Below are 144,179 nucleotides of genomic sequence, written 5' to 3'. Positions count from 1 at the left end.
AAATGTAAATTTGTATGTGTAGTTCTCGAAACAAATCGAATAACGTTTCTTTTAACAAGAATAAAGTACCTACTAATGTTAATGAGATATAAAATAAAATTAGAATTAGTTCTTATATTTTAATTTTCGTTAATAAAATTAAAGGTATAAGTAAAATTTAGGTACAGGGTGTTACATAAATGTATCACAGTATTTTGGGAAGAGATTTCTCACATCAAAATAAGAAAAATAAACTTCATATGGACCTGCGCTTACAAGTAGATAGTTTCGGAGCTATGGGGTATGCCGTAAATGTGAAATTAGTGAACTTTAAAATTTCATAGTTCCTCTACTATAGAAGTTATCGTAGTCGGGTCAAGACATCACTGAGAAACTGGTATATGAACTATCCGAATATAAATGTTTAAGAAAGCTTCAGTGATTGCACACCAACTTTTTAGAGAGGTAGGTGGAGAGTGATCAAGTACTCCCAAACAGCCTCTCTAAAAATGATTGTGCAAGTACCGAAGGTTCTGAAAGATGGATATTTGGATAGCTCACATACTAAATCCTCAGTGATGTCTTTCCCATAGTTGTGGACCTATGAACTTTTAAATTTCACTTATGTTATGTTTTCGGCACCCTATAACTCCGAAACTATTCACTTTTGAGCACAGGTCCATATGAACTTTTTTCCTTCTTATTTGGATGTAAGGAATATGTTCCCCAAATATTGTAACATATTTATGTAACACACTGTATTATTGTATTATTTTGCTACACAATGCTTAGAATAATGAACTTTTTTCTTTCTTATTTGGATGTAAGGAATATGTTCCCAAAATATTGTAACATACTTATGTAACACACTGTATTATTGTATTATTTTGCTACACAATGCTTAGAATAATGAACTTTTTTCTTTCTTATTTGGATGTAAGGAATATGTTCCCAAAATATTGTAACATATTTATGTAACACACTGTATTATTGTATTATTTTGCTACACAATGCTTAGAATAATGAACTTTTTTCTGTCTTATTTGGATGTAAGGAATATGTTCCCAAAATATTGTAACATATTTATGTAACACACTGTATTATTGTATTATTTTGCTACACAGTGCTTAGAAGAATGAACTGTTTTCTTTCTTATTTGGATGTAAGGAATATGTTCCCGAAATATTGTAACATATTTATGTAACACACTGTATTATTGTATTATTTTGCTACACAATGCTTAGAATAATGAACTTTTTTCTTTCTTATTTGGATGTAAGGAATATGTTCCCAAAATATTGTAACATATTTATGTAACACACTGTATTATTGTATTATTTTGCTACACAATGCTTAGAATAATGAACTTTTTTCTTTCTTATTTGGATGTAAGGAATATGTTCCCAAAATATTGTAACATATTTATGTAACACACTGTATTATTGTATTATTTTGCTACACAATGCTTAGAATAATGAACTTTTTTCTTTCTTATTTGGATGTAAGGAATATGTTCCCAAAATATTGTAACATACTTATGTAACACACTGTATTATTGTATTATTTTGCTACACAATGCTTAGAATAATGAACTTTTTTCTTTCTTATTTGGATGTAAGGAATATGTTCCCAAAATATTGTAACATACTTATGTAACACACTGTATTATTGTATTATTTTGCTACACAATGCTTAGAATAATGAACTTTTTTCTTTCTTATTTGGATGTAAGGAATATGTTCCCAAAATATTGTAACATATTTATGTAACACACTGTATTATTGTATTATTTTGCTACACAATGCTTAGAATAATGAACTTTTTTCTGTCTTATTTGGATGTAAGGAATATGTTCCCAAAATATTGTAACATATTTATGTAACACACTGTATTATTGTATTATTTTGCTACACAGTGCTTAGAAGAATGAACTGTTTTCTTTCTTATTTGGATGTAAGGAATATGTTCCCGAAATATTGTAACATATTTATGTAACACACTGTATTATTGTATTATTTTGCTACACAGTGCTTAGAAGAATGAACTGTTTTCTTTGTGGTAAAACATTTTTAAGAACATTTTTGCATTATACTTGTAAATAATAAAAATAGCACAGTAATATCTGATTACAACATATCTATTGTTTAATGTAAGGATAGCTTCAGAGAAAATGGAATAGCATTTACCCGTCTTTTACTACTTCCTACATCAACATCAATCAACAATGTTTTCACTTTTCATATGACTCTCAATTAAATTGATAACACGTTATCAGATAACATTTTTCTCACATTTGTCTTTATTTTTTGGAAGCTTTCGAAAATTGGTAAAATGTTTTTGTACTCATATCACTACTCAGACTCTCATAACTTTAACCACAGAGTAAGAAGAAATTCTAGTTTCCTCTGATGTTGTTAGACAGGAGGATGAAAGCAATTTCTCTGAACTGACTGATACGCGTAGAGATTCATATATTTCCAGAAAAAGGTCAGGAAAAAACAATAAAGAAAAATCTATCCAGTTTTCTTCCATAATCCCTGCGAAATAAAAGATTTTCTTTTGAGTGTTTCAGATGGCTTGTTATGACATTTCCTTAAATTACCAGTAGCTCTAACACAGATACGAATATATATCATTTGGATGTGTTCATCGTCTCTTCTTGTTGAATTTATCGTAACTGACTGACAGGTGAATTTCAAACTTAAGATGTTTCGAATTGCCATCTTTACGTAGATATCTATATCTGTATCATATGTATCATATATATATATATATATATATATATATATATATATATATATATATATATATATATATATATATATATATATATATATATAATGAATTTGTTTTTGTTCATAAAAGTATTTCTAGACGTATCACGTTCAAAGGCTTCACTTGGTACTTCGAACATTCAAAGCAACACTTCATTCGATTACCTAGGTAGAAATACATTTACAAATAGTCATTTTATGTTTCATATTTTATATTTTATGATATATTGCATAAGAGTCTATGATAACAAATCTTATTTTGCCCACTTTTCTGCAAGTTCAATAAATTCATGTGACAATCTGTTAACCCTGTTGCTTTCGTGTGTGTCTTCCATTACAGTGTTATTTATTTCAAAGGAAAGAATTATCCACTCACGGATTACAATTAATAAGAAAATTGAAATTTATGAACAATTTGATTACGTATGAAGATATTACTGGTATAATCAGGGTTGGCATGTAGGATTCCAGATCAACGAAGGTAGTCCATCAGAACATAAGTCCAGGCGATGGGGACGTAAGCCAAGTTTCGTAAGTGACCGACTAAAAGGATAGCGTTTGGTGGAGAACAAACAAGAACCAAATACAATCAAGATGGTCATTCTAGTTTCCTACTTTTTTCTAACAACCACTGATACTTTTATTTCTTTTGAGCAAACACTTTAGCTTACTGAGAGGACACCATCTCCTCAAAGTCCCCTCTCACTTCTACTTCTGGGTATAATTGATTTTAAATTATGATTTCTGTTAATGGGATACATGTAATGCGATTACAGAATTGTTATATATTGATTTTTTTTAATTAAATGTATTAGGTTGGTGCGAACGAAGTGTTTGATCCGGTGCGTCATTTCTGAAGTCCTCTCCAAGTAGAACATTACATTACCTGGTTAACCAGAATAGTCGCCGTCTCCAATCATATATATTTGCCATCGCTCAGCTAACAATTGGGTCCTGGTCCTGACGAACGAACTACAGTTTTCGATGTGAAAAAGTTCTCAAACGCACATTGCACCGCTTAATGATCAGGGGAATCAGGGAACTACTAATTCCATTCCAAAAAAAAGTAATCCAAATGCCTAAAGACGTAGTAATTAGTGGGAGAGATATCGAGGGAACTCGATGAGTAGGAAGGGTTTCATACTGGAACAGGTGGAGAGCCTACAACGTCTTTTGTGTGACACTGTTCTTGTGCAGCATGAAGACGTTGACCATTCATGGATGTTTGCGGATAAGTTTTCAGGGTATTTCATGGAGCTCAGCACTATAACGATCTGCATTGTGGTTTAATTTGGTCTGATGTAGACCTGATTAATCATTCCTACCATAAACATCATAGGCAAAAATATCTTCTGAGAGTTTAGGAAATCTTTCTAGACCTTGATTAAGATCCAATCATTGTCCTTACCGTTTGCGATTGTCAAAGCAAATCCATTCTTCATCTTAAGTGACAATACGATGCAGAACATTTTTCTGGGTATTCTTTACATTCAGAGAACTTCGCATCTGCAGACGGCAATCCTTGTTGACTGGTCATTCTCACGTGGTATCCACGAGTCCAATGTTTTCACCTTACCGATTGTACGGAGCCGCCAATCGGCAGTGGTACGATATATGTCTAACTTGTCTCCAATGACATGAACATCTTTCCAAGAGTCAACTCCACGGTGTTTATGAGGGGCTCATTCGAATATGATTTGTTTGGTATGTACGAGGCTCATTTTACAGTGTTGTGTAAAGATTCCCGGAGCAAGATTTGACGAAGCAATGGCATATTTTCTATGGTGTGTTCCAGTAGAGTACGCAGGAATTTATTTCGGGGGCCCAAACTCAATATGAGGGTATTTTATATTAAAATTCCTAAAATTGTCTAAATTAGCTAAATTTAGACTAAATTAGTTAAAATTAGGCTAAATTTACATAGAAGTCAAAATTTCGGGGGTATCCGCCACCCCTGTGAACATCCCTGATGCGTTCATTCGCATTTCTGTTTCAAATGCACTACTAATGTTTTTTCTCTCTCTCTTTCTGTGCAGAATGTCCCAGTTTGATGTCGTAAAAAAAAAGTCACTCTTCACTCTGTGTTCTACATAGTTCACTTTCATACGACCCTTTTTAAAATCATTTCTTTTTTAGTGTCTGAGTACTTCAACCTCTTTGCTAAGTGTGTATGAATTTGTGACGTTAGACGCGTAGATTTACTTCATCTTTTTGTTGTGTTGCTAAGGCTAAGGTGAGGTTTCTACAGACATCAAAGCAAACATTTCATTCGTATCTACTAATGAAAAAAAGAGACAAAATGGAAATATGTATAATGAAAAAACTCATAGGATAAGAAAATTCATACTTTTTTAAAATTAAGTATGAACTCATGCAACTCATGATACATAAGTTACGAACTCATAGTGCATGATAAATGTACTCCTAAAAGCAATCTAAAACATATGAGGAGTTGCATTGTCAATGGTATTGAAAATTCTGACTTGCAGGTTGTTCATCTGCACAGATGTGCAATTTATCATAAAAATAGATCTATGGTCAAATATATGGTTGAAAAAAGCAAAGCAAGAGTTAGTGGATCTCTTTCTACTCATCACCTGCAAAATCGCCTATTCAAATTTCTATAACCTCGATCGCAAAAGAAGAAATATCCCTTTTTGTTCGAAAATGATTCCGGAAGTATTTTCAGGCAGTGTATAAAATTTCAACATATCTAAGTAACATATGTTAGTCAGTGCTGCTTCAGCGAAAAGGGATGGACCGATCACCGGGTGTTTTATTCATTCGTATCGTATGTTTGGTTTAAGATGGAAAACGATTTGGGAGCGAATTTCCCTACCTAATATATTTAGTAGAAACTCCCAGCCATTTATAACTTAGTAGGGATGATTAAAGTGACATTATTATGAGAAGTTTGTAAGTTAAATACAATCATTCATATGTACAGATACTGGAAACAGTTGGAAATAATGGAAATGATTGTCATAAATAGGAAGTGTTCTCACTGTAGCTGGCAACGCTGCTTCATCAAACGTCTCTTGTTTGCTCCAGGTACCATGAACTGTGCAGGACTAGTCAAGAGAGGCACTGTGGTTTTGCAGTCGTGACGAGTGATCAGTATATCAAACCTGGCGGAGTTTCAAAGAGGTTGTCATGGGATACTCCTATGAAGGCACATTAACGATTCGGTAGGTGCCTAAAAGCTGCAAAATCAACTCCGCACTTTATCAGCAACAATTCTTACACCAATATATACAGAATATCTGCCTCATTTGTATGGAAATGCTATGATTCAGGTCCAGGTATATATGAATAAGGCCTTATCACATACGTTCAGTTCTACACAGAGGCGTCTGCAACAGGTATCGACAGACACTAGCATCCAGAGTATTTCCTTCCAGAATATACCAGTGCAATCACTTAGTGTCAGTCCCACGAAGTTTTGAGAGTTTGCCATATTAGAAAGAGCTTTTGCATCTCGTCGTGTCACCATTGTCCATAATCTCTGGAAAGAATGCCAGGAGGAGTGGCTAAATTTTTCCATTCCTGTCCTTCAACGGACATACTTATAATGGAAGTTAAGGTGTAGGTTTATTACTAAGTCGCAATATGCTGACATCGAGGGCAAGTGATTGTGGTCTTGTGGTTTTCTCTAAGGTAGGTGAGATATCAAAATAGGACAAATACAGACAGATCAATCTTCTGTAGTTTCCCAAGTAAATTTCTGATTTTTTTTTTTTTTTAAGTGCTAAGGTTATGGGCGTCATAATTCTGGTGACTTTCTAATATTTTGTTTACCTTATTTGAAGTTGGATTTTTTAAACATCCAAACTAAATGCGACGTGAAAGCATAAGTAAACAGGAAATGTGGAATCCGAACGACGTGTGTCCCCACCGAGAACCAAGCCGGATTTCTCGTTCCAAAGACGAGAACGCCAATTCAAAGCCCAACAACGATGATGGTTCACTGTAAAGCTTATAGTACTTGAGATGAGAAAAAATGTCATTTAATTGAAATGTAAACAGCTGGTTAATTATAATTATTATTAATTCAGGTTCTTCCTTTGCTACCTTTAAATGCCATATTTTGTCATTGAAAAATATATTTTAGAAAAGAAATCAGTAACTACAGGCTAATACCCCTCGAAATATATGAAAAGAAATTGACTGTGGTCAGTAATGGAGTCATCAAATTCGTGACCCGTGACACAGAAGCATACAGATCCGGTGACGTGGACAGATCCATGACCCAGAGGCAATCAGATACATGACTCGGGGTCATCTAGACAGACCCGTGATCCGGTGTGACCCGGACACGACGAAATATAGTCACACAATGGGAAGTGTGTGTGAGCCTATTAATGCAATTCTCTTCTGTCTCTCTCCCTCTGTCTTATATATATATATATATATATATATATATATATATATATATATATATATATATATATATATATATATAGGGTGTTTCAAAACAACACCGACAACGTTTGGGAGGTAATTCCTGACACCAAGATAAGACAAAAAAGCATAGACCAACCTGGGTGCATAAATGCTTCCTTTCGGAGTTATAGGTTGTCGAAAATATGAAAAAATGAACTTTAAAGGTCCGTAGCTCCAAAACTACGGGACCTAGCGTAGTCGGTTTAAGATTTCAATTAGGAATTAACATGTGCCCTACCCAAATACCCATGTTTCAGAATCCTGCGGTACTTCCGCAACAATTTTTATAGAGGTAGTTGGTGAGTATTTTAAATTATATGCCTGTAGCCAAACTCCCTCTATAAAAATTGTTGTGTGAGTACCGCAGGGTATTCCACAATTTTTGTGTGTCAGAGCATTGCACTGAAAGATAACTACTAAGTTTAACACATCATAAAGTAGTCGGAATCATAGAGAAAATAAGCTACATGATTTGATTAAGAGGGATCGTCAAAGTTCTATCAAGTTAATCTCTGAAACTTATTGTATAGAATATATATATATATAATCCGTTGGGTATTTTGAAGAGTGGTTTCAAGAGCATGCTGATGAGGGTCAACATCTCCGCTGTTCAGCCTAGCCCGGCTCTGAATACCATCGAGCCTCTGTAGGTTGTTTGGGGAAACAGGATTGGTCATGGAGGAGGCTTACCACTATTAAAAACTTGAATCGATCTATTTCGCCCAGAATTCAAACTGGATTGCGTCTTAATAGAGCACCACACTATATTAATATAAGATGTTCCGACTTTCAGAGGTGTTTCCATTTTTTGTTAGTACCGTTGTGTTTCGTATGTAAGAAACTAATTAGTAGTTAGCTGTATCCCTAATGTTACATACTTTAATAACGAACTCTATATGTCGAAACATGCCAGTATGAAGAGTATTTTTGTTTTTTCCTTTTACACTTTGTCTCTTCTCCCTTCTTTAATCCGACTGTTATGATTTCGCACCCAGGTTTAATTCCGACGTCAAAAATATCATGTGGACCTTGACTTTCTCCAATGTGACGACTTCTGCTTGTTTACTGTCCAATTGACATGAAATAAAGATGCGTAGAAGCACAGTCTGTTAAGGAAATAATTATTTTCCTCAATTCTAGGTAACATACCTTCAGCAAATTTCAGCTGTTCATATTTGTTATATACCGGATAAATACGAGTATTTTTGCTGAATCAACTAAATCAAATAGGCTCTCACATGGATTTCTTTCATAAGTAATAGATTGAAGAATGCGGAATCCCATAACGCTACGAAGAACTTACTTTCTGGGACTTCTTTGGAATGTCATGTGAATCCTTTCAGTTACCTTCCCAAGTCTGTTCACATCACTGTCCGTTTCTTGTCGTTGTTTGTGTTACTGGAAAATAGTATAGCTGGAGGTTTACCTAAAACCATTATCGTGATGTCGTGGGTCAAACTCACATCAAAATGCTTGTTGTACAACTTATGCAGATTGTGTTCAGCAAATGCAAAGAGGAATGAATAATTGTGAGTTCCCTACTGGTTATGGATCTTTGGTGCAGGAGATCGTGGTTTGATTCCCAGTGGGACCTCATTTGGCCCGAATCCCATGTTAAGCTGTAGATCAACGTCTCATTTAGCCTTTGTACTGAATCAATCAACTTGCTGATGTGATATCTGTACCTCTATCTTCGTTCATTCTACGCATGCACATCCACCAGCGTCATTAACAGTACTAACACCAGGGGCGGCGGTAACTCAGTGGTAGAGCATTCACTTTTGTTGCGTGAGGTCTCTGGTTCGATCCCAGCTCGCACCAAGTGAACTTCATGGTGGACAAACACCGTGTGGATGGGAGTTATCCCGTTTCCTCCCACTTTCTTCATTTCACATTTTCATTTATTTCTCATCATCACCGTCAGTGTGCAGACGTTAAAATAAATATTTAATTACATTTTTTCAATACTAACACCACATTGTTATGGTTCCTTTAAATGGCTATAGTTGTCGCTACCATATACTGTATAACAGACAAATTTATAACCAGCACCGGAAACAAACGAGTTACATTTTATTTTATCATATTTGTCTTCTCAAAAATAGTCAGCGATTTAATGCTTGATTTTTTTTTTTTTTTTTTTTACGTATACTCTCAACCGTTTTAAAAGAAATGTGTTTACCCACCCCCAATATACGTTAGTTGTTTCGTAACATTAACATGAGTATACGTTGAACCATAAAAATGTTAAGTGGGTATATACCATATGCTAACATATACATTCCATTACATTCCTTGAAAATTATATAAAAGGTGGCCCAAAAATAGGTTATACACCCCTTCATTGATCAAGTATAACATTCTAGTTTATGGATTTATTTGCCTCGACTGTTCCGGGCTTAAGTTATAAGTAAAAAGATGTTAAGAACAAATAATAAAGACGCTAGGTCTACCTGTTTGGTGAGAATAAGAAATGATATAAAATACAGTGAGCTGATCAGTACTTGACTGTATACCTACTTTTTGGACTACCCTGTATATTTCACAGTGACACATTTTCATAATTCTTCATTGCTTTTGTTTACATTTATTTGCTCTTTCCAGCATAGAGACTACTTGTATATTAAACGTGAATCTAGGGCCTACGATAGCTTAGTGGTAGAGCGTTCACCTCTGGTGCATGGGGTCACTAGTTCGATGCACCGCGTGCGTGGGTTTCCTCGGGATTCTCTCGTTTCCTCCCACTTTCATCATTCCACCATTTCCTTCATTTCTCACCATCACCGTCCCCTATAGCCTACCCGGCATAACCATGAGACGTAAAACAGAAAGATTTTATTTTATTTTATTTTATTTCATTTCATAAACGTGAATCTACATTTTAAAGTGGAGCTCGAATCTCCTTAATGTGTTCAATTTTAAACCATCTCGCACCAGGAATCGAACCCGAACTACTTACACTAAAGAGGCGCGCTAGCCAGTTAGAATATCGTGAAGGAGATACAATCTCTATGTATTAAGTAATTGCTTGTTAGGTTCCTTTTGAAACATTCTTTACTTGTTCTTGCGATTATTCACACTAATGTGTTGTAAAGAAGGACATATTATGAATAGAATTAATGCTTATTTCTTAACAGATGAGTCTACCACTAACATCGTTACAATACTATAACGATATTAGAATATTGAGAATGTAGTATAGAGATTTGTATGATTGGTAGCATATGTTGATCTATATCTAAGAACTGGGTGATACGTGTTTTTGTGATAGGATTATACATATGTATGTTCCTTAAAATCGGATTCTGCTTCCTGAATACACAGAAAGTCGGCCCGTCTTTTTCTTCATACGCAAAGACACAAGCAACAACAGACAATACATTACATAAACCAATGAAAAGGAGTCAAACATACAGAATGAATACTAACGAAGGTGTGAGTGCATGTGATGAATTTCAATTGCATTCCCGTAGACTGTACGAAAATACTGAGTTAATCCAGCTTCCGGAATAATAATTACAAGGAATACAGAACACAATCACTGAAGTGAAATTAATCCCATTTTCTGCGGATGCCAGATGTAAACCATGGAAGGAAGACCTGGACGAGTCTTTGGGCAATACATCACTAACACTGAGAAGAGAAAACATAAATCCTTGAAACAGTACATAATGTTTTACGCTTATATACAACTCAATTATACGTATAAAACGCCGATAAAAAGCACTATTAAATCCCGGGAGGATAATCCTTCTACCAGGAAAAAGAATGTAATGCAGCACTTCTCAAATGTTTTTACGATTGGGGTCCACTTTTATTAATCAGGACATTCAACGAACCACCACACTCTTTTCCCTATTAAGGGCCACGGTGGCTCAGTGATGGAGCGTTCACTTCTGGTGCACGGGGTCCTTACTTCGGTCCCAGTTCACGCCAAGTGAGCCTTGTAGTGGACAAATAGCGTGTGCGTGGATTTTCTGGGGTTGTCCCGTTTCCTCCCACTTTGATCATTTTATTGATATCTCATTCTAATCGGCATAATCGTGGGACGGAAAACTTAAAGATTTCATTTTATTTTTGTCTTCTCCCTATTACTAACTACTGATACTATGCATTGTTGAAAAGAACCATCATCGTTCTTAGCAATTTATATCCCAAACTATGGTAGCAAGTCTCTAATCTCTGACAACATACAGACAATGTTCTATAAAAATCGGAGTGTTTTTAATAAATATTCAGGAAAGCCCTATCCTAATCCTAATCGTAAGTACAGTATATATAAAACTATATGAACTCATTCACTGACAGGGTCCCGGGTTCAATCCCAGCCCCCGCCAAGTGAACTTTGTGGTGGACAAACAGCGTGTGCATGGGTTTCCTCGGAGTTCTCCCGTTTCCTCCCACTTTCTTCATTTCATTCATTACTCACCATCACCGTCTCCTTTAGCCTAAGCGGCATAACCGTGGGACGGTTGTAGTGTAATTTCTATGGATGGCAACACTGAAAATACTTCCGATTCGTATTTTCGGGTGTAGAATAACATTATTATCTATTATTGTGGTAAGTTGCATTTCATTATCTGTTTTCACTTACGAAAAACGGGCAAATGAAAAATTGTTAGCTTTCGAAATATATTTAGTAGTCTACCCCATTAACGAATGATTGTTCTCCTATTCTGCAAAATCCCATGTTTTGTTGGTTATGTGCAAGGGGAAAATGTTCTAATGCCAATGCCAAAGAACTGTAATATAACGGGAGAACACAGTTTCAATTAAAACTTCGTAGATAAAACCCTTTGGAGATCCTATGGTACGTACAATTTGTACCATACGCATTTTTCACGGTACATTGCATTATTTCTCTTCCATTTGAGCTTTTTCGTCCGTTTTTTTTTTTCAAGTCCAGAGGCATTGTAGAAGACATTACGTATGGTCTCAGACCTTTCTGCGTCCAGACATAGGAGGTGATGACGTCATAAGTCTAAAATTTACTGTGGGCCGCGGTGGCCCAGTGGTAGAGTGTTCACCTCTGGTGCTTGGGGTCCCGGGTTCGATCCCAGCCCCCGCCAAGTGAACTTTGTGGTAGACAAACACCGTGTGGGTGGGTTTTCTCGAGGTTCTCCCGTTTCCTCCCACTTTCTTCATTCCACCATTTTCATTCATTACTCATCATCACCGTCTCCTTTAGCCTAGCCGGCATGACCGTGGGACGTAAAACTCAAAGATTTCATTTCATTTTTTCAAAAATTTATTTTTTCATTTACTAAGCCTATGTCCAATATTTTTTGGCGGGCTTATTTTTCCACGTACAAGATTGAAATTTTGCACAAACATTCAGTCCACCGAGTAGTATTTACCAGATTTTTTTTTTCAAATTTGTGAGTTGTAACAGGGGGGGGATCAGAGGGGCAAAGAGTTGAAAAAAGGGATATTTTTACTCCCAAAATCCCGTTTTTCAGGATTTTCCCGCCTCACATACATGATGGGGACACGTGAGTCATACCGTCTGAAAGGCAGTTCCATTCTGAAGAGAATGACGGTCGAATCATTATCCTAGGGTAATTAGGGATGTCTCAGGAAATTTTAAAAAATATACTTCTATATAGGGAAAAATGGGACATGGTCGGTATATTTTTTTTTTTTTTTTGGCGGGCTTACTTTTGCACCTAGAAGATTGAAATTGTGCACAGACATTCAGCCCACATAGTAGTATTTATCAGATTTTTTTCAGATTTCTGCATTAAAACAGGGGGGGTCCAGAGGGGGAAAAATTGAAAAAAGGGATTTTTAGACCAAAAAATACAGTTTTTCACGATTGTTCCCGCCTCACATACATGATGGAGACACGTGAGTCATACCGTCTGAAAGGCAGTTCCATTCTGAAGAGAATTAAGGTCGAATTATTACTCTAGGGTAATTAGGGACGTCTCAGTGATTTTTTTCACAATATACTTCTGTATAGGGTAATATGGGGCATTTTCTGATTTTTTTTTGACTGGCTTATTTTTCCACCTAGAAGATTGAAATTGTGCACAAACATTCAGTCCACCGAGTAGTATTTAACATATTTTTTTTCAGTTCTGCGTTAAAACAGGGGAGGTCCAGAGGGGCTAAAAGTTGAAAAAAGGGAAATTTAGACCCAAAAAATCCCTTTTTAGGGAATTTCGCGCCTTAGATACATGATGGAGACATGTGAATGGTACCGCCTGAAAGGCAGTTCTATTCAGAAGAGAATATGGGCGACACATGACCCTAGAGTAATTAGGGATGTCTCAGGATTTTTTTCCCTGAGGTCATAGTGTTTTGTGGTAATTTGGGGCATGGTGGGAATTCCTGATAAAATTTCTCCCGCCCATAGTATTCAAGATAGAAACTTGAAATTTGGCACACACATTCAGTATACCAAGTACTATTTATCAGATTTTTTTAGATGGTTACGTTCACACAGGGTGGGTCCACGGGGGGCCAAAGTGCGAGAAAAAAATTTTTCCTCCAAAATTTCCCCTTTGACATTATTTTTCCCGCTTCTGGTATACGGTATGAGCATGCAAGTGGTATCATTTGAAAGCCAGCTCTATTCTGAAGAGAATGAGGTATGAACCATGATTCTAGGATAAATAGTGACGATGCAGTAGCTGCTTGACTGAAAGTCTAAAAAAAATAGCCCAAAAAGCCGGGATCCGGAAAGTGTTTTAAAGAAGAGTATTATTAAGATAATGTTATCTAATGCGGTGTTCAAGAACTCAATTACTTTGTCAAAACGAGGCTAACTTGTCACTTAAGGAAAGAAGCCGCCTAAATAAATTTTTAGTCAAGTATTTCTTCAAAATGAAGTATTTCCTTAATGTTTGTTAGTTAAATTCTTAGACATGAGAGAGCTCAACATGTGTTCATGTACAAGTCATCATACTCTTTCGATAGATTCGAGTTCTGTCTGGCCTAAAGCCCTAAATATGAATTCTTTAAGAATTAGACACTATTAACAGTGTAGTTAAAAGACGTGAGGATAGAATAGGTAGGAGGATGTAGGAAAATTCCTCACATTAGAGAATTGGGTGCCTTAAATAGAAGCTAGGTTCTTTAGGTAAGATTATTCAAATTAAAACCTTCAAGTTCTCGAGCCCAATGATAATTTCACAGTAGGCTGTACATAGCCAGACTGCGGAAAAAATGAAACCTTATAGGTAAGGCTTTCAACCATAAAATCCCCGGAATTCAACTTGTTCCTCCATCCCAGAATCCATAATGCTAAAATTCTTGTTACAAATAAAAAAATTCACGAATATTCAAAAATGGACACGGTTTTCATTAAAAAAAATACTAATGCTCTCTACTAAATTCCATTAGTAAATGTGAAAAAAAAACACTCCCTTGTCAGGGAACTAATTCTCGTACCCTTAGCTAATTACATAATTTGTAATTAACAGATCATACACTTAGAAAGTATTTATTCTGATATGTCATGAATCAAAATTGTGCATACAATCCTACACTACAGCCATTATTGTAAGCCAAACTTAAAGTTCTCAATCACTGGGACACAGCTTGTACTTAAAACTGCATAATGTGTAGTTCCTGGAGAAACCGAGATCGGAATTAAGCCTTCGAGTATCCAGAAAAATTGCTCCGCTAAGCCCTCTTGGAGCGGCCTGTTATTGTATGATCTAAAGGATTCTCCCTCCATAACAAAGAGAAACGTTGAAACTTCAAAACCACATTTTAAAACTAAACCACAGAAAGTCTTGTTTTTAAGTGAAATCGGCTATCCAAAATCTCCATTCTCAATCGATCAGAGCTGCTAACTCAACCAGCTAAAAAGAAAAGAAAGAAGTATTTCACTGAATTAGAAATTTCTTATTGTAGAAAATTAGAAAAGATCCTCTAATTATCATGTACATAATTTATACAATAATGAATAACAACAAAGAAAATAAATGTACTTACATATTAAGTATAGTAACTGAATACAATTCAAACCAATAATAAAATATAGCTATAATCTATGAATAACTATAATCAGCTAACTATAAACAGTACTGGCCTACCCTAGTCTGTATACACATATACCATCGTATACCGCAGATACGTGCATGAAGATATTTGGAACTTCTCCAATGAAGTTATGATTAATAGTAACTCTAAATTTGCTGGGCCGTATTTTGGTTGTACTAGAGATAGGTTGCAAGATCCATAACCTACAACTGAGTCTGCCCTGATAATCTTTCTGACAGCAATGCTAAATCATATACAAAAAAGTAGAAATGCTCCCCTATCTGTGGTAGAAGAAGCTTGGGATCCTCAGTTAATGCTTTCTTTAGCTTATTCAAAGCATCTCCGTGTTTCTGAGTCTATACAAACGACCTTCCCTATTTAAAAGATCCCTAATTGGCGCTATAAATCCTGCCATTCTTTTAATCCGAAAATGAAAAAAAAAACTAAGAGAGAATGTAATTATTTAACATTCTTAGGCCTCTGAAACTGGTTAGCCATCTTAATTTTTTTCCTCGGTACAAGAAATATAAATCCGGTGTTATCCTGTGTTCACGAAATTCAATTTCTTGAGTAAAAATACAGCTTGTTTGGAATTTAACGTTAAACTCGCTTCCTTAACTCTCTTCAGAGTTTTGTTTGAAATAACTAAGAGTTACTCCTAAGTATTACTTCCAATAAAGAGATTGTCATAATATAAAATAAAATTAGTAGAATATAGTTCCTTATCTAGTAATTACATTAGCCCAGCCAGAGTAAATGGCAAATCACGCAAACCATAATATCCTGAGACAGACATATATAAACTTTCATGTTGTAAAAAAGTTGTAAGGCATTGGGACACGAAGTACTCATTGCATTTCTTATACTTATATGGATTGTAACCACAAAAGTTTCATTAAAACAGGATGAGTATTTACATTTTTTCAAAAACTTTTTTCAAGAATATGACCTTCCTTTACATCTCTGAGTTAAAGTGAGTAAACGACAAATTATCAAATATTAGGTACGTATACCCTACATTACACCAAGGTTTATAAATTATACTGCAACGTCCAAACAAGCAATAAAATTCTTAATAATTTTACATATTTCTACTGCTAATCATTTAACTTTTTCTCCAGCTATCTACACATGAGCATAAAAGAAGAATTAGCATTTAATACCTATGCTAAACATTTTACATCAATAGTTTATTAAAAATTACTGTATCTTGCTCCAATGCAAATACAGGACATGTTCAGAAATTTAGATATGTTAGAAATATGAAATGAAATGAAATTTTTGAGTTTTACGTCCCACGCATATGCCGTTTAGGCTAAAGGAGACGGTGATGATGAGCAATGAATGAAAATGGTGGAATGAAGAAAGTGGGAGGAAACGGGAGAACCCCGAGAAAACCCACGCACACGGTGTTTGTCCACCACAAAGTTAACTTGGCGGGGGCTGGGATCGAACCCGGGACCCCAAGCACCAGAGGTGAACGCTCTACCACTGAGCCACCGCAGCCCATGATAGAAATATGATCTAGTAGATGGCGCACGGGCTATACCGAGTGAAGGCACTAATAGAAGTTTCGGCATCAGCCAAACAAAGAACGCTACTCCTTGGACATTAAGTACTAGGACGTAATTTAAAGTCTCGCTTCCGTCTGTCCGTCAATCTGTTATTTCTTTCAGTTTTATGCCCCACTGTTATGCCGGGCAGGCTAAAGGAGACAACCTGTTCTACCATAATTTTCCTAAAACACAACTACTTCTGATGAAACTTGTTATGTGCTTTTCTTCCACTGGCAAAAATAACCCTGTTATTTGTGGTTGCAATCTATCAAGTATAAAGGGATAAAATGTAGTAAAATTCGCCCGTATGTAGCAAGTATGTTCATGTGCATGCACGAAAAATGTCCCCAATATAAACTACCTCAAAGTTCTTTGAATATTACAAAACTTAACATATATTTTATTCATGAAATTAGAAATATCTTCACAGGTTATGGTTAAAATCTGCCAAGAATGAAGGTGTGAATTGACCTACCCCTTCAAGTTCATAAATACTTTCCGCGATAATTTTCGTCTAAAATATTCGATTTTGATGTAATATGTTGTATACTTTCTTTCAGGTTTCCTAATCTTTCATTCTGCATGGAACTGAAATCAGCAGAAAATAAATAGTTGTATTACCCTTCTCTCATTGACTATTTTTTTTTTTAAATTGACGATGACTTATATATCGTAAAATTCATCTTATTTATATTTTCTTTGATTCTTTTCCGTAATCCTTTGTGCTTGGGGTTAACCCTTATCCGGGCAAGCTATTTTTGCAACATAGACTGCAACTGGGGCCTTACCAACTCTATTAGCCTTACCAACTCGATATGTTCATAACTTTAACTTCGACTAAAGATAGAAGAATTCAGAAGTTTATGTCATCGAAATATTTATGGTCATTAAGAAATTCGAAGAAAAATATGAAGCTACTGGGCCTGGGAGGCCCCGGTTGCCCGGATAAGGGTTAAAATAAGTCAAGAGAGAGTGATGAATTTACCTTCTCAATGAGGTATGGAATCCGATTGATAAATATGATCCAAGATATCTCCCTTAAAATAGGTTTTAATGGAATATGTCGTATGTATACGTTTTGAGATTTTACAATCATTCCTAGTCTTGGATTTAAAATTAATTGTGAAGGAGATTGAGGAAAACCTCCTCTCCTTACTTCATGTTAAATAATATATTCTATGATAACTTTCGAAAATATTCGATTTTGTATGATTTCTTTTTGAAATATTCAGCATTGTTATAAGCTCCACGTCATATCGAATAGATTACTGGAATTACAAATTATACTAGCAATAGACTCTAATATTTATTTATGCTTAGTTCTTCCCATATTTATCGAGGAAATAAATTTTGTGTTAGCCACAGAGACATTACAAACTTGATGGAAAGAGAAGCATGTGATAATATTACAAAATACGTTTTACTCTCTTTTTTCCAATTTTTCCCATGTATGAAAACGCCTTAATTTTCTTTCTTTCTTTCTTTTTTTTCTATAGAATGGATAAACATCTTCTGACGTCGTTATGAAAAGCAATTTGAAGTTTATTTCTTTTTTTCTTTTTTTTTTCATTTTTTGTTATTGCAGTAAACATTCATTTTAAATCGTATCACGAGTTGCCTTCAAACAACATCAAACGGATTACATTAGACTAAATTTATGAACCGGATATATTGAACAACACAACTACCAGCGAGAGATTAGGATTTGCAGACAATATTAATGGATCACAAAGCGTTGACCCCTCGAAACATAAATCTTATACAGAAGTCATTTCAACAATATGCGCTGCTTGCTAATACCTAATGAATGGTCGCAATCATTTCTGTTTCATTTTCTGTTATCTCAGTTTTGCAATTGCTATTTTATTCTTTTAAATATTTATTCCCTCTCTGTGTGTATATGTGTGTGTTTCTACCAAAACCTATCAACGTGCATTAGAACTCCTGTAAACGAGGGATCGAGTAGCTAAGGCGCGTGCCTTAAGTTTAAGATGTCCTGGGTTGATTCACAGTGTGACTTTGTTTCGGTGATGAACAGGGGCTTTAAATTATGAATCAACCATACAGCCATCCTATAACTTATATGGTTCTATAAATTTGGATTTTTGAGTTTAGCGTTCCTTTCAGCAGCGAGGCTATACGAAACGGGGACCTACTAATTAAAGTGGAATCCAAACCACATGAGTTCCCGACGGGAAACGCACCCGTGTCTTCCACGCCAAAAGCGTGTATACTAACCGCTTAGCCACGAGGGAGCTCTATGCTTCTATGGAACGTGCCCAATTTATATAAAAAGTCTAAGAAAAGGAAAATATTCATATAGATGTAGATAGATAGATAGATAGATAGAGATAGAGATAGATAGATAGATAGTAGGCCTACTATATTTATATTGTGTTTAAATGTATGGAAATTGAATTATTATACCCAGGTAAGTGATATATAAAAATGAAATGGAAAACATCATTACGTCATGTTATACAGTTTATTATGTTCGTGTTGCTGCTGTGGATTTCGAAATATTTAACAATAGGTCGACCGGTTAATTTTGTGCAAAATTTACACTTGGTAAGTCGATATCAATTATTACTTTTTTTCTACTGACGAGCCATACTTCTTTCTTTTATTGATCTTCGTAAGTTAGACAATAACAAACTAGGAACTGACTATACAACAAATACAATCATGCATAGGTTTCAACCTAAGGTGACCAGAATTTTAACTTGCAAAAACTGAACATTTAGAATCGCAGAGAGTCGGGTGGTAAGATATGTAAATTTCACAGATTCCATTTTGTGCACCAGCATTGTTTCGAACTTACAAAATACATAGGTAAGGATAATACTGCAGTTTTTCTTAAGCAATATCCAACAATTGTCAGTTCCAAGGACGGACTAAAAATTTCTAATGTATATTGATATCAAAAATATCTCTATATACAGTCATTTCTACGAAAGAATGTAGAATTAGTTCTGATTATTTATAGTTTTTTTTTTTTTTTTTTTAATATTCTGAATAACAATTAAGGGACACTTTGTTCATATTTGCTCAGAAACGGTATATTTAGGCATCAGAAAGAAAAGAAAAGAAAAAATGACAACGGTTGAAAAATAGTGAGTGTCCCAGAACGGGACACCTAATCACCTTATTTCAACTAACACTCCGTTAATATTCCAACATTTTTCTCATTGTAGAAACAGGAAGAACTAAAACTTCATGAAATGGATGTTTGGAAACTATTTGTTAAATATACGTGAATCATGAATCACTAAGTGGAACGGCTAACTAGAAGTTCTGATCTAACTCAACACAATTATCCGCTTTAAGGTTTGCTTGAGGAATTTATTTGAATCTTTCACCAACATACACGGAATATTGATAAGCAATAGAAGTCTTGTTAACCTTGTAATTTTGGATAGACTTCAGAAACAAAAACATTAGAACATGAAGTTAATTACTTTGAAAAGTCCAATATGTACTGGAAGCGAGTACAACATTTGGTGTAGTTCTGTATATAAGGAAGAAGCGTACAATTCTTGACTAAAATTTAGAAAAAAGAGAGAGAAAAAAGAAAAAAGTGGGAAGATATACAAAAAAGTGAGGGTCCCTGATTCGATCCCAGCTCGCGCCGTGTGGACTTTGTGGTGGACAAACACCGTGTTCGTGGCTTTTTTTGGGATTCTCCCGTTTCCTCCCACTTTTTTCATTCTACCATTTCATTCATTTCTCATAATCACCGTCTTCTTTAGCCTAACCGGCATAACTGTGGGACGTAAAACTCAAAGATTTCATTTCATTTCATTTTGTACTAAATTTAAATGTCTTTCTCCTACTTCTATGCAATTAAAGAAACCATACAATGTTGAAGTTATTACTGAAATATTTGTCAAAACTGTATATACATACAATAGACGATTTCGGAAAACTTGGTTCAAAGGAAACCTACTGTCTCTGGATCTTTTATAAATAAGTTATTTATGCCATTTTCTGGGAGTATTAGTAATTTTTTAAATATAAAATATGAAGCAAATAGTTATTTTCGAGCATGCTTATTATAAAAGAAAAATGTCTCATTGTGAGTAACACTTATTCCTAATAGAACTCTTGCCGCTCTACTACGTGCGCTGCCTGCCTACCTAGCTGACGTCAACAGATAGCGCTGGCGTGCAGGCAATTTGCAAATTAAAAGCTATTGTTATGATTTGATTTGATTACAACCAGTGTGCGAATTAGATAATCTATATTGGAGGGGATAAAATTAGGCCAAAGGACATAGTCTGAAGGTTCAAATTTCAAAATGAGACAATAAATGCCTTACCCCCATATATATATATATATATATATATATATATATATATATATATATATATATATATATATATATATATATATATATATATATATATATATATATATATATATATATATAATATGTGTGTGTGTGTGACCTGTAATAAATGAGAGATTTATTAATTTAATAAATCTACCGACAATAACTATGCACATATATATTGTCTGACATACACACACTCCACTAAACCTTTCTGAACGTGTTTTAATGTTGTACTCACTCTTGTCCCCGTAGCTCTCTAAGGTTTATTTAGTTAATAATTTGGCTCGAGGGATAGCCATAATCACAAGCATATGTTAATTTTTCCACTCATATTGAAAGCTTCCACTTTGCATTAATACATACAGGTTGCGAAAAGAAACCTACTCCAGTATTGTGAAAACCACTAAAATTATCAGTTAAACCGGACATTTTTTTTTCCTTAAGAAAATCTAGATGCCTATCAAATAAGAAATGGATTGTTGCTGGTCCCGATTTCTCACATCAAGGTCAAATCGAAGGCCAAATATTTAAAATATCTCAATTCAAATTTCGAGCTTGTGCTTCTACTTCCCGCTAAAGCTGTGCTCATCACGACTTTTTTTCTCCAAATATCGATGGGCACGGAAAGTCAACACTTAAAAATTACTTTACTGTTAGGTTGAAGATGAGTTGATTCACTATGGGCTACTTTATTCAAATAAAATAAAACATTACAGTGAAGTTTTTCAGATAACATTAATTGCGTGGACAGCAAACTGTACAGCGAAAAGATGGAAAAATGAAGGGTTAACTTAAAAAATTAAAAAAAACCCCGCTCCAGTTGAAATGCTTATACAGACACGGACAATGACACGGAGAACCAGTCGTATTAACAAATGCTGAAACAAATCTTGAATTATTCGCTTATTCACCTAAAAATCACCTTCATTAACATGTCTGCCAGGGGTGTAGCCAGCAGGTTTGGGTAGGGGGGGCCCATCGTTTTTGAGGGGGGGGGCAGCTACAATGTACAAAGAGCCAAAAAAAAAAGTGTTGCTGCTAGTGTTTTTGAGGTCTGAAAGAAAGGAAAATTTGGTTTTCTTCTGGAAAACTAAAAACACTATTTTAGGTTATTATTATTATTATTATTATTATTATTATTATTATTATTATTATTATTATTATTATTATTATTATTATCCATAAATTATATTCAAGATAGTTTTTATTATGCTTAATCAAGAACTACTGCCCGGGACCAAACGCTATACTTTTGTGCATAACTATAAAGGTAACCAGGAAAGTTCTGTCCCTTTTCGTGGAAGTCTGTGTTCAATTGGATCTCACACCGTGAGTTGAATGCGAGTGGAGAAAAGGCGAACGTCAGTTGTTGGTGTGGGTATATCCAACATACTACCTGGTTGTGGCAATTCAGACACACTGTGAACTTGCGTAAAGACAGAGGGAACATAGGACATCAACAGAGCGTCATAAGAGCATGTATGCTGAACGAGTTCAAATGGAGGTCAAACGCCGCTGTAGCGAGACAGACGATATGCCAGGCCTTTGGTGAGAGTGTCGTGACGACGCGGACATTGCAGCGATGGTTTAACAAGTTTAAGGACGATGACGAAACACCCGAAAATACCACGTGCCAGAAGACCAACACATGTACAAAGAGGAACTGGGACTACAATTCAGTGTGTGGAGAAACCATTCGGCAACACATCCATCAATTTGTGAAGCACTACAAGTTGGGTCAATGGGATCACATATTTTGACTCCGGGCCAGAAGGCAACGTGGCAGTCACCTATGTTTATTTACTGTTTCGGAGCCATTTCTGGACATGGCGTTGACATGTGATAAAAAGTGTGTCCTATACGAAGCTCCACGGCGCCGTCATCATTGGTTAGCATCCCATGAATCGATTTCAAAACAGCCGAAACCAGCACTGTACCAGAATAAGGTCCTTCTGTGTGTTTTGTACATCGTGCATCGGGAATTGCTACCAGCTGGTCAGAGTATCAATGCAACTGTGTAGTGTCAGGAGTTGAGCTGTGCTCAACAAAAACTCAAAACTCTGGAGCCATCGCTTCTGAATTGCAAATGGGTCCTCGTTTACGGGACAACGCTAAGTCCTACGTGGCTAAGATGACTCAGGACACCATTTTCCGCCTTGGATGGGAAATAATATTGCAACCACTATATTCCCCGGGTATTGCACCGTCCGATTATCACCTGTTCCATTCTTTGAACAATCACCTTAGAAGACGCCAGTTCAGATCCCTAGTAAAAGTCCAAAATGCACCTGATACTTTCTTCGTTTCACGGCCCACCAAGTTCTACCGCGATGGATTCCATGGCCTTCCAGAACGTTTTCAGAAGGTCGTCGATGCTGATGGGGACTATTTTTGATCTTCCAGGTTAAGTGACATATCAGTGTTCGAAGGTGGTGGGTGAAAAAGCAACAAAACTTTTCTTTGTTACCTTTATATTTAAATTTAAGACCTTGTATACAGAACCTATATACACAAGATTGATTTTCTTTGAAATTTCACTTAATTTCTTTACGGTTTCCTGACAAAAATATTTATTATTCGTGACTAAAAAAACATAATTATTTTATTACACTGAGTAGAAATAAAAGAGAGAGCGAATGAAATCCAAATTGAATAATAGCATTGTTTCTCGCCAAATTTTCCATCCTCTATGTCTTTTAAAACACTTGTTAAAGCATATAAAAATATACTGTACTTACAAATCAGTTTAATACCTTTGTTTTATGGCTGTATTTGTAGTACCTTGTTAAAACGTTTGTTTTCAAACTGTCAAATATAAATCGCAGTAAATTGTGTAATCTTCTGTCACAAAAAAAAAAAAAAAAAGTATCCTATGTTTCAATCGGTATAAGGAAGAGATACTAAACTATTTTTCGATCGGTATGGAAAAAAAACAATATTTCTCCTTACTATTTTACCATAAGTTATTAATTGTCAATAAACTTTATTACTTTTAAATGAATGAAGCAAGATAATTTTACTATGATATTTTAAAAGCTGGTCATTTGGGGGGGCCCGGCCCCGATGCCCCCCCCCTTGGCTACACCCCTGATGTCTGCTCACTTGGAGCGTATCCCCCAGCGTTTACGTTAACATATACTTATGAGAGAATACCTATACCTCAGATTTTGAGTACAGTTTCAAAAGTTCTTTCCGTAAACTGTAAAAGCAGTGATTACTATGCTAATTATCACAAATTAAATGCAACTTTTGAGTTGCATACACACAACCTACTAGGGAATGAAGACCATGTGCTAACAAAGAGTACACTGGAAAATGAAATAACATGTTATAACAAAAATTAAAATAAGATGATAATGGATACAAATATAGAGGATAAATAAGACATATCCGAACTTCGCCAAGTATGGTAGAAGAAGCTATTTGTTTACTTCTTCTTGACCAACCGCTAAGAACATTTATAAATCTATATGTGGCTTTGTTATACGCAATTAGTACATTCAAATTCACAAACGATGACGAACTGAAGGGTACGAAGGTACAGTTGCAAGTAACAACAGTAATTCATAATAATATAGTTCTACTAAACAACGTTGAAAATAGTGGGTAATTAGGTGGTAAGTAGAAATGACCAAAACTGAACAGTTTACATCGATCATTTCGAAATACTGCTAGAAGATTAAATTTACAAGAAATAACAAAAATCAGTGAAATTTGGAGTTACACTAAGCATAGTTTGAGGGGGAAAGCGAGCATCCCCGGTGGGGATACTTCAGCTGACTTCTTTGGGGGGGAACAAAATGTGATTGAGGGGGAAAATCCCCCTCATCCCCCCCGGTAATTCGCACCCTGATTACAACCCAGAAACTGCCTTGTATCGAATTTAGAATTGTCCGTTAACACTTAGGAACTAATGTGTGCGCTATCCAAAAATACATGTTTCAGAATCCTAAGGTGCTCTCGCAACAATTATTATAGAGGGGGTTTGGCTACAGGCATATAATTTGAAGTACTCATCAACTACCTCTACGAAAGTTGTTGCAGAAGGACCGCAGGAGTGTGAAACTTGGATATTTGCATAGGTACATACTAATTTCTAAGTGAAGTCTTTACCCAACTACGGTAGGACCCATAGTTTTGGAGATATGGACCGTTAAAATTCATATTTTCATGTTTTCGGCAGCCTATAACTCCGAAAGGAAGTATTTGTGCACCCAGTTTGGTCTATTCTTTTTGTATTATCTTGGTGTCAGGGATCACCTCTCAAACGTTGTCGGTGTTGCTTTGAAACACCCTGTATATCTTGAAATTGTGTCAGCAGCAATAAAATAACGTAGAGTTTTTTTTAAAAAAAAGAAAGAGAAGAAGAAACAGAAAAGGAAAGTTTAAGCCAAAAATCAGAAGTCATCGATCATATGTTTACAAATAGAGACAAAATGAATTGACTGAAAAGCAAAGTAAAAAAAGCACTAAGAAAAGTCTTTTGTTGGACTGTGTGACATGAACAGAGCGTAATTGTGCAGTCAAAAAGAAAGTGATGTATCACTCATAGATCCGATCACTTACAAAAAAAAAAAAAAAAAAAAAAGTATTTTCCATTTTGTTTCCATTTGTGTACGCAAAAATTGGAAAAGCAGCGTTTGATAACGGAAGTTACGGCATCAGCATTACGGAAACTCCACCTCTGGCGGCCACAAAAACCTCACAAACATCATCAGTTACGGAAGATTTTCCACTGCTAGCGTTACTCTCGTTCCTTGCTCCATTTTTTTGGTCTCTATTTTCCCTGATTCTTCATGAATATTGGAACCACAGAGAAAGGAAGGAAAGTTACTTCATAAAACACGAGGAGAAAGTGGATTTCAGTTACGAATTTTACCTAAGCCTTTTTTTTTCTTTTGTCATTGCCTTAGTGATAATAGTCTATGATCATATGTAATTACATATATGTGATTTTGATTACTTAATTGTTTATCATGGGGGGCGCGGTGGCTCAGTGGTAGAGCGTTCACCTCCGGTGCTTGGGATCCCTGGTTCGATCCCAGCTCGCGCCGTGTGGACTTTGTGGTGAACAAACACCGTGCTCGTGGGTTTTCTCGGGGTTCTCCCGTTTCCTCTCACTTTCTTCATTCCACTATTTCACTCATTTCTCATTATCACCGTCTCCTTTAGCCTAACCGGCATAACCGTGGGACGTTAAACTTAAAGATTTCATTTCATTTCATTTTAATTGTTTATCACAGTCAGTGGCGAATCTAACCCCGGGCCGGAGGACCTAGGCCCTCCAGTTTTTTGAGTAACAAAAATATTATTTATATTTTTTGGAAGTTAATAGTAAACTCGTGACATTACCTACCATAGTTTGGGTTCTGGTTGACCCCCCCCCCCAAAGTTTCTACCTTCAAGATCCGCCTCCGATCACAGTGTGTGAGATTTAAAGGAAAACCAACTTGAAATATTTCTGTAGACTAAGTGAGACGGATAACTAGTGAAAGAGAAGGTTTATGAAATTGGCAAAATGATAATGTGGGAGGAAATTGGAGAACCACTACAAAATCAACAGAAAAAATGCTGTTTACTACAAACTCCTTGACCTAGAATTGTACTAGGGATCCCTCGCATTAGATGTGAGCGTTCTACCACTTTTTTTTTCTTTTCGCGTGACGATAGGATAGAGGTATTGTGATACTGAAAAAAAGTCGAATTATAAATTTTAATGAATCTACAGGTTTAATGGTCCTTACCTGTGGATAGGTTAGGTCTGGGTTTCCGTCAGCTATGGCTATTTTAGCCCGCCACGTATGAGGATGACTTCTCTCAGCGATCACATTGCACGGGAAATTGGGGAGGAAGAAAAGAATGGGGAAGGAAGGAAGTGCAATGGGGATATTACGTTAGATATCATCCCAGCTTTTGCCTGGTATGAACAAGGAAAACCTCAATAAGGATGGTTACACTTTTTCGACCGAATATCCCCAACGGGAATCGAACCCTTGACCACTCGCACCAAATTCCCACATGTAGAAAAAGAATTCTTTTAATGTCTGCCTGCCCTTGTGTTTGTCCCAATGTAAACATATTTACTCAGCTAGAGCACATACAGTTCACGGTATCTGAACCAAACATTCTCTAAGGCGGGTTTTCAAATTTTCTTCGTACCCCCACAAATAAGGGTAGTTTACTGAATGATGAAAGCGAAAACTTCCTCTTTTCTTGAAAACGGTTCAAACAATTTTGTTTATATTTCAGACTTTCATATTTCATTGGCAACCCTATCCTATAGCATTAGTCATTCCTGGAAAAAGTCTAGAAAGTGTGGTTTAATTATAGAGGCGAGTTCTTTTTGAACGATTTTCTCAAAAAGGACTGAGGCAAGTTGCTTCATATTTTATAATTTAATATTTCATTAATAACATGACAAGCGGCATAGCTCATGTGTTCTAAAAAAAATGTACAATGGATATATTACACTTCCAGATGAGTTTTATTCAGACGTCTTTGTCAAAAAGTTAGGACAAATTTAATATAAATGTTTCGTTAGTAATCCGAGAATATGGCACATCTGATTTGTTGTTGTGAAAAATTCCACTAGTGGTAGTTTGCTTTTTGGTGGAGACATTATTCGAGTGATTTTCTCAATAACGACTCAGTTAGTTTGGTCATACTTCAGAAATAAATATTTCGTTACTCAACTGACGATATAGGATAGTTTGTTTATCCTGAGAATATTCACAAGGGATAGCTTGCTCTTCAGATTTTTTTGGGGGGGGGGGAGTGTTTATCTCAAAAACTGCTCAGCCGATTTTCTTCATGTTTAATTAATAACATACAATGTTGCGTAAATTATTTTTATATGAAAATATTCGCGAGAGGTAGCTTACTTTTGGTGTGAGCTTTTCCTCTGATTGTATTTCTCAAAAACGCTTTATAGTTTTGTTCGTATTACATAAATAAAGGTTTTAGTAGTAACTGCAGCATATCGTAATCAATTTAAGAAATTCGAACGAGAATATGGCTCACTTTTGGCTTTGGAACTCCTTGTATACAATAAAAGATAAATTCTGACCAAAGCATATATTATCTAATAAATAATACCATTACAGTTCCGGCTATTTTTGGGGGAAGGGGGGCCTTAATCAGACACAATAAGAAATACAATTTCTGTTCACCTTCTAACATCTACCAGCAGTTTCCTGCTTAGGACAGAAATATCGTGGCACTGCATTCGTTACAAACTGTTAGTGGTTTATAGTGCCATCTATGGAAGAAATAATGTATTAGTTTCAACTGTCTAGCTGGGTCAGTACGTTTGGTAGAAGTTACTTCAATTAATCGCCATGCGTTGAATTCACATACTGCATGACAATGCTCCATTTCACACTTCTGTAGTGAAATATTGTAGCTTCGAGGAAGTTCAGCATCCATCTTGTAGCCAGGATTAAACACTGTAGCCCTAACAAGAACAGCTGTATGAACCGGAGTATTATTATGCAGTATGCAAATTCAACTCTCAGCGACTGATGCAGAAACCCTTCTATCTATTAAGAAAGGTTCTTTTCAGAAAGAGAACGTAATCTACTTTTCCTTTTTTACATTCAGAGTGAATTCTGAACGTGAACATGTCATGGTAGTTTGAATTTCACCTTAAGGTGAAGATTCACGTCTCATAATAGCCACATCTGCTGCAAATAGACGTTAAACTTGAAGAAGCAAGCAAACTTTATAACCCTTAAAATCATGATATGATTTAAGGCAGGGGTAAAAGTACATGGGAACGTGGGGGGACGACGTCCCCCCCCCCGTTCCCACAATATTACAATGGGCAAAGATAAGCAGGAGGATGGCGTGACGTTATGCCTCTACCTACCGTCCCCCTGTCTTTTCAGATCCACTTTTACCTCTGATTTAAGGAAGTATTTTGGCAATAACGTGTTGACACACACAACACTGTGTGTAAATGTAGATGTAAGTACATCACAGATATGTTGTGTTCTTTCTTTTTTATTCAGGAAAACACACAAAAATATATTAGTATTATAGTTTAACGTCGCACAATTATGCTCTGATGCTGTGGAAGACAGCTATTTTGACTAAATGAAATGGTGGAAAATATGAGGAAACGAGAGAACCCCGTGAAAACCCACGAACACCACATAAGTTTGTGTTTAGTTTGAGATTACAGTAAACCTTGTTAATTCTTTAGCAAAAAATGTCAGAATATAGGAAAGAACTCCTGGTTTGTGTATCCTGGAAGTGTTGTGTCACCCTTCCTAAGACCGTGAACTTTCAACTGGCTTTTCCATCTTTCGTCTTCTAAAGAAATCGTTGAGAAGTTAGAAGTTTCACTCAGATTACGAGAACAAGGCTGTCAATGATTCGAATGTAAAACTTCCAAACTTTATGATGGACTGAATTAGTAGATTCGTCATATTATCAGATAAATATTCGAACGCTTGTGGTGACTTCTTCTGAAGAACAAATACTATGACAAATAACCATGGATGATTTCATATATAGTTAAATACCATTATACTTTCGCACATATTGTCTGGAAATGGGTATATCTTTTTAACTTCTGGTTGGGAGAAAACTCATGTTGTACCTACTATGTTGTACCATTTGACCTTTAGCAAGTGACCGTTCTCCCTAATTTTGATAGGAATTTAACTATTATTGTTATTAATTATTATTCGTAAACAAGGTCTCAAACAAGTGATATTTTCTATATTAAATTTAACGAATACTGCACTTTAAACATGGTTATAGTTGAGAGGGAAATATTGCCCTAAGAAACTAGTTAAATATACCTAGACCATATGTTTGATATTAAAGAAGTCTTTGCAACTTTATGCCAAATATGTTCCGTTTAACTACTCTTAGGATTTGATATGTATCCCTTATTCAGCAGTATTTATAATGGACTTCTAGCCTTAGGTTGCATATTTTGTGTTCCACTGAAAGAGTGCAATGGATGCTAGAGAGAGTTACTGTCTCTGAAAAGCCATTGTTCTGCTTATGATAAGTTCGAAGTCATGTTTGGTGCATTAGTTCAGCAATAAGTAATTAATGTTTTACCTATTTTCTAAAATTGACATGCTATTCACTATGATTGAATTATTCACTAAATTTGAGAGAAACAGAAAGAAATAAAAATAAAACTTATACAGTGCTATTCGTTCCTATTTTCGACCGGTGTATGTTACTTGGAGTAAAACTCATTAATCTAGCATTTTTCCAACTAGGAACGCTTACGTTCTTAAGTTGTAACCTCTATCAAATATTGTTCACAGTTCATATCAAATTTGATCATCAACTTTATATAGGAAAGTAGATAGGTATACTGTATCGGTTAAAAGTTTTCGACCACTCCAGATTTAAATGCGTATCCACAATGTTCCTATTGTTATATAGAAAAGTCGATCACAATGTGTCAGACGTACTCCTGCCCGCAGCATTGACAAATGAATGGATGTCTAAGAGTAGCTAAATATGTCATGCCTCATTATAATTCTTAAAACACACACACGCATTTGGAACATTTGTAATACGTTATTGCACGATATAAAGAAACGCATGAAAGGCGAGCAACGATGTACACTACATTCTAGATGGTTCATTTGCGCGTACAATGGTAAAGTTGGACAACCAACCATACAGTGAAGTAAGCTGGATTGCCTAAACCCGAGGAGTAACATGCTTACAAAAACACTTTGTCTTCGCATAAAAATATATCATACATTTAAGAATTATATTGGAGGTATCATGCGAGTCGCTTTCGCCGATACTAAAGGTGACAAACTATATTCGTGTAGCATAAGAGACGTGGAAGTTGTTTAGAAATTATTACTGTTCCAGGAAACATGGATTTAACATCAATCTACATTTACGGTACATGAAGTAAATGAAAGAAAGAAAGAAAAAAAGGAAAATAACCCAAACGTCCGAGTCAAGGAAACTGCTAAGGCAGGTTATGTATTTCAACAATTACTCCATGACGAAAGATCTGTTGCATCAATCGTGAATTATTTTTCATATTAAGTCTAGCCTAAATTCTGAATGATAAAATAGCAATTAGTAATCAACGGACTGATTTAATTTCTTCACTAATTTAACAAAAAAATATTATTTTAGACAATCTAAATTACACCTAAAATTTGCAATTAGCAGATGACAGCGGGTTTAGCTATGTAGCAAGAGGTTATTTGTTTTAAATGGAAGATGTCTTATTAAGTGATGGTTTTGAAACCCGCTGTCGTCTGTTAATTGGAAATTTTAGATGTAAATTAGATTGTCTAAAATAAGATTTTTTGTTAAATTAGTGAAGAAATTAAATCAGTGCGTTGATTACTAATTGCTATTTTATCATTCAGAATTTAGGCTAGACTTAATATGAAAAATAATTCACGATTGATGCAACAGATCTTTCGTCATGGAGTAATTGTTGAAATACATAACCTGCCTTAGCAGTTTCCTTGACTCGGACGTTTGGGTTATTTTCCTTTTTTTCTTTCTTTCTTTCATTTACTTCATGTACCGTAAATGTAGATTGATGTTAAATCCATGTTTCTTGGAGCAGTAATAATTTCTAAACAACTTCCACGTCTCTTATGCTATACGAATATAGTTTGTTACCTTTAGTATCGGCGAAAGCGACTCGCATGGTACCTCCAATATAATTCTTAAATGTATTATATATTTTTATATGAAGACAAAGTGTTTTTGTAAGCATGTGACGCCTCGAATTTAGGCAACCCAGCTTACTTCACTGTATGGTTGGTTGTCCAACTTTACCATTGTACGGCGCAAATGTACCACCTGTTATATGCGCCCATTAAACACCAGTAAAACAGACAAGGCTGATATAAAGATTGTATAACGCTCTTCAATATAACTGCAACTTGTCAATACATATCATCATAAGTCTTCTGCCATCATTGGCCGGTCACTTAGCACAACAAAGAAGCATCTATGCTCCACGGTCTTCAAATAACTTTTTCGTCTCATGTACGATATTTCTGGTTTGATACCGTCAACAAATTGTAGCCTCTCTCATCCTCTCCCTCTCATTCCTGAGGGTTGATACAATTCCTTCTTAGTCTATGTTCCAACCAATTTCTCTTCTTATTTTCAATAATATCTAAAGTTGTTCTCTTTTTTTTCCTTACTATTTCCAATACCCTCTCATTCACTTTCCGTTCGACCCGGCTAATTGTCTCCATTCTTCTCCACACACACATTTCAAAATCTTAGAGTCGTTTCTCATCACTTATGTATTCTGTGCATGTTTCTGTCCCATACAGTACAATACTTTACACGAAGCATATTATGCGTCTTTTTCTCAGCTGTTTTTTTTTTCAAGGTCCCACAAAATAGACTTTTTTTAAAATCCTAAATGCTTCTTTTATCATTCCTATTCTTGGTTTTATTTCACGTTCATACTACATATCATTACTAAGGCCTCTTTCACATTATCCGGCGATTTGCCGGATCCGTTTCCGGCTGTTTGCCGGATCCGGTTTTGGCCCCTTTCATATTATCCGGCGTTTCGCCGTGGATGAAAAATATGCGAGCAGGGTTGCTGTGCAACTGAAGAAACAAAACTCTGTGACTTGTCGTGTTGTGGTTGTTGTAATGGACAGACGCAAAATGTGTTTTCTACTCGCCTTGTTAAGACACAGGCAGAAAAAAAAACGTCAGAGACACATATGGGTTCACCCTTTTTTAGAGAAGCGGTATCTTGAAGGAGATTTTTCTATACTGTTTCCACAATTAAGGGAAGACGAAAGAAAATTCTTTAATTACTTTCGTATGGGCTACAGCCTATTTCAGAGTGTTTTTTTTAACATTATTCAGTTGTACCCAAGTATATATATGAGCACGGTTGTTATGCAATTTTCGGAGTAGAAAAGGAGGGGAAAAATCTCTGTTGATTCGAGTTGTCAATCTCAACTATTGCCATTCATTAGTTTTGTTAACGTGGTTTCAGTGGACTAATGCAAGATAATATGCATTTTATTCGCTTTGTTACCAGGCCCGTAGCCAGCCCAAAAATTTAGAGGGGGCCCTTTTTTTCTTTATATACAAGTGTGCAGGCGGGACATAGAGCCCGGTTCCTCCATTTACACCTAGCATTCTTTTCCTTTGCTTCAAGAGAGCTTGGTTTCTCCTTTATACCAGCGTTTGTGTGCAAAGATTTATATATACATATATATGTGTGTGTGATGTATATAAAATCAGAGGGGGCTTTAATATTCCCCTGTATATCGTTCTTTTTCCTTTTCCTTTTTCTTTCTGTTTTTTTCGGGTTTTTCGGGTTTAATTTATTATTGATATTGGTATTAAAAAGGGTCACTACAAATTTATAGAAGGTCATTTGTCCAGTGCTACACGGACATCTCCCAATCTTCTATTACATAGAAAAATAATAATTTATATTGATTTCGACACTTCGGTAGTATTGGACGTTTTCAATTAATTTTACATGTCATCTTTCCCCATATATTGTATATACAGGTTTGGTTAATTACTCCAGATGTACTTGGTGCTTGGTGACATATTTTCCGTTTGAATGTATTATGAGAAGCAACTTGCTGTTTTGGAAAATCATGTCATGGAATCCACTACAGATACAATTATGGTTACATATGTATATTATTAGATGTTTAAGAGTTTCAGTTTTTAACACAGATCTCTAATCACACTACAAATTATTCATTATACAAAATATCCTTTCCGTCGGAACATTCGTGGCAGGGATGCGCGTTCTGAACTCCACATTATCACATGCTTGGGAATATTGAAGGGATTTTTTTAAAAAAAATGCTTGAGCAATTCGTTTCATCTTAAATCTACCCTCATTTGAGCAGTGTTTCAGAAGTAGCATACTTTTTTACTTTCTGTAATCTTATCGAAAAGGTAGGAATCATTTCTTTTCCTGACAGTTTATTTGTGTACTTCAAGCTGCTCTGGACATTATCTCTTTCAATTACTGAGTTAAGAGTTCAATTCAAATTATTAATGTCTGCGAGCGGTGTAAACCACTACTCAATATATTCCATAAAAGTTGAATAAAATGAACACAGTTATTTCTTAACATTCGATTCAGAAAAAAAGAATGCTCATAATTCGAAATGTTGTGAATACAGAATAAAACATTAAAATATTGTAGATAAGTTAAACCAGAACACTTTGCACGACGTTTTAAAAAAGAAGGACATTTCTCGATTTTCTAGGGGTCTTTGCAACACGCTTTATAAGACAGTAATGTACTGCGGAAATCAGTACGTCTGGTCACCCTATCTTAGCACTAAAGTTGCAAACTTCATTTTTCAGGTCTTGGATTTCAATAAAACTTAGCATCATTTCAGATCTTTTTTTTCCTGGCCAAATAAAGTGAAAAATGTATGAAAACATACCATTAGTTTTCCCATTATGCTTTTGGTGGTTGCATCTCTTTTCTGACATACAAGTAAATAAACTAGTCGTCTTCGTAGGATAGTCATTTTTTGATTGATTGACATTGTAAATAGATTATGTAATATGTTTTTTGTGAAGTTGTGTTGAACTATTTTCCCAGGCCCTTCTGAATCATTCTACTTCTTCCTTCCTTCTACCCCCCCCCCCCCAATTTTGGGTCTCTCATCTCTGGAAACTATCTCACCCAATTACTGTTACTTTCTTTACATCAATTCTCTATGTACATTTTTTCTATATCAATCGTGCACCTCTTCGCTTTCTTGCTTACATAGCACGGAAAAACGATGCGAGCACGTTTCATTGCTTCTCTGCGGTCACATCTCGTATTGTCTTCTTATTCTCCCTCTTCTTACCTCGCTCAAGCTACGAGGAATGGCGCAGCTTCTGTCGCGTCTCGAAAAACAGGGAAAATTAGGACAAATTGAGCTTTGGGACATGGCAGAGAGTGACACAGTTCAATGCCCGATCAAGTAAAAAGAAGAAAACCCGAAAAGTCTTCAGAGTAAACGTGCTACTATATCAGCTTCTTTCAGTACAGAAGCAACAAGTTCTGAATGGATGACTGGCTGATGAAATTGACTTCGTCTTTCTTTATTTTTTTTCTAACGTTTGTTTTTGTCCCGTCTTTTGTTAGGTTATTAAGCAGGCTACACGCCACTGAATACAATGTTTTGTACCTCGAAATTCCATTTCACTATCTGTGTTCCTTCCCCTCTCCCCACTTCGTCTTTCCCGCTTAAACTGATGATAAATTTGGCGCAAAATCAGAGGAGGAAAAGGGCAGAGGGGGAATAAGATTGCAGAACGTTGAAGAGCTAGGGGTGCACAGAGACAAAAGAAAAAGTGTGAGAGAGATATAGTGATGATGATAGAGCAAGAGTTTGTGCCCAGGAGAGCGCGAAGCGGAATGGGGAATCAGCAATGCAATGAAACATTCAACCAACCACTGTACCTGATGGAACCATTGAGGTGGACAACCTCAGCTATGCCCACCGCAGGACTATAAAACCACATTACACGGAGCGCCGCACTTGCATTTTAGTAGCAACTTTTACACAGTGGTGATTGATTTGGTTACATTTGAATTCAATTCGATACGAAGGGAATAAAAAAAATAAGTTGACTTAGTTCGTTGAAAGAAACTAACGAAAGACTATAAATATTGTGTGAACTAATTGAAGAAAACTGATAATCATCGTGCAGTCGAATGAGGCATTTTAGAATGAAGGTGAGTATTTTTTTAAAAATAGTATTGTTTGGAAAGAAGGTCAAAAGCTTCTGGTGTATTTTTATTAAGTGTTATTAAGGTAGTCTATGATAATTACATATCTAACTTTTTTTTTTTTATTTGTGTTCCTCCTCACTATCAAGTAAATGCCGAGTGCGTATGATAGTTCAGAATATCAACGTTGAAATCAAAGAATTTAAATCAAAACTTCATAATAGAGAATCTCGGTGCAGAAATAAGACCGAATGAATTCTATTGGTCGAACAATAGTCAAATCTGGGATTTTCCAGGGCTCATTTGATCTTAAGCGGAAAATGCTCAGATATTACCTAGGACATGACCTATGTTTATTGTAATTTTCTGGACGTGAGCTATGATTTCGTCAGTGATTATTAAAAGACATTAGTCGGATTTGTGACAGCAATCACTTAAAGAAAGATTTTTCAAACTTTAAATGAAAATTTGTTTGTTTATTCTTATCCTAATCCTACAGACACTCTTACCGGGAATTGAACCCAATTCTCCAACACCACAAGTGAGTGCTTTAACCATTCGAGGATTCTAAAAACATCCATTAAATTTAAATTTCCATCAAGTTTTCATTGCTTAAATGAATCAAAAGATACCATTTTATCTTAAAACGGCTGTTAGTACCACAAACCTTTTCCTAGATGTGTACTCACCAGCAAAAATAGCATTTCGTCTCTGATATGTGAAAAGTATGGCAAAATATCACCCATGCAAATTAAATTTCCTTATTATTAGCAAAAAAAAAAGAAGAAGAAAAAGAAAGAAAAGAAAAAGAAAAGAATAGAATAAAAAATAAAATTTAAAAAAATACATATTCATAAAGTAGAAAGTATCGAAGCCAAATTTGCTGTAGATTGTTTATTGATTTTTATGTTAGAACAATGAAATAATTTGGATGGAAGAATTTGATAATTGGATCTTCTGAAGCACAAATAGAAATAATAATTATCATATAAAATATTGAAATATTTTAATACCCTAAATTTTCAATGAATAATACACTAAATATAGAAGATTTGAAAGTGACATACATAAAAGCTATTACATATTCATTAGTTTCTTTTAGTTGACAAATTATTTTGATGCGCTTAATCATGTGTCTATATTCTTCTTTTCTTTCCTCCCTAAAAAGAAAATAGCATTAGTGCAGATTTACAACAAAACACATTAAATAATGAAATCAAAACTCTGAACTCACGAAGTTTTCATTACAGGATTACTACTTTTGCTTTTTACATATTAGTATTCTTCACTTTTCTATTTTGAGAAATAAACATCAGAATGTTTCATATAATTAAATATGTGACGAATCATTCTCTGGTTTAACTCTGGGTTCGACGTCGATTTCGGTGTCAAATTGGGTTACAGCGGCCACAAAGAAATAAAATGAAATGAAACCATTCAGTTTTAAGTACCCGGGATTATGCCCTTTAGACTAAGGGAGACGATAATTAAGACAAATGAATGATGATGGAAGAATTAGTGGAATGAGAAAGTGGGAGGAAACGGAAGTCCTCCGAGAAAACCCATGGACATGATGTTGTCCACCATAATCTTACTTGGCTGGGGATTGAACCTGGGACCCCAGGCACCAGAGGTAAGTGCTCTGTCACTTTTTTTTTAAAGTTCACGGTATCACACAACGTGCCTCAGTAACTTACTTGACCATGCTATACTTTACTTGCTTTACGTGCTTTACTCGTTTAACTGGCTTTTCGAGCCACTAGACGAGCAGGGAGAGCAATCAATGAGTCACCGTGCTACCTGCAACGACAAGAAAGAAACCCAGCAGAATCCAAGTAAGTAAGCCAAAAAGGAATAGCGATTGTTGAGACGATATGCTGACTACACATTTATTTGTAGAAACGTTACGAGTTTAACAGCCCAGAGTTCTTTGTAAACTTAATACATGATCAGTCGAATTTTAATGTTTTTCCCCTTTTCTTATTTTTCTTTTTCTTTTCTTAAAACATACGTCTGATTTGAGGGGATTACGTAATACAACAAAAATACAGAGAAGATTTTCGAAGTACATTCATGACCTGAGGAAATGAACTCAAGACTACCTTTTATATATTTATACTTATCTATTACCATCCTAGACTTTTATCTATATAATTCACTTCCATTTGTAACCGCTTCTTGTACTACTAACATTGATAATTAACGTACTGTACTTCCTGCAAAATCACTCGATCGTAGGTGTAGAGTATAACTTTTATTACAGCAACAATAACTATTGCTGCTACTACATATTTATTTATTTATTTATTATTATTATTATTATTATTATTATTATTATTATTATTATTATTATTATTATTATTATTATTATTATTATTATTATTATTATAACTATAATTGAGAACTCAAGTCAAGGAAATTAATGAAAATTGTGTTACGATAATTGTACTTTCGTGTACCTAAATGAACAACAAAGTATTTAACAAGCGGTCTACATGTAAATTATTATTGATTCGAAGCAGTAATAAACAAATAAATATTATATTTGAATGTTGTAATTTGTACTTTTGAGTGTACTAATATCTGATTTTAACAAAATTCTATATTTGCTTACTCTCTCTTCCTAATAGTATAAATAAAATTATCATTATTATTATTATTGTTCAATTTATACAGAAATGTAAAACTGAAGTTAACGTTGCGAGAAAGCATAATTCTTTTCTGTTATTCTATTTTAATGTCTATTTATATCTGCTATCACATTTACCAAGAAACATTATGAAGATTTGTAAAGATTGTAAAATTACTACATATTTATAAACATTAGCTGGAAGTTCATATTTATTAATTCTCTATTAAATCAAATTTATTGTAGATTATACACAGAAAATGACATATGAATCAAGCACTATGTGAGTGATATAAAAGCTCTGGATTTTACACATATTCAATTTCTGAAGTGAGCTGAATATGAAATAGCTCTGGAATATGGTATGAATAATTTAATTGTGAGAATTGTAAATGCTGGGTTAAAAGTGCTAATCAAAATTCACCAAGTGATGGTTCCTGAGAAGAATATTCGGACCCAAGAGGAACGAGAATGGGGAATGGCGGAAGCTTCATAACGAGGAACTACATAGTTTATACGGTTTACCCAACATTGTTAGGGTCGTCAAGTCTAGGAGGCTTAGGTGGGCAGGTCATGTAGCTAGAATGGAAGAAAGTAGAAACGCTTTCAAAGTCTTGACTGGTAGACCCATAGGAAAACGACCATTAGGAAGACCTAGGCGCAGATGGGAGGATAATATTAAGATGGATCTCGCAGAGATAGGAATACAAAGTAGAAACTGGATCCAATTAGCTAAGGATAGAAGTCAGTGGAGAGCTTTTGTGAACGCGGCACTGAACCTCCGGGTTCCATAGGCCATAGAGTTAGTTAGTTAGTTAGTTAGATGGTTCCAATTGTAAACAATAACAGAAGGCTAACTTTTGTATTAATCAAAACATACAATGAAATACTATCATTTAATTTATATTGCTCGAAAGTAAGAGCTTCTTGTAATCTAAAAGAACAAAATTCTTTCGTAGAAATTTCAGTCCATTACCCTGCATTGTTATGGAACTTTCGAGCAGGGTTAGAGTTAATTGAGGTGATAATGGAGGAAGGATGAATGAAAACAAGTCTTCGTTCATAAGATGGAAATTACTTCCTTGATAGGAAAACTATAACACTTCTTTGCTTTGGTTAAGGATACTTCCAGATGATAAGTAATACACTATTGTATTGTATTATGCGCTGTGTACTAAGTGTGCACTCATGTCTCACTATATAAACAGTGTCATGGGATATGGAATTCAGAGTGTGTCAGCGCATCGTGACAGAAGAGGGACAAGTGCTAGAGAAGATGTTATAAATCATGACTATCGACCTGCAGACAGGTCTTGACACGATGTTTCATATTCCTGAAGACACTATCATGGGTTTCCACGGTGATGCACCGTATTATGATTGATATTGTATGTTGCGACTCATCAAGTGTCTTCGAATTGTGCTCATAATACAAACTCTTAAAAATCTGGTTTAATGAGATCAGAGGACCTTGCGGGCTAGATATTACGGCAGATAATATGAACCTCCTAAACATTCTCAAGTAATCATAAATACTTGACTTATGTGCGCTGCGGCGGTGTCCTGATGGAACCAAGTACCTGTTATTTCACCCTCAGCGAGATACTCAATTGACGGTTGAAATATGTCGCAGTAGTAGCACACCATGAAAATGTCTTGGAAAGACTTATTTGATGGGTTATGGTGCACCATAGTCGAACCTTCTCACCACAAAAAGATAGTTCGTTAAGGGGATGCGGATTATGTATGCTTTAGAATTTTGTGTTCTTACTGTTCACATAACGAGAGAGATGGGACCATGTCTCACCAGTAAAGAACTTTCAAAATAACCCTTAACTTATGTGACAAAGAATTCTAGAAACCACTGACAATATTGCTAACAAGTTTCATGATTTCCAGCGGATATCTTATATGAAAATATGCGTAGTTGCTTCCAAAGAATACTGTGCAATGTAGACGTTGGCGTGCCGGGCTGTTGTGACAAACATTTGGAAGATTTGGAAGAACTATGTTCAATTTTCTCATGAACAATGTTTTACATTTGTTTCTGATGTTGATCGTTTCCCACGTCGTTTTACATAGTGCGGGAATTTGAAATCGAGACTGCAGCTACAGAAAAAAACGAGAATGAATATGGAAAGTTTCTTACCTGGGATCATTCAAAGTAAGAACTTCCTGCATCCAAACCTCACTGCATCCTGGCCGTGAGTGCATAGAAGGCAAGGTGCGAATTACCGGGGGGATGAGGGGGATTTTCCCCCTCAGTCACATTTTGTTCCCCCCGAAAGAAGTCAGCTGAAGTATCCCCACCGGGGATGCTCGCTTTCCCCCCACCCCCAAACTATGCTTAGTATAACGCCAAATTTCACTGATTTTTGTCATTTCTTGCAAGTTTAATCTTCTAGCTGTATTTCGCAATGAGCGATGTAAACTATTCACTTTTGGTCATTTCTAATTGCTCCACTATTTTCACCGTTGCTTAGTTGAACTATATTATTATGACTACAGTTGTTACTTCCAACCGTATCCTCGTACCCTTCAGTTGATCATCGTTCGTGAATTTGAATGTACTAATTGCACATAAGAAAGTCACATATGGATTTATAAGTGCTCTTAGCGGTTGGCGAAGAAGAAGTAAACAAATAGCTTCTTCCACCATACTTAGCAAAGTTCGGACATGTCATATTCATTTTCTACATTTGTATCGATTGTCATCTTATTTTTATTTTTTTAAAATATTTTTTTCATTTTCCAGTGTATTCTTTGTTAGCACATGGTCCTCATTATCTAGTAGTTTGTGTGTATGCAACTCAAAAGTTGCGTTTAATTTGTGGTAATTAGCATAGTAATCACTGCCTTTTATAGTTTACGGAAATGGACTTTTGAAACTGTACTCAAAATCTGAGATATATTCTCTCGTGCGCAGACATGTGAGGGTGAGTAAGCGCATAATTGAAGATTTGTTTCAGCATTTGCTAATACGACTGGTTCTCCATGTCATTATCCATCTGTATAAGCACTTCAACTGGAGCGGGCTTTTTAAAGTTAACCCTTCATTTCTCCATCTTTCTTTTCGCTGTACAGTTTGCTGTCCACGCCAATAATGTTGTCTGGAAAACTTCAATGTAATGTTTTACTTTATTTGAATAACGTAACACATAGTGAATCAACTCATCTGTAACCTAACGGTAAAGTAATTGTAAGTGTTGACATCTTGAGCTGTCACGGAATGGATATTAAAAAAAAAAAAAAGAAAAGAAAAGAAAAAGAAAAGAAAAAGAAAGGAAAAAGAAAAAAGAAATGAAAAGCGCATCTTTAGCGGGGTGTAGAAGCGCAAGCTCGAAATTTGAATTGAGATTTTTCAAATATTTGGCCTTCGATTTGACTTTGATGCCACCAGAAATCGGGACAACAACAATCCTTTTCTTGTATATTACGCTAAACCTAGATTTTTTTTTTTTGAAAAAGATAATTTTAGTGGTTTTCATAATACTAAAGTTTTTTTTTTTTTTTTTTTTTTTTTTTTGCAAGTTGTGTGTAATAAAGCGAAATGGAAGATTTCAATATGAGTAGAAAAATTAACATATGCTTGTGATCACGGTTATCGCTCGGGCCGAATTATTAAGTAAATGAAGCTCAGAGAACTACGGGCACAAGAGTGAGTACATTTAAACAACGTTCAGAAAGATTAGGTGTGGTGTGTGCATGTCAGACAATATATACTTATTGTCAGTAGATTTATTGAATAAATAAATCTCTTACTTATTAAAGATGTCATATTTATGTATGTGTGGGAGGATAAGACATTATTGTCTCATTTTGAAGTATTGCACCTTCAGACTTTACGTCCTGTTGGCCTAATTTTATCCCCCCAATATAGATTATCTAATTCGCACATTGAAGGACTGCTAGAAGTCCTTTTGTGGAATGGTGTTGGAAACCCTTATCGTAGTTCTCTTGATTGCCGTTACGTCATTAAAGTACAAACCTTTGAGTGTAGGAAATATAAAATAGCGCGGGGCCAGATCTGGCGAATAGGGAGGGTGAGTTAAGGCACAAATCCTCTTTTGGGACAAAAAGCATTGCACAATCACTGCCTTGTGACTTGAGGCATTGTCATAAAGCAGACGCTACATACACCACTGACATACTGGAGCCTCACACGTGTGATACATTGCAGTAACTGCTTGAATATCTCAAGATAAAATGAGGAGAACCAGTCGTATTAGCAAATGCTGAAACAAATCTTCAATTATGCCTGTCCTGTAGGAACAAATTCCTTATGCACAATGCCCTTACTATCGTAAAAATCAATAAGGAAAGGCTTGTTTTTAGATCTTCAGTGACGCAGGTTTTTGACTTGTGGAGAGTTACGAGACTGCCACTTTGCACTCTGATATTTTGTGGACGGGTTATATTGAAAAACTCATGTCTCATCCCCAATAATGATATTCAGAAGAAAGTTAAGGTCTCTGTTGACAATAGCAATCAGTTCTTGACAGTGATCAACCCTGTCGCTTTGTTGGTTATTTGTTAGGGGATGAGGCACGAAACAGGTACAAACCTCCTACTTGTTGAGATCGTAGGTTATTATTTGTCACACCGTTTCTTTATTCATGTGCAACTCCTCAGCAAAGATTCGCGATATCGCATTTTGGTCTTCCGTGGTCAGTGTCCTCACTTTCTCCACCAATTTCTATGTTCTCACTGTCCATAGAAAGATATTTTAGACGATTGTTATAGTCTTGGGTTTCGTTTCTATCACTATATATATATTTGGGTGGTCCTCATTTTAGGAATTTCCTTGGACGAACCCCCTAATATAGTTCCATATGGGACCAAATTAAGCCAGTAGAAAAATTAGATCCATTGAATAATTTTAAATGGTTTCTCATAAAATTTGGAATGCATTTACAATACGTAGTATATGGAGAAAGTCTGATATAAACTCTTGTAATTAGAAACAGCTTAAGGGAATGGGAAGATATCTTTGATAATGCAACTAGAAGAAGACACGAAAAGACACGAACCTAATCTTGTCTAGCATTATCATAGCGGCCCTCTTGAAGTCCCGCCATCTTGAATTCAGGTAAAAATTTTTAAATAGGAAAAGATCATGTGATATATCGTTTTGAGGTAGCATTTTACCAGAATGGCAAATCTGGCATTATTTTTAAGTTACCTGTAACCATGTAAGAATTATTACTTGTGAAAAACAAAATGCTTCGATGTAATGTTATTTTATTGTAGTTATGAACCACAGATTTGTAAGAATTTTGGAAATATTTTACATAAACTGGAACAAACTGCTAGAGAAAGTTAAATCTTTGTTTAGCTACGCACTACAACTAAGACAAATCATTTAAGATCATTCATATACCATTATGAGGAAAAAGAAAAATTATAACTTGGAAGAAATTTAAATATCCCTTATTGATATAGTACCTTTATGGTATGTTTTCAATCTTATTTGCTACACAGTTCACTTTTGTCACATCTAGGAAAAGATTGTCTGTGGACCTTCACTATATGCAAGAGAAACTGTTTCTGCTCCTCATTTTTCGTAAGAACGTTGTAACATTCTATTAGTTACACTCCCCTTTCTGCTGCATCGTTTGTTACGTGGATGGATTTATTGTCTTTCCTTTAAGATAGTCATTTTTAGTTGACCATGAAATCGGATCACACTCATGAAATCCTTTGGGTATTTTAAATCTCTCGAGGAAAATTTGTGTGTTTGTTGTAACAAAATCACTGATTTCTTTTTTCACAAGAATTTTTATGATATCACCATGGTTTCCCTTTACAAATTTAATTCTTTCAACAATTTTTTGTTTTTCCATTATGCTAACTTCATCATCAAAATACCCAATGCTACGTGTTCCTTCATGAAGTACAAGAGATGGCGAGAAAATTTACAAAGTGACACTTTAGATAATAATTCAGCATCTATTTGTCTACAACTGTACAAACCTTTCAAAAATTGCAGGTTTTGTAATGGTGAATTGGATGCTTGATCACATTTAAACCAAGCTTGAACATATATTAGACAAATACATACTCTCCGAAGACCCGTTTCCATTTACTTCGTTAAACGAAACTATTGGCGAAAGATAAGTATTTGTAGATGATAGATTTGCTTTTCTCATCCACCTTGCATGGAAAATTGCTCCGGGCAAACGAAAGAAAACACTTCGCGGAGGTATGATGATCAGTTCTAAAAATTTCCTGTAATCTTCTCTGTGGTGTCCTGCTTCTACAAGTTTGACAGCAAAATTCAACACTTCATTTCTTACATCGGAATTATTGTTCCTTATATCATCGTCAATTCCTGGAATAAAGTTAGTACAATCTACTTTAGACCACTCGTTCCACTTCAATAAGGGAACGCCCTGTCCAGATGCAAACCAAACACAACACTTCTCAGATACACATTTTAAAACCAATTTATAAATATGGTGTCTACAAGGAAGGTATAGAAGGTTATTTTGGAGTTTCTGCTCTAGCAGAATGCAAGCACCGTTGACATGACCCATATTGCAGAGAGTAGTGTCACAACAAACTGAAAGCATGAACTTCGCCCATATAGCAGGGAAGAGTGTCACAATAAACTGCCTGCAAGAATTTTACCAAGTTCCATTCTTCAAGTCAATGAACTATATTAGAAGCAATATGTTCTCCTCTTGATGATGAAGAAAAGAAACACCAATTAGCCTCTCAAGACCATCTCCTGTAATAATTATTGATAACCTGTCGACAGTCTTTCTGTCAGTCAAATTCGGCAGTGGTTTTCCGTTCCAATGCACAACTAACGCACTTGATGCAATCTGAAATTGTTTTTTGTGGTCCTGTACAACTTCACTACAGATTTTCTCTCAGTATCGCTGAATGGAAGACCTATTATTACTAGTTCTTCTACATTATGGCCTAATGCTTTTGCCGTCGCTGTCAGAATATATATTGCTACTCTATCAGTGACCTTATATCCATCAAGAGCAGCAACCAGTCTTGGAGTAATAAAATTTTCCTCTTTTACATCTTTTGCACCATCCGGGCACGCAAGCATCCATATTTACATTTTCTCTAACATTCTTAACTGGGTTTTTCTCTTCATTACTTGAACTGCTTATCTCCATGTCTTTTGGTGTATAAAGTTCAATAAACCATTTTCGGAAGTGCATTTTCTTTTCCGTTCCCTTTTTCTTTTGAAGCTATGCATATCCCTTCTGTTCTTCACGCGTCAAACTCATGTCTTTACTTTTAGTCGTGTAGGAATTATTACCTGTGAAAAGGACAAATCATTTTACAGGTAATAATTCTTATACGACTAAAGCTATCTTTAAAATAGTACCAGATTTGTGCTTCTGGTGAAGCGCTACCTCAAAACGATATGCCACATAACCCTCTCCCTGTTTGAAAATTATGAACCTGAATCCAAGATGGCGGACTTCAAGATGGCCAGTATGACAATACTATACAAAATTAGATATGCTTCTTCTAGTTCCATTATCCGGAGTATCTTTGCATTCCCTTAAGCTATTTCTAAATTACATGAGTTTATTCCAGATTTTTCCCATATACTATGTACTGTAATCGGATTCAAAATTTTATGTCGCTTGATGCACCATTTAATATTATTCAATGAAGCTAATTTTTCTCCTGGCTTAATTTAGTCCCATATAGAACCATTTTAGGGGGTTCGTCCAAAGAAATTCGGAAATCAAAAATTACGGACCAAATCAAAAATTACCAAATCTGGTATTAATTAACCGCAATGCTGATCTGTACGACGATCCTAATTGCAAAGAGACTTAAAGAACACTTTTTTTCGATTTTTAATTCCGATATTTCTGCTCTTTAGGGTAAACAAGACAGTGAAAATTGAATGAAGATAAAGTAATATATGGTGAAAAGACAAGACAAAAGACTCATACCACGGGCTGTATTCGAACCCGTGACAGATTCATCTTGCAATCTCTAACCTTAGACAGTCGACTATGACACTCAGCTCGAGCAATGTTCACTTTATATTATTTGCTTCTGGTAGATTGAAATCCCTCTTTCAGAAATAATGTTCAGGTTATTAATTTTGTTTTAATGTTTGGTAGTTTTATCGCAGTGTTAAGACAATTCTTGTCAATTTTGTTATTGCTAAGGCTTTACGAGTCTGTTTTGTATCAAGGCTACAGGTCACGTGGACATAGAATGTAATATGAATCAAAAACACATGTACTGTTGCTTTGACTTGAATCATACCCTGGTTTCCCTCTACAAAAAATGGGAACACTAACTATTTACTCATGAGAAAGTGTTAATAGACAATGGTTTAGTCATGTGGAAGCATTAAAGCAATGATTTAGCTATGGAAAAGGCTTAGTGAGGTTTTCCTGGATTTTCCTCATTCACAATAGGAAAATGCTGGGATGGTACATCTTTCCATCTTCCTCCTCAGGCCGCATCCTTAGTTCACCTTTCTTTCTTCCCCACTTCTCCGTATTGTGTGATCTTTGAGGGAAGTCAAAATTCTTATATGACGGACTTAGAAAGCTTTAGAATGCCGAATACCCAGAAATACAACTACTAATGCTAATCATTCCCAAAACAAGAATATAAACACAGAAACAAAAGAAAAGGTACACAAAAGAAAAGATTCAAAGACTAGATAGATTGTATATAAGTTTTATTGAAAAATAGAAAGGGTTTCCTACTTATGCTTTCACTAATAGGTCAATCTGAATATTTTATGTATGAAAAAGAAAAATAATAACTAAACCAATACTTGATTGGAGGAAGCAAAGGCAGTCTAATGGTAGAGTGTTTACCTCTGGTACATAAGACTCTTGGTTCGAACCTGGATCGTGACATGTTTTCTTTGTGGTGGGCAAAAACCGTGTGTGGGGGGAAGTTCCCTGGGTTCTCCGTTTCCCCCATTTCATTCTATCGTCTGTTTTAGCCTCGGTTTATAATCGTTGGAAGTTCGATTGAAACTTTCACACTTTTTCATTCACTTTCGGGCTGGTGCGATTGAAATGTACAACTTTATGTCTAGTGGGAACAATCCTTTTTAACGCAACCGATGGATTAACCAAAGTCTTCAGCCAATGAATTCTCACAAACTCCGTATATGATCAGAAAACAATTTTGAGTGCCAAATTAGTCAGGGAGCAGCGTGCTGATGACAGTAGAGAACATAATATTGACTGATTTTCATTTGTGAGTTTAAATTAGGACATTCTGTACATTTAATAGTATCAAACATCAACAGCAGTACATTTGGGCTAGCAATGGAGAATGAACGTACCATAAATTGTTGGTTTGTGAAATTTATTGAAAAATGAAAAGCGTACCATTGTGTTTGTGTTATTGCAGACGTGTTAGGTATACACTATTCCACTATTGCTCGACAGCTCCTTGCAATCAGTAAGGAAAATATTGAACTCAAAGATGCCACGTGGGTAGACGCAAGCCAACAAGGATCGCCATCTGGAGACGTGTAGTTCTCTGTGTACATAGTAACCAGGAAGATTTGTTGCATCGGACTGTCATTTGTGATGAAAAACTGACGTGTATGACAATTACAAATAGTCAAATAATAATTAGGTTCGTTTCCAGAACAACCCTTTACTCACAAAAGGCACTGTTGCTGATATGGTAGTCTATAGTGGAGATGATCCATCAAGTTCAAAGTCGAGCTTAATTCATCACTGTGGATTGCTATAGTGAAAAACAACATGAAATGCACCACAAACTTGTCTGCAAGTATCCAGTAATGATCGTTAGACATGGCGTAATCATATTGGACGATAATGCGCGTTCACATCACTCAAATGTCGTGCAGACAGTGAATTAGTTGCAGTATGGAATCCTTATTCGTCCTGCAAATTCTCCTGATGTATCTCCCACCGACTATCATCTGTTTCGGTATCTTGAATATATATTCTGATGTAACGTGAGATTCAGGACTTCATTGCATCAAGAACTCCAGACTTCTTTTGTCTGAAGATTTGTAGATAGAAATTCGATGGAGTAAATGTTTTTGACTCAGATAGTATCCCAAACGTTGGGCTTTTTTCGTTGCCAGTTTCCTTCAAACATTTAATTCAGAGACGCACGCAGAGGATGAGTTCTGGGGATTCTGGATCCCCCCGAAATGCCAACTTTTCTCTAATTTAATATAATTTTAAGGGTGATTTTACAAATTTTAGATAATATAATTTATCGTCATATTGAGCTCCCAAAAGCATTGAACTCCTCTCGAAATAAATTCCAGCGTATATGCCTAGTTTAACTTGTTTGGTTATGGATGTTTAGATTATTGGTGATGTCATGACTGGTTACATGCCAGTCTTGCTCGACTTTTACCAGACTCTGTCCTCTTTTACTGTGATTAGTCACATACAGTGAGGAGCATGTAGGACATCGACATTTCCAGGACGAAAGCAAGTTAACCATCATTGCCCTGCGTGTTTTCATCAAAATAGAATTTTAATATGTAGAACAGTTTTGCGCAATCTTCTCGGTGCAATACCTTATGTCTGATCAGAAGAATTCCAGCAGTAGTTTCAACTATTACCTTTGAAATGACGTGAGATTTCACCCCCTGTGACAAATATACCATGATTTTTGGGACATTAACGCCACCTCGTGCACAAAAAACTCAATACTTTTTAGACCATGATGTACTAAGTAATTAAAATTTTCCATATTGAGGTTTACAAATTGTGCTATGCATGGTTACGGGAAGATTTTTTACAGTATGTACAGAAAGTAACTAGGCACCTCACAGCAATTGTTGAAAATATTCAACACGAACCTCCAGATATGTGTGCACAGGTCTTTTCATGTTCTAGAAGACTGACAAGTTGTACTTGTAGAAATTCTTAGATAAGTCACAAATAGCAGTTTAAAATGTTGGAGAAATATCTCACCGTATAATCGTGTCTATTTTGTAATCATGCAGGTGCATAGTTCCAAACGCATTGAATAATGACTCTGTTGTTCTTCTGTCGATATACTCTATCAAAACATAGAGAGTAAGGGATAGCGAGATATGATATTTTTAAAAAATGGATCCATTGTCTTAAGATTTGATTCCATATCGACTCGTATTCCTCTATTGAAACCGGAAATGGTAGACTAACTCCTTCCGGTTTTACTATTCATCTATATACAGCAAAACTTGTCCCGTCTTCGCAATCAGATTTCTCGCTTCCGGTTTCAACATTGCTTACGGTATACTTTGGAAATCGAAATGAAATTTGCTTTTTATGTTTCATAATATGTCAGCAAATTTAGTTCATATGTTACTGTATATTTCACGTCACAGCCTGCCACTGGACTTTAAGAACGCTAAGAAATTTAGTACCATAGTAAAAATCTAAAAACAAGGTTAGTCTACTATAGTTGCAGCACAGCACGAGACAAGCATAACTTTACGTTTAATTATCTTAAGCCTTGCTTTTTAAGGTGTTTGGTGCACAAAATCTCCTTATTTAGATTGTCTGTCTGTATATCTGTCCATCCGCCCGGAAGACAAAAAGTTCAAAAGAAATACTCGATGGATCGCCATCAAATTTGGCAATAGATTGAAATCGGCAATAGATAGCAACAAGTGGTTTCCTGCAATTGTCATCCGAAGAGTAGGCCTACATTTCATATTCGTCATTAACTCTCTATTAAAACCAGAAATCATATAAATCCACTGAAATTTCAGGCTCCAATATTGCTCTACATAGAGCAAAACTATAACAAATAAGCGGGAAGTAGCTTTTGAGAACGATTTATCGTTCTAAGAATAAATACCATCTCCTCTTTTAACTCTCTATTCAAACCAGAAGTGGCAGAAACTAATCATTTTTGCTTTAACATTGACCATTATAGAGTAAAGAAGATAAGAGATAGAGTTGTATATTCTTGGGACGCTTAATTGACTGCAGAAAACCGATTCTCGCTATTTCCTCTGCTAAAACTGGTACAAATCTGTTTTCAATATTAATTGAGAAAATATTACGCAATGCAAAACCAAACTTCTTCATGTGGTGTATATACGTATAATACAAAAAAAGTTTAAAAGAGAAAATCTACTGAACTGTCGTCTTAAGATACCTGGCTTCGTCATATAATAACCATACCTTTTTTCTTATTGTTTAAAGATAATAACCTATTAGACCCTATATATTCATGGGACATGGGATATAGGATATTCGTTAACTTTGGGAAATGAATTCTTGGTACGAAAATATGAAAAAGCAATACCAACTTGCATATATACTAGTGTGAATTACAAATGCATCATTTCAAAGCTATAGGGTGACGAATATGGTGCAGGTAAAAATGTTGCAGTATCAAAGTAGAGAACGTTTTCTCTCTTTTCCTGAATATTGTTCGACATGAACCACCACTTTCTACAAAATTCTTATTATTAATAATAGTATTTGTCCAAGTCTTTTGGATGATTTATCGGAAAGAATCCCTTCTCATTTAAAATTTCCGAGTTTTCATGATAGAAAGACTTGTGGGGAAACAGAACGCTTCACTTAACGCAACCTGTAATATTTTGCAATCTCACATTTTGTTTCTATTCTTTCCTTTTCTTTTAATATCCAGCCATCGAATAACCATTGGAAATTTATCAGAGTGTGCTAAAACTCTAAATTAAATGGTGTGCATTTTATGAATGGTTTACTTATCCATGATTTTTCATTGTCTTTTAAAATTTTCGGGTAATCCTTCAGGAGCCTACGATAGGGAGCCTGTGGAGCAAGTAGAACACTCATTTGCTTTGCTCAGTGGCGTTTTCATACCTTCCTTTTTTCATTTTTTTTTATCTCCACGCTTTTGGGATTTATAAGCGCTGAATATTTTAACTGCAACGATCAGTATACATAGGATGGGTTGTCACTATGTTACCAAAAAATAACAGAAAGGATTAAAAATTTAGATTATGACTAGACTTTTATGGAAACTTCTCGCTTGGTTGTGTGTTCTACGCTTGAATTTGCACTATGTAATTAATTTCACGTTTGAAAGCAGTACGTGCTGACCTGAAAGTTTGATCTAGTTTATCCATTACAAAAGATCTGCTGCAGATCTAGGTGATTCAATAGCACCTTTACCTAAACCTTGAGCTATATAGAAACATAATAAAAGAAAGAAATATAGGACAAAGAAAGGAAGACAAGAAAGAACGTAATGGATAAATTTCTCTAATTACTCTTTCACTTGACCAACTTTAAACAAATATTTCTGTGCCGGGTGTCTTGTAGAAAAGCATAGAAATCTCAAGAAATATGCGAACTCATTATGAATTTACGTGTTTTTTCTCTTTCGCTCTCTCTCTCTCTCTTTTTTTTAACTGGCCAAGAACTACTTTCAAGTTGTTCCATTGTTCCATTAATTGAAAGTTAATTATTCATTGAAATCAAGTTTTAGTTCACGGACTACAATACCTTCCAGGAATGAAACCTCATTTTAAATTCTTTAATATTGTTCTCATTTCAATGGATTGATATTTCAGTGCTTTTAATATTAATTATAATATAATCAGCTAGCTCGCAACCATATTGTACTGGGCAAAAGTTAACAGTGGAGAAAAAAGTTGATTAAATCAGATAAAAGTGTAGTTTGCTTCATGAATAACCATATATATATAAGGTGTTCGCAAACATCAGTAACAACCTTTGAGAGATCATTCTTCATGTGGAAACATTAAAATACATATAAACCAAGGTGGATAATTTTGAAATTGATTACACCAAAATTAGGAGGAACAATAGAATGCTGAAATGGCTGTAACTCGGGAACAGAATATCGGATCAATGTATGGTAAAAGAACACAGCTATCCAGATAAGCATAAGAACACAGTTATTATGTTTATCCAAGTTTGCATTAATGTAACCAGTAGATGTGAAATATGTACCAGATTTGAGTTCCTGTTTTATCCTGTTCTCTTGGTCCCTTACCATATCAACAATACAGCATCGCTGGGAAACTGATTCGAAATGTTCTAGATTCCCTCACAGAACAATATGCATCTTCTCCGTGTCGTTTTTGTGTGTCTTTATGTTCTGTTCGAATAGCCTGCTGAACTGGAAACGGTCCATTTTTAATTAACATTCAATATCCTACCAGTGTGAAGCCCAAATGGCTGCTCGAGTTGAAAAATCCAACACTTTAATTTGGAAACCATAAAGTGAAAACTTCCAGCAACTTCCCATATTTTGTACGTTTACTTATAACGGAATTGGCCTATGATCTTGGACGTTTGATACAATTTGTATTACAATCTCTGTTTAAATGTTTGGGTAGGTGTTTCTACTTACGGGAATAAGTATAATAATTTATATGAAAGAAAATCGAACATGGACTTATGGACTTGTGAGTAAGAAGCTTCTCTGGATTGTGTAAAATATTAGATAAGTTTATATATGAAGTAGACCTTTTTGAATAATCTCCAGAAGGAAGATAAATCAATTCGAAATATGTTTGTGCAACATTGTTTTAAAGTACGCACCTAAGTGCAAAAACTGGACTTGTAGAGTTTGAGAGCATTTAGAAAATATTGCATACGGTATTAAGAACATGTAAACCATCAAAGTACTATGATAATTATGAGTTATCAATAAACATATCAAAATGCGTTACTGAAAGTTTCAGTAAACTCACAACATTGCTTTATATTAAATTTAATGTCTACGAGGAGGTATAGCTCAACATAACGTTTCAAGAGTAACGTAAAATTTGTAAACTGGAACTGATAAACTGTACTAGAAGAAGATATAAACATTTCAGAAGCTAAGAAGGGGAATATAGAAGTGTTTATGGATGTAACTACAAAGCTAGGAAGTACTAGATTAAGCAGAATGGGAAGAAACAGAGCATCATGACGAACAAAAGAAGTTCAATTAAGATTAACAATGACAAATCAACATCTGCAATCAAACGTGTAGGACTTTGCAAGACAATACAGAAATATAAAACCGAGGATATAATAAAATTTAACACAGACTTCACGAGAAAATCAATTAAAGACGTCGTAATTCTGAAAAAGGCAGTGTAATACCTGAGCAGTAGGCAGAAGCGGACCATAGGGAAAGAAAAATAAAGACTGACAAAAGTACTAGAAACTGCTAAATGAAATTTACAGCGTATTCAATAGTTCTACAGCAAGATATATAAAGTTATATTTAACAAATAACAAGTAAATAAAAATAAAATGAAACTTTATAAACCCGACCATATCAAATCGATGCTCTTAATCCTTGCCCTCTGTCCCTTATTCATTTCTGTCTCCCTTTAAGTATAAATCTTTTTTGGATTAACAGACCCAATATATTTCAGTCAAAAAGTTTCTTGTAGGCCTTATATCTGGAGAATTCCATATAGTATAGCCAAACTTAAACTATCATTTAACTTAAAATGATATGCCTATTCCGTTTAAAAAAAAAAAAAGAAAAAAATTCGATTTAGGGGCAATTCTCATCATCGTTTAGCCTACAAAACGTAATCATGGAATATGAAACTTAACAGACTGTACTAAATAGTTGTTAAGCAATTAGAAGGTTTTGCGTCTTAACAATCCCGATATAATTTCACTAGTCTTGCTATATCTATGATTTTAGGAGCAGGTATCAACTTGGGGAGCTTAACTTAGGTATACACGAGAGAAAAAAAAATATACCTCACCCAACTAAGGGAACATGTTAAATTTAGAAGTGAATCACAATTCAGCTTAGGTAGGTTATGAGAATACTGATAGTTGAAGTAAATATAAATTATCCTTGTGTGCTGCTTTCATTAACAAGAATATAGCAATAGAAAATGTCATCAGTTAACAATACTCTTAAATCTAGCGGAGTTCAATGCGTGTGCTTCGTCAATTCAATTCATAGATAACAACTTATAAGAAGCCAGTGGTAATATCCAACTGTTTGTGTGTACAAAGACAAGAAATATCACGAATCGCGAAATTAATAAAAATTTCTTCATCTTCTACTAAAATATATATTTGAAGCAGCGTGGAATATCATTATTATACTTTTCCTATCATGGTCATTCAATTCTAATTCTAATTCTAATATGTAAGTTTTACGTCTCACGGTATAGATTTTGATTTAACAGGAACTGTAAGCTCAAAGGGTTCAGTTAAATTATAATTTATTGTATTTATGGGTTTTTATGTTCCGTGTTGCTATCCTTTAGGCTAAAGAAGATAATGATAATAGAATGGATGATGAAAGGACAATCCATTACCTGAGTGGATTCGAACCTGCGTTAGACAGATATTACGATTATAACTTAGACCAGTGATGACCAATATATGAAGCAATGTTGGCCAGGACAAAATAAAAAGCATGCTTAGTGGCCACTTTTTTTCACTTCCCATCCCTGACGCAACGGTTCACTGAACGTTTGTAAATCATACATTTTCTCAATCATTTTCATATTCTGCGTATCTGATTCTTGTTTCGAATTTTTAGGCCAATTAGGACGTGTGCTACGAACATTTGAAACTTACTAAATAAAAAATTGCATTTTTCTAAAAACTGACCCAATAATAATGGCAGTATCTAGCAGAATTGAGTTGGTAACGAAATTTTTTTTTAAAAAATCACAGTTATCGCATGGAACTCTAAGAAAGGAAGAAATTACGTACTTCTTATTTTTATTCGCCATTTGCCATTTGCCCATTACTACTTCGATAAATTGATCATGTTAGTCGACAAAGAGTTTAGTAAAAGAACTTCCTTGTAATATGAAAGAGGACCCACTCTTTGATTGGTTGGTTGCATTGGGATTTAGCATTCTTTCCAATAGTGAAAGACACGGATCTACAACTCAACCGAATCTCCGATCTCCGAATTACGCCGGAATGAGCTCACGTCTGGAATGGCCCACTCTTCGAGTATTTTTTCCTACTATTTTCTCAGCCTGGAAATTCTGTGGTATTATTGTAATTATTGTGTCTATGCAAACAACATTAATTGATTATTTGTGTTGTACTTTGTAAAATATTGAAGTTGGAAAATACTAAGAAATGGCGTTTATAAAAGTTAAAAATACGAAAATTCCGGTAAACACTAATCACTTAGTTACTCTACCCCATATTAGTACACTTCCTCCCGTATTGCGCATAATGTTTCAACTGATGAGCTGTTACTTTTATCTAAAAGATATCTGCATTTGTGGTTTCCCGTCAACAAGGAAAAGTTTCCGATATAGAGGAAGTTAGGGAATACCATTATAACTAACTAACTAACTAACTAACTCTATGGTCTATGGAACCCGGAGGTTCAATGCCGCGTTCACAAAAGCTCTCCACTGACTTCTATCCTTAGCTAACTGCATCCAGTTTCTACTTTGGAATACCATTATATTTATATAAATAACAGTACAGTTTCATATGAAATAACTACATTTTGTACAGATTTACGAGAAATGTAATGGGTTGTACTGTACTCATAGTGAACTAAATTTCTCAGAAAACAAATAGTTACTGAAAGTTAGAAAGAATATAAAAGGGTGGGGCTATGGAAGATAAGACGAATATGGAACGATGATCGTAGATTTTCTTCCATAATTGGCAGACGATATGTTGAAATCGGAGAAACTTCTATGTACAACAATCTTCAGTTTACCTTTTCGTTTTGATGTAGAAATTTTCTGTTTTAACATTGTAGCTTCTTTCACCATTTCCACTATATCTTCTAGTATGTTCCTCATGATTCATTTCCTTTTCAGACAATTTCTAACACCATATATGTTTCCCGTTTGACTCAGCTAATTATATATATTTTGTCTATACCAACATTTCCGAAGCCTTTGGTCTTTTTTGATCGCTTTTGGGTAAAGCCCTTGTTTCTGCTGTACAGATTGCAATACCTCACACGAAATATCTTACGAAAATTTTTAATTAACTCTTTACTCCACCCACAAAATATACTTTTCTCCCTCCTAAATTCTTCTTTAGTCATTCCTGTTTTTGCTTTTATTGCACGTACGTATTTGACGTTCTCACTAATAAAATTAACTATATATCGCAAACTAGTCATCTGTTCTATTTTCTCCCCCCATGTTTGCCTCCGACTGCTTTCTTACAATCACCATGTCTTTTGCCTTCTCTAGCGTTTATTTCCATATCTTATTCTTTGCAGTCTTTCCTTAAGTTTTCTAACATCTTATTAACTTTCTTCTCAGAATCCGGAACTAGCGCCATATACACCTAATCACTCTACCAGCTACCAAAATACCATTTTCATTCTGTAGGTCCTTTTTCACTATCTTTTCTAGATTCGATGAGAGGAAACATCCTGTCCAACTTCCCTACCAATTGCACTCTCCTATATTAATTTTAATCCTATTTTAACATCTGTTGGTTCATTCATAAGTTTCTTACGAATCTTCCATATTTTAATTCCAATCAAACTTTCTTTAAAACTTCCATCAATAATTTCCAATTCACCCGATCAAGAAAATTTCCTAGATCAAAAATATCACTTACACTTATCCTTTCCTTCTTTAAAACAATGTTTCATCGATTATTTTTTAATACCCCAGCAGTTTTTCATGAGCCCTTGTAAACTAATTTTTCCTCTTCAACTTCTTCAGTTGTTATTTTACACCCACGTGTATATTACTGTTTATTCAGTACTCAAGACATATATTTTGCTGCATGCAATATGAGATTATACGTTCTGTAGTCCTCATTTCTTTTCCTTTTCGATTTGTTAGCCAACGGTATTATGATGATCGTCTTCAGGGAATCTTTTGGCCACTTTCTCGTTTCATACATTTCATTACGAAGTAGAAACAATCTTTTCTTACCCTTATCCCCATATTTTTTAATAAATTCGATTGATATATTATCTACCTCAGTTATCTGGTATTCCTCATCACGGTATATCACTTTTCAAACTCAACTAAAAGTGGTGCTTAGGGTCTCGGGTTCGATCCCAGACTCCGCCAAGTGAACTTTGTGGTGGACAAACACGGCGTGCGTGGATTTCCTCGGAGTTCTCCTGTTTCCTCACACTTTCTTCATTCCAGCATTTCATTCATTACTCGTCATCCCGTCTCTTTTAGCCTAACCAGCATAAACGTGGGACGTAAAACTGAAAGATTTCATTTCATTTCATTTTCAGCTAAAAGTGTATTAAACGCATTATCATCCTCGTGTACTACATGTTCTACTTCAACATCTAGGCCACACGATCTATCCGTATTCTCAAAAACTATTTAACATATTTTTCCCACATTCCTAAGACTTCACTCCCCTCTCTCTTACTGCCTTCTCATTTTTGCTTGGTGCTTCAATCGTAATAACTTTGTTTCTTCATCAGTCACATCATCTTCACACTCTTTGTACATTTCTAACTCTTCTCATTTGTAAAACTGTTTTCTTTCTCTGTCAGTTTTCCTTCGTAACTCGTTCTATAATTTCTTTTTGTATATTTCTATATAAATCCTGTTTCCACAAACTCCTTTTCCTAATTTTCTCTAACACTTATTCTGTAACCCATGGTTTCTTAGTCTTTTCTGTTTTCGTTAACCCACTATTTCTTGTACACCCTGCTGTATTCAAAGTCTATTATGCTCCCACCTCCCCTTACTATCATCATCTATTCATGTCTCATTTGAGTACTAAATTCAAACTTTTGTACAAAACTTCTTACTTCCTCATTTTTCATCATTTTCCGTATTCAGCTTCTAGTTACTTATATTTCTTCTCTCTACATTTTCCAGTTGAATCTCCACTTCAGTTAACACAAATTGTTTATGATCAGAGAAAATTTCGCCCCGTGGAATATCTTTGCGTTCTTCAAGCTATTTCGATACCTGTTCTGAATCATAATATGATCTATTTCATATCTTGGAACTTCCACGTATATCTTCTCTTGTACTCATTAAACAAATAGACCAAATAACTAGTAAATTCTGCCTACAGAAATTGATCAATCCCTCTCCCCTTTCATTTCCTTCACCTAAACCATGTTTTCATTCGACACTATCATCTTATCCTTTTCCCAAAACTGCATATCTTCCATTACAATTACTCATACACTCCTACTCGCCCTATCTATAGTTTCTTATATTTTCTCAAGTTTCGTCTACTGTTTCAGTTATTTGCAAAGTAGTCGGTGCATATTTATGTTATTATTACAACTAGATCACTATATCTCAAGGTTTATCTCCTTTAAGTCTTAATATGGTAGTTCTGCCATTAACGAGATCTACTTTCACTACTGCCTCTTTTAGTATGTTCTACGAGCACACTGGAAGTTAGCACTCTACCATTAAGCCAACATGAACTCATTCTCAAACGTTGTAGTAATATATTCATATTTACATGCCAATACTATGGTCGACTTATACAGCAAAACGCTATTTACTGCTTTGATTTAGTTATTTTTAAACATTTCAATGGGAAACCCTATTGTACTAAAGCTTAACATTAAAGCGAAATTTGCATTGTTCAAAATTCTTTTATGCAAAGGTTATTTATGTAGGGACATATGAAGAGAAATGAGAAACGCATGAATAGAAATTAATTCCAAGTTGAAGCCTACAAACCACATTTATGCGAGAAATAGCTGCAAAAGAATAGAAAGACAAAGAGGAATGACGATACGCAAATGTGTGTCTCTTTTATATGTGGAATTTTCAGGAAGGTTGTGGCAGAAATTTATTTACTTCCGGTAGCTGACTTCCCATATGATAAAGCAAGGTGATAAAGATAATCCAGCTTTATTCATGTAAATAAGTAGCTGAACTTATTTGTATGTTGAACATGAGCCATAAGTGGCTGAAATTATTTATATTTTGGATTGGGGCCATAAGAGGCTAAAGATATTGATATTTAGTTTGATGAGCCAAGAGTGGCTATTAATATTTTAGGTATACGAGTCAAGTGTGACAAGTGATATTTTGGGTGCTTTATGGTAAAGCCAAGTGTGGCTGGTTGTAATTGTATAATCCCAAGAAGGTTGATAGTGAAGAGAAAGTTATTATCTTCATTCTTTTGTAAACTCTAGTTGATTGTTCATACTCTAGTATGATTGTGAACTCTAGTTGAAGAAAATACCTTTGCTTGCTCAAAATTTAAATACCTAACACCTTGTTTTGTAATGATGAGCTTACGAGCTTATCTTTCTAACCTGATGCAGACTCATGGAATACAGTATATTTGACATAAATGTTCAATCGTCTTTAACCCACCTGGGGATATGCCTTTCGGGAAAACTAATGTGATAACATCTTAAATAAGATCTTCCTACTATCTTATTTAAGATGTTATCACACTACTTAAATCTATTCCTACACTAAAAATCATTAAAATCGGTCCAGCGATCTAGGAGGAATTTGCCGTTAAACATTTTTACATTTCGTTCTTTTGCCTAGTTTGAAAATATGTTATAGTTGGCGATAGAGTATCCCGAACAGTCTAATCAATAAATTCCAAATTTTCATCGCATGATGTAGGCATGTCTACCTGTGTGAAAACATGAGCCTTTCTACTAGTATGGTGGCTAACTAGCACATCTTTGGAGCACGGAGTTTTGGGTTCGATTCCAGTGGAATAATCTTAAATTTTGAACATACTGTATTTCGCTCATTCGGATTCCACTTCAAACTGTAGATTAATGTTCCATTTAGCATAGACGTTGAGAATACAAGCTGAATTCCAACCAACTAAATCTGAACGCATGGAGAGTATAGAGTAGCAAACTTGGAAAACTGATAGATCTTTCAACACTAAATGATCGCTGATGGCAAAAGCGAGTGATCTGTGGCATTTGGTTTCGAGTAACAAGGCACAATTCGTCCTGGGTTTGAATCCCTCTAAAGACCACGGACGTTTTTAAGTTTTTAACTCTCCTCGATGCTTCTGTTTCTGTCTTTGTCAAGTTCAATTACGTAGATTGAAAAGATAATGCAAAGGACAATTCCTAATTAGGGTGATTTTGCAATTAAAATAAACGTTTTGCATACAAGTCTTCAGCCCAAAAATCCCACCCTCGATTCCAAATAGATCAGATTCCACGCTATGTTACAAGTCCAAGTCGCATATAATCTCAATGGTAAAAACAGACATTAAACTTCAAAGAAATCAAACAATCAAATGGGAAACTATACATAATCCATAGTAATTAGTCGGTACGATACAAGGAAGCACTATGAATGTATCATCTATTATTTTTTATTATTTGTTTTAATCATCTGTCTAAAATATGATGAAATTTCTTTAATTTAATGACTCATGTTAAGACCTTTTAGCTAAAGGAGACATATGATTGATAAACGTGAGTGTTTTGTGAAAGAATTGGTAGAATGAGGATGTGGAAGGAAACTCCTAGAATATAACCCGCGAACACGATGTTGTCCATTACAAACATAAATGATCTGCAATCGAACCAGGGACTCTTCGCATCAGAGGAGAGAACTTTATTATTGAACCACCGTGCCCCGCTTTCACCATTTATTTTAATCGGACATAAATCAATAAAGCAGTTCTAATTTTCCCTACTTTAGTTTTCACTTTGTTACAATTTACTTTACGTTAAAAACAAGTCTAATGAAATACCGTGTTCAGCAGTTAATTTAATAAATTGGAAAGAATTACTCTTTAAGCTGGAACCTGTTGAAATATTATGCAGTTATTGAGAGTTATTGACTTTCTTTCTTTCCCCTTTCATCTCTCTCTCTCTAATTTCTCTTTCTACGTCTTCTACTAAAAGTGAGAAAAAGAAGAAATCTGAAGGCAGAAGAACGAAAAGTTACGGGAGAAAAGTGGGAAAAGGTTTAGAATAAACGACCATCAATATGTTAAAGGCTTTCGACTTCTTCACACTCCTTAGAAGAAGAAAAAATACTTTTCTTTGTTCCTATAGCGCAAGAAGAGGAAAGGATTATTTTCCTCTAGCCCTTGCTTGTTGTGTTTGATCAATAAAAATCAAACAAGGAAGGGGGAATGATAAATGATGAACATTTATTTCGTTTTATCTGTGAAACTTTGTGACGCCTTGCATGGTTATTCAATAAAAAGTTTCGTCACCTTTGATACTCCAGAAATGATTCATCATTTCAAATTTCCACATTCACTGTTATCTTTTCTCTGTCCATTTTTTCATTTCATTTTCCTTGTTTACCTGTGTTTTTTTTTTAATTTCCGTATCTTTGATATAGTCTACAAAGTACATGTGGTGCTGTCTAATTAAACTAATTACTTACTATAAGATAGATTCTTTTACTTTTACCCAAGGAATGGGACATTTTAGATCAGCGTTTCTCAAATTGATTCTCAAGGTCTGCTCTTGTGGTCGTTTTAAATTGAACATTAGTCCAAATAAAAGAGAGAGAAAAATTGAATAAACTTCAAGTGAGTTGTGTATCACAAACATTATAGTGGAGAATTCCAAACAGGTAAACAGTATGTTATACAATTTAATAATCTCTGGTAGGCAGTAAAAAAAAAAAAAAAAAAGATATACAGTATGTTGTACAATTTAATAATCTCCGGTAGGCAGTGAAAGAAAAAAGATATACAGTATGTTATACAATTTAATAATCTCCGATAGGCAGTGAAAAAAAGAAAAGATATACAGTATGTTATACAATTTAATAATCTCCGGTAGGCAGTGAAAAAAAAGATATACAGTATGTTGTACAATTTAATAATCTCCGATAGGCAGTGAAGAAAAGAAAAGATATACAGTATGTTATACAATTTAATAATCTCCGATAGGCAGTGAAAAAAAAAGATATACAGTATGTTATACAATTTAATAATCTCCGGTAGACAGTGAAAAAAAGAAAAGATATATCACGAACTAGAAGCTGCAATTTCGTCCGATGAATTTCAACCTCTGCAATATGTCTGTTGCCATCTAACAGTTAAATGTGTAACTTCTACTACCTTCGTTTCATTCATAAACTTAAGAACTTCTTGCTGTGCCATGACCATACCAGTTACCGAGGTAAAATTGATACTTATATATCTCCCACATTAAGCTCTTCGTTATGATACTAGGAAAGATGACAGTACACAATATGATTAATTATCAGGGCGGACTGGGATGAACATTTCACTGTGGAACAATCCACCAACCGGCCCCTTTCAAAAAAAAGTAGCCCTTATTGTTTGTTATCCAATATTTTTTTATAATTTTAGATTTTTATATTGGTCCTTTGGGTAAATTAACCCTAGAACTCATACTCAAAAAAACTTTACACATTTACATAGGTGGAGTCTGGTAGACCCTACTCGGGTATCTCAGTGGTAGTAATTATAATTACAGGTATTGATTACTACATTATAAGGACATTATGTGCTACTAGTAATAATGTTATTTTGACATATCCACACTCATTTTGACAATACAAATATTCAGTATGTTTATTGTAAGAAGTGTAGAATTCACCTAACTATTTACATTTAGCTGTATATGAGTAACATTTTATCTTTTTTTTTTTTTTTTTTTTTAATCTATTCTTCTCCCTTCAACATTTGTGCAATATGGAATTTCATCAAACATATCTTGTGTTATGAAATACTCTCATGTGTCCTGTGGAGTAGTTGTTTTGAGGCCGCGTGCTTGTCCACGTGTCTGTGAAGTACATTGTGTTGACGAGTCTGACTGTGAGTAATAGTTTTGGAAGTAGAAAATTATACTGTACCATCTCTTACGATTAAAATATTTGATGCACCGGCTTCTGAAACGGAAGACAAGTTTCGTTGATATTTGAAAATTTAATTTCACTTGAACTATTTGTTACGGATCACCTATCCTGTGCGTTTTCGAACTATCCTTCTGCATCACTCTCCTCATGGCAATCTTCAGGACTTTATCAGAAGATACCGTAAAGCTCATTCTTCTGTAAGCCACTGAGACACAACTTCTCTAAAGTTACCATCTTCTGGATTCACTGAACCTTCGGTTTTCCTTTTTCTTGAACTCATTTTTACTGGCTAGTTGTCGTATCTTGAAAGTAACACCAAATTACACTCACACCTAATAACGTAACACTAACTTGCCACGTAGTAGAGCACTTCCTCTATGCCATTAAAATTATGAATAAAAGAGGTTTATTATTAGCAAGAAGGTTCATAAATATGTTCATAATCTCTGAAACTTGCAGCAAAAGAGCTACACGGAAAATGACAAAACAAACACATTGACTTCTTCTTATACTCAAGTAGATAGATGAATATTATGATCTAAAGTGAAGCTAATTCAACAATGCAGTTTTAGAACACCTGTAAAAACTTAAGTCTAGATTTATATGACAATAAAAGGTATTTATCTAACAATGTTCATGTACAGCATTACAAACTAATAATTATTTCTTGTTGTGGTATGGAAACTTGGAGTACTGATACAAAACAAAAGAAATCTCGGAAATTGTTGTTTGCACAAGGCTAAAATTACGTAAAGTACAAAAACACATTTAGATATTAGATGTCACGAAAGATGAAGATTTGATGCAAATTTATAATACCACTAGGCACTTTAATTATCTCTATGAGTCTGTCAGACCCCACATATGCGTTCTAGGGTTAAGGAATAAATGCTCTTGTAAATGAAATTATATTCAATCCGAGATAGGTCTACTTTGTGCTTAGTATTCTCAATGTTCCTTTAGCACATAATCGTCATAATAGTATAGGTATACTACTGTTTTAAGAGAAATATTTTGTATTTAGCATTTTATTTTCACCTTCATACAACAAAACAAAATTTTGGGAGTTGGCTGGCTGTTATATATTTTAGCAAGTTTTATGAGGTTGTGAAGTGAATTAGAAATATGAGAACATAGCTACAGCCAGACATTGATACATACATACTAGTGTTTCAGATTACATTTTCAAGTTATGAGTAATTTTCTTAGGACATCACTTTTCTCTGCTACATTATCTATGATGTTGTCTACATCAATATATCGAAACATTTCCTTCTCCACTGACAAAAGCATAAAGGATTCCAGCTTATCCTGTGACATTCTCAGTATGTTTTTTTTTTTTTTTAATGAACTTTAACAAAGAAGAGCTTCTCTCGCATGCTGCCTGTGTAAAACAGTGTGATTATGTACTTGTAGGCAAATCCTTATGTTACGATAAGTTCCTGTCAAAAGATTATACATGTAGCAACAAATACAACAGTTCTGACATGAACGAATACGCTTTTTTTTAGGGTAAAGTCATCCGGAGAGATATATGTGGTTTCAACCTCCTCTTGTAATTCCATTCCATCATACTCATCTAAAGTGGACTGTTTCAGTCTCTCCCAATAATTAGCTAAACTGGTTATTTCCGTTCTTAATAGACTTGCTATAATATGCGACTTAAAATATGCCAACGTCTTAGCTAAATGTTAAGAGCAGGTGGTTGGAGTCCTCTGCTTCTAATATCTTGGAAACATTTTAGATCAAGAATAGCTACGTCAGCAAAGAAAACACTATTGTTTAATCAAACTGCTTTGACAAACTTGTGTTTACTGTGTCTACAATAACATTAAAAACTTGATATTCATAGGCGTCTTCTCCATCGGATACAAGTTCATCACGGTTCAGGGGGCGACTGTCTGAAAGTCTTTTAGATCTACCTGCCCCTTGAAATTGTAATAGACCGGCCCCTGTGGAAAGCTCCACAACTCCACTGTGGCCAGTTCGCCCCTGTTAATTATATATACATACTAGCTTTTGGCTAGCTGGGGGCTCCGTCCCCAGACCCCCGAGTATGCTCGGACTACGGCCTTCCATTTCTTATCTATCGACCTTTGCATCAACAGTGTATTTCGTGAACTTGCTCTTCATATTTCCTGAGTTTGCCCATCCGGGGGCTTCGCCTCCACACTCTTTGCTCGGCCTACGGCCTCGCACCTCTTGAACCCATAATTCTATCGTTTCTTTTCCTATTTCAACTATCTAAAAGATAAGATAAGATAACATGGGAAAGATTTTTCCTTTCCCCATAAAACCCCTCTATGGTTGGAAAGTTTTATTTGTGATGATTCACTCAGGTAACTCTAACAAAAACGTACAAGCATACCGAATTTCAAGTTTTTATTCCAATTCTAAGTACCTAAAACATGAGATTACAGATCCAGAAAAAGGCCCCTTTAAATAACATGGAGAAATTCTTCATCTCCTCTTTAGATCCTCTAAAAATTAAAAATATTCACTCTTGGCAATTTTCCTGTGGGTTTGTCCCGAAAACTTACAATCATGTCAAATTTAATCATTGTAACCCTACAGGAAGTGCTCAATAATTTGGAGGTGTAAAATATGTCCCATATAACTAACATGGGAAAGATTTTTCCGTTCCCTATAAAACCCCTCTAAAGTTGTTTTTTTTTTTTTTATTTTTTACTGATTTACTTAAGTAGTGCTGAGGAAAGCGTACAAACACACCGAATTTCAACTTTTTATTACAATTCTAACTACCGGTACCTAAAACATGAGATTATAGGTCCAAAAAAAGGCCCATTTAAATAACATGGGGAAATTCTTCATCCCCTCTTTAGACCCCCTAAAAATTAAAAATATTCACTTTTGGCAATTTTCCTGTGGGCTAGTTCCGGAAAACTACAATTATGCCAAATTTAACCATTGTAGCCCTACAGGAAGTGCTCAATAATTTATGTCAGCTGATGTAGTTTTATATATAGTTAAGATATATATATATATATATATATATATATATATATATATATATATATATATATATATATATATATATATATATATATATATGGCCGGATCCAGGATTCGTTGAGAAGGGGTGCACCAATAACTACCAGTACATTTGAATTAAATTTTAGTTTTTAGATGCCTTTAGGCATCTGTGATGTGAATGAGGAATTCTTTTGGAAATGCTGGGCCTTATGCAGTCATTCTGACGAATGATTAGTGTCATACTAAAGTGTTCTACTAACATATGTTTCCTGCAGTAGTCATTCTTTTAGTATGACGCTAAAAATACGTCAAAACGACTCTGCATAAGGCGGGCTGTGTCTGCTCTCGATGAATTCTTTTCCTTCAACCTTTAGAAAATTGAATTAAACTATTGATTTTGCAAAACTCACTGCAAACTTCTCATTTTAGGTAGTGTGTATTAACAAAGAAAGGGAGTGCACGTGCAGCTTTGCACCCCCTAAATATATATAACGATGTTGCCCTCTCCCTTCCTAAGGGAAAGGAGGGCTAACATTAAAATTTCAAACATAAACACTTTATTTCTATTGCAGATTCGGATTATACGACCGAAAATATACAACTTTTTGTACTTTTCCGCTATCTCCTAGATGGCGCTGCGCGCTGTGGTTGAAAAAAAAACATTCACCTAAAGTTGATAATATACTAATATCTCGAAAAATACTCTTGCAATTAAGGAAAACACGAAATACCTTCCCAATATTTGGAGAAAAGATCTATTCAACCAATAAAAAACAAGTTGCCCCCTCCCTAAGGGGGCGGGAGGGACTACTTTAAAATTTCAAATAGGAGACCCCTATTTTTATTGCAGATTCAGATTCTGCGACTGAAAATATGCAACTTCTAAATGAAATACAATTTTCGTTATCTTCTAAGATGGCGCTGCGATCGCTAAAATAGCAATATCATCGTACATCACCATAGTCTATAACTACCATACAGGGCCGCATCCATGCGCCGTTCATAAGGTTGGTATCCTCCAACAAAAACCATCATAACTCGATATACATTTGCACACTTTATTAATAAAACTATACGTACTCGTTTCGCAGAGTGGGGGGCGCGGTGGCTCAGTGGTAGAGCGTTCACCTCTGGTGCTTGGGGTCCCGGGTTCGATCCCAGCCCCCGCCAAGTGAACTTTGTAGTGGACAAACACCGTGCTCGTGGGTTTTCTCGGGGTTCTCCCGTTTCCTCCCACTTTCTTCATTCCACCATTTCACTCATCTCTCATTATCACCGTCTCCTTTAGCCTAACCGGCATAATCGTGGGACGTTAAACTTAAAGATTTCATTTCATTTCATTTCGTTTCGCAGAGAATTTATTGATGCGGGCTAAAGGTTTGACTTTGCTAATCATCTGTACCATTTCTTTTCTGATAAAAAAACAATCTACTTTTACCATTTTTCATGGGAATATAAATGCAGTACTTAAAAATTAATTATCGTCTTTTCCCGGACTGTAGAATAACACCTTTAGTGTCTCCTATTATTGGAGCCCTCATGCGTGACAACATACACTCTAAAGTTTTAATTTCTTTCATTAAAATATTGTTCAAAGATAAGGCGACACATATCAATCGATAGACCACATGAAGCTGAACAAAATAACATGGTAAAGGACAAACCCACATGCGTAGTTTTTGAGAAATCGGAGAAAAAACAAACTAACTTTCTTAGGGCTTAAAATGTGTAACGTTCGCGTTGCCAATAATATAATTGACAAGAAACTTTATTTACAGTATTTGTAGGAAATTAGCTAACTAGGATTTTTTTAACTAGTAGATTCCTATTTCTCTTTTCGTAATGATGACATACAACCTTTTGTAGCTGTAAAAATATCAAACTAAGGAAATTAGTTTTTTTAAATAAAAGAATGTAAGTGTTAATAGTATAGCGGTACATATTCCCAAAATATTAAAAAAAAGATACATTTGTTTTCGAAGGGGATAAGAGTACATTGGTGTGTAGAATACTTTGACCAATGAAAGTGGCTCATACTTAAAATAAGTTTGAGAAATTCTTTTCTGACCGCCGATTTTAGTTGAATATTTTGTGATTACCTTAAACTTCCAACTCGAATAGCAGAGACAACTTGCAAACTGCTTGCTGTAAGCTTGAATTTCAAGTAGGCCAAGCTTGCTTGGAAAACGTGCAAACATGCCGCAAGCTGGATTCCAGTAACAAAATTATATGGGAGCAACCTTGCATTCAGTGTTCCATTCAAGCTTGACGTAAGCGTTTTACAAGTCAAGTCAAGTCAATAGCCAATGAACGGCCAGTGATGCTATGACGCTCTGCGAAGCGTCTAAAGGCAGATTGTACGAAAGCATGCGTTTCAAGTGCAAGCGTAGAAAGTCAAAAGCCAAGCGCGCGCCAACTGGTCGAAAGTTTTCTTCCTGCTAGGGATGCTTCGTTCTACACGTGAGTAGTAAAATATATGACTCTCAAGTTCCAGGACAAACTTGGTGGTTATTGAGTAAAAACTTTCCCATTTATTCAGTTTTTCTTCAATCCATTAATACATACTTTGGTCTTTGGATTTATTTCCTTCTTAAACTTGACGATTCATATGTAGTTTTGGAAATCCATACAGCACCCATCATTTTTCGAGGCCACTAAATAAATTACGAGTGTTAATGCATGTTATTATGTAAGTTTCTTTTCCGTCCTAAAAAACTTCAGAACTTTTACAGAGTATAAATACAGAACCCTTCACTCTATTCTTTGTAATGTGCACGTACTGTATTAGTGAATATTAATAATAAAAAAGCTAAATAGTTTGTATTGAGCAAGCAAGAAAGTGGTATATATATATATATATATACATGGGCGGCGATTAGGGGGGGCAAAGGGGGGCAGTTGCCCCCCCACTTTTTTGAAATTACCCATTAATATATATAGTTTCATTTGGAAATATAAAGTTTTGTATGTATTATTCGTTCATAGAATAAAAATGGTGCCATAAAATATTTGTCGTTCCATGAGTACGTATTGGTTGTCCTCCCGTGGAATTAAGAAAGCTACAGGAAATGCGTTTGAACTGCCACTAAAAATGGCCCAAAAATTAACCTATTGGGGCGCCACAATTCAAGCGTACTTTTATTTCTTCTTGCAAGGGCTCGATATGTTAGTCAGGCGCTCTGCAACTAATTGAGATAACATTTCGCAAGAAAAGAAGTCCTTCACAAGTTATTCTTTGCACAAAAATCGACAGTCCCTACAATGTATTTTCTTCTTTCTAATAATAAGGAATATTTTGATTTGATTTTTTTCAGTTTAACATTCTGTTCAGCAGCGAAATTGAGTTGAGTTGATTTTGAGTTCAATGTCCCTTTCAGCAGCGAGGCTATATGAGAAGTGGACCTACTGATTAACGTGGAATCCGAACCACATGAGCTCCCGCCGGGAATCGAACTCTTGTCTCCCACGCAAAGGCGCGTATGCTAACCGCTTAGCCACGGAGGAGCTCTAACAGCGAAGTTATATGAGACGTAGACTTAATGATCAACGTGGAGTCTGAACCACGTGAGCTTGCCCCGGGAATCGAGTCCGGGTCTCCCACTTCAAAGGCGTGTACGCTACCGCTTAACCACGAAGGAGCTCAGTAAGGAATATTAATTTTGCAAATTTGTTGATTGATTATTTGTTGCAAATTTGTTATTAAATATGCCCCTAATCTGATCACCGTTTTTCAGACAGATTTTCAAGATGTTCATGAGCAAGGAATCAAATCTCTTCTTACACCTTCGTTGTTTAAGAGTAAAAAGGGCTAGTATCTACTTGCGTTGCTCTTGTCAATTTACTTCATAAAATATGAAACAAGATATACGGTATTTTAACTGGAAAAGGCAATATCCTAATAGTTACACAACCTTTCGTCAAACAAAGTGTTACAAGCAACCAGGAAAACTAACATTGGTATCAAATGTTCAGATCATGTCTTGCCCCCCCACTTTTAACGTCCAACCGCCGCCACTGTATATATATATATATATATATATATATATATATATATATATATATATATATATATATATAGTTTAGTTTGCCATATATATTTATTCAAGTGTATGTAAAATAAAATTAAAAAAAAAAAAGTTTTCAGAATCGATTTCCTTGTTTGCAAGAAGCGTCTCAACAAACTTCCTAAACTTTTTTCATTCCCATCAGTATACTATTTTTAATGCATGTCTCCTTAGGCTTTATTGATTTTCTCGTTACCGCTTTTACCCTGTTGTCTTTATATATGTATAAGAAAAGGAGGCTTATGAAGCACAACTTGACAGGAACGTTACCTCATGAAAATTCTCTGACATTGCTTGCATTCCTGGATATTAAAGCCGTAGTTCCAGACCAGAGACTGAAGAAAAGTTCAACCTCAAATAAATGTGAGAATAAGTTCCATGTTACCTAAACATCTTCTTAGAAAAAAAAAAAAAAGAAAAAGAATTTTATTTTTATTTTGGCTTTTTGGACATGATATTATTTTTTTAATTAAAAACATTTAGAACAATATACTTTCAAAGTCTGTGTGACACATTTCCTATTTAAATTTATTAATTTAGAGTTTGTCTTGTTCAAATCTGGGGTAAAAGTGAAGGGGAACGCAAGGGGACGCCATCCCCCACTTCGAAAAAATATGTACGGCGTCCCCCCAATTTCTAAAAAATTGCAATGGTCCAAGATAGGCAAGGGGGAGGCCGTGACATCATGCCGCTACCTACCGACCCCTTACCTTTTCAGACTCACTTTTACCCCTGGTTCAAATATAATACAGTATGAAACATATTTAAGCGACTGAGTCATTACGATTTTGACTCACTGGTTACAGTTAATGTCCTTTTTCGGAACCAAGGATCTACAAAGTGAGATCTTACTGCTAAAATTGTATCTGAACCACTACTTTTTTTTTTTTTTTTTTTTTTTTTTTTTTTTACTACAGATCGAACAAAGGACTACGTTCCATAAATTTGGTGATGTTATATTTAGCAATCTATTGGTTGTTAGTTCCAAAACATATTTCTACCTATATAATTTGATACCATTTGATTTCCTCATCAATATCGTTAATTTTATACTTACACAATTACATGTAAGGTCTATTTGAACTGGAGATAGTAAATTATTCACTTCATCAATGAATACTTTCATAATTACTGATTGTTTATAGCCGAACGGTTAAATTTCTCGTCACTTACTCGTAATATCACGTTCTCGATTCCGCATCATATATATGATAAGGAAACTCTCCAATGAAACTCTAGAAACTTGATTTCTTCTTGTTTGTTAGCCATGCTGCAGATGTCCCCAAACTTTTCCCTAACCAATTAAACAATCATTCTTCTTGTTTCAGTCTCTTTCCCCTTCGCATAATAATAATAATAATAATAATAATAATAATAATAATAATAATAATAATAATAATAATAATAATAATAATAATAATAATAATAATAATAATAGTGAAATATTTACTTTTGTCCCACGGTTATACTGGCAAGGCTAAAGAAGATGGTGATAAATTAGAAATCAATGCAAATGTGGAATGAATAAAGTGGGAGGGAACCCGAGAACCCCAAGAAAACTCATCTACACAGTGTTTGTCCACCACAAAGACCACTTGGCGTGAGCTGGGATCAAACCAAAGACCCCATGCACTAAAGATAAACATTCTACCACTTTTATTTCTTTAAAACTCAACTGATTTACCGAACGTACCAAAGTAACTTAAGTACTAATTCTGTTTTACTTCACGAAGCAATTTTTATAGAGGGAGTTTGGCTACGGTCATGTAATTTGAAGTACTCTCCAACTGCCTCTATAAAAATTGTTGCGAAAGTATCTCAGGATTCTGAAACATGTATTTCTGGATAGGGCACACATTAGTTCCTAATTGAAGTCTTGACCCAACTGCGGTATGTTCCATAGTTTTGGAGCTATGAACCTTTAAAGTTCATTTTTTCATGTTTTCGGCAGCCTATAACTCCGAAAGGAAGCATATGCGCACCCAGGTTAGTCTATACTTTTTGTCTTATCTTGATGTCAGGAATCACCTCCCAAACGTTGTCCGTGTTGTTTTCAAACACCCTGTATATATATATATATATATATATATATATATATATATATATATATATATATATATATATATATATATATATTATTTCTTTGTTTTTTTTTCTGTATGTTCATTTTTGTCAGTAGATCAGTTTCAAATTTTGCAGTGATGGCCAAGTGGCGGCCTTCAGGCTAGATCTGGCCCGTGAACAGAAATGAAAAATATGTGCTCGTTCCTATTCGCCCTTCATTTGATTTATCCGAAAATTCAAGAACATAATACATAGTACGAGTTCAATGGAATCCATCCGAGAAAGATCAAACTTGGCACGGTAATAGACATTAACCTGCTATAAAAGCATGTGAATATATGATATGCAGACTTCTGATTTCTACGTTATGCACAATTAAAAACTAATTAAATTCATCGGACACAATAATTTAAATACTTTTTAAATAGCTATTAAAGCTCACAAGGAAAGGACATGAACTTGTCAATGGGACATCCGAATCAAACCTAGTCTAGTCGATAAACATAACAAAGATATGTTCTTGCACAAAAAAATAGGTGCCATGGGCAACGGAGTAAGTCCCTGGGGCCCATTAACCCCGTTAATATAAACAAAATCGTAGATTCACAGTAGAATAGCTATTACATCAACACTGTACATTGGAAAGTCATGGTTTATAGTTCATTCTCTTCAGCACAAAACAAGCTTCCTAGAGGTGCTATACTGTATATTGGGAACCATAACGTACTTGAACAGGGAAAATTGGGAGAATGTCGGGAAAATTCCCTCCAGAAATCCCTCCCATCAAATTTGGACCCCTCTGGAGTGGCCTTGGGTAAAAGCACAGAATCTAAATGTCTCTCAAAAATAGTATAGTAGATAAGAAATGTGTGTACCAAGTTTTGTATTGTTAAACAGAATAGGTATGAGGGTAAATCGTGTATTGGTATACAAGCTTTTCGTACTTCCGTACAATATTTAGTATTTAGTTGAAATGTTTAAGCATAATTAAGAATATGGTGTTTTAAAGAGAGGCGGGGTATCAGAATTGTCTGTAACAATGATGACTTTGGGGGGGCGGTGGCTCAGTGGTAGAGCGTTCACCTCCGGTGCTTTGGTTCCTGGTTCGATCCCAGCTCACGCCCGTGTGAACTTTCTGCTGGACAAACATTGTGCTTATGGTTTTTCTCGGGGTTCTCCCACTTTCTTCATTCCACCATTTCATTCATTTCTCATAATCACAGTCTCCTTTAGTCTAACCGGCATAGCCGTGGGACGTAAAACTGAAAGATTTCATTTCATTTTTTTAAATGAAGACTTAAAGGATACAAAGTGAAAATAAAACCAAAACCACCAGGAAAAGTGAATGTCTTCCTATATAGTTTCCTCTGACAATAATTTTAAAACATAGATATTCACTCATTTAAAACAGAGCAAGTTCTTCCGAAAGTCGGTAATTTTCTTTGTTCGAAAAACAAACATCCAATATGTATACACCTAATACGCAGGCTATACACCAAATATTACTCATTTCCACACATAAATTTATACATGAATACGTACTTGTAATCCCTGACAATAAAGTACTTCCTAATTCGAAGGAGAACACACTACAAATGAATATACTATATCACTGGCGTAGATACAAACCTGTAGGCTTCGGCGCTTCGCAGTTGAATCGAAAGGAGAGCACTCCACACCTTACTTTTGCAAAACGAAACATAAAACCATCCACCGCAATAGTATTGCTTATACAAAATATTTATGTAGAACATTTCAATGTATAAAGATTTCTCCTTGTCCAAAATTCCACAAATGTAATGAGATTGGATATATATGGATATCGTGGAATGTTCATCTTTATTTTTGGAATATTCTCATCCACCTCACATTCCACTCACCGATTATGTGGAATGATACATAAGGAGGAGCTGAGAGTCAGAAAAAGTTTTCCGGTGTAGTAACATTATGAAAGTAAAGCTGGGAACGTACTAAGAGAGACACAAGTGAATATCGTTTCACAGTGCGAAATTAAGACTTCCAAACTATGCGAATTCAATACGCAAACTTGAAGTAGTGCATCTATAACTATTGGTTGCAATACAGTAATAACATCAAACTTGAAAATCCTATCAAAAAGTCATTACTTTCTATCCCTTACTGTTTTATTCTATAACATAAGAGTTGACATTAATAATCGTTTATTTCAACTACTTCCGCTTGAATAAAGGGCTAAGGGAGGAGATAGAACCTATTCTTGGAACACTTAATCGATTGCAGTGAGCCGTTTCTTGATATTATTTACCGTTTTTACTGTACGGAAATCAGTATTAAACCAGAAATAATGGTTATAAGAACCACTTCCGGTGTGGGTAGAATGTTGTGGATAGTCATGATACGTTTTCTTGAGACGCTAAAACGTTTTCGAAGAGAAAAATGCTTCTCGTTATCTATTATCGTGTTTGTTATACGACGATAAACGATGAAACAGGAAATAGCTAATTTGAACCACTTCCGGTTTGAACAGATCTTCTCGCTATCTGTTATCGTTTTCGTTCTATGGTGATAAACGTTGAAAACGAAAATGGCTAATTTTAATGACTTCTAGTTTGAATAGAGAGGTAATGGAGGAGATGAAACCTTATCGCTGGGACGGTGAATTGATTGGAAAGATCGTATCAAGATACGTCTTACTGTTTTTGCTCTGATACATGTCGACAGACGGACGGACGGAGAAATCTGTTTTATACGACTTCTGACACTTATGCACAGCATAGATTGGACATCTTAAATGCAACTGGTCTCAAAACTGAATAACTCCACTATTGTTAAAATATGTAAGAATTACACATAGATATATCACTTAACTCCTCTATTTATTTAAGAATATTCTTTTCAAGATGTCACGTCTGGCACCTTCGAATATTAACCATTTTCTTTTATTGGAACAATTAACTACGTACTTACAATCTAAAACATGATTGACTAAAATATATATTTTGTTATTGCACTTATATCGTTGTTATATTTTATTAGTGTAAAAAAATAAAGTTTAAAAAGTCACAATCCCGTTCAGTGGGTTCCTTAATCTGCTACTACTTTTCAGTCAATTTTGCAATAATGACACTTACATATGCTTTCAAGAAGGTAATACATTTCCTTTCATCAGTGTTCCCAGCAGGTTAACACGTTTCCCCATCAGATGAAAGACTTAAAATGACCAAAGTACCACTAGAAAGGTTTGAGAACCACTGGAAATCCAACCACATAGGAAATGACAAGCAAAAGCCACATATTTTTTCGTACACAAGAACTCTTCGGTTTATTGGTATAATCAGTATGTAATTATATATACTGTAAACATAATTTTATGTAATTATTTTTGTTTACCTAGAAGTGAACAAATGGATGCAATGAGCCTAGCTTGCCTTCATCTTCGATTATTTATACAGTTTACGACGAGAATGTTAAGTAACAGGAGAGTTTTTATGCTATTTATGTGCTATTGATGTATCAATTATTTGCAGAATATGTTGGGAAATTTCATATTTGTGGCAATATTGTTCCTTTCCGCGAATCCCAGCACGAATGGTAAAAATTAAGTTTACCATTTGTAGAGCCATTCTGTTTCTCGTTTTCGTTTTTACGAGTCGTTTAGCTAGAAATCCGTTCGATTTCTGTATTTGACCAAGGAAACAGCAATAGGGACATTGAAAAAAAAAAATCGAAAGGATGATCATTGAATGTGTAAATACATGTACTTCATACCAGAAATTTAGTGTCAGTAGTATATGGACATTTTATAAAAGTTAAGTTTTGTCACTTAACGGATATTTAACGAACAGATATCAAAGATTCCTAGAAGTGCATTAGAGACTGAAAGAAAATATATTTTACTGAGCACTTCAATATTATGTATGGAAGTCTTACGTGGTTATCTAATGTAAATAAAGTAAAAAAAAATGTTTGTCTGTCTTTATATCTATCTGCCTGTCTGTGTGCGGCCTGGGCACCAGACGAGTGGACCGAGAGTTACCAAATTTTGGTCACGGATACCTTGGTCCAGGCCCCAGACCAAGACGAAGTGTTTTTTTTTCACAATTCGAACCGGGGCGGGGGGCGTTTACCGGGACATGAAAAAGTAGTAGAAAATGTCCGATATTAGTGTCAAATTCATAGTTTTCGCGGTCGCTGAGATCAATGGTGAAACTCCGATCGCATTAACTTTCAAATTCACCCCATTCGGCTGCGGGTCGGGGATCACCGGGGGGAGGGAGGGCAAAACATGTAAAAATAATCCAAAATGACCGATATTAGTGTCAAACCCATAGTTTTCGCGATCACTGGGATCTATGGTGACACTTCCATTAGCGATGACTTTCAGCTACCATTGTACGCGGGCCGGGGTCATCTGCCGGAGGGAAGAGATTACCGAAACATGTAAAAAATAATCCAAAATGACCAATATTAGTGTCAAATCAATAGTTTTCCTAGTCGCTGAGATGAATGGTGATACCTCCACAGGCGTTGATTTCCAAATACAGCCCCCATGCGAAGAATGGGTATTGCAGCTGGTTATAATATAAAACAGAAACTGAATGCAATTTTCTCACAAAGCCTTTTCTTGTTCCTCTTATGACAGAATATGACAAAAAGACGAAACGCGATTTTTAAAGACGAAACCATAGAAACTGAGCACTTTTCTTTCTATTTCTTCCTTTTTCAGTTTGAGAAATAACCTCTCAAAAGTTTATCAAATGGTTTCGAAGCATACTATATGTATATATGTGTAATAATTCAATATTTTCTGAGCGTAAATGGTCTTTTTGTCATATCCTGTTCACTCGTTATCCATTTTACTTTCTCGCGCAACTTTTCTAAGACTTTCTCAATAGACTTCCGTGACACTTCATGGCTATAACCAAAAGGCAATTTCTCATTATTATTTATATGGACTTTCTAAATCCGAATTCTTGTAGTGGGTGACTAATGCATTTCGTGCGATAGTACATACTAGAACCATAACTAATAGTAATCAATGAAATATGTATAAGTCACACGTAACACTTCAATTGAATTGAGAAACTGTCGTTGTTATTAATAACGAGCATTAACTTCAATGAAATCATCTAATATAAGTTCTATATATTTGCTTCGTTAATCAGAATGTAGTACAATATATTGTAAGCACTATAATTAGTTAATATTCTATCAAAACTCCATACTTCTCCTAATAATATGGATTTTGAATTAGATAACATCAAGGTTTTGCTTTCAGCAGCCAGGTTATTACAATTATGTCTATGTACTTTTTGACACCAAAGAACAGTAAATTTTGTTTTACAACAATACATTTAAAAAGAATTTTAATCTTATACAGGGGTTAGTAACGTAATATATTGATGTTAGAAACTTGAAAATTAAAAACGGTAAATAGTAAACTCAAATAAATATAATAGTTTTTCTTTTAAATCTTTTTCCCCAGTTACTTGGGGTCGACTTTACGTATCGCAATTCTCTGTCTGGTTTTTGTCTTGTTGAGTTGAGTTCATTTTGAGTTTAACGTTCCTATTCAGCACCGAGGCTATATGAGACGGGACGGTCCGAACCACATGAGCTCCTGCGGGGAATGGAACCGGGTCTCCTATGCCAAATGCCCGTACGCTAACCGCTTAGCCACGGAGGAGCTCGGTTTCTGTGTTGTATGATACCACATTGCACCATATCGTTTTTCATATAATCTCTCCACATTTTCTGTGCCCGGGCTCGCTCTTGTTTCCCATTTCAGTCAGTATAACATCCACTCCGAAAACTACATATTGCAAATGTTTTCTAGGAGGCGCGGTGGCTCAATGGTAGAGCGTTCATCTCCGGTGCTTGGGGTCCCTGCTTCGATCCCAGCTCGCGCTGTGTGGACTTTGTGGTGGACAAACACCGTGCTCGTGGGTTTTCTCGGGGTTCTCCCGTTTCCTCCCACTTTCTTCATTCCACTATTTCATTCATTTCTCATAATCACCGTCTCTTTTAGCCTAACCGGCATAAGCGTGGGACGTAAAACTGAAATATTTCATTTCCAAATGTTTTCTCTTACATGCCCAAATCATCTCACCTTTTACTATTCCATGGATTACTACATTCTTAATTCAGTCCTTGTGCTTTACTCCACACATCTACAGCAGCAGCTCATCTCCAAACATGCAAATTCTTTTCCTTTCCCTTCCTCGTCACCCAACATTCTGCTCCGTATAATACGGCTGGTCTCCCTTTTTTTTTTTTTTTTTTTTTGCAAACTTTTTCTTTAAGGCATATTAGTATCCTCGGTCACACAATAATCCTACCGCTTCTTTCTATTTTGTCCAATCTCTACTAATTCCGCTGCTTACATCTTCTATTGTAGTATTGTAGTTGTAGTATTCCGCTTCTTACATTTTCTTGTAGTATTGATCATACCAACTCTTCTGTCCATATTGTATTCTTGTATTTCCGATTACATTTTCTCCTGAAAGGACAAAGTAAATATTTTATCTTGATTTTACAAATTCTCAGCCCTTTGCTTTCCAATGCTTCTCTCCTGGTATTTCTCTTTCAGTGATGCCTTTGTCTCACCACGATGTCATCCGCAAATTGCATATTCCAAGATGCTAACTCTTGAATATCCTTTGTGAGCTCATCCATCATAATTGGAGAAAGTTATAGGCTAAGACTAAATTCCTGATGACGTCCCACGAACTGTAAATTTTTCTCTTATTCCACACTCACTCCTCACTGCTGTCCTACAATCGTCATACACAAATTAAAATAAATACAATAGTTAAAAAATATTATTATATGATGTATTTTATTACTGGGATGAAAACTCATCTTCTCTTAGTCTTTTTCCTCTGAGTAATCTGTGGTTGCATTGTAGTTTAGTGTTCCTTTTTAGCATCTATGTTATACGAGACGTGTGTCCCATAGATTAAGGTTAATTTCAAATCACCTTCAAATTTCAAGGTTTTCCACCAGGAATCGAATCCAAGACTCTGTGCATATAAGGCGCTCGCCCTAGCCAATAGACCAGTGAGAATAATCTGCTATGTTGTTTTCGTAAGAAAAAATATGGTCCGATAGAGATGTCTGAAAATAAAGGCGAGAGCCGCGGTGGCTTAATGGTAGAGCGTTCACCTTTGGTGCATAGAGTCCTTGGTTTGATCCCAGCTCGCACCAAGTGAACCTTGTGGTAGACAAGCACCGTGTGTGAGGGTTTTCTCGGGATTCTCTCGTTTCTTACCACTTTCTTTATTCTACGATTTAATTAATTTGTCATCATCACCGTCTCCTTTAGCCTAGCCGGTATAATCATCGGACTTAAAACTGTATTTCATTTCATTTTCAGAATAACGGCCATGTTTTTGAAATTATTAATTTGCAACACTACGATACATGTAGTGCAGTATAACGCACAAAGCATCAACTAGGTGCTGTGCCACTCAGTTACCATGGAGCAGTGGAATGATGCGCAGCGTGCATTACCGTGAAAGCGTTTTTAAACGAGCAGTTGACTGGCAAAATGTGGAAGTCAGTCGACGCCTATTTTCACCTCGGCGGCTTTGTGCATAAGCTAAATTTCAGATATTGGGCTCCTGAAAACCGGTGTTTAGTGTATGAAGTGCCATTACACAGTCAGTAATTGACTGTATGGTGTGCTGTGTCATCATAGCTTTTATTATTATTATTATTATTATTATTATTATTATTATTATTATTATTATTATTATTATTATTATTATTATTATTATTATTATTATTATGGGAACGCAGTGATCGTTAATTCCGAACGTTATGTTACTATGGCAAACAACTGCTTAAAGAACTAAATCGCTTTCCACAGATTCGTAACAGTGTGTGGTTTCAGCAGAACAGGGCAACATCAAACACAACTCTCTAGTCAATTGCAACATTAGGACAGTTATTTGATAATACATTGATTTCTAGATTTGATGACATTCCATAGGCCTCAAGATCCACAAATGGCCCTCATACTACATCACATGACCCTCTCGGTCTGGGATTGGTTTTTATGGTGTCACTTAAAGACACGAGTGTACGAATATTGCCCTGCATCACTTGAGGACCTAAAGACATCGCGGAAATCAATCAGATTCCTGGACGGGTTACGTCATGCAATGTATGATGTTTCTAGATGGCTCCAAAAATGTTTGCAAGAAAACGATGGCCATCTTACTGACGTCATCTTCAAAACATGAGGCCTTCTTGTAAACGTATATGAATTAATCCATTAATGACATGCCATGTAATATTCATAAAAGTGAACACACTTAGTTTGAAATTCAACTTCTTTTATTTTTTATTTCAAAGATGCCTGTTATTTTTAACGTTCGCGACCAATATCATCACTATCCTTTGTAGAATAAACTGAAACAAATAGAGTTTAAGTCCCAATTTATTGTACTTATACAGTCCACAGAAAAAAAAAAATCAATAATCGTGAATGCTTTCTTGAGCCAGTAACTTCACAATGAATAGGAGCGACACTTGCGTACTCGCAGAGCGCTAACATCTGGTGCGAGGGGTCCCTAATTCGATCCCAGTCCATAATATTCTGCTCCTGGATTTTCTCAAGGTTCTCTCGTTTTCTACCACCTTCTCGTTTCACCATTTATTTCATCAGCATTCACTTTCATTAATCATTCTTATTCTTGAGTCTTAAGAGACGTTAACATAGAATTTTATTTCACTTTTTTTTTTTTTTTTTTTTTTTTTTTTTTTTTTTTTAGAATGATTAAATCAATTTATAAACTTCATACTTCATGTAACCCAGAGAAAGGTACGTTCTCCTTACCTTTCAGACACATATACAGTATACTCAAATAAAGTGAGAGAAATCACATGAGATGTTGTGCTGACAACTGTAGGTACGGAAACAGTAAGATTCTTCTAATTGACTTCCAAAATACTCGAATTGATAATCACCTCAGAGAATCAACTCTATTACTGTAGTTTTCGGTTAAAAAAAAAAAAGAAAAAAAAAGAAAGAAAAGAAAAATGTTCAATAGCCATTAGAATATGTCTAGAAAAGAAAGAAGTCGTTATCCGTTCACTTTGTGCTCAATTTGCCAGTTATAACTTAGAGTATTGGGTGTAAAACCTATCCAAATACTGTTTATCAGGAGTTTTACTGTCTATACAATATATATATTTATAATCAATCAAAATTGGATGGAGGAATGTTCGTTTAAACTGTCACTTTAAAACATCCTCAGCGTCACTATTCCAGATTTTATGTTTTCATCCCTGATAAAGTCTGCCCAAACTTTATATTCCTTACTCTTCGCTCTATGGAAATGCGATGAAATAATAGAACTTTCCATCTATTCTCTTTTTCATGTACTCTTCTTGTCTTTTTTTGTTATTCTTCTTTTTATGTGTATGTTGAGCATTCCCACGAAATTTCTGGGGATGTTCGAGCACCGAAATACCTTCCAAATTGGCGCTCCGGTTTCTCAAAAATGTTTGATGTTTGCTCACACCTCGTATAATTCAAAGCCAGCTCTTTGAGCTCCTTATATGCAATACTGCTTCATCTCATATTGCTGTTAGTTAAGGCATCTGTAATACTATTCTTACTTTCGAGTTATAATGAGTCTTTTCGCTCCCAAGTGGGTAACGTTTACTGTTTTCTTTGAGATTGGCCCAGGGTTTGGTTTTCAGTAAGGATGCTATCCTTGAAAACAAATCCAAATTGTGAATAGGATCCGATTCTAAACAGTGAGTTCTGCCTCATATAGCTCGAGTACTAGAAAGAAACGTGAAACTGTAATAAATAAAGTAAAAACGGTTAAAATATATGAATTTGAAACTACCTTTATTTGCAAATGTATTTCTAATTTGGAGAATCAAATGATTTACATTGTTCGCAGACAGATGAGTTCAGCGGTAATTGTGATAGTGTCAATATCCCCTGGTGTGTTGCGCAGAAGAGGAAGGGGATTAAGTGAAAAGTGCACATCTTACATTCATTACACACATTTACATTTATACACAAATTCATCTACACTCATCCACAAATACTCTACTCATCTATATTTCATTTGTTTTTCATTTTTTTCTCACATTTACACCCTGATCATCTGGGTAGCTGGCCCTCTTTATCCCACTGGACCCCCTTCCCGATTTTGACTTCAATTCATCCCTATTTTGACAATTTTCTAACTAACCTGACTTTGACATATTTTTATATATTACATGCATCTACTGAATTCTATTTTTAACTAATTTCAATTTCTTTATACTATAACTCAGGCACTTCGACTTCAATTTCGGGCAACCTTGCAAATGGCGATGTCCGCCATTTGCAAACTTTTGTACACTTTATTATACAAATAAGTCAATTTCTACACAAATAAGTCAATATTTCTACATTTATAGCACACTTGACGTTAGTTGTTGGTGCACCTAATTATTAAACATCATTAAAGGTGACGAAGACAAGATTAGAAAATTACCTCCTACTTTTACCGTCAGGTCTACTAATTAGTAAGTTCATTTAAATAATAATTATTTATTCACTGCATTTTTTGTTTAACCATAGTTCATTGACTGTTAATAGATTTTCTTTTATTGCTAATAAGATTATTTTTAAGTTACTAGAAACTGAACTACTTGAAGTTACCCAAGTCACATTTTAAGTAGCATATAGTCGATCAAAACTTGCCAGAAAATGCTTCCTAAAGTATACCTCACAAAGGACTGCAACATCGCTTATAAAATACATATATATTAAGATACTGATTGTAGGAGTCAATTTTAAGGAAAAGACAGATGTATATAATAATTTTGTATTGGTACACCTATTCTTAATCTGCACGAAACATCAGGCGAAAAAAATTAAATATACTATGATCTGTTCCCAAAATTACCTAGAAATACGTACATGCTAAGTCAACGATGTGAATTTGTATAAAACGAAATAAATAAACATTCACATTTATATCATAAAAAAGTTATTATTATGCATATAATTTGTATGTTTTATACTAGACATTGAAATGTTCTTGTAGAGTTTAAACGGAATTTAGTATTTCTCTCACGTGTATACCTTTTTTTCCTGTTACAGCTCTTTCTACTACTACTTGCACCAATTCTTGTGGTAAGAAGTCAACACTATCAAAGACAACCTCCACAGAGGCATTATAAGGTACGAGATGATGTTGAAGAAGGGGCTTCTCCAACGGTGGTGGCAGCAGCACCTGATTATACTAGTTACTATTCTGGTGCTGAAACGGCTCCTCAGGGTGCAGAGGATGGTAACACTGGATTCGTACAACCCATAGACTTCTCTTCTTTCTTCAGGGATGCAGGGGGATCTGCAACCAACACAAATGTATTCAAAGTCAGTCCATCTTTCTTTAAGCCAGCAACTGCAGACTTCCAAACTGCAGTTTTCAACAAAGAAGCAGCTTCTGGATTTGGTGAACTCCTAGGAAGTGCAACGAAAAATAAAGATGATGAAGGCGGATTTGTTGAACCCAGCATGAATTTTCGATCCTTCTTTGATACTACAAATGCAGAGACTGGATTCCGTCCAGAGGATTTCTTGAAGGCTTTTCCAAGTGCTTCTGCAACAACTAGTGACAGTGATAAATCAAGTGAAGGCGGCCAACATTCTTCATCTGACGGTTCTGTAAGACCAGGTCCTCATTATAATCATCATACTGCTCTTCCACCTTCTGCCTCTTACCAAATTGCAGAACCACATCAGGGAAAATCTAGCTATTATGCACCATCAGGTCCAGGAAGAAAGGGATATCCATACGCCGTTAAAACTGCATCTCCTTCTGAATATTCTTTGTCGAACCGTGCTCCTCCTCCATCAGGTTTTAATCCTTCTGTAGAATATTCAGAAAAGGATTATGAATCGACACCAGCATCTTCTGGTCAATACAGTCCTAGTGGTACAGCCAACAAAAATCATAAATGCAAGAAGATTGAGAAGAACATTAAGAGTGATGATGTAGCGAAAGGAAGATTTAGACGCCAGGCTATGACTTGTTATGTATGCGAAGATCCAAAAACTGGAGGTGCCTACGAAAATTGTGCGTACGGTACCGAAGCTCCTGTAAAAGGGTATTTTGTAGCACGTGAAGAATCTTACAGCACCAACACGAAGCCTTACACTTACAGATACAGGCGATACCTCGATGATCCAGACAAGATTATGTCTGACGAGAGTGACGATGACGATGACGATGGTGATGATGATGATGATAGTGATAATGATGATAATAATGATTATGGTAAGAAAACTAACAAAAATGATAACGATGATAAATCCAAGAAAGATGGATCAGATAGCAAGAAAGAAGAAATTGATAAAGATGTAGATAAGAACAGTAAAAGTGACAAGAAACCTGAGAAAATTGAAGAAGTAAATAAGCCAAAATCACGTAAAGTTCGTTCCAGGAAGGCAAGACAAGAGCCAGTATATGGTCAAAACGACAAGTACGATACCACTTATGAATTTGGTGCTAGTAATACTGGTCCTGACAGTAGCAGGAATATTGAAAACCCTTTCGAGAAGTATCAATTTGATGAGAGCAAGTTTGGACCATCTGAAGACTTTGGTACTTACACCGGAGAAGGCACACAACTTCATCATACTTATCAGAACCCAGCTCATTCATATGATACATATTTTCATCACTTCTTTCCAGATTACTCCACTCAGAACGGTGGTGGTGGTAGTGGAGTAAATGTGAATGTCCAACCAAGTGAAAATGTTAAGGATAAAGAAGTCAAATCTCAAGAAACGAGATTGAAAGAAGAGAACAAACCTGATTTCTCCTATTTGAGTCCTCCAGGATCATTTTATTCTGATCCTCCCCAGAAGAAGCAGTTAGAAGAAGCCATTGGAGCTTTTAGTCAGAAAGATCGTTCTCAATGCAAGAAGGTGCAAAAGGACAAGATGACATGTTACCAATGTGTTGACAAAACCGGAATGCAGCATGAAGAATGTATGTTTGTCGCCACAACAGAACCAAAAAGTCATCATCTTGCATATCATCAAGTCAAGGAATTCAGGTTAGTTCCCGAGGACAAAAAGAAAGACAACACAGGTGCAACGACAACCACAGTTGACAAACCAGCTGAAACAAAGGATTCTGCATCTAGCTCGACCAACACTGACAATAAATCTAAGACAGACTTGACATACGCTTCCCTGACAACCAACACTAAAAGCGACAAGCCAATGAAGACTGCTGCTGCTTCACTATCTCCACTTAAAGTTAGACGTAGGTCATCTTACATTAGAACAACCAGCTCTACTACAACCACATCTTCAACAACACCAACTACCGTTGACGAAGAGAAATCGAAAAAGAAGAGGAAGAAAGCTACTGCAGCTACAGAAGCTACTATTAAAGCAAGCACGAAGGCCACGCCTCAAACGGCTTCGTCTAACGTAGCCCCGCAGGTGGTTTCAGCCTCCGAGTATAAAACATCAAGTGGTAATGCTGAAAGTATTCCAGATCACTTGAAAATTGATGGACCAGAAGGTCTGTACAGTGCTGAAACGGCGATGAAATTTGATAAAACACTGAAGATTACCCTACCAGAGTATATGTTGAAAGTTTCTCCTCACGAGGCTTCATTTGATGAATTTGTGAAATCATCGCTTTAAAGTTATTCTTGACAAGATCTTGTAATATAGTCTATCTGTGAATTCCTATTCTATTTACAACTTACCCATGTATACTATCGACTCTTTTCTCGACTTGCCTTTTATAACTATGACTAATACTTTTCCACCTGACTAAGCCTTACAAAATTATAAATGCAGAGTGTGTGTATGTTGTATATACGAGGTAATGTATGCATGTTAGTTTGAGTGTAAATGCATGTTCTCTGGTGGAAGTATCTTTTCTATAGTGTGAAGACTTATCATTCCTGTGTAAAGTTTTTCCACTTTCATGTATACTAATATCCCTCCCTTGTTTCAAACTGTTTCATTCAGGAGAATTTCTTTTGTAAGAAGGGCAAACGCAAAATTTATTAAAGCACTAAAGCATGCAACAAAATGTTATAATTTGTATTACAGAGTATGATTTCCTATTTTTTTATCCGGAGGAAAGTAGGAGGATGCCCCAGGTGAGGGTCTGAAAGAATCGAGGGTATCAATAATTTACTATCATTTCAAAATATTGTATTTCATATGGCTAATAGGAAAATTTATTATTTTGAAGCAATTGCTTAATCATCTTAACATTTCACGAACTACAAAACTTTGTCATACAATGTGAAATGCTACATGCCATGATTCTGAAGACGAAGTATTTTTAATCAAACATATAAGATGAAGAATTAGATTTTAATCTAAATAATTAGTACACATGTCAGAAAATCTTATCTGTTTACTAATGATGGCCTGAAATCTGCGTTAAATACTGTTCTATCATGAAATACAAAAACATATTGATACGAACATCTTTTTCAAGCTTATATAACATGTGTTTGAATTTATATGTTACTGAATGTTTAAGCGTAATAAACGATAAAAGTACTTATTTTAAAAGAAATGGAGTTCTATAACGCTAAATGCGAATTCTTCAATAGCAAACAACTAGCATAAGAAAGGCATATAGTAACACAAACACACAGTCAAAATGAAAACATTGTTTATTTAATACAATAATAAGTCAAATTATATCAAAAATCCAACTTTAAATTTGTTTCGATTCAAAGTGGGTTTAAAGAGTTTTCCTATACAAATTTATCCGTTCTTAATTGTAGTGCATGTAATATAAATTTAGTAGACTAATATTAACAGCGTAGAACAAATTGGTTGAGGTCAAAATGTAGAAATTGGTTTGGAATGATTAAATTTATTGTAGTGGCGGCATATCAGTGGCGGCTCTTAAAGGAAGTCAGATCGGTAAAAATTTTACTGCTGTAAGGTAAGGGACGAAAGCTTAGCTAACGTACTAACTTTTCTGTGTAGCTTTCTGAAGCTATGTACACTTTTTTTTATTTGTAGCTCGTATCGATAAACTTTCCTATGTAATTTTCTTTTAGAGCCGCCACTGGTTGCATTTACTTTCAATTTATTGTGTTGAGTAACAAGAAATTTTGTTTTGCAGATAAAAGTAAATGGTCTAGTCACTCTGGATAAAGACACATCAACTTCATCTCTCGTCTTCTTTCAACTAGGTTTTGATGAATTACATTATTTTACTGTTTCACGATTCATAAGCAGTTTCCCTTTTTGTCTACGTATTTCAATACTTCAACCATGTATCGTATGTTTATACTTTTTTGTAATAAATGTTTATATACGAATTCTAATGTTTGGAATTAATAATACATATATATTTTTTGTCAGTATTCATTCTTCTTTGCAATGTAAATTTCTGAGAGTGTACTTTAAAGCAATACATATTTTTCATTACGTTTTAATGTCATATTAAATCCAACTGCTACAATGTTCCCCTTGTGTTTGTTGTTTTTTCTTGTCATTGACATTAATGAATGTGTGAATAACCATTTTCAGTCTTCGTTTATAGTGTGTAAGTTGAAGATTTTTCAAATTGTTCTTGTAACTAACAAGTGATACAGTGAAAGACGTTTTTACTGGTGTACAAATTATTTTTATTAAAATATAAACCATTGATGAATTCAATGTTCTGTGTATCTTTTAATTGTATTATAATAAATATCCTCTAAAAATCTACCCTTTGATTTCACAGTATTATGGTATATGAAGGGGATAATAAAATTATGTATATTCATTAGCAAATAAGTGCAAAGTCAGAAACTTGCTAGAAAGCTTAAAATGTACCACCAAAACAGAATTTTAACGGTAAATTCAAGTTAATATATCACTTTTGGTACCTTACAAAATGAACTATTTGTATCAAATAATAATAATAATAATAATAATAATAATAATAAATCCCTCGAAATAAGTAGACCTCTACCAAAGTTACATTTCCACTGTTTATTGTAGTTGCTGTTTAACTACAGCTTGGTTTTAATACCCTATTTCATATACATTTCATGGCATAGTGTGTATGATAATGTAGTAAATATGCCCTATTTCACATACATCTTCTTGTTACATTTCTTGGCCCGTAGTATACAAGACAATAGGATTCTGTCGTGGCTTGATCTCTCTCTTGGTACGCTCGATTTCAGATTCAAATTATGCATTATCTTCGATGGAAACTCAAACAGTGATTCGGATTCCTTTCTAATTAATATTTATAGTAAATCTCTTTTAAAAGCGTAGGGAGTTCGCGTGCTAAATCGAGTTTGGAAATTCCAAATCCAGATGTGAGATATTTCAAACACGCAACCTCCGCGTGGGGCACACTGGGTAATTCGAAGAAGATGCATATACTTTATCATTATTATTGGTTTTACTCAAACAACTTTACTTTTGACAATGTTCTATCCATATTTACCTGACGTGCTATACATCGTTTTTAAGCTCTTCATTATGTTTTTACAATAAGTTTTCAATTAGCCATCTTCTTGTTATAGTTTCTGAGATATGTGGACGAGTTCAGTTTTTTCATTGATTTTTCATTGACTTCAGCGTTCGTATTTCGTGATTTTTTTAACTATACTCCAGCCATTTTAGGAGAATTTCTTTTTTTGAATGTAGAATCTACATAGTGTGTTCTCTCCTTAAGCTGAATTTCAGCCATCTCCTTCTTTTGGTTTTTGAGATAAGTGGAGAAATTCTTTTGTTTTCATTGATTTTTCCATTGACATTAATGTTAATATTTCGTGCTTTTTCACTATGTTCCATCCATTTCAGGATAATTTGCTTTTGGAATATAGAATCTGCATAGTCTCCTACATTTGAGCTGAAATTCAGCTATCTCCCTCAAAGGTTGTTCACATTACAACAGGATAGGCCCTTTCAGAACTCTTAGTATCGAAATGCAAGGGAAACAAGACGCAATATTTGACGTGTAATAACCAAACAGAAAAGTAACTCGATTCAAGCATTACAAGAAAAAAAAAAAGTGCACTTTTTACAATTTGCTTGAATGTTGCTGTTCAGTTATGTTGACATATTTTCTTGATTGCAAATCATTGTTTGAAGGCTCGGAATACGGAAATATCGTTTAATACTCATAACATTGAAGGATTCGCTAATATGCTTTAAAAAAGAAAAAAAAACTTGTACAGTAGAATAAGGAGAAAGTTTACCAATTTTTCATGACGACTTTGTTTTTCATTCTGTGGTTTGCTACTTTATTTCTCTAAAACACCAGTAAAATTCCTTTCTTTTAATAATAATAATAAAAAAAAAAGAATCGAAGAGAATAGAAAGTTTGTATCTTATATCAACTAGTAGCTCGTTACACGTATCTAGTGAAGCTGAACCTTGGGAGCCATCTCTCGCCAGTTTTTGTTTTCTCGATTTGTCTCTCTTTTGTGATGAAACTGAGTGTTGTTTCATGTTATGGTGGACGATGGAGACACAAAAGACGCGAGCGCTGTCTGGCGTTACATGATACGGATTGATGTTTGAAAGGTAATAAATGAAACAAAAGAGAAAAAAAAACAAACAAAGAAAGACTTTCGGAGAAAGAGAGTGAAGAAAAAAAGTGATGTCCTGAAAAGATGATGAATAGTGTAAGTCTAGAGTAACAAATGACAGTCACGAGCGTATCAAAACAAGACGCTCTACGCTTATTATAGAGGAAAGTGATTAAAACAGGATAGTACCCTATCATACAAAACGTGTTTCTTAAAAAAGCTAGAAATTTGATTTTAAAATTACTCTTTAAGAGTGAAGATTAGATAGTCTATTCCATTTCCTTTCTGTGTGCACATTATTCTCTACAACTGTCAGTAAAAGTAAATATTTATCACTGTTGACTTTATTTCAATTCTACTAGCGAATAGAATTACAGATTATTAGTTTCAATTAATTAATTTATTTATTTCGGTTAGAAGTATGCACATGCACACACGTGAGATCTGCCAGAATCTGAAATACTTGAATAATTTTACATAAGATTTTGAAAGTATTCAATGAAACTGTGTGAATTGAATAAATGCCTTAGTGTATAAAATTATTAATAGGTAGATTTTTACCTACAACCAGTGGCGTATTTAAGGGGGGGCTCCTGTGCTTAAGCTCCTCGAAATTTTATTTACTATTTTAAAGTACTTGAAATAGTTTGCAGAATTTTTATTTCCAGGAATAAAGTTAGCAAAGCCCCCCCCCGAAACAAAATCGTAAATACGCCACTGACTACAATAGTCATGTGAATTTTTAGCTTACAAGATCACAAAGTAGGCCTAGGATTTGTGGTCGATTCTAAATAAACACGACTATACTTCAGATGGAGCAAACTCACTTCGGTCGCAAAAATTACAGAATACACTTGAAAAGATTTTAACACATACTGAAATATTTTTGAACGTTAAGATATGAGGAACTGAACTTTAAGTATTGCATTAAGACTTGCTCCTTAGTCTTGTAAGATTAATTCACAGTATAAATTTAAAGTATAGGCGGCTTCCTACAAATCCCAGTATATAGATTCAGGTTATATTATAAAAATAATATCAGTATTGTGTCCAGAAATTTTTTGTAACAACTTTAGAACAATTTCCTAAATGCTACAAGCACACACAAACATTTTATATATATATATATATATATATATATATATATATATATATATATATATATATATATATATATATATATATATATATATCAAATAGCGGGAATCAAAATAGTGGGAGCATTTTTACAAATTTTACCTTACGTGATGAATACAAGCTGCAGTAGAAACTAGCCAAATGATACATTAGTCTCAAAATTGCAAGGTATATAACTTGTAAATCGTTTCCAAAGAAATACTTGTCCATTCTTCATGCAAGTAAATATTTAAATGCATCATGGATGATGGAGGAAATCTAAATCGAACTGGCTAATCTGAAATGGGGTGACCAGATTTACACATAGAACAAAAAAGAAGAAAAAAAAGTCGACTGACATAATTTGGCAATTCACTTAGGTGTAGTCATTGCTATGTCATTATTCATGCCAATGAAGAAACAGTAATCTTCGATTCGATTATCTACCCACGAACAATTGATCGAATATCGAAATATGAAGTTCACTACGGGGCCATCTGTTCTATCTATTTTACAAAATTTCGAAATATTTCTAAACGAAGACTCAACTATAGCGTTTAAGAACAAATTAAAATTTTTCTATGTAAGTTTTCGAATCAGAAACGATTTTTTTTAAAAAATGGAACATTTTGCATGAAAACTTTTCGTTTTCTTCTCGGGGCACAAGACGACTTTCTAAAAGTAGGAACAACTCTGTTATAAAAAAGGGAAGCCTGGCCACCCTACTCTAGAACTGCTTACATATGTTCGATAATGTTCAAAATGGTATGTTGCTTATGGTAGGGGAAGTGTTGAAGTTCATCTTGACGTTCCTGCAAGCACGCTACCCTCTGAACAGATTTGGCTTGGAACACATTGTTGTTGTTAGGGAATATGTGTACTCTAGGATACACGTGGTTACTTAATGAATTGTTAGGGGAAAATATCTCTAGTATAGCGTACACATGCTTTTATTAAAATGTCGCTGTTATAAAACAGCATCTGCATTCTAGGGTACATCTGGCTACTTAATATGTCGCTGTTAGGGAACAACTTCTGTATTCTAGGATATTTTGCATGATTATCAACCTTGTGCTCTTGAGGATCTTATAATAGCATATTGATAATTTTCGACATGAAGACTGAAAATGAATTAGGGGTGAGCAGGGGTGACATGTAAAAATAACCGAAAACTCGTATATTATTACGCAATGTAGGAGAAGATAAAATTGGATGATTGACCTTTCCAGAAATTTTCATTTACTGTACCTTGACCCTTAAATTAAATAAACAATACTTTCATTTGAATCTATTAACCTTTTGACATAGCAAAATTTAACATGTTGTGCGTGGACAAATTATTATTTGCTACCTTCCCGAAAGCAATCATTTTTTATTTAAATTATTTACGGCATTATTATCTTTCATAATTATGCACACTTGTGCCATTAAAATAGTTTAACAACTCGTTCTATAGTATGATTCACTAACGGATTCAGAAGAGCCGTTTGAAGGGGAAGGATAGCCTGCTGACGATTAATGTGGACTTGAAATGCAGAGTTATACCTCAAATAAGATAAAATAGTGCAATATTATATAAAGTAACCTTTGAAGAGGGTTGCTTCCCACGACCTTCCTCTGGATCCTCCAGTGCTCTGATTAGTCTAGTAAATTGGCTTTGTGTTTCTATTATTAATATATGATTATCTATTATCATCTCTTGATTATCGCACCAACTGAAAGAGATGCCGTACTTATTTTGGCAATTAAAACATAGCGGCGATATCTCTGTGTATCAAAACAAAAGCATCAGGGCCCCCACTTCTTATCAGTTTAGGTCAGGTAAAAGCAAAATTTACATTTCTGCCAGAACATTTAAACACATGTTTCAGATTTGAATTGTATCTGTATATCCATTCATGAGATGCTGATAGATGACTAAATTGTAATATCTCAACCCTGTCACTTTCAAAACTGTAAAAGGGGGCACGGTGGCTCAGTGATAGAGCACTTACCTCTGGTGCACGGAGCCCCAGGTTCGAACCCGGGCCAAGTAAGTTAATGGTGGACAACATCGTGTCAGTAAATTTTCTCGAGGGTTCTCCCAATTCCTGTCACTATCTCGTTCCATCAATTCTTCCATGATCATTCTATTGTCTTCTGTCTCCTTAGTCTATCTTCAAACGTTAAGCTGAAAAAAATAATTTCATTTTAAAGGTGAAAAGCAAATGTACACCTATGTCCAAAATTATTGTCGCATGTCTATATATATGTTGTTGTAGGAATGTAATTTGATAACGAATTCGTCCACTATTTCTTATAATGTTAGTATGTGTGTATAATGATCAAAGACATGTATGTGGTAAATTTCGTGTCAAAAGAGCAGTATATAAGAACAATAAAACGAAAATAAAACTTCATTGTCCATTGAGCAACATTTTGTTTTACTCATTCTAATTTTCGCATTTATAATTCTTTTCCTATGAAATTTACCACAAACATACATTTCCTGATGATACACATAGTATCAGTATTAAAAGTACCCTACAATATCATTATCAAATTATATTCTTATAAGAAGACAGTTATGGATATGCGACATATTTTGGACATGAGTGTACATGCTAAGATTTCAAGAATTCTACCATAGATTTATTTTTTTCATAAGTGCTAAATCTAGAAGTGAAGAGCAATTTTTAACAAATCAGTTCCGATTACCTGCGAAATTTTAACAACCGTATCGGTGCAAACCAGCTAAATGATACTGTTGGTTACACAATCATAGATTCTTCATGATCAGAGACTATTGCGCAGGAGTTCCAAAATACAGGGTTCATACTAATGTAAAACTGGAGAACGTGATTTTCATGATCGGATTCGACACCAAGTAGAATTAGCGTCGGTCAATTTTGCTAATTATTATTTTTTTCTCATGCCATGTTTCTGCTTCGTATTAAGATCATAAATACAATGGAATCAACACAATTAGTCTTTAGATGAGAATAATATATATATATATATAACCAATAGATAGATCTCACCGAGCTGAGCGAAATATAAAGGTAACGAAGAACATTCTGTCCCTTTTTCACCCACCACCTTGGAACACCGATATGTCACCTAAGACGTACCTGGAAGATCAAAAATAGTACCCATCAGCACCGACGACTTTCTACTAACGTTCTGGAAGGCCATGGATTTCATCGCGGTAGAACTTGGTGGGCCGTGAGCGAAGAAGCTATCGAGTGCATTTTGCACCTCTACCAGGGATTTGAACTGGCGTCCCCTAAGGTGCTTTCCAAAGAATTGAACAAGTGATAGTCGGACATTGCAATATCCAGGGAGTATGGCGGATGCAATAGTGTTTCCCATCGAAGGCGTAGAATGGTATTTCGGGTCATCCTAGCCACGTGCAGCTTAGTGTTGTCCTATAATAGGAGGACTCCTTTGCGATTCAGAAGTGCTGGCTCTAGAGTTTTGAGTTTTTCTTGAAGACGGTTCAACTGCTGACAGTACACAGTTGCATTGATGCCCTGACCAGCTGGTGGCAGTTCCCGACGCACGATGCCGCGAGCAGTCCACCAAACACTCCGAAGGATCTTCTTCTGGTGTAGTGCTGGTTTCGATTGTTCTGGAACCGGTTAATGGGATGTTAACAATTGATGATGGATCAGTGGAGTATCGAAAAAGACCCACTTCTCATCACATATCAACACTCTGTCCAGAAATGGCTCCTTCCTGAGACGAGACAGCAAAGAAACACAGATATCTTCTCGGGGTGCCTTTTGGCCCGGAGTCAAATCATGTGGGACCCATCGACCCAATTTGTACTGCTTCCCAAGTTGATGGAGGTGCTGCCGAATGGTTTCTCCACTCACACTGAATTGTAGTCCCGGTTCATCATATGTCTGGCCACTGTTCGCCTCAATTGCTGCCTGAAGATCTTTCATGTGTAGATGTGTTGGTTTTTCGGCACGTGGTGCATCTTCGAGTGTTTTGTAACCGTCCTTAAACTTGTTAAACCACCGCTGCACTGTCCGCGTAGTTACGACTCCCTCACCAATGACCTGGCATATCTTTCGAACAACTGCAGCGACATTTGATCCTAGTTTGAACTCGTACAGCATACACATCCTTATGACGTCCCATGTTCACTCTGTCCTTAGCAAGTTCATGGTGTAATTGAACTGCCACAACCAGGTAGTACGTTGGATATACCCACACCAACAATTGACCTCCGCTTTATCGCCATTGGCATCCAACTCACAATGTGGGGGCCAATTGAACACAGACCCCCGCAAAATGCGAAAATCTTTCTTTTTTACCTTTACTGTGTGCGCAAGGAAAGATGGCTTCTGACAGTTGGGTAGAGCATGTGGAGTATTGAAGGCGCTGTTGCCAGAAGCTCCGCAACAGCGACAGCAGCTCTGGCGACAAACGTAAGACGTTTAACAAGTCGTGTCAACTACTGGCAATAGCGTGGTCAGTGACCTTCGTTGCCTAGCAACAGCGTGAAAGAATACTGCTGTGATTGGCGAAGAATACTGAAATATACTTTCACCAAAACATTAATAAGATGATAGTACACAGTATGGTTAATAGGACAAAGACGAAATGTACAATTAAAATTTAAGCTTGATTTTTGTTTTAGCTCCAATGTTGTCCAAAGATGTAACATGCATCAATCAATACAGGGAGTACGCAGGAATTTATTTCAGGGAAGGTCCAAAGATTTTCGGGAGATGGGGAAGTCCAAATTCAACATAAGGCTAAATTATAATTAAAATTGTAAAATCACCCTTTAATTTAGAGGAAAAAAGTCAGAATTTCGAGTGGAGCGGTCCAGATCCCCAGGGCAAACTCCCTGCTTACATTCCTGAATCGATAGATCATAGCAAGTCAAGCTAAACAAAATGAGATGGCTATGCGTAAATTCTCATGTGTAGTTTTCGAAAAAATTAAGTCATTAAAATAATAAATTTGTTTGTTCCCATAATAATTAATGATTTGTATTCTCCTACAACTGATTATTTACGCACTTAAATTACTGTCACTAAAGTCTAGAGTTATTTGTCTTCCCTTTGGAAACGCTCCAGATATATATATATATATATATATAGGGTGGTCCAAAAGTGTGGAAATATCCAAATCAATATCATGATTTTAAAAGTATTGCAAAAGTAACACTGTACGTTAGTAGTACAAGTGAAACGAAAACCTTCAGGACATGTGATGTGAATGATCTCCATGTTGAAATCTGCCATTTTGAATTCACTTTAATATTCTTTAATTTAAACCTTATGTTGTGATACCTTGTTTGCATCTGAAATTTTCTCAGAAATTAAATGTTGTGTTTCTTTCTTGCTTTATCACCTACCATAAAAATTCATGTTTGCCTTTCATTACGTTAGACACATACCACACATTTTTTCTGATTAAAGGATGCACGGATGCAAATAATCAAACTGTACCTGCATGAAATAAGAAAGTCATACAAGTTAAGCAAGTGGGTACCCCACACATTGTCGGCAGCCAACAAAGAACAACGAGTTACATCCTGTATGTCCTTGTTTACTCGGCACCTCAACACACACATATTTGATAGCTTGTTCACTGATGACGAAAATGGGTTATCTATGACACTCCCAAACGTACCGGAAATGGGTTGTCGCCATATGACCCTGTTCCTCACACTTCAAGACCACCTCTACATCCACTAAATGTTACATTTCCTGTATGGTGGAATTGTCGACAAGTGGTGCATTACAAACTCCTTACACTTGCTCAGACCATGATTGTTGACTTCTACTATCAGGAGTTGCAAAAAGTGCACCGTGAATTACAGCAGAAGGAGCCGGCATTGGTGAATCGCAAGCGTGTGCTATTCCTGCACGACAACGCGATGTCACATGTGGGAAGGAGGAACTGGTACACCCTCCTGGAACTTGGCTGGGAGACACTGTGCCATGCATCATGTTAACCGGGCCTTGCACTAACTGATTATCACGTATTTCATACCCCCAACAACAACTTCTATGGGAGGGAGAAATACGGAACGCACTCACGGACCGCTTTGAATCTACGACGGCCGAGTTATATCACCAGAGTATTGTCCAGCTGTAGGAACGTTGGCAACAAGTGTTGGATACTTCGAAACCTAAAGGTACGTACCGTCCACTGTATCACTCTAGAATTGCAAGAACATTTTTTGGTTACCTTGTATTTACTGGACTGATTCGTTTATCGATATAATTTCATTATTTCATTTTATTCAAAGGATTTTTATCAAGTGGCTTACAGCTCACTCTGCATATATTCTACTGTAAACTCTTAGTAAAATAATTAAACTAAATTAAAAAAGGTCCTCAACTTGAAAAAAGTAAACAGACGATACTGAAAAGTTATATACCGGTTATTTTAGTCAGGTCGAGTTGTCTCTCGTTGTTAATAACTAGTTTTATACAGTAACCACGCCTTCTATTTCTTTTCTTAAATACTTCTTCAGAACTATGAAATTTTTAGCTGAATTTTTCAATAGTTTACTAACAATGATTCAAATTTTTAGACCCCAGCCCCCTCCGAGTGAACTTTGGGGTGGACAAACACCGTGTGCGTGGGTTTCCTCGGGGTTCTTCCGTTTCCTCCCACTTTCTTCATTCTACTATTTCATTCATTACTCATCATCACCGTCTGCTTTAGCCTTACCAGCATAACAGTGAGACGTAAAACTCAAAGATTTCATTTCATTTTTTTCTTCAAATTTTTAGACATTGAAACAGTTGGTTATCTTCATTCCTGAAAGGTCTATGGAAGAGAGAGAGAGAGAGAGAGAGAGAGAGAGAGAGAGAGAAAGAGAGAGAGAAAAGGCAAGATAATTGTATGAACATCCATTCTGGATGACTGAAATGCCAAGCCACATCCATATGAAGCTTCTTTTCCTCAATCAGGTTTTTCCTATTGGCTATTAGACATATCCTTGAAAGTGGTAGTGAGTGTCGTAGTTTGTGAGTCAAGGTAACCAGGTACACCATGGTTACAGATTCCGATTAAGATTCAAATGTTTTCCCTATTATAAGTTCTTTTTATCGTTCACGGAAGACCTTTGTATCAACACACACACAAAAATAGTAGTTTTGAACATCCGCAGAATTTAATCGCAGTCAAGTTGAAGTTGTAGAGAGGGGAAATGTTTGTGGGTTTGTTATTTCCTTTCATGACGAAACACATATCCTTTGGTTAGCTTTACGGTAGCTCTAATATACACGTACATTGTGTTATTTTTTTAAAATCTGTTTTAAATAGTTCTTAATCTCGTTATGTTTTCCACATATTCAATATTTTGAACGAGGCCAGAGTCGAAACTGAGAGTATAGTAGTGAACGCAATAAGGAATGAACAATAAATTTATGTGTCTAATATGTACAATTCTCAGAAAATTTAACATATGCTCATATTTCGCTGATTAACCAAACATCAGTGTATGAATATACTTGCAAGAGATGTTGGATTACCAAAACGAATTGTTAATAGAGTTTTCTATAACACACTTTAATTTTCCCGTTTCAACCTACGTAAATGGTAGTGTGCTTGGAATTCAAGTAGTGTCTCTTAGTGAACATTATTAAGTGATTATAACATAGTGTTGTTAGTGTAAAGTGTAATTAAATGACCATGAATTATACGCCAATTACGTCAGTAATATTTGTACTAGTGTTAATATTTGACTTAATGGCTGAAAAACGGGTCGTTGCAATTTCCAAGTGTTGTCCAAAAGGAGAAAAACTCAACCTAAGTACTAAGTCTTGTGAACCTGAACTTTCCACACAGCCACCTGAACTTTTCTCACAGCTGTTTAATAAAGTTGCACTCCCTGAATGTGATGATAAGTACATGAATGACTTTGAGATTAACGTGAAAAATTTTGAAAAGAGCATTAACGCTGATGGAAGTTTAAGTATTGGGTCTCATCGTTTCCGAGAAACAACCTACTGTTTAGATACTAGGGTTAATCATGTTATAGCATTGGTCTGTCCTTGCTCTAATTATGTGTGTATAAACAAATGCTGTGATGATACTTATATTATAGGCATTGAGGATTGCACTCTTGTAGATAACGATCGTTTTGAGGCTGAAAATTTTACTTTCAATGATATTCTCCGAAGGAATCATCTAGAAAATAGTTATGTAATTTATAATCAGTTAGAGAAAAAATTTTGCAAGAATGATACATATGCTGCTTCAGAAAACGAAATTTCATTTACAATAGAACCAGATGGTTCTGCCAAGACATCTGAAGGCACACTTAAGTTTAATGAGTATTGCTTGGATATTGGAATCGATGAGGCTGGCAATTATTTCGAAGAACTCTTTCTATGCTTCGAAGAAAATTCAGAGGCAGATACCCAGAATTTTGTGTACAAAATTGTACTTATAGTGGGAACAATATTTTTATTTATTACTTTCGTAGTGTATTTATGGCTACCTGAGTTGCGGTGTAATTTACTTGGTAAGAACTTTCTATGCCATACTGGAAGCCTGCTGATATCCTTCATTGTTCTAGCAGTAATAAGGTTCGTGTCGGCGCAAACTAACGATAGGGATAATTGTCGTGTTTTAGGTAAGTGATACTTCCATTTATTATTATCCAAGAGCTTCAATAAATATGAGATAATTAGCTGACATATGTGCTGACTTCTTAAAATAGAGGTGAGGTGATTTTAGTTTAGCGTCCCGTTCAGCAGCGAGGCTATATGAGACGTGGACCTACTGATTAACGTGGAATCCGAACCACATGAGCTCCCGCCGGGAATCGAACCAGGGTCTCCCACGCCAAAGGCGCGTACGCTAACCGCTTAGTCACGAGGGAGCTCTTCTTAAAATAGAGGTTTACAAGTGTGTGTGTGCTTTCTATGTAGCCAGTGGCGTATTTAGGGGATGGGCTTTCCGACTTAAGCCCCTCCCCGAAATAAATTTATTGTATGCACAACTGCATTAAAATTTGTCGGCACCCAAAAGGAAAAATATAAGTGCTTATTCACGTGTTGTGCATAGCCCACCTTGAGACAAAATCCTAAATACGCCACTGAACGTAGCCTACAGGTTTCTGGACTAAATTGTTGATTGAAAAGTATAGCTCAGATGCCCAGACTCCACTTAAACAATAACTCCTATCTCATACAGACTCAGTGTGGGGGGAGAAATCTAACGGTCGAAGTGGAAAAGTGTGGGGAGGAGACAAAAATGTGAAAAAAGCTTTCGCACTAGCATGTTTTGACATCGAGGGTTCAAATATTAAACTTCATCAGTTATTAAACTTCTAGTTGAAATCCCGTTTTTTGCACGACGAAAAGTGGGCTGCGAGCGATCCCGGGTTCTATTCCCGATGGGGACACTGGGTCTAAAAAGTGTAAAAGGTTTTTTAGGCCAACTATCCGAAGTGAGATTTTCCTGGATTCTCTAATTCACACCAGGTAGATGGCAGGATGGTACTTAACAAATGGGTTTCAGGTCGCTTCCTTGCTTCCCCAAACCTTTCTTCCTTCCCTTTCCTTAGATAGTTTAATCGCCAAGGGACGTTATCCTTCATACGTGACTGGCTAATATGGCAATGCATGTCGAAGGTCCACAAATCTAATTCCTAATAGTAGTCCTAATTGACGACGAAAATAGGTTTGTGAGAATAATGCAGATGTAATGATAAAAATCTGTAGTATTAGAACTTTCCAACCTCTTCATCCTCCATGATGATGGGGGCTCAACTTGGGGTTTAAACGGCATCGGAGTGTCACTATTCATCTCAGCGCCCACGAAAACTATGGATTGGACGATAATATCGGTCGTTTTCGATTATTTTTGAATGTTACCAATGTTCACTCTCATCTCTATAAACTCCCATGCCGAAGGGTCATAAATTTTGACGTAGCATAGATACCTCCTTAGGCATGAAATGAAAAATGCTACCTGCAGAAGTGTATAGTAGTTTCCCTTGCCTAACTTGAAGGGCTTCTGAAATACTCTATACTTTTTAAACCTCCAGAATATGTGACGCTTCAATCCTTTCTCGAGTTGTAACGCGAAAAACGGCTTCGTACGCGATTAGTTCTATAAAGGAACGCTACACGTGATTCTTTTCTATACATTATTATTATTATTATTATTATTATTATTATTATTATTATTATTATTATTATTATTATTATTAGTATTAGTATTATTATTATTCAAGAATAAGACCTACCTGTGTACGTAATTTGGCGACTCTAGGTGACATTTCTGTGCGTAAATTTGATAACAGCCTGCCACACACTACTTTATATAAATATATATATATAAGGATAATTTGTAAGTTTACGGACACCGTTGACCACTAGTTCACCCATTGACTATATATGAAATACATCTTATTTATTTGTGAATTACTGTGGTTAATTTGCGAAGTTCGGACAATCGTATCACTAGTGGCACGAGTTTCTCGTAATGCGCGATAAAACGAAATACGTCAGACTTAAGAAATTTTCAGTTTCTTGACGTTTTATGATATTCTATATGTATTTCCATTCATTTCCGTTTCGCGATAAAACGCGAAATTGGCAGGTTTGCGCGAAATTTCTAACAATACGCGAAATTTTAAAAATACGTTTGCATTGATTTGATAACGAGTTTTCCGCTGAGAGAACGGTAGACCGTGGCATGAACGATGCATTGTGGGTGATTCGGATACGACTATAGAGAACATGTTGCGAGTTAGCTATCACCATCGCAGCTTTATGGGGAGGAGCCGTTTTAATTAACTAACCAATGACATGGACTGGTGATAAGTGACAAACGTACAATAAGGAAAGTGTGGAAATATTTACCATGCTTATGTTTAATGCTTAAATGTAACTTGTGCCTATGTGTTTTCAGAAGACAGCGAAATTTTCCTACTCATGGTAAGTTTAGTTACTGATTTTCCTTCAGTTTGATTTTAAAATATATAATTTTCTATAAGTGAAATTTACAATGCCAAGTGTAATATTCAGTGTATTTGTTTTTAGCTAATTAATGGTTTATTTCTGTAGTGATCTATAAATAAAAGGAACAATTGTAAAAATCTCAGGAAATATGTTTTCCACAAGAGGTGCAAAATGCGAAACTTTATTTCGAAAATGCAACAAAAAGCGAAATTTTGAAATTCTTAGTACGAAAAACTCATTCCCGTACGTATCACTTTTTTCGCTCCTCCCCACTAAGTTATTAGTGGAGAAATTTCCTTACAAAGATATTAAGCGGAGTAGGCTCCCCCTCATTCTCCAGTATTTCGCACCCTGCTTTGGCGTTGACAATAGTCGATACATTCCAACCAATTAACATATATATTGTGATTTAACATATTAAAAGCTAGTAATAAATTTAAAAACTGCGGAAGTAGACCCACATTCTTCATTATTTTCGTCATTTTTTTTTAAAAAAAAGTTACAAGTACACAGTACATTTCCTTAACTTTTAGCCCGATATTAATTTTTAACATATTTGCTAAATATGTTTTTACCACAATTCCTGTTCTAAATTTTTTATTTAGCAAGAAAATTGTTTAAGTCCGAACTCTAAATTTGCTGACAACAATTCGGAAACGCAACGGTCTGTACAGGGAAATCTTTCGCAGACATACGAAGCAAATCTAGGTCTACCTTCATGACGAGTTCATAGCAACATCAAAAGAGTTCTGTAGATTGCACACGAGTATTCTTATGATTAATTTGAAGAAATTCGATTTACCTAAAACGGGAGTGCATTTTCTTTGTCCGTTTGTTAGGGAAACACAAAGTCTCAACGTCCCCAAAGTCAGGGAAACTTCACTTGACTTGATTTTGAGCTTAGCATCCCTTCCAGCAGCGATATTAATTAGAGGCATGACCCACATAGACTTCCGTCGGGAAACCATCACATTACGCTAACCGCTTAGCCACGAGCGAGCTCATTTCATTAACTAATTGATGGATCGACAACGATTTTGGGCAGGATCTACGATTTTGGGTTCAAAACTGAGACATTGAGTTACTTGATGGTAGTGATCCATCCACAAGAAGTGTTAGAAATCAGCCATTTCCGGATATAAAGTTGACCGGTAGAGAGCAAAAACGGTAATAAGTAACGAGAAACGGTTTTCAGTAATCGATTGAACGTCCCGAAAATATACTGAGAGAAATCAGTAATCCAGACAGCGGTATATTGAACCAATATAAGAAATCCATATGATTACTGCAGAAATCTGTAAGGAACATAACGCTATTCGTATGATACATACATACCGTACTACCTTTTCCTGCTTAGATGTTACATAATGCCGCTGCAGGATGTCTGACGCCTAACAGTTTTCCGTATATTACATACGTATACGTGTGTTACATACGTCAGCTATATGTTATATACATCCATCTGTATGTGAGATCCTTACCATCTATAGAAAATATACAGTTCTTTCTTTCATATTCAAAATACGTACACTGAGAAAAATGTATAAATGTACGTAAAATCGTATGTTACATTTATAAATCCTGTAGTTTTTGGACTTAACTTACAGCAAACATATAATTGAAAACGTATCTTTTATAATACTTTCTGTATAAGTGTTCCATCTGTACGTACTTTCCGTATGAAACAATATAGGCGGTCAGGATCTCACATACAAATGGACGTATATAACAGATAGCTGACAAAGGTAACATACATATATTTATGTAATATAAGGAAGAATGTTAGACATCAGACATCCTGCAGCAACATAATGTAACATCTAAGGGCAGTGCCTATATAGCATACGGATAACGAATGCTCCGTACTGATGTCTGTAGTAAGCAAGAGGATTCCGTATTTTTGTACAATATACCGCTGTCCGGATAACAGATTTTTCTCAGTGTACGTTATTGCTCTGTGTACATTTCATCTTCATCTTCATTTTTATTTAGCGTTCTAACGTAAGAATAAGTAAACTCTTATCTTTTAATCCTCTATTCAGACAAAAAAAAAAAAAAAAGGAAAAAATCAAGCACTTCTGGTTTTAATGTTGACTGCTCTAGACTTAAAACTATAATAGAGAGCGAGAAGTGGTTTCCTTCAATTGGTTAAGCGTTCCAAGGTTATATTCCAGCTCCACTGTTATCTTTCTAGTAAAACGGAAAGTGGTAGAAGTCTACCACCACTTCCGCTTTGAATAGTAATTCAGAAAATATCAGAGTATTTGTAAATCCTAAAGTAATAAGTGAATGTCCTATCACAGTGCGAAACTACGGTAGACTTTCAAATTACGCGATTTCAATTTCAATACGCATGTATAGCTGTCAACTCTGGTATTCCTAACAACACACGCTACATAGAAAGACTACCTGATTTCATTTCCACGTTCATTCATAGAGTTATGTAACAGTTGCCGTGGCATTATTTTCATTCCACTGAACAATGCCTATATCCTAAATCAAATCGGTAACACCAGACCTGTGTTAACTAGAACACCGCATCCTACGTCTTAAAATAACACGCTAAATTGCTAATCCTGCTGGGACAATTAGCCTGTGTTTAAGTTGAATTGTTTTAACGCTATCACGTTTAGTGTACAGTGATGAAAGAGGAACATACGATAGTTATTACTAGAGACCGGATAATTAGGGAATAAAAGATGTAAATTACATAGGAGAGTAGGCAGTTATAATTTTTAAAAAAATAGCAATAAAATAGACATTAAAATATAGCTCAAAGCAATGAAACTAACATTAGATTACACACAAAACTGAAATTAAGTCATGATTACCAAGGATGTTCTGTGTGGATGTAACCAAATTGTACTTACTACTAAATAGTTAAGAAAATCCATCACGTAAGGTGCAATAGTCCTTGATGTGCTAGTTCTGAATGATTGCATTCTGTCACATAATTTTCATTGCAACAGGTCCGTCTACCTTTGAGCACTTATCCAATTGTCTTTAAAAATTTACGAAGTCATTAACCGCAATACTTCACTCACATTTCTATCATTCCATTTCACTTATTTGCATCCTTTTGATTATACAGAGTATAATATAGGACTTGTCACGAAGGAGGTATAATATGTATTAGGGTAACTGTCCCAATAATTGACAGTATAAGAGCAGTATTTGACAAATTGCATATTTTTTTACCCTTCAAATGAGTCTAACTTACTTAACTATCGTGTAGGTACGAAGGCATCTTTCCTTCATTCATACACACCACCGTAAAAAATATAGACTGATAATTATTATTTTTAAAAATATCTATACGAAAAGTTGTTTATTGTACCAGAAATTGACACTGTGATTTGAGAGAATCACCAGTAATTGACACATCGTGACCCAGTAATTGACATCTCTTAATATCTTACTTCGAATGAACTACATAATTTTTTACCACCTTACCAAGCTGATTTAGAACAGTTTTGAGATATTATTTTTGCATACAACGGATGTTAATACTAAAATAATACAAATCTTCATAGCATAGTCTTGTTTCCAGTTGACATATGACAAGAAAATTAAGTACTAATAATTGTATAATTAAAAAGTAAAATATTTTCTAATACTACCAGTAAAATATTATCTTATTTGAAACATCCTCGGTCCTAATGTAACAACATCGCATAACACAAGAATTAATGGCCTAATTATGCCGGAAAACCTTTAGGATAGTTTCATCTGTCGGTATAAGATTTTGATCTTGTACTTAACGACATTATCCAATTAGAGAAATCGATCCGTAAAATATGAATTTTATGTCTACCTTTATCAATATCAGTGACTTTTAGCCACACAAATTTCTCTTCCGTGACCTCTCTAAGAAATTTGACGAACCCTGTCTTTATCAATAGCAGTAATGCAACCGATATAAAACTTTCATCATAATAAACACATTTTTTTTTTTAATTTTACACGTTGATAGTTGACGTGATGTGGTTGGAATGCGACCGTGCATGGGTTGGACAAACACCGTGCTCGTGGGTTTTCTTGGGGTTTTCCCGTTTCCTCCCAATTTCTTCATTTCACTCATTTCTCATCATCACCGTTTCCTTTAGCCTAACCGGCATAACCGTGGGACGTAAAATATAAAAGATTTCATTTAAAGAAGAGTTAATGTTTTCACCACCTGACGGAATCTGAAGGGACGAATTTGATGGCACGGACCGTATTTCTAACACTTGTGCCACTTCTGTTTTCTCATTTTCCTCTAGGCTATTACCAATATCTAGGGAAGACTGCCCTCTCGCTTGTAGGTGTGGCCAGCTGGCAGCTGCGTTGCATTCATACATACTAGCTAAAGATGCACTCTGAGTTGACATATTAGACGAGATTTTACTTTGGTCCATAGATGTGATTCTGCTTGTAAAGAAACAAAGCAGAATCTTTCCTTAGCTTCATCAGTGTAAAGCATTCACAGTGTCCATAAATATATGTTATTTTCTTTCTTTTTTTTAACTAATCGGCTACTGTAGGCTACTTTACCAGTGGCAACGTGCCAAGTAAGAGTACTGTAGATTAAGGGAAGACATTTGCTTAAAGTTATATTGAACGCTCAGAAAGACATAAAAATAAGGGAAAAGACCTAGGTCAACTTAACTCCGTACCAAGGGGATATTTACCACTTCAAGATTTTTTTTTAAAGCAAGGTCGGTTTTCTGTTAATCACAAAGGTGTCAACCCAGGACCTTTCGAATGATGACAAATCACAATAATAAAAAAGGTATGTAAATTCTACAATTTTTCTGCAGTAGCCTAGTAATTGACACCCCTGGATTTAGTAATTGACACCCCCTGTCAACTACTGGGATTTTATAAGAAATAATGTTTTTAACTCTAACAGTAAACTTAACTTCAGTGAAATGCACGGTATACAAATTTCTACTGATATTCATTGAGCTTAGGAAAATCACAAGTAATTGACAGAGGTGTCAATTACTGGTGATTGCAGCTAACCTGTGACGAATAATTGACATCCCCCCTGAAAACTCGGTTTAACTTTCAAGAAGCTAAAATTTTTGGTTTAGTCTGATCTATTAGTCCTTCAGTTACATCAAAAGATCTTTAACTCGTCAGTCTTTATTATGGTCTATTTGATATGCGCCGGAAACAAAAACAACTTTCCTTAAGCGTAACAGTTACTAGAAAGCTGAAAAACAGTTGACTTCTCACTGTCCATCGATATTATGCTTCCTTTGGAGTACTATCACCTAGTGATAAATATTAACAGTAATGTACGATTCACAACACCACAAAGGAATAACAGGTGGCAGCATTTGCTGGTATCTAGTCCCGCAGTCTTGTTGCGGCGAAAAAAAGACGACAGTGTCAATTACTGGTACACTGTCAATTATTGGGACAGTTACCCTACATACAGGGTGTTTCAAAACAACACCGACAACGTTTGGAAGGTGATTCCTGAGATCAAGATAAGACAAAAAGTATAGACCAACCTAGGTGCACAAATGCTTCCTTTCGAAGTTATAGGCTGTCGAAAACATGGAAAAATGAACTTTAAAGGCCCATAGCTCCAAAACTATGGGACCTACCGTAGGCGGGTCAAGACTTCAATTAGGAACTAGTATGTGTCCTATGCAAATATCTAAGTTTTAGAATCCTGTGGTACTTAATCAACAATTTTTATAGAGGTAGTTGATGAGTACTTCAAATTATATGCCCGTATCCAAACTCCGTCTATAAAAGTTGTTGCGTAAGTACTTTAGAATTCTGAAACATGGATTTTTGGATAGGGCACAACTTACTTTCTAAGTTAAGTCTTGACCCGACTGCGGTACTTTCCGTAGTTTTGAAGCTATGAATTTTTAAAGTTCATTTTTTCCTGTTTTCGACAGCCTAAACTCCGAAAGGAAGCATTTGTGCACCCAGGTTGGTGTATACTTTTTGTCTTAACTTGGTGTTATGAACCACCTCCCACACGTTGTCGGTGTTGTATCGAAACACCCTGTATATATAGATGTTACATATACATTGCAAAGTTTGTTGAATACAAATTTTCCAGTAAACTCTAAATAAATGTTGAATACTGTACTTCAGCCATATGCTACCTTGAAATTGAATATGAAATTGTGGTACCTGCAATTTGTAAAATCTATCATAGTATGCTCGAGAAACTTGTATAAACTCATGTAACTATTTAGTTTCCTATCTTATTTTAGTTTAACTCTTGTATCAGGGTTGAGCTTTACCTCGGGTTAAACAAAAATATTTCTATCATTTCTTGGAACCGACAGAAAGCTGTTTCGAAAAAAGATGAATTTCTCTCAATAGGAAATATGGGATTTATGAAATAATACAGGCAATATAGAGCGAAATAGGTAAAATATAGTTTATTACAGCAATGGAAGCAGTGATCCCACAAATAAACTTTAGAACGACCATTTTTTATCTTATCTGTGACACTAAGAAATAATCATTTTGCCTAAGATCCGGTGTCAAGGTATCACACTGGTTAAAAAAGGTAAAAATGGACCACGTTCTAGTTTTAAACCTCTCATTTTACCATATAATAGATAAGGCTTGAGTATCAAGATATTTACTCCAGCAGTACACTCAATTGTTTTAATAATAATTTCTCTCTATTTGGTTTTATTTCAGTTATACTTTTCCAATATTTCTTCGTGGCGTCATTTTTTTGGTTAAATGTAATGTCTATTGACATTGCCTGGATATTTAGGTAAGCATTCTTATGTTTATTTTGTAACAAAATTTGGTTATTACCAGAAATCAAGTCCAAAGTATTTGGCAAGATGCCATGGGTTTCTTGATATTGAAGGGATATGAGAAGGAAAAGTTATCTAGTATAAAAACACACACATGAATTTGGTGCGTTTCCTATGTTTGATAATATCTTGTTTCACCTAGCTCCATATTAGCCTTACACAAATGAGAAGCTTATTTTCAAAAATGAACATTTTCCATTTCCATTGAGGCTCCGCCAAGTGAACTTTGTGATGGACAAACACCGTGTGCGTGGGTTTTCTCGGGGTTCTCCTGTTTCCTCCCACTATCTTCATTCCACCATTTCATTCATTTCTCATCATCACCATCTCCTTTAGCTTAACTGTCATAAATTTGGGACGCAAAACTCAAGGATTTAATTTCATTTTTTTTCATTTCCATTGATACCTTTGATTTCTAGGGTTCCTGGTTCGATCCCGGCTAAGTATTTGTAAGTTTGGGATGGATAATATCGTGTCCCTGTATTTTCTCGAGGTGTTCCCATTTCCTCCCATATTCTCATTCCACCAATTCTTCCATCATCATTAATTTACCTTAATCATCTCTTCCATTAACCTTAGAACATAATTATGGACGTTAAACGGAAAGATTTTTTCCATTTTCATGGATTTCCGAAGTTGATCTTTAACAGTTTCTGAATCTATGGAATGAACTCCGTCGGATTACGTGTTATGGTTTACGCAAACAAGAATTCTTTTTACTAGAAATCACAATATAAATTCAGTCCTTTCAATTAAAAAGAGACATATCCACCTCGTTCATTCACTTCTGCTGCAAAATTAATAACTGTGAAACATTTTATCTCAAAAATTGAGAAACCTTTAAAAGTGAAATTCGAAGAAAAAAAATAAAAGAGAGAAGGAGTGAGTGACATGTTCCTTTTCGAAAATATTCTCCTGAAATGTCGGTTTGATGTTCCAAGTCATTAGTTGTCTTTTTCATTTTATTTTATTTTATTTATTTTTTTTTTCGTTTCGTATAAAAGGGCCAAATAACTGTTACAGGCCCCATAGCTAAAGAGTGGTCAGTCAGGGCTCACCGTCCCTTGTGACAGTATTAATCCCTTATAAAACTTTTAGTTGTTCGTTAACATACATTTGCATAGTCACAAAATAAGCAGTCAAGATTATAAGTTGAATTCAATTTAGCATCATCAAAACATTATTTCAGTTCTCAGACTTACTTTATTTTATTTATATATTTATTTATTTATTTATTTATTTATTTATTTATTTATTTTAATTTAACCTTTTTTGAATTTCTTATGGGGCTAGGGGAGACGGTGATGATGATAATGAATGAAATATTAAAATGAAGAAAGTGTAAGAAAATAGGGAAACCAGAAGAAAATCAATGCATACGATGTTTGTCCACCACAAATTTTAATTGGCGCGAGCTGGGGTCCAAGCTGGGACTCAACTTATACGTGATTGCTCGATCACTTACACACTGCGACCCCACTCATGACTTAGTGTTTTGTCTATGAGCCTGACTTGTGATCATATAAAATGTCTTTTCTGTTTTGTTCTCTTTGTATTTAAACGTAGGATTATATCTCATTTGATTTATTAGTGCTTGCAGCAAAGTTGCGAACTAATTTCCATATTTACAAGTAACGTCAGCAGCATAGCAGGGTTGCCACAGGTATTAGTTTTACTTGAGATTTCTTTCATATGCAGTTTTATTTAGGTAAATCAAAAGGAAATCCTGAACGAAATCAAATTTAATGGAATCAGTCACGTACATAATTTAAGGCATTGTGCGCTGAATACGTAAAACTATTTTACATGGGATGAGACACTCAACCATGTTGATGGCAGCAAACTTACTTTTCCCATATGAAAATAGAACTTAATGAATATCAAGTAGTATATAATAAAAATATCAAATAACATCAAAAAACGTAAATTTAATCTCTCTACAGCAGTAGTGGAACTAGAAAAGAGATTACGGGGATAATAAATTTCCATGTTAAAGAAACCCAGACAAGCAAATATAGACTTAAACCGATGCACTAACGATGCGTTATCAACTGAAAAGTTCGCCGCATGGCCGGTAAGACATTAATATACTCTTGCGATACCACATTAAGTATTTTGTTTTAGTTCACAGAGGTGAGCCGAATTGCATTGGAGAGATATAGTAAACAGGAAATAAGGTGACAGATGACTCGTCGGATCACATTACGCATTTCTTATTATCAGTGGTCCTCTTTGTATCTCTTTGGCACATTTTCGTTGCACTAAACTGTTTGTAGCCATCAGTAGTCTGAAAAATCCCATCGGACCGCAGATGTTTGAAATATAAAACTCACATCTAAGGATGATGGTCACACTAGGCTGCACCAGGTCTTGATTAAGGTCCGCATCACTGTTTCGCATTTGCTCTATTGTCATTGCTGATAATCTTTCTCGGAGCTTGGCAATTTTCTCATTGAAGCTTCTCTTCAGTCTACTATTATTCTTCACCGATATTATGCCATGAATTTCATAGACATTCACCGATATTGTTTGCATCATTCCTAACACACTGGTCACGAAGAAAAAATCTCTAATTCTTCTTTAACAAGATTTAGAAAGAAAATACTAACTCTATGGCCTATGGAACCTGGAAGTTCAATGTCGCGTCTATAAAAGTTCTCCATTGGCTTTTGTCCTTAGCCAACTGGATCCAGTTTCTACTTTGTATTCCTATTTCTGCGAGATCCATCTTTATATTGTCCTCCCATCTACCCGTAGATCTTCCTAATGGTCGTTTCCCGATTGGATTTCTAGTTAAAACTTTGAAAACGTTTCTACTTTCTTCCATTCTGGCTACATGATCTGCCCACCTCAAGCTTCTAGACTTGATAACCCTAAAAATGTTTGGTAAACGGTATAAACTACGCAGTTCCTCGTTATGAAATTTCCACCATTCCACATTCCTGTTCCTCTGGGGTCCGAATATTTTTCTCAAGATTTTTATTCTCAAATACTTTCAGTCTGTATTCTTTCCTCACAGTAAGCGACCGTGTTTTGCAACCATAAAGCACAACAGATGTGATTGTCGTTTTATATGTTTCAAGAAAATACATGAAATAAATTTGTTAACTTTTAATTTGTGGTGTAAGGTTAGTAAATGTAATCGTTATTGGCAGGTCACTTGCAGCGAATTTAGCCTCCATTCACCTCTATCTTCAGGTAACTCATTCATTAGCTCTAGCCTCTTTCCCACTCTTCTGTCCTTCTTATCACTGTGTCAAGAGGGGTTGTATCATTGTATCGCAGTGCGCACTTATTTCAAAGATTTACTAAAATTAATGAAAGATTATGTTTTTCTGTAATCGGAAAACTCATTATTAATTTGAGAATAAATTTAATTCAAATGAATATGGTAGAAGGATTGAGGAAGGAAAAAGACGGTAAATGATAAATTACTGAGAGTGATAAAAAGTACTCAGGAGTAAACTTCTATTTCAGAGTAAAAATGCTAATTGTGGGCCATATAGCTTAGGAAGACAACTTACTTTGTGCTTAGTCGTCGTGGATAACCTATGATGTTCATGTTGATGATGGCAGTGATTGTGTATTATTGAGCAGGAATAACAAATGTAAACATATTTCTTTTTATCTTTACCTACTGTTTTTTTTTAATTAAATATTACAGTGACATCCGACCGATGTTTTTTTTTTTTAAATTAAATATTACAGTGACATCCGACCGATCTATGGTGACACTCTAAACAGAAACAGAAAGAAATTCATCGGTTTTTCTCTATATGCCTGGGGCTCACCACTAATTTTGTCTATTGTTACCATTATAATGGATTTGGCATACAGCTCAAGGAAAGAGAATCGCCTCTACCCAGAAATTGGAGTTAGAAGTTGCTGGTTTATAGGTAAGAATCAAGTTAAAAATCAACTTTTTTCAAGAGATTTATTAAACACAATTGAATACTTGTCTTGCTTGAAATGTGTTCAGTGTCTCCTATTAATGTTAGCAGTATATCCCTTGGCCTCTGTTTTATTTAAAAGGTTATTTATCATTCACTTTCATAAAATACATTCTAGCTCTTTTAGCTATTGGTACAGCAGCCCCTACATTTAATACATCAACAGAAATAAACTCTAATATTTGAATAATCTAATTGTTTATCACTATAATCATGAACTGCTTTTTCAAATTAACACATTTACTCGGTTTTGAACCAAAACATGGTAAAAATTTTAAATAAAATCAAACCAAAACCCTTTCCAAGATCTATCTTTTCATATTGTAACCCATGTGTCACTCAATACAATGTTGAAGAACACTCATTTCTTTGAGAAGTTTGTATAGATGAATCAAGACAAAATTTTCTCTAAATGGAAGGGGGTATTTTACATCACAATAGTAATGAGTTGACGAAGACTGCTTGAGACAATTTGCAGCTTTATTATTATCAAGTATTCTGCCACTTAGCAGGCCGTGGAACTAATGTTTTTTTCTTTTCTTTTCTTTTCTTTTCTTTTTTTTTTTCAATTTTTAGATTTGGGCACGGAAATGTTTCTTCCGTGTTTCTCGATCTTAGCTTTCACTTTTAACTCTCAGTATTTTCTTCTATTTTTCAAATCATGAAGCAGTTGTTCTCTCCTGCTTCTTTTTTTCACTTTTCTTCCACGTTAACTTCTATAGCGGAATGAAGAAGACAATTTCTTCGCAAGATGTGTCCAATCCAATTGGCCTTCCTACGAAGGATGCTGGCTAGAAGCGTCCTCTACTCTTCTATTCATTTTAAAACATTTTCGTTTTTTAGCATCACTGTCTATTTTATCCAACACCACATTTGGTAGCTATCTAAATATGTCTTCTCTAACTTTTATAATGTCCAAGTGTCTGAACCATACAGTCCAATGCTCCATATATAGCACTTGACTAATTTCTTCCTTAGTCCAATATTAAGCCCGCTAGTTGAGAGTGATTTTTTCTTGTTGAACGCTTCTTTTGTACCTTTATCAAAATAAAATTGTAAAATGTAGAGCAGTTTTACGGATACTTCACTCATCTTAACTGTGCGATACCTTACATCTGATTTTAAGAATCCTAACACTTTTTGCACATCTATTAACCCCTCAACTGTCAAATGACGTTAAGACCAACCTGCTGCGACTGATGTACCTTCCGGTTTGGGACAATAACTCCACCTCATTCGCAAAAGGTTAACTACATTTTATATGACATGATATTTTGTTTCAAGGAAGATTGTTACCTATATATAAAATAAAAGTATTTCAATAATTTAGTTAACTAGTTATTACTCATTTGTTCATGTATATTTCGTAGTGATACCCACTTTAAAGGGAGTTTGTTCTACCTTTAGTTTAGGTATGTAACTAAACTACTGGTAACGAGGAAATAGTAAACTTTAGAAAAATAAACATAGAATAAAAATAATTGACTTCAAAAACGTACTAAAAACAAGAAAATAAAAACTTTTTAAAAGAAAAACAACCTACTTCAAAATCGCACTAAAAACTAAAAAAAATCTTTACAAAATAATATTAACTGTTTTCATGAAAAGGCACAATAATTCAAAAAATATAATAAAAACACTAAAAAGATAACGATAATAATAGTAAAGCGCTTAAAACAGACAATAATTTATTACTATTATCCATTTTTTTCTTTGAAGTCGTGCTAAACATTCTGATAGATACAGCAGCTATGAAGATAGGAAGCATTATGAAAAATAAGAATGATAATTAGAGCAACTCACATTATACTTTATTTTTTATTCAATTATGCTTTATTTTTCCCAAATTATGCTTTATTGCTAATTTCAATCATTGTTTTTACATTAATCGTGTATAATGTGTAATATTTACTATACATTAAATATTATAATTATCTTGATCTATTTATTAATATTTTATGAAACCAGTTTCTTTCAAAGTTAATGAACTTTCTACTTAATGCACCGTAAAGAGAGATACTTTACTCAAGTCACTTTTTAATCACTTGTGTGCGCCTTAGAGGTGCATATATACAGAAAGGGAAAGTAAAAGATGCCACCAAAAAGTACGGAAAGTGCTCAAGTTCAAGAGGTACACACAACAATATAGTGTGCAGTTCATGTGCACGTTTTGTGCATTTCTAATCATCATACATACAATTCTTGTACACATGATTTTTGAAGTCAAATGCTGCAAAACAATATGCATAGAAGTTTGATAAAGTATCACTTATACACCACACTAAAATAGGTTACAAATGAAAAGTTAGTCATCTTCATCTATATCACTCTCAGTCTCTTCGTTTCCACCACCACCGCCTTCGTTAATTTGCAGTTAAACAGAATTTTCCAAGAATTGTTCGAATAGAATTTTCCAAGAATTGTTCTAATAGAATTTTCCAAGAATTGTTCTAATATAATTTTCCAAGAATTGTGCTGTATATTTTAAATTATGCTTTATTTTATTTTCTAAAATTATGCTTTATTATGCTTTTAAAATTAGTTTCTTCTGTACCCTTAGACAACCACAACTATGCTCAAGGTACCAACAATATGTGTAAATTGCTATTATGTTTTTTGTGCATTTGGGTTGCTCTAATGATAATATAATCTTGATTTCTGATGAAGGAAAGAAGGATAATAGTGACAATGGGACATCTAAAATAGAATATGTGGAACTTAAATGTGGCAATATGAAAACATATTAAAGAACATACAAGAAAACTTGAATACAATGTGGACGTTGAAGAACGAAAAGCTAAACCTAAACAATGGACTGAAGTAGATGGAAGAGCTGAGAAAGGAATATGGCACAAGCACTAAAACTCATGAAAAAATGAATACTGGAGGAGGTTTACTTATAACAAATTATATATTCAAGCGATGAACCGAAAGTCAAAGAAAGCGATTATAAAGAAACATAGATACTCCAGTACTGCAAAAGGAAACTGAATTCGACATAAGGAGCATAAAGCGAGCAAAGATACCAGGAGATGAAGTTCTTAGATATAGTAAAGTAACTAACGAAGAACTGAAAAAAATCCTAGCAGAACGTTATCCTACGTTTGACTATCAAGTTACAGACTTTTCTAGAAATAGAGAACTCTCATGATAATACGCTGCATTTAGAAATCATTCCTATGGACTTATATATCTAAACATTTTCTTCCTGAGTTATACATTTTAAAAAAGGTTATTGATACTCCTATTAGATAAGTTTAAACCTCACACTACGAAGAAACTATGCATTTAGAAGTATTACAGCACAGTGGATCATGTTCAAGTGAAGAGAAAACTAAAAGAATGGTTAAACAAATATGAATTATCCTTGCATGCTGCGTTCGTTAACTATGAGAAAGCTTACGATTCCATGAGCACCTCGGTAGTTAATTACACTGTTAAAGGCAAGTGGTGTCGAAGAAGCTATATAAAAGTTATAGTTAGTGTCTATAAACGAGCAACTGCAAATAACCAACTGTTTGGCTGTAGAAAAACTGTAAGGATAGAGAGGGGGCGAGACTATTTCTTCCCGATTCATTCACAATCGAACTTCAGTATGTTTAAGGATCTGTAAAGTGGGAGTATGAAGAGATAAATATAAATGAAAACTTCTGACCTTCTTTCGTTTCAATGATGACAACATCCTCTTTGCAAACCAGAACAGAGATCAGCCAGACATGATAGTTTGAAGAGCAAGGAAATCGAGTTGAAAATGGATATGGAAAGGACGAAAGTGATATTCAAAAAACCAAGAATTTTAGGAATGATAAAAAAATGCATCAAAAGATTGCGATCTTGGCCAATAATTAGATTTTGATCAGGGATCACACATTTTTTGAACGGCCCTTAAATCACATTTTCGTATTGTTTACGGAATAAGCATATCATATTGGGATAAGTAATAGTTTGGGTTTGGCTACACTAGTTCTCCCGATATAAGGCCTACAACAAAATTTTTAATTGAAATATATTGGACCTTTCGATATACTTGTGGATCAGGAGTCTCAAAGTTTTTGAACGGCCCCTAAATCAAGTTTTTGTATTTTTACGGAATAAGCACATCATACTGAGTAAAGTGATAGTTTGGGTTTGGCTATATTATATGTAGTTCTCCAGATATAAAATTTTACAAGAAAATTTTTGCCTGAAATATATTGGATTTTTTTATTTAAAAAAACTTGCCAAGCAAATTTAGGATTGAAGTTGAAAATTCAATACTAGAAGGGAATAGCTAAGTCTAACTAAGATAGGAGATGTTCATGAGTTGATTGAGTTGATTTTGAGTTTAACGTCCCTTACAGCAGCGGGGAGATGTTCATGTTGGGTAACATTAAAGAAGAATATTACAGGGGTAGACTGGAGTGCATTCGTAAAAGAAATACTTCATTTATATTGAAAAACAAACACCAGTGGATCTAAAGCGCAAAATTCTCAATGAATATATGTTACCTGATTAGGCATATGGGTTAGAGACGTGGACACTAACAAAATTAGACATTCAATGCTCCCACTACGAACCGAAGAATGGAAAGATATGCGCTAGAAATCACCTAGCGAGATAGAAAAATATTTTATGAATCAGACAGTGAGAGGAGAGACGTATATTACAAGGGCTATTTCTTTCAACCTCCTGTTGCTCTTAAACGTGACCAGACAAGCATAAGGATGCCGATCTGCGCACTGTGCTACTGCACAACTATCCCACCATAACATCTGCCACGGCAAGGTTCAGCACGTTAGTAGGAGTTGAACTACAGGTGAGTAAACATGGCATCATTGATTCTCCCGCCAAGTTTGAGTTGCGAAGTGTCATTCGTGTTTTACAGCCCGGAAGTACCATCACTGCAAATGTATACTGCCGGACATTACGTAACCTGCGGCGAGCCATACAAAACAAAAGAAGGGGCATGCTGTCATCTGAAATTGTGTTGATTCATGACAACGCGAAACCCCATACTGCTGCCGTAACCAGGCAGCTGCTTGCTCAGTTTCCGTGTAAAGTGTTCCAGCACCCGCCATACAGCCCAGATCTAGCGCCTAGTGACTTTAATCTTTTTCGGCTGCTGAAACAAGGTCTGGGAGGACAGCACTTTCGCACCAATGAAAAACTTCAAAATGTTGTGAAGACCTATCTCCATACGCTGGCGGGAACCGTTTATGAAGAGGGTATTGGAAAGCTCGTTCCTCGATATGTCAAATGCCTTAACCTTTATGGTGACTATGTGGAGAAGTAACTGTAATTGTGCTCGACCTTTGGTAATAAAATGATTCTGTGATTCACATTTTGTGTGTGTGTGTGTGTGTGTGTGTGTGCGTTATGGTCCATCGGAGGTTGAAAAAATAGCCCTCGTACCATGAAAATAAAAGCATTGACGTGGCAAAGGGATTTCAAGAACAAATGATGATCCATGGAAAAATGCAGTTTTTTTTAACTGGGTATCAAGAGAGAAGGAGAAACTAGAAAACATCTTCGTATAAGATGGTGTGACGAAACCAAATAACACTGCTTAGTGACGTGGAAAAGAATTGCCTGAGACAGACGATTCTGAGAAAAGAGTTGGAAGATCTTTATCCAGCAGTGGATTGGATATATATATTCTCTGACCTAGGCGCCAGTTCTCAATACTAGGCACTATACTAACACAAATTCGATATGACTGGAAGAGAAAAAGTTAAAAAGTAACGCAATCAAAATACAGTTCCTGTCCCACCTCATTCTCAAATTCCATGAATAGCAGGTACTAGCATCAATTAATGCTTCGCTGGGTTAAATTAAGAAAAAATAGTAATGTTCCGTTAGTCAGTCACTTTTTACTATACTAAAGCACTCCTTGAATTATTGTTCATTTACGATGATTTTATATCTCACCCTTCCATCCCCATCCCCTTAGTTCTACCGTCAAAGTGAAATGATAAAAATATATATATATATATATCTTAGGTCGAACCTCATCTATGTTAAAAATTTCATCGAGATTTATAGTTTGGTTCAAGAATTATTAAGTTTTTATTTTTTTAACTTCTCCTCCCCCTTCCTAGGTTCCACAGTCAAAGTGAAAATATATATAAAAGAAAAAAAAACTTTCCAGGCTCGAACGTCATCTATGTTGAAAATTTGATCGAGATTGCTCGTTTGGTTCAAGAGTTATTTTTTTTATAATTCCCCCTCCTCCTCCTCCCTAAGTCCTCTCCCCCTACCGTCAAAGTGAATAGGTAAAAACACTCCCAGCCCAGAACCGCATCTACGTAAAAAATTGATGGAGATTGGTCGGATGGTTCAAGAAATTAAGAGTCACAAACATAGTCACTTTCAATTTTATAATATAGATATATCTTTTAGTTGTAGGGGAGTGTGGTGGCTCAGTGGTAGACCGCTTATCTCTCGTGCGTGGGGTCCGTGATTCGATCCCCGTCGAAGTAAGTTTAAGACTGACAACGTTGTGTCGGTAGGTTTTCTCCTGGTACTTCAGTCTCCTCCCACTCTTTCATTCCACCAATTCTTCCACCATCATTAACTTGTTTTAATTGTCTCCCTTAGCATAAAGGATAAAATCATGAGACGATAACCTAAAGGATATCATTTCATTTTTTGGTTGAATTTTCTATTTTATTTAAGCCTTGGATTGATTTAAAACTAATTTGGAGAAAACCAAATGTCATTAAACTTAACTAATCCTCCATTAAAATGATAGTGGATCTAAATGCCGATAAAGTATTTTAGCTAACCATCTGCGATCATTTTTAGTTCTTTGATTTTATCTAAATGTTTAAATTAATTCTTTAAATTACGGTGTTTGATAATCAGTTTCTTACAAGTCCTCAACAGGGTCCAGTTTCCAAGGTTCTTACGAACATGTTGCAAAAGCGTATCTCGTGTGACTCGACATCCGACTGACTGGAATGAACAAAACTTTTAAGTATTGAATCTTACTCGATAAAGGACTGAAAATTGCTAATGCTTTTGTATCTGTATGAGACAATCACTAACAATTGGAATGTAAGAAAGCTTTTTTTTTTCTTTCTTTTATTTCAGAAGATACAGGTGTTGAGATGACTTATTTTCACGGCCCCATTGCCGTATTGCTTATCATAAACCTTGCACTTTTCATATATACTGTTTCAAAACTATTGACCAGGGCGAGGAGAATGAAGGGACTGCTTAGAAAAGAAGACAGTCAGCGACATAGTGAGTACGCCAGCAATAAAAAGAGGTATGTGTTTTAACTTTGTAACGGCCCATTCGTTACATTGTTGGAGAGCATTCCTGCCCTGTTCTCTCTTTCATATGCACTATTCTTCTTGTTTAAATGTTTCTAATTATTTATTTGTTCAACGAATTATTGTTCCAAGTATTGCTTATTTGTCTCCTCCTTCCATTTGTATTTTATTTGTAAATAGTCATCTCTTTTCCAGATAGGCCGACTTTAACTGTTTAACACTTTGAGTGGCTTTGAAGTGCAGGCTTTACCAAGAATGCTGGGCTTTCTGCAACCTTTTAAAAATTATATCTCAAAATCTAGAAAAGCTAAATACAACATGCACCGTTTTAAAGTGCAGAGCTTGCTCTTTATTCTTATAGATAATATTCTGTATTCCAACCACAAAGCCATTACAAATCACAAATAACATTTACACGTAATGGAAGGAAAATGAATGCGAACATGAGAATTACTATCTCAAGGTTACTTACCTGACAAATCTGACATTTCTGTTGCTACATAGTCTAGATCATTCTCACAATCGTCCAATAAATCTCCACTAACAAATCTCCATCACTGTCGCTCAATTCCGCTCCTAAACTGAAGCGTATTGAATTTTTCGACAGGCTCTTTCTCGACATTTTGACGGTAAACACATGGTTTTTGAACCCTGGCGGTAACAAGGTGTTAATTGGGATCTTCACGCCATTTATTGATGAAATTCCGAACTATGAAGTTCAAGGGATGTTTCAAAGCTGCTAACTCTGTATAATGAAATACATTTTTAATCAAATTAGGTATAAATACGGAATCTACAGTCTACAAAGATCAGCTACTCCGTAAAAGTACGGAATTAGCACTCAAAGTGTGAAAGATTATCAACATGGTTGAGGAAACTCTGTTCCCTTATAAAATGTAGACTATGATACATTGTTAAATTTTAAGAAACTAGTCGAAAATCGAATTTTTAATACAAACTTCAAAAGTGGACATTTAAGGTAAAGCTTAAATTCGAGACCTTACAGAAATGGGTTTTACTACATGTTATATTTATGTTGTTTAAAATGATGCTAATATTCATTTTGAAACAGTGATGGAAACTATACGGTAAATACTGTATTCATTGCTTGTACGACGTATGGTCCAGAACAGTGTTGGACAAATTTCAATTGAATTAACAATTAATCTGTAAATTTAATTGTTAATTGCAATTGACATTTGAAATAAGTAATGGTCCATTGTTAATTGCAGTTGGCATTAATAAATGCGAGTCAATTGCAATTAATCAATCGATTGAAAGTAATTGCAGTGGAAAGTAATTGCAATTGAATTCAGGCATTCAATTTCAATTAAAATGAATTGGCAATTAATTCAATTGCAATTAATTTCCATAGCAATTACTTTCAATTGATTGATCAATTGCAATTGATTTTCACTGATTAATTTTCAACACTGTAGTTCAGATGTAATGTTATATTTATTTCTTCCTTATCTATTTTGACGTTACATATGCCCACAGCTCGAATCACGAAATTAGTGAATTCACTTAATCACCCTTTTTGTTACCTATAATCGTAAATTAAATTCCTGGAAAATCAAGCACATTAAATATTAGAAACTATTAACTTTTTATTCTTCTTATTATGAATATATTATTCTGTTTCTATAGCAACGACAGAGAAATACCTATCTTCTTTTTACAGTAATAACCATTATATAATTATCTACATAAAATCAACATTACTTCTACATTTTTCTTCTTCTTCTTATCAACAAATTGTGCATTTTTAAACGCCGTTGAACAAAATAACTACAAGAAAACGGAAGTAATTTACCGAACAGATTTACAATATCGTTGTATATAATGGCTCCCGACGAGGACTTCTTGAATTGGTCACAATTTAAGAAAGAATCCTGAACCGTTAGATATTCTTACATATCTGGTTACTTTATTTTCCGAATAGTCCTCATATATATATATATATATATATATATATATATATATATATATATATATATATATATATATATATATATATATATATATATATATATTATAATACATTTATATACTAAGTTCATTTTATCTCAACAATAATATTGTATTTATTTAATAAACAATTATATTTTAATTCTATAAACTATCGTCAAAGAGGACTTATTCTAAAAATACGACCAGCTTGTTAAATATTTTGACCCTAAGATATTTTTTTAATTCAATATCTTCGAAGCTCATTAACACATCAAATGAAAGTACATTGAAAAATTACATAATTTATTTCTTCCACTTGGGCGTTAGTAAGATGATTATGAAAGAATTGAAAAGCACAATATTGATAAGCAAAGCGAATTGTAAAGAAATCATAACATTACTGGAAGTGAAATAAAACTAAACTTGATCAAATATCATTATCAGGAACAATACAAATAAAGAAATTATTATATTGAAAATCAGCAAAGTTAGTGTGAGTTAAAATACACTATAACATGCTTTGTTTACTCAATCAGAATTATCATAACTTTGATATGCAATATTCGAATTTATATCACAGCGTACTGTATTTTAAAATCAAAGGATTGAAGTTCTAAAGATTACTTGTATATAATTCAAATAAAGTATGAAATCATTACGATAAGTATGAAATCATTAAAGTATAAATGAAATCATTACGATATTTACAGTGCACTAACAAAAATCAATTGAATATGGTTTTCTCGGACGCCACAACATTAGCTTAAGTTACATCGCCAAAGGGTTCGGTTAAGTTGCATTGTACGCTACAATATTGAGTAAAGTTCTGTATATTATGAATTCCTCCAAATTTTTGATTTCTATTTTGATAATTTTTGCCACTTATAAACTTGTTACGAAACTTATTTCGAGAAAAATTAGGTATACTGTTTGCCTGATTTCTAAATGCTGTATAGTTACTATTCCTATTTTCTCTGTAATTAGGTTCAGCTCTATTACCGGTAAAATTGAATTCAGTTCTATTACCGTTATAATGGAATCTATTATTACTTCTCGCATTAAGATCACTTTCTTCCCTGATACTGATATTGCGAACAGATACATAACTAGCTTGATTACGATTAGTATTAGCTTGATTCCGATTATTATTGGATAGCCTGTAACATATATTGACTTTCAAAATTTTGCACTATCAGAATCAGGTGATTGAAATAAACGCATTAAGCAGAAATCAACATATGTTGTAACTTAAAAGGTAGCAAGATTCAGATTGATGCTATTACTTTTGATTCCTGTTGGTATGGATTAATTAATTTCAATTCACAGATATCACAAAATCAGTAAGACTCTTGCCCAATATTGGGTTATAATGTCCATTTCGATTTAAGGGGTCTCTATTGGCCAACATGAAATCGTTTTCAAAATTAGAAAGTAAGGCATTTTAAAATCTAAATAATTACGTAAATTATTTCTTATCGTTTTGAACCACACAGAACACGGCGGTAGTAAAGCATGAGGCAGGATTTTCAAAAGTTTTGACTTATCTACTTAAATTAAATCACATTCTTCCTCGAATTTTTCTAAGAATGTGCTGGCCATGATGTCTTCTGACCTTCCACTAAATTTTGTTAGGAATATAATTTCACTAAACCAGAAATGATTACCTTTACTAATGTGCTTCAAATGTCTGGAAATATACTAGCTTTCATAAAGCCAGTATATTTATAGAGAACTGCAAAATTTGGAAAACTAATTTCTCTTTTAAATTTTGGAAAACTAATTACTCTTTTAAATTTTGGAAAACTAATTTCTCTTTTAAATGTTTATCACTGTATTGACCCTCTATGTCTACACTTTCCAGACAAAACTAATATCTTGCCTCACCTTCCATATTTTTCTTTATACTACGCAATATCTATATAAAATTGTCCTTTCTGGTTTCAATTTTAAGAAGTATAATTTGACATATCATTTGCAGTACCTCTCAGACCTCGATTCAACTGTCGTCAAATTCTATGCTTTAGGCAGGAGAACATCTGGTGTAGGGCGGTAAAGTGTTCGTGCCAAAATAATAGGATCACAGTAGATGTTTACAAAACATCCCGGGGTGTTCGAAAACTTTTGAGCGGTAGCGTATATATGAGCGGCTTGGTGAAAGACAACATGTCACATTTTCTAACTTTCGAGCAATTTGAGAAATAAAGTTCAACATTCTCATACAATGCAATATAATCATACATACCACACAAGCTTCCCCTGCCATCTGCAGGTAAAATTTTCCGAAATTAAACTAATTACGTATTGTTTTGTAGTTCGATCCTAACTTGTTCCATCTAATAACTCAATATCATCAGAAGTGGCACCTATCATTGTCTTCTTCCGAGCCGCTCATATACAGTATTAGTCAATAGTATAATAATATAACTATATAGAAAGTGAAATTCTATCTATTTCGGGAGTCCTGTGCCTGCTCCCAGCGAAGCAAAACCTGAAATAACACACTACTGACTTGATTTTAGGCTTAACTTTCCTAATAGTCATATTTTCTCATAAGTCACTCTCATATTTCTTTACCGTTTCATTTTTTGTTTCAGCTTCCGAAGATATTTGAAGCTGTTTGTTGTGATGGGATTGAGTTGGATAGCAGATGTCATATCTTACTTAACTCCTGGACCGACATATATCTGGTACCCGACAGACTTCATAAATATGCTAACGGGACTTTTTATTTTCGTTTTGTTCATATGCACGCCAGATGTGTATCAAGTCATCGCCAAACGTTATCCTAAATTGAACTTTCGAAAGAAAGCTGAGACTCAGCAGACTACGGAAAGTACTACAGGCACTCCTGTTTCTGGAATTCGTTTGGAGACTACGAAATAGCTTTGGTTAAGTCTTTACTTTGGCCATTTTATTCATCTTTTTTTTTCGATTCTTTGATTCAGTGATTCGATCTTTCGGTTCCGGTTTTGAGAACTTACTTGTTACCACACACACACACACACACACACACACATATATATATATATATATATATATATATATATATATATATATATATATATATATATATATATATATATAGGTTAGTTGTTAAGTTGGTTCCTTTCTGTACCACAGCTTAATATTTTATTCACATGGTATTGCCAAGCGAGCGTTAGTGAGTGAAGGTGGGTTAGAGCCCCGCAGGAAAACGTTGTTTCCTGTCTTCGTTAAGAATCGGTTCGTTGAACGATTCATTGAATGAAATGGCCAAAGTAAAGACTTGCCTACCTTTGAACATAGCTTACTTTCAAGGTGTTATAATGTGTTATAAATAGTAACACTTCAGTGAATTTTCAAGGAGCGTTTAAAAACGAGCAGATGATACTATTCTTGATCAAATAGATCATGGCATCCAAAGTGTTCGCTATCTTTTGACTAGTGTCACGTTAAATATACAATGAATTTCTGCAGGGGAAGTTAATATTTTGTTAATTGAATTAGCACTGAAGTGAAAAAGACAAAAAGACTATAACATACAAAATGCAATTATATAGTACTATATTAATTTTTGAAGTACACTAGCCATACACTTTCAAGCTCTAATGCAGTGTAGAAAGGGATATGCCAGACCTTTACAATAACATATTTTGGTGTTGTAGTATCAACTTGCTAACATTCATGACTTAGTTATTGTACATACATTCTAATACATCAAAGATTATAAAACATATCATAACACCACATTATTTCATTCATTCAGTTTTTATTATAAAGGTGTAATTAAAATTTAATATAACGTGAATCTCAATTCTCGTAATTACGGTAGTGTTGGTACAGAACCCAGAAGCTGAAAAGTGCAAATTGATCATCAAATAACAAATTCTCTGCGTTCGCAAGAATAGAATAGAATATAATAGAATATTTTTATTGTCGTTAAGTATTGCCTGTCATGAAACAAAAAAAAAAAAAAAAGCTACTTTCTGATAATAACTATTTAAGACAGTGAACAGCAGTGGTGTATTTAAGGGGTAGGCTATAGTGCTCAAACCCCCTGTGCAGAACTTCATTAAAAGGTGCTGGTTTACTTTTGGAGGAACCCCAATTTGGAAGATTTAGAGGTAAAATTCAATATTTTGCATGGAAAGACATATTTATGAAGAACAAATTTCTGCAGGCGATAGAATCAAATGCAAAGTATTTTAGGTTTCCTAGTGGAGTGTTACAAGTGTAAAATCATTACAAGTGCTTTACGACAGATGATATAAGTGAGTGTATATTAAAGACGATTATATTAGATGCCAAAGTGTAATATTTGTGCATAGTGTACAGAAGTTATATTTTAAGTTTAGAAGTGGAACGCTACTAGTATGTAGTGTTATTGTGTTTTATATCATTGCCAAGATCCACTTGTTTCCACCACCCTCGCATAGGCGTCTACCCACTGTTCTGACGCGCCTGCTTCCTCGGGTCCCCCAGCTTCGTACTGCCTGACTCGGTTAGATGACATTCGTGCTTTGTAGTGCCCGCCTAGCACAGGTTGGTTCGTGTATTTTCACTGTAGTTTCTATGTCATACATCTGGACTCCGTATATATACGTACTTTGTAAAAGAATTGTAATTTTTCGACAATTACTTCTGATGTCCTCCTTGAATTTTATTATGCTAAGTAAGATATTTTCGTGTCGCCTAGTGTAAATCGTTTAGGAGATAATAAGAGAGAAATTAGTGAAAGAATTATAAATTTTCAGCAATTCTTTCTAGTGGTGCGATAAAAATAAACCTGCAAGCATTAAAATTTATAGACACCCAAAAGGAAAAATATAAGGGCTTATTCACGTGTTGTACATAGTCCCCACCGAAACAAAATCCTAAATATGCCACTGGTGAATATACATATATGGGTTGCAAAAATCTTCATCAACCATAAACCAAAGAAAAATTATATTACGGCACGTCATAAAGATCCATAGATTAGTGGAAACAGGAGCTTAACTAAACATAATTTGTATTTCGTCTTCCATGATAACAATTTTACTGGTAAGTTTAAATGGCATAAAGAAATAAACAAGCCAACTGGAACAGCGTAAGTATGTGTACTGTACATCGCAAGGATTTGAATTTCTTCTTTCAATTTTATATAAAGAAAACTTTGTACGCAATTCACAGGAAATCTTATTTTTTATTTCTGTAAATTTTCGAAGTAATCCTTTGATGTGGAGAAAAGAACAAGGAAAAGAAGAAAACTTTCCGTCAACAATGAATAGTACACAAGAACTCTACACTATATTGTTATGTGTTCCTCTTCAACTTGAGCACTTTCTGCACCGTTTGGTGGTAACTTTAACTGTCCCTCTCTGTATATATGCACTTCTAAGGCGCACACAAGTGACAAATAATAATAATAATAATAATAATAATAATAATAATAATAATAATAATAATAATAATAATAATAATAATAATAATAATAATAATAATAATAATAATAAAAATGACACGAGTAAAGCATATCTTGCAGTGCATGAAGTAGAAAGTTCATTAAATATGAAATAAACTGGTTGCATAAAATATTAAAAAACATATCAAAATATTTAGAATATTTAAATATTATACACAGGGTGCGAATTACCGGAGGGGATGAGGGGGATTTTCCCCCTCAATCACATTTTGTTCCCCCCCAAAGAAGTCAGCTGAAGTATCCCCACCGGGGATGCTCGCTTTCCCCCTCAAACTATGCTTAGTATAACTCCAAATTTCACTGATTTTTGTTATTTCTTGTAAATTTAATCTTCTAGCTGTATTTCGAAATGATCGATGTAAACTGGTCATTTCTGTTTCGGTCATTTCTACTTACCACCTAATTACCCACTATTTTCAACGTTGTTTAGTAGAACTATATTATTATGACTACGGTAGTTACTTGCAACTGTACCTTCGTACCCTTCAGTTCGTCATCGTTTGTGAATTTGAATGTACTAATTGCGTATAACAAAGCCACATATAGATTTATAAATGTTCTTAGCGGTTGGCCAAGAAGAAGTAAACAAATAGCTTCTTCTACCATACTTGGCGAAGTTCGGATATGTCATATTCATCCTCTATATTTGTATCGATTATCATCTTATTTTAATTTTTATAACATGTTATTTCATTTTCCAGTGTACTCTTTGTTAGCACATGGTCTTCATTCCCTAGTAAGTTGTGTGTATGCAACTCAAAAGTTGCATTTAATTTGTGATAATTAGCATAGTAATCACTGCTTTTACAGTTTACGGAAATGAACTTTCGAAACTGTACTCAAAATCTGAGATATAGGTATTCTCTCGTAAGTATATGTTAACGTACACGCTGGGGGATACTCTCCTAGTGACCAGACATGTTAATGAAGGTGATTTTTAGGTGAATAAGCGAATAATTCAAGATTTGTTTCAGCATTTGTTAATACGACTGGTTCTCCGTGTCATTGTCCGTGTCTGTATAAGCATTTCAACTGGAGCGGTTTTTTTTTAAAGTTAACCCTTCATTTTTCCATCTTTTCGCTGTACAGTTTGCTGTCCACGCAATTAATGTTGTCTGAAAAACTTCAGTGTAATGTTTTACTTTATTTGAATAACGTAGCCCATAGTGAATCAACTCATCTTCAACCTAACAGTAAAGTAATTTTTAAGTGTTAACTTTCCGTGCCCATCACGGAATCGATATTTGGAGAAAAAAAGTCGTGATGAGCACAGCTTTAGCGGGAAGTAGAAGCACAAGCTCGAAATTTGAATTGAGAGATTTTAAATATTTGGCCTTCAATTTGACCTTGATGTGAGAAATCGGGACCAGCAACAATCCATTTCTTATTTGATAGGCTAATATCTAGATTTTCTTTAAAAAAAAAAATGTCCGGTTTAACTGATAATTTTAGTAGTTTTCACAAGACTGAAGTAGGTTTCTTTTCGCAACCTGTATGTATTAATGCAAAGTAGAAGCTTTCAATATGAGTGGAAAAATTAACAAATGCTTGTGATCATGGCTATCGCTCGAGCCGAATTATTAACTAAATAAACCTTAGAGAGCTACGGGGACAAGAGTGAGTACAACATTAAAACACGTTCAGAAAGGTTTAGTGGGGTATGTGTATGTCACACAATATATATGTGCATAGTTATTTTCGATAGATTTTTTAAATAAATAAATCTCTTATTTATTACACATGCCCCCCATATATATATATATATATATATATATATATATATATATATATATATATATATATATATATATATATATATATATATATATGGGGGGTAAGGCATTTATTGTCTCATTTTGAAATTTGAACCTTCAGACTATGTCCTTTGGCCTAATTTTATCCCCCCCAATATAGGTTATCTAATTCGCACACTGATTATACATTATACACGATTAATGTGGAATAATGATTGAAATTAACAATAAAGCATAATTTGAAAAATAAAACATAATTAAACAAAAACTAAAGCACAATTTGGGTTGCTTTAGTTATAACAAACAATTGTTGCTTGTGACAAGCTATCAACATCGTCGTATCCTTACGATCATGGCCCATATATACGTATAGGTATTAAAAATCCTGTCAATCATGGGCGCACGAAGGGGAGGTCTGGGTGGGGCTCGGGCCCCTTTCTGGCTCACGAAAATGTATAGTAATATAGCAAACCATGTATATTATATACCAGAAATACCATACGTATATAGCAACCATGGAGATGGGCCCCGCCCCTGCTGTCAATAACTCGAAAAGTAAAAGTTGTTTAATATATAAAATAAAGTTTAATGCAAAACAAAATTTTACTTTGAAAAGGTTACATATTTCAAAGAAATTCAAACCATTATATATTTCAAAATTCAAGGAATGAAACTCGAAGTTAAGTTAAAAAAATGAAATGAAATCTTTAAGTTTTACGTGCCACAGTTTTGCCGGTTAGGCTAAAGGAGACGGTGATGATGATAGATGAGTGAAATAAAGAAAGTGTGAGGAAACGGGAGAACCCCGAGAAAACCCACGAGCACGGTGTTTGTCCACCACACAGTCCACACGGCGCGAGCTGGGATCGAACCTGGGACCCCAAGCACCGGAGGTGAACGCTCTACCACTGACCCACAAAGTTAAGTTAATTATATTTCAATTGTTCAAAAATTTAAAAGTCAGCATTCGAAGATAAGGAAACGACTTTATTCTTTAAATTCAATGTGAATTATCAATATTACCTTAAAATCAAATTATGATTCAAAATTTCCAAATTTTAGGAGACATGAATCACGTTCTGAAATTTATTAGTTTCGTAGACTTGAATGATTCTAGAATTTAAATGTGCACGACTTTATAAGTAATAATTACCATGTAATACTTTTTAGACTACGTATAACAGAATACCGAAATTCAAGATACTCATCACTTAGCAGTTGGAATTTCAGAAAGAAAATAGCGGAACTTACCATAAGATAGCGACTGGAAGCAAGGATTCTTTTCTCACGATTGTTCTATTCCAAACCTAATGTTCGACAGTATAACAATCCTTAATATCTCAATTGCAAAAGAGTGGAAGCACTTTTCAACGAACAGACTATGTACCAGGCCCGTATCCAGGGGGTTCTAGGGTTGCAGGAACCCCCTAAATTTTTAATGGTCCCTCCTAAAATTTTCACGGTAGGCTTACAAGTGAACTATAATATGGTGATGAACTATAATGTGGTTGAATCGGGCCCCCCGAGCTTCGACTGGGCCCCCCTAAATTTGTAGGCTGGCTACGGGCCTGCTATGAACATTGAGATAATTCTCATAATTAGTAAATTCTTTCCTCCAAATAATTCTCCTTTATTATTATAGGTGATTTATAGATCTTGTGACAAACTGATTTAAAGTAAACCTATTCTATTCAAAACTTTCACTTTAATTAACAATAAATAATGAATTATTTACTTCTTTCATTCAGGTTTTTAGATTGAGTGTTTCATTTACAAGTAAATCCCCTTCCTCTTCAAGCACACTTCCCTCTACCATTTTATCCATAAACAGATATCAATCAATTAGTAACTTTAACTTTTCACTAATATCTATCTATATCCATCTATCTATTTATCTACAGACTCTCCCTCCCTCCCTCTCTCTCTCTCTCTCTCTCTCTCTCTCTCTCTCTCTATATATATATATATATATATATATATATATATATATATATATATATATATATATACAGGGTGAGTCAAAATAAGTGTTACAAGCCAATATCTCCCGAACTATACATCATATAAGAAAAATATTTAGAGACAATGTACAATACAGAGGGGCCTAAGAAATGAGTCAAACACTAGGTTTCCCCCGCCCCCCATTTTGGGGGGAGGGGGGTGAACGTAAAATTTTCAAATGGTAACATAGGTCGAGTGATACCTCGTTCGAAAGAGCTTGAAAAATTGAACAATTTTTGTAGGAAACAATTTTTGACATGGGGCACCGTTTTCAAGATGGGCCCCAAAAATGGTCCTGTATCCGATAAAATTTCCAGTAAGTGTTACAAGCCAATATCTCACGAACTATACATCATATAAGAAAAATATTAAGAGACAATGTACAATACAGAGGGGCCTAAGAAATGAGTCAAACATTAGGTTTCCCCCGCCCCCCATTTTGGGAGGAGCGGGTGAACGTAAAATTTTCAAATGGTAACATAGGTCGAGTGATACCTCGTTCGAAAGAGCTTGAAAAATTGAACAATTTTTGTAGGAAACAATTTTTGATATGAGGCACCGTTTTCAAGATGGGCCCCAAAAATGGTCCTGTATCCGATAAAATTTCCAGTACTTATAAATAAGTGTTACAAGCCAATATCTCGCGAACTATACATCATATAAGAAAAATATTAAGAGACAATGTACAATACAGAGGGGCCTAAGATATGAGTCAAACATTAGGTTTCTCCCGCCCCCCATTTTGGGGGGAGGGGTGAACGTGAAATTTTCAAATGGGAACACAGGTCGAGTGATACCTCATTCGAAAGAGCTTGAAAAATTGAACAATTTTTGTAGGAAACAATTTTTGATATGGGGCACCGTTTTCAAGATGGGCCCCAAAAATGGTCCTGTATCCGATAAAATTTCTAGTACTTAAAAATCGGAAACGGCTAAGTAGAAAAACATGAAACAAAAAATGAAAAAGGTAAGCGCCATAAGCAACGTGGAATGGTGTTGTCATGGGGCCCCGGGGCCAATTTTAAAATTTCAAATCTGAATATAGGTCGAGTGATACCTTGTTTGATAGATTATGGAAAACTAAACAGCTTGGTAAAAGAAGTTTTGATTTCGGGCAAGCCTGTTTCAAAATGGCCGCCGAAAATGGTTCCACATTCAGATAGAAAGTGCAGTGTTCAAACTGAGTGTTACAAGCCAATATCCCGCGAATTATTTCATCAAATAAAAAGTGTTAAGAGTCAATGTACAATACAGACAGGCCTAAAAATATGTCGATTACGAGGTTCCATCATCATACTGTAAGTGAATAAGAAGTAAAATGTTCGGGGGCAAAATCGACCTATAAGGGTTAACGTAATAATAGTAACAAGAAGAAGAAGAAGAAGAAGAATACTACGAAAAATAATAATAAAACTAGTAGTAATAATAATAATATGAATGAAAATAATAAGACAATGAATAATACTAATACGTATGCGCAAAGAGACGGAAACCCGAAAATAGACATTAGAAACGTAGCAATAGCTAGTACTCTACCTTCTTAATAATGGCTGGTATACACAAGTGTCAATAGAGCCGATCACACAGGGGACGGGAATGTGATTTTCATTGTTCTACTGAGAACATTTGACTGTACCTGTGTGTTGTTTGTTCATGCAGTGTGAATAGTATGGTATTATTTTTTTCTTGTTGAGTAGTAGTGTTCAACGTAAAATCATCATTGATGTTACATCGCCTAGCTGTTAGTGAGAGTGTTAGTGACTTAAATGGAACTGGCAGTGTGGATATTGTAGGTAGGGGCTGTAGTTGTGTGTTGAACGGTTCAAAAGCGTAGAAAGAACGGGGTATCAACTTTGGTGATAAGTTTTCCGTACAAGGAAACGAACACTATCGCATTAATATTATTAGTTTGGGTAGCGTTTGAATAGAGCAATGGCGGTGTTTGATCATTGTGTAGATATGTTGCTGGTGTTGGGCGAATGTAGAAGAAACTATCGTAACGCGGCACGATTGTATGCAATGCGATATCCCCAACGCCAACAAACATCTCACATGGCATTTCTGCGATTGGAGAGGCGTTTGCGGCAACATGGTAGTCTTGTCCGGGGACGAGGTATGGGTCGTTACCGCTCTGCAACCAATGAAGAACGTGCAACAGGAATATTGGCAGCAGTGCATGTAGACCCACATGTTACTACGAGACACCTCGCTCAGGCCAGTGGAGTTAGCCAAAGATCTGTAGTGCGTATTTTGCACGAGTACATGTTTCATCCGTATCATGTCATCTTACATCAGGAACTATCTGGCAATTATTTTCATGCCAGATTGCAATTTTGTCTATGGTTGGAAGGTATGGAAAACAGACAGCGCAACTTCATATCCACCATCTTGTTTAGCGATGAAGCTACATTTACAAACACAGGACACGTAAACCGACATAATATGCATTATTGGGCTAGGGAAAATCCACTATGGCAGAGACAAGTTGCTCATCAGCATCGGTGGTCTCTTAATGTATGGTGTGGAATCCTTGGTAACCATATCATTGGGCCATATTTTTTTGATGGACGTCTTACTGGTGATACCTATGCCGCATTTATCAGTGATGTACTATACCCGGAGTTATTAGAGAATATTCCTTTCGCTGAACGTATAAGAATGTGGTATCAACATGATGGTGCCCCAGCACACAACGCACGCCAGGTCAGAGCCTTATTGGACCACCGTATGGCGAATAAATGGATTGGGCGTCGAGGTCCTATTCACTGGCCTCCACGATCTCCTGACCTAACCCCACTTGATTTTTTCCTCTGGGGTTATGTTAAGGATCGGGTAATGTCCAACGAACCAACAACTACTAATGATATGAAGGAGCGTATCCAAGGTGTGTGTGCATCTATCACTCCAGAGATGCTACATGATGTACGAACATCCCTATGCCGCCGCTTACGGAGGTGTGTGGAGCAGGATGGAGGACATATCGAGCATCATTTGTAACATGGTAAGTGTTGAAATTATTTGCTTTACAGTGATAGAAATTACAATTTTTAACATCGCAGATACCCGTAGAATTACTAAACGTTATTCTACTACTTTACAGGATATTAGGTTGTGGTAATGCTGTTGTGACAGGCTTGCCTGAAATCAAAACAACTTTTGTAGTAAGCTGTTTGGTATTTCACGATCTATCAAAGAGGTATCACTCGCCCTATGTTGCGATTTGAAAATACCATGTACACCCCTCCATACAAAAGCGGAACGAGGGAACTTCTTTAACACAAATTTCAGGCTTTCTGTATTGTACATTGACTCTTAACACTTTTCTTATTTGATACGTAGTTCGCTTGATATTGGCGTGTAATACTCAATTTGAACACTGCACTTTCTAGCTGAATGTGGAACCATTTTTGGCGGCCATTTTGAAACAGGCTTGCCCTAAATGAAAACAAATGTTGTACGAAGCTGTTTGGCTTTCCATGATCTATCAAACAAGGTATCACTCAACGTATATTCCCATTTGAAATTTTGAAATTGGTCACGGGGCCTCATGATTAGGGCCTTAGGGACACCACGACAACATCATTCCACATTGCCTATGATGTTTTCGTTTTTCATTTTTTGTTTAATCGTTTCCTACTCATACATTTCCGATTTATAAGTACTGGAAATTTTATCGGATACAGGATCATTTTTGGGGCCCATCTTGAAAACGGTGCCCCATATCAAAAATTGTTTCCTACAAAAATTGTTCAATTTTTCAAGCTCTTTCGAACGAGGTATCACTCGACATATGTTCCTATTTGAATATTTTACGTTCACCCCCCTCCCCCCAAAATGGGGGGCGGGGGAAACCTAATGTTTGACTCATTTCTTAGGCCCCTCTGTATTGTATGTTGTCTCTTAATATTTTTCTTATATGATGTATAGTTCGCGAGATATTGGCTTGTAACACTTATTTATAAGTACTGGAAATTTTATCGGATACAGGACCATTTTTGGGGCCCATCTTGAAAACGGTGCCTCATATCAAAAATTGTTTCCTACAAAAATTGTTCAATTTTTCAAGCTCTTTCGAACGAGGTATCACTCGACCTATGTTACCATTTGAAAATTTTACGTTCACCCCCCTCCTCCCAAAATATGCAAGTCTTATGACGTCTGGCAAGATAGTCCCCCACTTTAAAAAATTGAAACAATGACTATTTCGTTCGTTTGTACCGTTTGTACCGAAGAAAGTTTAGCTTGTGCCATTTTTCTTATAGGGTTGCTTGAGAGGTCAACGGGGGGGGCTATCTTGGCGCCAATATATCCCCCCCCGTATCACAGCACAAAAAATTGAAATATACCATTCGAAAGCAAATCGTTTGTACCGTTTGTACCGAAAAAGTTTTGTTTGTACCCTGATAGTTCTCGAGAAAGAGGGGATGATGTTTGGGGGGGGGCTATCTTGGCGTCAAGAAAGTCCCTCCGTATTACAGCACAAAAAATTGAAATACACCATTCGAAACAAAATCGTTTGTACCGAAAAACGATTTGTTTGTACCCTGATAGTTCTCGAGAAAGAGGGGATGACATCTTGGCGCCAAGATAGCTACCCCGTATCACAGCACAAAAAATTGAAATACACCATTCAAAAGAAAATCGTTTGTACCGTTTGTATCGAAAAAAAGTTTTGTTTGTACCCTGATAGTTTTCGAGAAAGAGGGGATGCCATTTGGGGGGCTATCTTGTACACAAGAGAGGCCCCGTAATGTGTACTTTTTCCATGCCCATTAATTCATGAATTTGTACACACTTTGTTATTCTTTTAACAGTATTTATTTACGGAAAAGAGCAGAAATAGAGAAAATTTAATTGAATCGGTGAGTGGAAAAACACTACTAATACACAAAACGCATTTTGAGATATTTCAAAAAAAGAACTTTCGTTTTTTAATGTCACAAATGTACAGTCGACATTATAGCTTTCTGCTATAGCTTGCGAGGTCTTACAAATTGTACTGCTCTTCATTACAACTTGTAGTTCTACATCTTTAGTGTTATTTTTGCCTTTACTTCAAAATGGCTTATTTTGGATTCACACTGTTTTCCCACTGTCCGATTCAATTCTAACGTTCAGTTATTTCCGAAAGATTTTTTTTTTAATTTGGATATGCACAACCAGAATTCTAAATACACATAAATTCACATGAATAAACACATAATACTTATTAATGGGCATGGTAAAAGTACACATTACGGGTACTATCTTGCGTACAAGATAGCCCCCAAATGTCATCCCCTCTTTCTCGAAAACTATCAGGGTACAAACAAAACTTTTTTCGGTACAAACGGTACAAACGATTTGCTTTCGAATGGTGTATTTCAATTTTTTCTGCTGTGATACGGAGGGGCTATCTTGACGCCAAGATAGCCCCCTCAAATGTCATCCCCTCTATCTCTAGAACTATCAGGGTACAAACAAAACTTTTTTCGGTACAAACAAAACTTTTTTCGGTACAAACGGTACAAACGATATGCTTTCGAATGGTGTATTTCAATTGTTTGTGCTGTGATACGGGGGGACTGTCTTGGCGCAAAGATAGTCCCTCCAGTTGACCTCTGAAGTAACCCTATAAGGAAAATGGTACAAACGAAAATATTTTCGGTACAAACGGTACAAACGTAGTACAAACGAATGACCTAGTCATTGTTTCAATTTTCTAAAGTGGGGGGGGGGGGGCTTTCTTGCCATACGTAGTCTTATGGTAAGCTCCACCCACCCAGCCAATGTTCACAATGAAAGCGTTTATGTTAAGCTCGTGCTTACAAACATATTCACACGCACTTAAAATCATGGACACAGCAGAAGGAAGTAAGTTTACGTTTTGAAACTGGATTTGAGTTAAAATAGTGGAGGGAAAACAACGCGTAACGTAACGTAACAATTTTTTGAAACGTAACTATACCCTATTTCTTTTCTGGTGTGAATGGTAGTTCTAACGGTTTACACCTTGCAGGCAATCAAATAACTTAACTCATAACGCGTTGTTTTCCTTTCAGTACCTTACCCAACATATCTTTATATTTTTAGTGCCGGTATCGTACTTTGATTAAGGCAAAATCGTCGCATCTGAGTTGAGAATCATAATAGGTAGTCTAAAAAGTATTTAGCCTTTTGAACACGAAATAGCAAAAGTGTTCCAAATCTCAACGTATATGAGTCGCAACGGCTCAAGCCAAACATCATTTGATAGCTGACAGTTGAAGGTAGTAAATGTGCCAAAAATTCTGGAATTCCAATAATCAAACATAAAGTATTGCGTTGTGAAGATGAGTGAACTACATGCAAAACGACGCTAAAATTTACAATTTTATGTCGATAAAGGCGCTCAAGAAATATGTGTTATTTATGGGTAAGATACGTTATCAAAAGCAACAGTCAAAAACTGGTTAAGTTTCTTTCGTTGTGGAAATTTCGGAAGTCCAAGATGCCTCACTCAGTGGGAAACCAATCACATAAAAGCGAAATTCGAGCAAGATCGATATGTAAGGAGTCATGACATGTCCAATGATGTAACCATTCACAATCAAACAATGTTAAACTATTTGGAGAAAGCTGGATACAAGAAAAAATCTAGAAATTTGGGTGTTAACATAATCTGACTCAAAACAGTTGCTCGATCGGCTTTATCTCTGTTAATATCTGCTGAAATGTGACGATCTCGAACCATTTCTGAAGTAATTGGTCATGAATGATGAAAAGTAGATAGCTTACGACAAGAATATGTGAAAATATCGTTGTAGAACAGGAAATAGCTCACACTCAGGCAGGAAGATTTAGTTGTGCGTTTGGTAATATTGGAAGGGCATACTGATTCCCAAGCCACTGCTGCCGAGCAGAGTGATAGACTCGGGTCTCTACTATGGACAAATAGTACGATTGCACCTAGCAATACGAAAGAAACGGCCGGAAAGGGTCAACAGAAAGGGTATCGTATACCACGCTGACAATCACAGAAAGCATATATATATTTCAGGAGCCGCACTGTAAACAATTACGGTCACATTTACTGACGGATTACCGTCAATTCTGGCTGCCAACCGATTACTCTAAAATTTACGATATTACTGTAAAATTTATGGTTATAGACCATAAAAAGGCCGTATTTATGCTCTTTTACCATAACTTTAACATTAATAACATAAATTTTAGGGTAATCGGTTGACAGCCAGAATTGACGGTAATTGGTCAGAAAATATGACCGTAATTGTTTACATTGCGTGAGAAATTAAGAGAGTTTGGCTCGGAGGTTTTAATGCATCCATTGGCGTCAGACTTGACACTGTCAGCTTATCGTTTGTTCCGGCTTCTGCAGAACTTCCTGAATTGTCCTAAGCTAGTTTCGTTAGAGGCCTATGAAAACCACGTGTCACATCTTTTTTAACCAGAAACCACAGAAACTGTATAGCAACGAAATTATGGTGTTGCCGAGAAAAACAGGTAATCGAACAAAATGATACATGTGTAGTTTCATAATGATATTTTTAAATCACCATGAATGCATTCTAAATTTTAATCTCCAAACAGGCCCGTAGCCAGCCCAAAAATGTAGAGGGGGCCCGGTAGAAGTTAGGGGGAAGAGCCAACCATAATATAGTTAATCAAATAGTAACATCAGCAATTCATCATATTTGCTGTTGAATGTTTAAGTATTATGTTTCTACTTAATTCTATTATCCCAATCTACACACACACACACATTAACATTCTCTACATGAAAAAACGTAATCTACATGAAAATACGTGAATTTTATTAAATGGGTATTACTAACTACACGAATTAGAATTAAAATATAAATGTTTTAATAGTCCCACATATAATACTAACATTAAGATCAAGAATGAGAGATGATCTACTGTGAAATAAGGAAATTCAACTTTACTTAGGCTCTTGTTTAAGGTTAACTTGCGAAGTTGCCCTTCCGTTTTTATCAAAATTTTGAAAACTTACCTAGAAGAAATTGATAATTTGATTGCTTGTGTGCTTGATAACATGTAAGTGAAGCGTAATTTATGTATGATATCTTTTGATAAGCGGTTATAAAGACGGGACTAATTCGCAAGTAGGGGGAACTACTTGTCTCTAGGTTCAGGACGGTTGGATTGTGGATAATTTTCGAGTAAACATGCCTGCAAGTGTACAGGGTCTTTGCGCTGGATGTGAATTGACAGTACTAACATTTGTAAAACATGATATTGATAATGAGGTTAATCTTTTGAATATTTATGGCTTAATGAATGAAATTACAAAGACCACCAACAATCGTTCACGAGTTTCTGCTTGAGATAGAAGAGCTCTACAAACCTAAGTATGTACTAAGGTAAGTGCGAAGTAGACATAACCAAGGGCGCCCATGTTGTGGTTTCCAAGGGGGGCCAAGTATAAGCGACATTTCAAATGTAGTTCAAATTTTGCGGTAACTATTCTAAAATATCTATTGGGTTTTCGATCTTCCGAAGCACAATTTCCTCTAAAGGGGGAGCCAGCGCCCCCCATGCTCTCCTGATGAGCGCCCTTGGACATAACCTAACCTAAGTAACTTAGTAGTGCGTTATCCCACCTTACTTCGGCTTCTCGCTTCGCTCATTCTTCCTTCTCAACTCCGCATTCCCCATTAATTATCAAACAGCCGTGCTCCGCGCGGCCCGCCAGTTTCCCTTTAGGTTAATAATGGATTTCCATATGTAATTGTGATTCCTCCCCCGTACTCACACCCTCGCTGTAACGTAACAGAACATAAAATGAGTAAAGATTAAGTAGAAGTTGATTATTATAGATTTTATTATGGTTTTTGTTGACAATTAGGTGGACGGGTAACTTTGAAGTAATTCCCTTGTTTACAATTACAGTTGTATTTTTTTAAAAATATTTATACTAAGTTGTTGTTTAAAATCTTAAATTAAGCTCGTTTTATATAAATGAACCACCTGCATACTATACTAAGAAGATACATACCACAACAGCTAAAAAAAATACTATAATGTTATTCAAAGCTATACTGAGAAAAAAATGCATGCGGCATTATTAATATCGTATGTTACATTTGTAAATCCTGAAGTTTTTGGACTTAACGTACAGCAAGCTTATAACTGAAAACGCATGTTTTATAATACTTTCTATATAAGTGGTCCATCTATACATGCTTTCCGTATGAAACAATGTAGGCGGTCAGGATCTCACATACAAATGGTCGCGTATAACATATAGCTGACGAAGGTAACACACATATATGTATGTAATATAAGGAAGACTGTTAGATATCAGACATCCTGCAACGGCATTATGTAACATTTAAGGGCAGTGTCTATGTAGCATACGGATAAAGTATGCTTCGTTCTGATTTTTGTAGTAAGCAAGAGGATTCCGTATATTTGCGGATTTTTTTTCAATGTAAGTAAAACGCTACACCCATCTAGTATCGAGTACAAAAGCATCAATGCTTCTTTCACGTTGAATTACAACATTATTACGCGTACGCGACTAAGAAATAGTTCCAATTTACAACTTTTTAATATGAAAACTAGCTACTTCAACGGGATTCCCCACCCCAAGTACAATACAAAATATTTTGCTACTTAATTTCTCCTCTAAATCCTGCAAATTTCTACTAGTGCTGGCTCCACAACCCGGAATTTAATCCTTAAACCTAAACGTTAAATATGTTCACTTGCTCAGTTACTCATCTAATTAAGGGGGAGGCGGTGTCTCAGTGGTAGAGCGTTCACCTCCGGTGCTGGGGGTCCCTAGTTCGATCCCAGCTCGCGCCATGTGGACTTTGTGGTGGACAAACACCGTGCTCGTGGGTTTTCTCGGGGTTCTCTCGTTTCCTCCCACTTTTTGTTCATTCCACCATTTCATTCATTTCTCATAATCACCGTCTCCTTTAGCCTAACAGGCATAAACGTGGGACATAAAACTCAAAGATTTCATTTCATTTTCATCTAATTAATGTAATTTAGCTTAACTTTATTCTTCTACGAGAACAAACATATGAAAGTCTTTGTAACCATTACTTTGTCGGTAAATGTTCTTGTTCTACAGTTCTTGTTTTACATATCACACCACAATAATTTGGACCCTACTAGAATCAATCGCCTTTAATGGAACTCGGAGCTCTTATTTCAATTCACAACTAATTGTTCCACAGTTAATCTAAGGTTTGCTGTTGATGAGGATTTTGCAATGCATGTATGTACTACAACTACACAATAGAATATCAATAACCTACCGCCGTTACTGCAATCGACAAAAGACAAACGCTTTGTTGCTGCTCCTTTTTTTTATGATTTGGCTTGCAGCAAGTATTTCACACTTTGTCTCCTACCTCCCAGATCGCTATTACAACTGTGGCACGAAGTATTATGAACATATTCCTTCTTTTCGTAAAAACTTGCTTGTATTGTGTCATTTCATATCGAGATTCGAGAAGACTGATAAACTTGACTTTAACTCCTTTAAAATATGTTTAGAAGTGCTCGTCAAATAGTTAAAGGGGCCGCGGTGGCTCAGTGGTAGAGCGTTCACCTCTGGTGCTTGAGGTCCCGGGTTCGATCCAAGCCCCCGCCGAGTGAACTTTGTGGTGGACAAACACCGTGTGAGTGGGTTTTCTCGGGGTTCTTCCGTTTCCTCCCACTTTCTTCATTCCACCATTTCATTCATTACTCATCATCACCGTCTCCTTTAGCCTAACCGGTATAACTGTGGAATGTAAAACTCAAAGATTTCATTTTTTTTCAAATAGTTAAAATGGAAAAAATTCTTGGAATAATCTCTTTTATATTTAATTTTATTCTTAGTGTTTACACATAGAATTAATCGAGATTTTTTGCAAGGCTTCTATGAAAATTTATGGGGGCCAAGAAAACTTTAGGGGGGTCCGGCCCCCTCTTGCCCCCCGTGGGCAACTTAGTAAAAGTGATACCAGTTGATAGTGCTGCATTCCTGCTGGTTACTGCTATAAGCACAACGTTGTATTCTGGCAATTTTGGCTTGATGTCTAGTTAGACTCAACACTTTTTCAAACTAACTTTGAAGAGTGCTAGAATGATGTCAATCGTTACTGCCACGTTATTGATGGTTTGTGCTAGAAGCACAACTTTAGTGCTCATACTTATGAAAAGCTATTAACAAATTAGATCTAGAATCGCAATTTTTTAAAAATAATTTTGAGGAGAACAAAAAGGATGTAAATTATTAGTCTTAATGTTAATGTTACGTTGGTGGTTAGTGGCAAAAGTTCTCTTACGTATGAACAGGCCCGTATTTAGGTAAGTGCTATTCTGTGCTCGAGCACAGGGCGGCAGAATTTAGGAGGCGGCAAAATTTTGGATTTTTTAAAGATTCACAATAAAGTAATTGATCTATCTAAAAGTAACAAATCTCAGAGTGCCACGCAAGTGCGAGAGAATATGTTCATGTCTAATTCGCTCTAATTACAGTAGTTACTAATCAGCTAGCTTACCTGATTATTTTTTTAAAAGTCATCCTTTCCCACCCCCAAGGGTGATGATGAAGTTGAACATCATGAAAACTGATATCGTCAAACTCAGCTACCTCGAAAACTATGAATTCAACACCTGTCGTTTTCGATTACTTTCAAAACCTGGCCCCCTCCGTGGGGAGTGGAATATGACCTTGAAGTTGAATTGTATTAAAACTGTCATTATTCATCTCAGCGCCCCCAAAAACTATGAATTCAACTCTAATATTGGTAGTTTTCGGGGAGCGGCAAATTATTTAGAGCACAGGGTGCACAATATATAAATACGGGCCTGCGTATGAACAGTTATTAACACATTTAAAAGACAATTCTGACTTAACGTTAAGCTAGAACAGCCACTTTTAAAAGAACAACTCTAAATAAACAAAATGGATATCAGTCGTTAGTACTGCGTTAGTGTTACAAATTAAGAGGGTGATTCTGGGTTGATCTTACTTTACCTTATTAATAACTTTCCATACATAGCAGTATTAAGGTTGTGCTTGCAGCATAATCGTTGGCTCACGATTGTCACACTTTCTGTTATCCACCATGTTATATTGTGGAAGTAGCGATTCTAGTTAGAAATACCAGAATCGCCAATTTAATTTGATAATAATGTTCAATACATAGAACAGCTTCTTGCACTAACCAATACCACCGTGGCACTAATGATTGACAGCTTTTTTTGATGTTAACAAATGTATTTCGTAACAGTGATTATTCTAGTTTGCCGTCAAACCAGAATCCTCAGTTTAATTGTTTAATAAATTTCCGTTTACAGGAGCACTAACGTTGTGCCTGTAACAGTAATTACTCGTAGCAGTAATATAGCACTCTGAATTGATTTTGACTTGATAAACATCAGTATAATTGATTTTCTAAAATGCTCTTTCTTGCAGATCTTTTGCACTCTCTCAAAGAAAATGTCTAAATTGCATCTTACAGTAAATAGGTCTTATTTTTAATAACACAAAATTTACATTCACTTTCAGATTTATTTGATGTGCATAATTATGAACGTGCATGGTATCACTTCCAAGGAGGAATATTTTAGTCAGTTACATATATTGTGCTATGAAATACGATACCGACTGAAGTTTTCACGCTACTGCAGCCTACAGCCTATAATTACTACAACACATAAGCACTAAGCACTGTTACCGAATACAGCCTTAGTCCCGGACTGGATTAGCCAGAAATGTTGATATGTAAATGATAGCGGAATCATTTAATAGGAAAGTCCTACGTTACAGCCCCAAATACAAAAACGATCCAAGTTCTTAAAACTGTAACACAAACTACGAAAGGCAAAATTGCGATTTTTCTCCTACGGATTTGATATAATAAAATATAATCCGAAAGTAGAATCAAATGTATTGTATTATATTACAATATAAACATTATGAGCCTAGTATAAAATCGTCAAAGGAAATCGATCCTGAATTTACAAATTTTTAAACGTCAGTTCATTTCATATCAGCATAATGTGACTGTGATAAAAAAATAACTTACTTTCTTACTTCGCTATTTTCATCTATTATGAAACATAATAAACTTCGTTCTTTTCGTTATTTCAAACAAAATATTAAATCATTTTAAGTAGAGGGAGAAGACGTGGTTTGCGAGAACACCCTAACAAATTTAACATTTGTTACGTGCAGAGTCGTAGCCTGAGGGGGAGGCAAGCGAATCTGTCGCTCCGGGAGCTAATAGCCAGAGAGCGCCGA

At 35.2% G+C, this 144,179-nt stretch overlaps 2 protein-coding genes across 3 annotated transcripts; both read left to right on the top strand.

Annotated features, from left to right (window-relative positions):
• The first annotated feature begins 35,455 nt into the window (after nucleotides 1–35,455).
• LOC145693507 (uncharacterized) lies at nucleotides 35,456–87,840 on the top strand. Of its 2 annotated transcripts, XM_081769585.1 has the most exons (3): nucleotides 35,456–35,781; nucleotides 83,298–85,261; nucleotides 87,319–87,840. In XM_081769585.1, exons 1-3 carry the CDS (start codon nucleotides 35,761–35,763, stop codon nucleotides 87,320–87,322), a joined length of 1,989 nt encoding a protein of 662 aa, XP_081625711.1. In that variant the 5' UTR covers nucleotides 35,456–35,760; the 3' UTR covers nucleotides 87,323–87,840. The 2 variants fall into 2 exon arrangements, with proteins under 2 accessions (XP_081625711.1, XP_081625704.1); XM_081769578.1 differs by having other exon boundaries at nucleotides 83,298–87,840.
• Nucleotides 87,841–112,282: 24,442 nt separating this feature from the next.
• LOC145693541 (putative G-protein coupled receptor Mth-like 1) lies at nucleotides 112,283–124,711 on the top strand. The gene is made up of 3 exons (XM_081769626.1): nucleotides 112,283–112,465; nucleotides 119,592–119,769; nucleotides 124,324–124,711. The coding sequence occupies exons 1-3, from the start codon at nucleotides 112,390–112,392 to the stop codon at nucleotides 124,610–124,612; spliced, it is 543 nt and encodes a 180-aa protein (XP_081625752.1). The 5' UTR covers nucleotides 112,283–112,389; the 3' UTR covers nucleotides 124,613–124,711.
• Nucleotides 124,712–144,179: the final 19,468 nt, after the last annotated feature.

Source organism: Thermobia domestica, chromosome 1, assembly GCF_964235325.1.
Source record: "Thermobia domestica chromosome 1, izTheDome1.hap1.1, whole genome shotgun sequence".
Taxonomy (NCBI): domain Eukaryota; kingdom Metazoa; phylum Arthropoda; class Insecta; order Zygentoma; family Lepismatidae; genus Thermobia; species Thermobia domestica.
Note: the sequence above shows the minus strand (reverse complement) of the source record. Positions and strands in the feature narration are given on the sequence as shown.

Bases quoted from the DNA above. Each gene is read 5' to 3' on its own strand.
- LOC145693541 (XM_081769626.1), top strand. From the start codon at position 112,390: ATGGATTTGGCATACAGCTCAAGGAAAGAGAATCGCCTCTACCCAGAA. The intron at 112,466-119,591 runs GTAAGAATCAAG...CTTTTATTTCAG, and splicing joins TAGAAGTTGCTGGTTTATAG to AAGATACAGGTGTTGAGATG. The intron at 119,770-124,323 runs GTATGTGTTTTA...TTTTTGTTTCAG, and splicing joins TACGCCAGCAATAAAAAGAG to CTTCCGAAGATATTTGAAGC.
- LOC145693507 (XM_081769578.1), top strand. From the start codon at position 35,761: ATGAGGCATTTTAGAATGAAG. The intron at 35,782-83,297 runs GTGAGTATTTTT...TTCCTGTTACAG, and splicing joins TGAGGCATTTTAGAATGAAG to CTCTTTCTACTACTACTTGC.